The sequence below is a fragment of the Seriola aureovittata genome, chromosome 10, assembly GCF_021018895.1.
Source record: "Seriola aureovittata isolate HTS-2021-v1 ecotype China chromosome 10, ASM2101889v1, whole genome shotgun sequence".
Taxonomy (NCBI): Eukaryota; Metazoa; Chordata; class Actinopteri; order Carangiformes; family Carangidae; genus Seriola; species Seriola aureovittata.
In genome coordinates, this window is record NC_079373.1 from 6,535,222 (window position 1) to 6,679,400 (window position 144,179).

At 40.5% G+C, this 144,179-nt stretch overlaps 7 protein-coding genes and 1 non-coding gene across 9 annotated transcripts; all 8 read left to right on the forward strand.

Moving 5' to 3' along the window:
* Positions 1-660: 660 nt before the first annotated feature.
* syt12 (synaptotagmin XII) lies at positions 661-26,541 on the forward strand. The gene is made up of 8 exons (XM_056388131.1): positions 661-1,210; positions 13,932-13,992; positions 14,737-14,930; positions 16,335-16,739; positions 21,327-21,542; positions 22,604-22,724; positions 23,272-23,405; positions 24,469-26,541. The coding sequence occupies exons 2-8, from the start codon at positions 13,947-13,949 to the stop codon at positions 24,640-24,642; spliced, it is 1,290 nt and encodes a 429-aa protein (XP_056244106.1). The 5' UTR covers positions 661-1,210; positions 13,932-13,946; the 3' UTR covers positions 24,643-26,541.
* Positions 26,542-27,441: 900 nt separating this feature from the next.
* On the forward strand, positions 27,442-38,168 carry cat (catalase). Its single transcript, XM_056387380.1, has 13 exons — positions 27,442-27,601; positions 28,610-28,781; positions 29,273-29,383; positions 30,420-30,550; positions 30,798-30,902; positions 31,208-31,333; positions 31,440-31,631; positions 32,328-32,480; positions 32,816-32,954; positions 33,449-33,579; positions 34,447-34,554; positions 36,046-36,129; positions 36,792-38,168. The coding sequence occupies exons 1-13, from the start codon at positions 27,536-27,538 to the stop codon at positions 36,855-36,857; spliced, it is 1,584 nt and encodes a 527-aa protein (XP_056243355.1). The 5' UTR covers positions 27,442-27,535; the 3' UTR covers positions 36,858-38,168.
* Positions 38,169-39,133: 965 nt separating this feature from the next.
* On the forward strand, positions 39,134-41,400 carry LOC130176182 (dispanin subfamily A member 2b-like). Its single transcript, XM_056387123.1, has 3 exons — positions 39,134-39,142; positions 39,512-39,685; positions 41,004-41,400. The coding sequence occupies exons 1-3, from the start codon at positions 39,134-39,136 to the stop codon at positions 41,166-41,168; spliced, it is 348 nt and encodes a 115-aa protein (XP_056243098.1). The 3' UTR covers positions 41,169-41,400.
* Positions 41,401-42,050: 650 nt separating this feature from the next.
* LOC130176514 (dispanin subfamily A member 2b-like) lies at positions 42,051-43,250 on the forward strand. Its single transcript, XM_056387651.1, has 2 exons — positions 42,051-42,467; positions 42,757-43,250. Exons 1-2 carry the CDS (start codon positions 42,252-42,254, stop codon positions 42,925-42,927), a joined length of 387 nt encoding a protein of 128 aa, XP_056243626.1. The 5' UTR covers positions 42,051-42,251; the 3' UTR covers positions 42,928-43,250.
* A 5,658-nt stretch (positions 43,251-48,908) lies between these two features.
* On the forward strand, positions 48,909-61,273 carry LOC130176184 (uncharacterized). Its single transcript, XM_056387125.1, has 10 exons — positions 48,909-48,936; positions 49,195-49,402; positions 49,711-49,797; positions 50,816-50,881; positions 51,722-52,096; positions 56,372-56,562; positions 59,011-59,281; positions 59,546-59,749; positions 60,291-60,356; positions 60,515-61,273. Exons 2-10 carry the CDS (start codon positions 49,210-49,212, stop codon positions 60,895-60,897), a joined length of 1,836 nt encoding a protein of 611 aa, XP_056243100.1. The 5' UTR covers positions 48,909-48,936; positions 49,195-49,209; the 3' UTR covers positions 60,898-61,273.
* A 1,374-nt stretch (positions 61,274-62,647) lies between these two features.
* Positions 62,648-62,719, forward strand: trnam-cau (transfer RNA methionine (anticodon CAU)). Its single transcript has one exon. It is a non-coding gene; the product is annotated as a tRNA-Met (tRNA).
* Positions 62,720-64,563: 1,844 nt separating this feature from the next.
* On the forward strand, positions 64,564-66,927 carry LOC130176774 (interferon-induced transmembrane protein 5-like). The gene is made up of 2 exons (XM_056388082.1): positions 64,564-64,852; positions 66,706-66,927. Exons 1-2 carry the CDS (start codon positions 64,646-64,648, stop codon positions 66,925-66,927), a joined length of 429 nt encoding a protein of 142 aa, XP_056244057.1. The 5' UTR covers positions 64,564-64,645.
* A 6,137-nt stretch (positions 66,928-73,064) lies between these two features.
* LOC130176504 (uncharacterized oxidoreductase YjmC-like) lies at positions 73,065-83,347 on the forward strand. 2 transcript variants are annotated; one of them, XM_056387637.1, is made up of 11 exons: positions 73,065-73,218; positions 77,665-77,813; positions 77,941-78,129; positions 78,620-78,681; positions 78,873-78,926; positions 79,109-79,207; positions 79,678-79,813; positions 80,366-80,484; positions 80,675-80,770; positions 80,863-80,973; positions 82,581-83,347. In XM_056387637.1, the coding sequence occupies exons 1-11, from the start codon at positions 73,193-73,195 to the stop codon at positions 82,644-82,646; spliced, it is 1,107 nt and encodes a 368-aa protein (XP_056243612.1). In that variant the 5' UTR covers positions 73,065-73,192; the 3' UTR covers positions 82,647-83,347. The 2 variants fall into 2 exon arrangements, with proteins under 2 accessions (XP_056243612.1, XP_056243613.1); XM_056387638.1 differs by having other exon boundaries at positions 73,076-73,205; positions 77,661-77,813.
* The last annotated feature ends 60,832 nt before the right edge of the window (positions 83,348-144,179 follow it).

Sequence of the window (144,179 nt, forward strand, 5' to 3'; positions counted from 1 at the left end):
CTAAGGGGCATTGTAAGGAGTAAGTGATGCCTTTATTAATGGCTAATACATCATTTATTAGAGGTTTTAAAGGTCCCTGTGGCTGGTGTTGTTGTTCCTGGAACATAACACAGTCTGACTGTTCTGATCTTTGCAGAAGAAATAAAGAATTTATTAACAATTAATTAGGCTTTTCTGTTACAATTTATACAGGCTGGATAGCCTTATTAGAAAGAGGCACTTGAAAATTTGACTCACCAACTAAGTGTAATGTGTTGTGCTGTGGTTTGCACTGCATGGCAGCAGGGTGAGGGGCGCTTCCTTTTCCCTTTAATTTTTACCTCTGGGAAATGCCTGGATGAGAGTGTGAATAAAGATGAGTGTGTTGCTATCAGAGGTGTCATCACAGCACCCTGCCCACCTCCAGTACAGACAGTTATGTAATTTCACACTGAATCATCCCTGACAGATAAACATCTCAGAGGAAGGAGGGAGGAGGAGGGGGGGGGGGGGGGTTGTTCTTGGGACAGGGTTTGATCACTTTTGGGGTCAGGGGGTTTTGTGGGCGAGGGGTGCTGAAGGAGACTTGAAAAAAGTTTGGGTGTCCCTGAACACACCTCCAACCCAGGTCTCCCCCCCGTGCACACCCGTTGCGTAAGATCAGGCTGTGTTGTGTGTTTGTGCGTGTGTGCGTGCGTGCAGCAGGCAGGTCTCCTCCAGTGCTGCTGTTGCTGCTGTGGAGCCGCGGAGGAGGAGGCGGTGGCCGTGTTATTGAGCGGCCCGACGGTGGAAGTTGCGCTGCAGGGGTGGGACTCTGTTTCTGCAGTCGGTCGGTCGGGGGTGAGCTTCGAATCGCACAGAAATGCCTCTGGCAGCAGCTTCCCAGACTCCGGCGAGCAGCAGCAGAGTCAGACGGACACCTCGGAGCTCAATATAAACACTCCTCCTCCTCCTCCTCCTCCTCCTTCTCCTCTTCCTCTCCTTCATCTCTCTCGCTCCTCTTCCTCCGCCAGCTGGCCACGTCTGAAAGCTCCTGGATGCGCTGAAACGGGAGGAGTGCTAACGCCGTTTCCCTCCCCTCCTGCACCCCCTGTATACATAGACCGGACCGGCACCGGTGTCATTGGATGGAGAGAGGCGCCTGAAGAAGGGAGAGCGGTGGAGTTGGTCAACCCCCCTCCTCCTCCTCCTCCTCCTCCTTCCTCCCTACTGCACCAAAAGAAAACTCCGGGTAAGAAATGCGTGCTCGCTCAGGCCATTTGGCTCCATCGTGCACCTGCCATGAGCCGCTGCGCTCCCGCACTTCTCTGTGCGTTAACATGCAACATGCATCATGGCGAGACTTGGGACTTGCATGCGTCTTTTGTTCTCCTCTGGTTCTGGTTCTTAGTGGTCAGTGAAGGGATTCATTTAAAGCGTGTGAGCCATTAGCTGCGCTTGTGAATGCATCTCAGACGGGATGGCAGGCGGGTTTTTTTTTGTTTGTTTTTTTTTCTGGCACAGCATTTCCGCGACACTTCTCCCTCAGTCGACCCAAATATTGATTCGCATTGCAAGTGGACCTGAACCAGGAGCAGGTTATAGACTGGTGGGTGCTCAGGGCAGCCTTCAGCGGGCTACAGGGGTTAAAGGAGGGATGACAAATGGCACCCCGAGCAGCGGGAGCTGTCTCTGCTCAACTCCAGCTGAAAACCGTGGCCTGGTAAAAACTTAGTGCGGCTTTGATGAGCAGCTTCCGGGGCTGTAGTGTCAATTTAAACCAGCTGGAAGTCTTTATTTAAAGAACAAAGTTTAGTCAGATTTTTAGTGCTGATCATCTTAATGCACTGAATAAACCACTGTTAGACTGGGTTTTCATCCAGAGTCTGAGGGTAGAGAGTGTGGTGTGCTGAACTGTGTAAAGCCCTTTGAGGAAAAAAATGCTTTTTAGCTGTTTAAATACATTCTGCTAAAAAAAAACAAACCCTCAGTGTTTAATTTGATCCCAACACAAGCCTCAGAGAATAATGAAGATTGAGAATCTATAAACATTGAGTCTGGTTGGTAATCAGAAGAAAATGAGTCCTGAAGAATTGTCAGATCAGACAGTGTGTTTTCTTACCCACCCAGGGATCACAAGATGAATAACAAATTGGAAAAACCAATATGGAGTATTTCTATTCTATTTCTGTTCTATTTTTAAGGGGGTAAACCATGGGGGTCATTGCATTTAAACCCTCTAATGTCTACACCACCAGGGCGTCCCTAATTTTTGCTGTCTTATCACGAAGTATTGGAGAGACACTAATTGGGGAGTCATTTAAAAACTTTTCTTCAATGATGAACAGTCAGAAAAGATAAACCCAGTCTTGAGCAAAACAGCAGCAGACATTATGCAGCCGGTGATAAGGGTTTGTGAGTAAGTGTTGGTTCACTTAAAAGCACCAAAAGTAAAAAAAAAAAAAAAAATGTTAGCAGCCAGTGTTCTGAAGTATCTCACTGTGAGGAGAAAGATGCTGCTCGGGCTTTTTTTTTTGCTTTTTACCCACGATGCAGATAATGATCCCTTAAAGTGATGTGTGTCAGGTTGGCCTGCACTGAAGCTGTAGTGATGTCCCTCACTTATAAGTTGCTTTGGATTAAAGTGTCTGCCACATGAGTAAATGCGAATGTAAATGCTCCTTCCCATTCTGTCTTTGAGGTTTTCAGTGTTTTTGCAGACATTGTATGGATGCTAGCTTCTGGTGGAGAAAGCTGTGGTCCTGTTTACTGTTGCTCAGGTCGTCTGGTTATCCCTTTAATACCCCTTTGACTTTAGAGGTCGTCTGTTTCCCCCTGAAGCCACCCATGCTGATTCCTCACCTTGCTGTGACCCTGCTCACAAAGTCAAACTAACCTATAAGCTTCTCGCATCAAGTAACAGTTAGACGAAGCTGAAATTGTGAAGACGCGAAGCACATTCAGAATCTAAAGGAGAAACATTCACCCGACTTTTGCTCAGATATTTCAAACAGTTCAATCTTGTTAACATGATATCACACCCTGAGTCCTGTCCCGCTTCTCGAGTGTCTTCTCCGCAGCTTTCTAATGATGCTGGAGGCCTGGGTGAAGTGGCTCGGCAGTAGAGGTGAAATAGCATAGTGTGTGTGTGTGTGTGTGTGTGTGTGTGTGTGTGTGTTGCCTCTTCGCTGAGCTGAAATACGGCCTGCTCACAATTCAATTCCTCCACCAGCACTTGCAATCATCTCAGCCATTCATTTAACACCTACCCTCTTTCTCACTCTCTGTCATGGACTTCCCCTGCCTCACACACACACACACACACACACACACACACACACACACACACACACTCACTTACACTCAGAGCCATAACACACCACATTTCCCTTCCTGTGTCCCCCGCTGAACCCCTTTGGAAGAAAAGTGTTATTACATTAAGAAAACTGAGAGCACTTATATGAACAGTGAAGAAGACATGTGGCTCTGTGAGTCTACTGTAACACCTAAACGCCCACTGCCATTATCAAAATGTTCTTCCCTAACATTGCGCAGTGGCTTACACCTTAATGTATCACTGCTAATATTTCCAGAACAGCTCATAATGGATTTCCTCCTTTATTTTAGTTTTTCTTTCTTCTTTTTTTTTTTTTTTGCTAAACTCCTGGGGTCCGAGCAGTTTGTCGTCAAATGTAGCTACAGTTAATGTCTCTCAGCTGGAGAGAGAATCGTAAAACAAAGTATCATAAGATGAATCAAATTTATGGGATTGAGACTCAAAGAAGTAATCAAGCAGTAAACTGTGGTGACAGCATATCAAACTGGCTGCTTTACTGAGTGTTTTTTTCCACATTTTGGGAAATATACTTAAAAACCAAAGTGTAAAAGTGACAGTTAGGCACTAACCAGCTCCTGGCTCCAGCTGCTTATTTTCGATATGAGCGTGGAATCAATGTTCTACGTCTCTGCATGAAAGCAAATAAGCATTGTTCCTAAAATGTCAACTTATTATCCCTTTAACCTAATTTTCCTAAACACATTGCAGGTTTTTAGCTGCATCTCATATGGATGAAAATACACTAAAATGAAAGCTGAGCTCAAATTTCAATTCACTTCTGTTACCAAATCTGTGTTCAGTATAAATTTGTGCTGTTTGTTTTGACTTTAATTATAACCAAAAAAGAAGAAATGTACATATTATTCATTTTTTTGCAGCGACAGCACACCTGCAGTACTTTATTGTTCTCGAGGAGGGTGTGTGGACTTTTGTTGCCAACTGACAATTTCATCAAAAACAGTTTTGTAATATCACTTGTGCAGTTTGCCAGCTGGAGGGCCGGAGTTGTTAGCTGATTAAATCCCATCTGTCCCGTCTGAGATGTGAGCACTTCCTGCGTTACTGCATGACTCTGTACGTGTCTCTGTGTCGTGGTTGAAATCACACATTTACTGTCGGGAAGGATCGCTGAGGTCACAGGTTTACAGGCTGGACATTTTCCCAGCAGCAACTGGACCCATGAAAGACGAGTTAGTCCCCCTCCTCTGTATAATGCAGGACAAATACAGCACTGAGCAAACGCTGTCTACACTTTCACATTCTATGTTATGGATGAGAAATATGGATGGAAGAGATTTTCATGTTTACGACTGACAAGGATTCATGTCAAATTCAGTTTTATGATCACAGAGTTCATGTTGTGAGGATTAAAATACTGTGTATTGACAATATAACACCATTATATCCTATATATATATATATATATATATATATATGAGACGTCCATATTTGTTTTGTTCTCAGGCTTTTCCGTGTTAGGAAGTACCAAGTTTCAACTTTAAAAGCAAAACAAAAAAAACATGAGTTTCCCCAGTGAACATAAAAGTAAAGATGATTTAAGTCGCAAACTCGTAATTACGATAGCTCTGCTATGATGTGAACGTGGCATTATGCCAACATGAATCTACAGATAAACACAATAGGCTACCAGCTGTAACAGATGTGTTGTGAACAATACAGACTATTAAACACATTTCACACAGCTGCAGTGGAATCCAAATGGAAAATGGTAGCAAAGCTGTGGAAAGATTAAAGTTAAAGTAGCATCTCCACAACCTGCTGCTGTCTGTTAATCAGCTAGTAGAGGTTGCTGCCTACACTCTCTTTAAACCCATTTTTTGTCTTCAGTAATTATAGGCACAGGTTAGCAAGGTTAGAGGCTGAGCTAACTAGCTTCCACTCTCTGAGGACAATACAAACAGCACAATGGGGCCTTCCAGATGTTAAATGTTGTACAGACACAAACTGTTCAGTTGTTAACTAACACTATGAAGGCTTGTTGAAAAAGAGGAATGACATGTAATGACATGCTGCTGTCAGTAGCACACAGGGAGCTGAACTCTCAGTCAGTCGTTGGAAAATGATTGACATTAGCTGTGTGTGTGAGGGGAATTCAAATCTTAGTTCGACTTAAAGCTGAAAATCTGCAGGTTAACTATTAAGAACCGGTGAGATTTAACCTACAGAGGATCAAGGATGCAGAGTGAAAGCATAAAAACTGCGTACTGTCCAAATACCTTTGCATCTGAGTGCAGTTACTCAATAGTTAATCAATAAAGCTGTGGCTTGGTTTCAAATCACTGCTCTTCCCCACTTTGGACAATTTAGGCATCCACCCACTTTCACATTACCGAAAGTGAATGAACCCCTTTCCAAAACATTAAGTCAGGTCTCACTGACGTTTTTGCAGCACTAAGTGCTTTCTCAGTCCTGTATTAGCCTAATTGTGATGTTGTTAATCTAATAGGTAGTAGGAAAAATGAGTCAGTGGGGTGGTAGGGCAAAGAACACACATGATTTAGCTCTTTAGGCCGAACATCAGAGCTCCAGACTGAGGCTTCAAGATTACAGGAGTAATGAAACATCACTGGCACTGAAAAAGTCCGTCCAGGTGTGGAACAGTGAGCAGCTTCTTTAATTATCCTGTGACTGTAGTTGTATCGTGGTGCATCCGTAAGTGTGAAACTGTGATCAAGCAGATTCTGGAAAACAGCATGTGTTGTGTCATCATTTATCAGGAGAAAAGGCAAAAACATTGTTTTATGAAATGAGTCTGTAGTTATTTCAACCAAACAAGCGTTCTGTCTCCATTTGTCTGGACTGATTGTGTTTGTACAGTGTTATCCACTCTGTATATTAGCCTTCTGGACAGTCTGCTGTTTAATGGGGTTTAGAGTGAAGTCTGCAGGCTTTTTCTCATAAGCTCAGCACAAACTGTACAGTGAGCTTTTCCCAGAAAAATATTTAGCCACTAGATTTTTAGAGACAGATCAAATAACAGTTGTTTAAGTAGCTCTAGACTGAACAATCAAACTAAAGAAGTTTTCTACTTTACACTCAAAGATGCTGTTTCCTTTTATTCCATTTTGTGTTGAACAATTTGCGAACTTGACCATATACAAACTGAAGTCAAGTCTTTATCTCTTTTAATTTCATAACCATTGCTACATAGAGATTATGAAATAAAATCAGAGATATTTCGGTGGCCATCCATAATCGCCATCAAAATGTTTTTGTTTTGTTAGTCTAAGGCCAATCCCTCCACTACATTTAATGGAAAATGAATAATAAATGCACTTATATAGCACTTTTTTCTCACTTTTCTCACCCAAAGTGCTTAACAGTAGCATACTTGCCACATTCACCCATTCACTCACACATTCATACATCACACCCACACACACACTCATACACTGATGGCACAGCGACCAGGGGCAATTTGGGGTTCAGTATTTTGCCCAAGGCCACCTCAACATGCGGACTGGAGGAGCCGGGGATCAAACCTGGTTATTGGATGACCTGCTTTACCCCCTGAGCCACAGCTGCTCCCACTGACAGGCAGATCCACTAAGGGTGAAAACACAGCTCAAGTAAACATTTTGTTTTTAGCCACATTAGTCAGGGGGCTACAGGGATTACAACGCCGGTCGGACACCTAGTTCTCAACTTTGGTCCAGAACGGAATATCACAACAACTGTTGGATAAATTGCAATGAATTTTGATGTCAGTCAGTGCGATGAATCTTACTGACTTTGGTGAACCCCTGACTTTTGATGCCACCATCTGATCAACATTTTGATTTGTCTGATACTTATGCAATATCACGCTCGAGGTTGTGATGTTATAGGTACGAGGGCCAAAGGATATTGCTTTTATACAACAGTTCTACATGCGCCATATTAGTTAGATAAGCAACAACAAATTATGATTTGTTTGTTTATTTTATCATTTATTCGGCAACGCCAACACAAATAGTTCCACAACTGGACTGGTAGTGGACTGTTGCTAAACAACACATAAACATTATCCTGACCTGCACAGTGCACACTAGCTTGCTACTTTGTCTACACGTTGCCTCAGGTGTGCACTCAAGTATCCAGGCTTCTTCCCTTCATCCTCTTCTGACGACCAGACATCATTTAATTCAAATATTTTTTCTGGAAATATATTCACCATTGAAAGGTTTGTTACAATCTAAAATGGATAATGACCGTTAATATAACGCTGATTAACAGTTAATAGAACACCTGTGAAGTGAGTGATACATGTAGTTAAAAGTCCCAGTGCTGTTATTCTTTATATCAACACTCATGGAATTCCTCTCGTCCAATCAAATTACTTGGTCGCAACTAAGTGTTGTATAGTTTGGTTTATGACGAAATCCCTTTAAAACTAATGACACTCCCATCAGTCTGTGTGATAATTAGCAACTTTTAGCATGCTAACATAATAAATTGAGATGATGAACATAATTAACATTCTACCTGCTAAATATCAGCCTGTTTACATTGTCATTATGAGCATGTTAGCATGCTTACGCTAGCATTTAGCTCAAGTACAGCTTCACAGAGCAGCTAGCTACTTCTATAAGTTGCTCAGCTCTGTATATCTCTATATATCTATAGATATACAGATATATATCTGTATATCTATATCTCTGTATATCTCTATAGACAAAGTAGTCTTGTTTACATCCTTTGCAGACACTTAGGTTTTAAGGTTTCAGGACCTTTTAGCAGCCTTTAGAAGTGAAGCATCCTCGCCAAGAAAGTTCTGGGTTTGTTTTTAACCTCAAATGACTGCATATGATTGGTTGCAGTGCACAGGTTCTTCCTGCCTCAGCTGGCGCCACCGCTGACATTTAAAAACCTGGCGCCGACTGGTGCAGTGCTACTTTTACTTAACCATGCACCAAATGAGCTATCTAAACCAGGAAGTCAAAGTGTAGCTGACATAGAAACAGGCTGATATGTGTGGACGTAGGACAGAGAGAGGAAGAGAAGGAGAGAGAGAGAGAGAGACATATTGCTTTGCTGGCTGTGCGCAGATTGCAGTACTGTGTTATATGCGGCCGCTCCACAGAGCACGGCAGTGAGGCAGTTAATTTGATTATGAGTCATTGGGCAAGATTAAAAGCAAAGTTGATTGATCAGCTGTGGTGAGAGCGACCGATAAAGAGTCAGAGGAGAGCAGCTGACAGGCCTGAAATCCCTTCACCCTTCTTCCTTCCCCAGCTGCACCCTGGTTCTTATTGCTGTTTCAACAGACACTCGTCTCTTCTTTATTTTCCTGTCACTTCTTTCTATTGTCTCGCTTCTGCTCTTGTATAACCTCTCCTCTGTTTTTTTCATCTTGCCTTGCCTTGTGTGTGTGTGTGTGTGTGTGTGTGTGTGTGTGTGTGTGTGTGTGTGGACATAAATCAGTACATCTGTTCCTATTGATCAGACCTTTTTCAACATGCAGATCCAGCACAGGGAAATTCTTGTTTTCTTTCTTCCTCTCTGTTAGCAGCGAGCAGAGAGCAGCAGCAGCTATGGCTTATTTACATCCATTGCAGAAACTGCTGTTCTCTGAGCAGGTTTGTGGGGTTTGCTGTTTGTGCCTGAGCTGCTTGAGGTTCAGCTGGATAGACAGAGGAGGCTGCTTGGTTTGCATGCAGCAGCCTCACTGTCTGCTTCCTCCCTAGTCACGTTGGCTTTTTGTAGTAGGAGACCCTGCACCAGCCCACAGAGAAACCAAAGACACAAAGGAGCTTTCACGCTCAGATACCAGGGTCAAGGCACTCATGAGATATGCATTAATGGGTATTTTCTAATCATATTTGCTTCTTTCTGAAGGTAAAAAAAGGCCATGCATCAGTTCATGTTGTCAAGGGCTTGAATGTAACGTTTATTTATAAGTTAGAGTCCCGCACTCCAGTTTTAAGTTACACAGACACAAGAGAGTGGAGTCAAATCTTTCATCTTGTCAATTACTATTTTCATGTGTTACTTATTAGAAGCCTTTATTTGAAATTTCGCAGTAGAGATAGACAGTAAATGTGTGGAGAAAGGAAGGGGTGTGACACGAAAACAAGGTTCCCGCACATTAAATTAACTGGGGATGTGGTAATTTAATTTTTATGCATCTATGCCACAGGATACCCTGTGATTTTAATCTGAAAACCATGCTGCCAGATTCCAGGTTTTACCATGGTTTTTGTTGATTTAATATTTTTAACAGTTTTTTTAATGAGGCAAACTATTTGAGATGGGCGCAGTGAAGTGATTTTGCCCTGTACAATCTGAGAGTTGATTGACTGCGGCAGAAACATCAAGCCTTTAAACACAACCCTCCACCAATAGGGGTAGAGAAAACTGTTGCAAAGCAGGCCTCCATGTGTCAACTGTGTGCATGAGTTGTTTTATCTCATTTTTCAGCCGCCTGAAGCAAATAAACAGCGTCTTCTACAGCAATTGGAAAGTTGACTCAGTTTAGTATTCAGTGCTATTTAAATGCCTGTGATACTGTATCTGTGAAAGGCCAATACTGATGGACGGCAGATTTGATATATCCATTTGGCAATCTGACTCTCTCTCCTTTCAGTATTGAGAGGAATGCATGATTCTTAACTTTCCTTTGTGTTGATTTTTCCTTTGACAGCCTCATTACTGTTCTGGAAAATTGCATTGCACAAATTTCACAAGCTCTGTTCTATTGCATTACCCACATGCCACTGAATGCTCATCGCAGCCTGTTTTGCAAGCTGACATTGTGACAGGATATCATTTCATGCACATCTCGGTAATTAAAACGTCCTTTAGCCAACAACGCTCTGTGTGCACTGGAGGAGGACAGAGCTTTTTAGGCCTTATGAGGGATCTTATCAGACACAGAATCCCTGCAGCAGCACTGAGATAAATCTTAAAAGTGGGAGAGTCAAGATCATGTGGGCAGGAAGATGACACATCAGTGGAAAAGCTTTTATGTAAATCTTCACCTTTCCCTTCAAAGCCATGTGTTAATGAGCAGTCAGTCAGAGGAAAGTCTCATATGTAAAGAAGAAAACGGATCAGTGACATATAATGGTTATAAGACATTATTATTTTGGGCTGAGACCAGTGTGACTCTTTCTCCAGTTATCTGTGTTTCAGCTTAAGAATTGCAGTAGAGAAAAAAGTCTGAATGCAGTGTATGACTGCTCTGCTGTTTCCCTTTTATTGCTTGTCGCAGTTTATAACTATTTTTACCCCCATCATGACATCGTCCTTATCACACAATCCGAGACACTTCTAGGAGATAACAAGCGGCAAGGTCACGTGGCACATTATACGCTGCTCTGTCGAGGGCAGTCTGCAGGGGACGGTCCTCTGGTCTGCACACACCTAAGAGTGTCATCTGCATGGATGATTTCCATGAACATATTTTTGATTTGCCATTTCAAACCCTGGAGGAGATGTGTGTTGGTTCCTCTGTGAGCCTCCGCGATCTATGGTTACTCATAACTCTGTGTAGATCTGCTGAGAAAAAATGTAGTTTCAAACCTTAAACTGGCAGATGCACAGAAACAAGGCATGTGTTTTTGTTCAAATCTTGTCTTGATCTTTTTTGAAAACAATTGCCTTAGTAGTTGTGATGTATTGTAGTGAAGCATTTCCTTTTACAATTTACAAAGTTTTTTTCCTTCAGATTCTGTCTCATCTTGTGGTCAAAGCTTGAATCGTTTCAATATTTGGTTTTACTCCAGAGGGTATTTCTGTGGTTGCCATGGGTACGATAAATTTTACAAAATTATGATAACATATTTGTATTCGCATATTTGTCTTTAGGAAAAAATAAAAATAGAAATTGGACTACAAATCAGTGCGAGGCTGATCTTTTTTTGTATCTTAGGACGCTCAGGAGGTAGAGCGAGAGTGTCCTTGGGCAAGATACTGAACCCCAGATTTCCCTGATGTACCATTAGTGTATGAGTGAGTGTGTGCGGTAGAGATGGGCTGTGTATATTGCAAGTGCTGTGTGAATGAGTGAATGTGACTAGTATAGTAAAGCGCTTTGAGTGGTCATTAAGACTAGACAATTGCTATATAAATGCAGTCCATTTATTACAATAAACTACCACTGATTATAGGAAGTGCATCAAGATGAGCCAGAAAGTGAAAAGAGAGACCAGGCCTAAACACTGACAGTTCTTAGATCTCTGTGTGGTCTGTGAGAAATGACTCTTACAATATCCAATTTTCTATAAGTATTGGTGTGAAATAACATCAGTTCCAGAGACAACGGCTGGTGTTGATGAAGCGAGTTCATCCGACAGCCCCTTGGGGGTTTTTCCTCGACAATGTTAGGAGATAATTCCACCTTTATGACTTCCAATTCCTTAAATCCACTAGCATCGAATTCAAATTAACAGCTGCTGTGAATGACCACAAAATCTGTGTGCCTCCTTGTTTTCGAGTGTATTTCTATTTCAGGCAATTTGGACTTCATTGTTGGTATTCTGCCGCCTTAAGCCCACTGAGACACCAGAACGCCCACGCTGCCTCATTATTTACTAAATCTGTCTGAGACATCGTCTTGTGCTCTCTCTCTCTCTCTCTCTCTCTCTCTCTCTCTCTCGTTCTTTCCCTCCCTATCCTTTATCTTCCTGTCTTTTCCTCTTCTAAGCTTCCTCTGTACCTCCTCTACACTCATGTTACCCTAAGCTGAGCTGATCTGAGCCATGCTGGGCCGAGTTGGGGAGGAGGGAGGAGTGGTGGTGGGGGGGGGTGGTGGTGGTGGAGGTTGGGGGGGGGGCTTGCTCAGAGCTTCCCTCTCTGCCAGAGATTCCCCATGCTTTGCTAATGGTACATCAGCAGCAGCTGTCAGTGGGCCCTGCACTGCGTCAGCCACTTTAATTGGCCTGCATGGCTGTGGTCTGCAAAGCGCTGAGCAGAATTGAGTGAATACACACACACACACACACACACACACACCACCAAACCCCCCCCCCCCCCCCCCCCAGCCTTTTTTCTATATCATTAGTGTAATGCTCCCGTTTCCCCCGAGCTGCTGAAATATGGGGAGATTCCAACAAGCGGGGAAGGAGGAGGGGAGGAATGAGTCACATGCCACCTACCATCTTCTTTTTTTTTTTTTCAGTTTGCGGAGGCAGAGAGAGGTGCAGGGAAACATTGTTCTCCTTTGTCTCCTGAAAAGAAAACAGCTACTTTTAAGAAACACCTATGAAAAACTGAATTGATTCCTAATTGTAGACTAAACCAACCTAATAGCTGCATCCACATTAAGCAAATACACAATCAGTGATCATCATTGTACTATTTGCTGACGATGGTAGAGTAGATGTCTTTTACATTTATAGTGGGCCTACGATTGATCTGTGCTCTGTCACTGTAAAAAATACAGTAGTCAGGTTAGATATACAACTGATTACTTGTTGAATTACCCAACAAGTAAGACATAGCATAATCCCTTGCTAAGGGGCCCCTGAACCAGAAGGTCCAGACCAAGGTTCTGGAAAGATGGTGGTTTGGTTTAATATGACTTGTGACACAACGTGTTTATTTACATTTAACCAAAAACATGATCTCCTCCTAACCTTACCCTTAACCTAATTGCTTTGTTGCCCAAACCTTAACAAGGACAAGACTCAGGATATGAACTCTGGACTATGGCGAGACAGTTGTGTTTTGTACAGCCGCCTCAAACACATGCAAGCAACCCTTGATATAGTCGATAAATTTAGGGCGCTTGTCACCGCAACGTCATTGGGAAACAGTTTAATAACATGCTGTACATGTCAGACAAGGTTGGTTCGTGCAGATAAAAGCTTATTTAAAAGTCCCAGAACCAAAGAGGGTCTTTAAAACAACATATTCTATTCTTCTTATTTGAGAATTTATAATTTTATTTGATTGTTTGTCACTTCCTTCCAGCTCAAATCATGGACAGCGTTTGTTCAAAAGACCAAAGCTTACCTTTTCCTGACATGCAACCTCCTGAGGTCTTGGGGATAATGACTGTTGTCTCCAATAAGTGAAGGCGGAAACAGACTTACGTTGCTATAGCGAAGCAAAACCCCTGAGGGAGTGTGCTGAAAAGCAGTTTGTTGCTGAACCTGCGAGGACAGGGTGACTAACCACGAGGGAGCCAAAAGTGTGTAGGTTTTCCAGCAGGTCACTTCAGTGGGTGGGATCATTGATGAGTTTTCCCCTCTTCTACCTGAGGCAGCGCTTGTTAGTGAGTCATGCTGCATGTTGCCACCAACAGGCCCCTGAGCAGAAATTCCTTTGTTATACATGGTTGTTGTTGTGCATGTGCCCCGTCCTGTTCATGTATGGACTATTGAACTTAATGTCAAGAGTTATCAGGGTCCAATGGTGCATTTTGGCCCTTAATCCACCCATGTTTACTTAAATGTTGTATGAAAAGGTTATTTCATTATTGCAAAACTGAATAAATTGTTTCCTCCTGACTAAATTTTTTATTCTGGATGATGAAGCAATTTGCCATTTTAAGTGAATTCTGTTTTTTTTCTTTGTGTGGTTCCCTCTAAGCCAAAGTCTGGCTACAGCTCAGAGTGTACGACCTTCCTCTGTTATGGTCTATGTCATAAAAAGCCACTTGAACAGACCATTGTTTGGATGTTTTTTGCAGGGTGGCTGCAGCACCATGTCCTCGGCTCAGAGTGGGGATCTATCAGGCTACCATCTGAGTGGTGAGTGGACAGCTCAGCATGTCACAGACAGTTTCCAGCACAGCACTTTACTGATCTCTGCATGAGTCCCTTTTTCATGTGTATCAGACTATGAGAAATTAAGCTGTTTTTTGATTTTCTCGCGTCTATTTGACAGCTGCTGTCACCTTTACACACAAGCTTTACAACACCTGTGGCCTCATCAGTAGCTGAAGGCCGCCAATGTTACAAAACATGTGAACTGGCCGTATAATTGGCTTATCTCTTGTGTTAGAGAGTAGTGATGAAGCTGTCAAAGTCCTCCTACAGATGCAATTCATCTTGAAATGGCAGCTCGGCGCGGGCTCATAATCCCTCTCTGAAATGCAACAGGAGATGCTCTGACGTTAAATTCAGAGCTGCGTTTCAGTATGTCTGTCATATTTTGTTAGATTTTGTCACATTTTATCCAAAACTGTTACTGTACCTGATTTAATACAAGTTTATAAGTCCTGACTATTCCACAAAGTCTCTACTCACTGCTAAATGACAAGACTTGAAACAGTGGCGGGCTGTGCTCAGCTTGTTAAGACTCCTACTGGTCTTAAAATAAAAAGCCTCACTAAACTCTGTTCCTTGGTTTTCTCCCAGACTGTGCACTTTCACCAGCGATCAAACTCTCCCTTTAAATATGAAACACAGACAGTTATGAGGCCAAGCTTTATGCTGAGGTAGGAGTCCATAAGGATAGCTGTGAGCACCTGTTGTTTTCTGTGCGTGTTTCAGTGGTGCGTAACCCGCCCGGCTGGGAGGTGGGGATCTACCTAGTGGGCTTCTTCGTGCTGCTGGGTGTGGCCGGGCTCAACATCTGGAAGCTGTGGAAATCTGGAACCTTCCCAGCACCGTCTCCCTTCCCCAACTTTGACTATCGATACTTGCAAGAAAAATATGGAACCTCCTTCTCAGAAGTCAGACAAAAGGTACATTTGCATTCATGCTGCTCAGAAATGTTGAATATCAGTGCTGTAAATATGACTCAGAAACTTTCCCATAAGGCAGAGAGGTGAGATGTTTTGTGAAGTTGATGTTAGTGACAAAATCAACCAGCTTCTTTGCCCGGAGAAAGCGATGAATAATCATGTGGCACAGAGGGTCAATAGTCTGGAGGTTTTCCTTCCAATTGGATGGCAGCAGCAGATTTCAAAGTTAAACTTCCTGTTGCTGAAGGTTCATTGTTCTTTGAAAGTCACTTTAGTTCACCTTCAGCGCCTCTGTGGCATATAATTGACTCTTTCTGCTGTAAAAGCTGAATCTCAGATTTATTACAGTTTCTTCTTCTTTTTTTAATTGTGGCCATCTTATCTATCGGTTAGAATAACAGGCGCTCACAAAAGTAGCTTCTGAGACCTGGAAACAAAGCAACAGCACCACCACAACATCTGATGGAGCAAGAAACACAAGCAAGACAATTTGGTACAATTTAGGTAAAGCAGTTGCTCGTAGTGACAAAGCTACAGAGAATCATCAACTGAATCTGCTGCTCCACTCTGCTTTACGGAGCTTAATAGTGAGTTTCAGCCAAGCAACTGCAGTTCCTTGAATGACCACTTGAGGCTGGCCACAATAGTGAGTCAATCCCCATAGACTACTATGTACAAATGCCCAACTTTACAGCTGAAATAAACATGTTTACAGCCTGGCACAAAGCTAATTTATATAGGCCTAGCTAATTTTCTCCTCATGACAACTGTACGGGGGTGAATTTTAAATAAAGTTCTGCATAATGGAGGTCGTGGCCACTCTGAGAGACAGATGGGTGAGTGTATGCTAGCCACAAACTGGCATGCACAAAGTCTCAGCTCCACACGCCCCACCTCTTAGCCCATTTTTGGATTATCCAGGATTTAGGTGGAGTCAGGCACTGCCAAGGTGGTGATGGTATAGCAGCTCACTCTGACTTCAAAACCACTCTTCTACGGGTGACGCCACAGAGGCTATGTCCATTTTTAAATACAGTCTATGGTTTTAGCTCATTGTTTAACTGTTCAGCCCACACCTTTACTGTTTCATTAACTCTCACCGCTCTCATAGTGTTGGTTTCAGCCACAGCAGGCAGATGTTTTCGGTGAAAAAACTAAAACAAAACAATTGTACACTTGTGTCAAGTTTGAATCGGAGTTTGACCTCTACTTGGTGGACAGAGTTGTTTATCTTTTGATGGTAAAGTGATAGGGTTAGAAGTTAGTTATGCAGCATTTAGGGAAGCATTGACTAACCGAAAAATAATCCAGTAGTTACAAACAAGTGGACAACAGAAAATTAACAGGAAGTGTTTTATTCCTTTCTTCCCCCTAACTTTAAAATGTTTTGTCCTTGTCCTAAAGAGAGTGGCGGCCAACAATCACCGGCGGACCTCCTACACCTCCAGCCGCAAACCCAGTCTGGCCCTGGGTGACACCCCAGATGGCTTCAGGGACCTGGGCCACCTGGAGCTGATGAGCAGGGAGCTGGACCCGACTGGCATGGCCCAGCTCAACCGCTCCATCTCCACCGACTCGCTCAGCTCCATCTCCTCCATTGCCAACAACTTCGGCCACGACTTCACGGTCGGCCAGCTGGAGGTGACACTTGAGTTTGAGCAATCCAGGCAGCCGGGCCAGGGAGTGGGAGTGCTCCACATCACCCTGCACCAGGGCAAAGACCTCCTGGAGAGAGAGGAAGGGGACTTCCCCGGCTGCTTCATCAGAGTCTCCCTGGGGCCAGAGGAGCTAAATGTTGGAATCACGCGGGTAAGGAAGTTGTGTTCTTTTGTAGATATATCAGTATTTTATATCTTAAAAATTATAGAAAGGAAAAACCCACTGATGGGATCAGATGGTTATCCTCAGCAAATGACTCCAATAATTTAATTGATTGTCAAAATTGGTTGCCACATCAATCACTTGGCTAATTATTTCAGTCCTGTAGTGTGTTTTTGTGTGAATGCATGTGCAAACATGGCTGGATCAGTGTCAAGTAAAGGCAATCCAAATTTGACAGTGTTTCAAACATTTGATCATTAAAGATGAGACGATGTTCCTCGTTAGCCGACGCTGTCATACAAAATGAGGATAGGAGACTTTCAACATAGACTGCTAATGGAGCTGAGATCCAAGACTGAGGATAGAAATGAAAGGAATAGCTTCTCAGATGGGTAATTAGCAGTTAAGTCATGATGATTGAACTTCGGCAGAGGACTGAAGATAAAAGTATGTTGTGGGAGAGCAGTAAGGCTTGTATAGTGTCTGAAGCGATCTTGCTCAGGGGCCAACTTTGGCTCGCGTGAACTGTGTTTAAGATTTTAGTCCTGGCTGAATTTGAGACAGAGACAGCGAGATGTCCTGCAGGGTGAGAGGCTTGATCCTGCAGCTTGACAGGCGAATCCTTTCCTGTCTGAAACCAAGAGCCCATTTCATTTGCTTGAGTGGCGAGCCCCTCGGGAGATAGATGTAGTAAGGGAGGTTGATTTCACTAATTTACCTTCATCAAGAGTGGATGTGATTGACTTTCAGCTCTCTCAGTTTGAACCTGTGTTCACCTGCAGTTTAGGTTGTAATGATGATGATATGTAGCATTTTGCCCTTTTTACGGGGCGATTCGCAACAGTCCTCGTGATGACATTTGATTCATTTTCAGTTCACTCAGTTCAAAATGCAGATTGATGCTGCAGGTCACAAAATAACAAAGCTGAGTTTAGATTAGATAGGAGAGTTAAGACTACAAACCATCAGAGTTTTTGCCATACTACCCTTTTAATACCTCTGGGTGTCATTGGCCTCTGGGGACAGTGAGAACATTGATTATACAGGAATTTTAATTATCTTTGTCAAAAACAGATATTTCTGTTTGGTTACTTTTTAACATTTTTTGATTAATATCCATATATACATAAAAAGAAAGAAGATGAAAATTATCAAAATAACATTTTTTAATCTCTCCTAAAAAATGAAATTTTCAATAGTTTTTTTTAAATTCTGTGCATTTAGTTCATTTGTTTTTTATTTCAGCTGTTACATTGCTCCTTTTCAGACCTATTGTTCATATTTTATTGCAGAAGAAATCGTTTTTTTGAAAAATTATATATATATATATATATATATATTCCTATAATTATTATTATTATAATTGATTTAATCCAGTTACTATCTAATAAATGTCAATATGAGACAGTAAGCTCTCGCTACCTCTTAATCTTGACCTACAAAGTTAAGACTTTGTTCATGAGTATTTCAATTTTTTTTATCATGCATCATTTTATTTTATTTTTTTCATCTTTTCATGGCAGAAATGTGCTTATCTTGATTGTTTCTTTAAATCTCCTACTTAAACAAAGCCGTGAAACGTGTTTCTCTAATGTGGAGTGACTGTTCAGACAGGAAAAGAACAGAGCTACATTCCTCCATCTGCTACACCTGCCTCTCGCCTTCTGCTCTTAGCTCGACGTTGCCAGAAAATTCACTAATTCCCGCCTGGCTGTGAATCATCAGCATGGCGCCTCGTGTGACTGTGGTTTGGTACAGTTTGTGCAGCCTGACAGGGACGACACACAGAGACTCGTCAGGGCTCCAGTTTACTTGAGCATGTTGTTGTGTTGTATTAATGCGTTCAGGCTGTGTGTAATAATGGAAGCAGGCACTAATGTGGTGGCTTCAGTGGCTCCCTCTTTAATCTCGAGGAGTGGTGAAGACCAAAGGAAATGCTGACATCAGCTTCACTCGCACTGATGGTCAAGCCAGCGTTTCTCTCTCTCCCTCTCTCTCCCTCGTTTTCTTCCCCAGCTTTTCTCCATTGTCACTGTTTTTATTTACCCCATCAGCTGTCTATCTTTCTCCCTCTTTCTCCCTCCCTCTGTCCTTTCTCTTCCTCATTTTCCCCTCATCTCCGTTTCTCCTCATTTATTTGCTGTCACTGCTTCTTGCTTTTGTTTTGCCTGTAATGATGTGTATATGCCAGTCTTCAGCTCACACTCACAGAGCCGCACACATACACACAAGCCTCTCTCTCTCTCTTTATTGCCTCATTTTTACCACACACAACTCCATTGTAATCTCCCAAGTGATAAGCCTAACAGTGCAGACAGGAAGTCTCATATTGTGGATGGAGGACAGGTCTGTGTGCTGGGCTGGCAGACGGATGCTGCCTGCTTTTGGTGCCATATATCTTTATGTACATATTTACACAGCAGCAGCAGCAGCAGCAGCAGCAGCAGCAGCAGGGCCTCTCTGGACTCTGTAGGTGTATGATTATGATGCCATTCAGCTGTTTTATATGAGGCACAATCCAAGGTCAGCCTCACAGGCTGATTTGTGGACCCTGTGCTCTTAATGCTGAATTCTTCTAAGATTCAGATGGTTGTTATTTTCCTATTTATCAATAACAACTCCTGGTGACCTTGAACAGCACCTGCCTCTACTCTTCTGTTCTGTTTCACTTGTGTCGGAAGCTCCCGAGGTTTATTTCATGTTTATTTATCAGAAACATCCCTCTTTGCATTTCACACTTAAAGAACGAATGCTGGTGTGAAAAAAGGGCTATTATTAAATCCACTCTCCTCTGCACATTTACTAGTTGCCTGGTAACTTCCAACAGTTTTAAAACCCTCGTTTCAGCATGTGCTGCAGCAGCTGATGATGGCTGGAATTCAGCATTAGACACAAAGTTAGCATTTGGTCACTGCCTGAATAGCTGATCCTCTCACTTTGATCTAAAGTAATCATGGTGTGCTCTGCTGGCCAGGCCAAACTGCCTTCAGACTGTGTTCGTCATTGTAAAAGCTGTGTTTGCCTGCCAAGAAAAAAGAAATGTAATAGTGAGGAGCAATATGAAATGATGCTGCTGGTGTTTTTATTCCAAGATGAAAGCAATAAAAAAAACATCAAGTAGCAGCAGAGTGGAGGAATATTTCTTTGGAAATATGACATGGTAGGAAAAGTATCCTCTATGACCTCGTGCTCTTAATGTACTTTCTGTTCCCGCTTCTCCACAATGTTTGCGACATTTGTTTGACATTTTGCATATTGGTTTTGTTGTTGCTCCTGGTGTTTTCAGACTTCTGAAAAACTTGGTAGTTATATCTGTCGTGGTATCTGGTTATGTTTTCACCCATGTTTTATTTCTCAGCAGGATTATGGCAGATCCGGGACGTTTACTATGAATTTAAAAAGGAATTTCTCTGAAGTCTGGTGTATGCTGTTTGACACTGGCCTTGGCAGAGGTCTGTGCTCTCTGAGTGTTTGTGTAGTTTTAATTATTATGAGATATTACATAACATTAGATTCCGCTTTACTGTCACTGTACAGAGTGCACAGCCCCTGAACAAACAAATGTAGTTTGGCATCTAACCTGAAAGTGCAAACGGTAGCAAAGTGCATTAAGATAAGATGTGCACAGAATGAACAATAAGCCAGTATGGAGTATGTACAGTATGAATGGATGGTATTGATGAATGCAACTTTGATATTTGTTGAATTCTTTAAAGATATCCTCTGAGATTTCCACCAGACGGCAATAAAGATGGATAAAATTTCATTTTTGGTGCTGATAACATTGGAAAATAGCATTTTAAAATTTTAACAGCAACGTGTCTGTCAAGAAAAAATGTCCATTACTTTGGATAGTCCATAGCGCACACTACCAGGAGTTTTTTGGGTATACCATTTCTTCAGTAGAGAGTAGTTCAAAACAAAAGTTCACCTCCACTATAACAGCAGAAATCTCAGAGATATTGTAATAGCTGGACAAACGGGACCGACTCGATCTGCATGGCTTTATGTTAGTTTTGGGTGAATTGGTCCTTTAACTAATGTAGTTTAAGTTTAATTGTCTTATTGCTTCTCTTTTTATTTAACGTGTTTGTGATGTGATTGAAAAAAATGTTGCCAGCCCTGCAACATCCCCTTCTCTCCACTTTAAAAAGCTAAGAATGTTTTTTCTTTTTTTGATAAATAGGTTTTGGAAAAAATTGCAAACCTGCTTTCTTTTGGGTCCATATGTTATACATTGGTAATGGCTTTTGGAAACTAAATAATGGAAGGTTAGATAGGCTGCAAACACAGTGAATGCACAAGAATTCAGGTTGTTCACAGTCGACTGAGTTATCATCTAATAAATAGAGAGTGTTTGGTCCTTTTGTGCTTCACAGCCTGGCTCTGAAGTTGCTTCTATGTGATTTATCTTACAAGCATTGCAAGCAAGTGTGAAGGTGTTTTTACCACACCTGTGTTTACTTTTACTTTAAGTTAGTTACTTACAAATCTTAAAGGGCCTCTCCAGCTGAAACACAAAGCTCCAACCATTGTCATGAGTGTGTAATCCCTCCTATGATCTGCCTCCCACAGGTCCAGACGAATGCGTTCACCGTGCTTTTTGATGAGCGCTTCTCCGTCCCCATGGACCTGTCCACTTTGGACGAGTACAGCCTGCGCTTCGCCGCGTTTGGTATCGATGCTGACGAGAGAAACATCAGCGCAGGAGTAGCAGACCTCAAGCTGTCAGACCTGGACCTGACCATCAGACCATTCAATGCTTGGCTCTACCTCCAAGATGTTAATAAGGTGAATTACAGTACAGACATGTGTCACAGGGTGCAACTGAATATGATATAAGTAATTACAGAAAAATAACACTGATAAATTCTATAGTTTGGGACTTCAAGCAGAGAGTATCTAAATTTTGTCTGTCTTATAATGTTTAAGAAAGCACCTTGGGCTCTGAGACCCCCTGCTGGACATTCAGCCAAACTACATGTCAGATACACTAAAAGATAACCACGGGTTGAGTGGATTACTTGCAAAATGTAATGCATAACTGATGATGTTGGTAATGGAGTCAGGTATAGTAAAAATAAATAAATAGATTTATACAATGGCCATAGAAAGTATGTTGGTGTAAAAATCGTATATTAGAAAATCTGATGACAATTGACTGTGATTCAAAGTAAGAGTTGGCGGTATATATATCTCTATATCTACATTTATATTTATATACACAATGTGTAATTATATAAAATCATATCTAAATTCTGAACAGTACTGATCTTTTGAAGTCTCTGTCATCCTCATCCTATCATCCAAAACCAAAATACCTCTTGAAGTGTGTTGAACATCACATAATATGACAGATAACAGCTCAAGAATATTCATGAGTGTAGAGAATGGAGCGTGCCGCTGGAATAATTATAGGCTTTTTCCATGTTTAATTATGATCAATTAATGGATTTAACATTTATAAAAAGCTATTACAACTTGACTGATTAAATTTGCATTTAAATGAAGCACAATAAAACGAAAGATCATTTAATCTGCCAGTTATAATTTTTATTTCCTCATTCCATCTTACAATGATGATTTAACAATTGAATATGAAAATATAATCACAAAATGTGAGGGTTTTGAATTTTAAATATTTATTAACATGTATGCCACTTCATTGTGCTTTAAATGAAGCTCTCTTTGATTGAAAGATTATCATTGTCACTCCTGCCAACAGATAAGTGGAAGGCGGTGGTTGGAAATTTGCTTTAGCATGACAGAAATCATGATTCTGTAAGTTCTGTCAAAGCATCACGCAGACTGACAGGTGACTGGTGACGATTACGAATTGTTTGACTCCGCAGGCTGTCGATGCAGTCGGGGAGATCCTCTTGTCTCTCAGCTATTTGCCCACAGCCGAGCGCCTCACTGTGGTTGTGGCCAAGTGCAAGAACCTGGTGTGGACCAGTGGCAAGAACACTGCAGGTTTGTTTGCTGTAGTGCCTGTTTATTTAAGTTGGAAATGTGAGTCGGTGTGTTCCACCTCAGTGTGCGAGTGTCTGTTGCGCTTTGTTTGACCTATGCGCTGCATGAACACGTCTGTCTGTCTCCCTCTGCCATTAAATCTGTCTACATTTTTCTAAATGACTCACATGTCGCCACTGAACAAAACACTGGCTGACTCAGTAATAACAGACTCTTAATGCCAACTCCCAGAAGATGCATTTATCGTCACCCAGAAAGGCAGATGCGATTTAACAGACTTGTTCATCACATTAAATGTCCACATAAGTGCCACTCTAACATTGTACCGATAAAGGTCACCTACTGAAACAGTGTCATTATCATCCAGGGAGCTAATTGTGCGTACATGACTGTGCTTCTAAATTGATCACTCTTTATTGAGGAGTTTATTAGCCTAAGTACAAACTGCATGAGGGGGTTTGTATATGTGTTTATGTGTATATGTGTAGGTTGTGTTTTAGAGGCCTGAATTCGGACTTAATCTTACATTTGTCATTCTCATTATCAGATCCGTTTGTCAAAGTTTACCTCCTGCAAGACGGGAGGAAGATCAGCAAGAAGAAGACTTCCACCAAGAGGGACGACACAAACCCCATCTTCAACGAAGCCATGATCTTCTCTGTGCCGTCCATCGTCCTGCAGGTGACACATGAGGCTGTGGCCTAAACTGTGTGGAAGTGAGGAAATGATGAGATGAAAACTGATCCGCAAGAGGAATTTAGGTCAAGGAAAAAGATAAGAAAGAGAAAATGTGATACCAAAAACAGAGACACAAACCGGCGTTGCCAATAGTAACCCAAGCAACAGTACTTGCATTGTTAAAGATACAAAAACAACATGAAAAGTTTTGCAATTCGATATGCTGTTGACAGTGTTACAACACGTTAAGCAGACTGCAGGGATTTTGCAATATTGTTAGAATCATTAGTCACAATAGCTTTCAACGGTCAAACTCTCTCCTCGGGTCTTATTTTATTGTACTAAATGTCAATGTTGTAAATGTATGGTGTGTGTTTTTAATGTGCCAGTGTGCAGTGCTCGTTTGTAAAAGAGATAAGGGCCTTCAAGAGATTTCCTGATTAAATTAAGGTTAATTAAATAAAGATTAATATAAAATACCGATACACAAAAAAACAAGAATTAGTATGGATAAAGGAGAAGTAACAAGAATATTGAGGCTATTTTGAGCTAAATGTCAGCATGAAAACTTAATTTAACATGAAGCTGACTGGAATATCAGGGCAGATAATACTGCACTATTTTCAAGGCAATCCATCTAGTAGTTATTGAAATATTTCAGTTTGGACTAAAGTGGTGGATTGACATAGAGAGTGACATTGGCACCACTACAGCCACACTATCAGTGTGACTAAAACTCCTAATATAAACATAACTATGACAACTGAAAATCTTCCTTCCAGTGTAAAATGCACCTTTTCAATGCATGGATCAGTCTATAAAAAAATTTGAATGCCCAAAAATGGAATTGTTCTTACACTTAAGAAAATGAGCAAAACAGTAATAAAATCAAATGTGATTAAAAGATGATGAGGTTAAAATGCCAAAAGCAGTAAAAGAAGCAAAAGCTGTTAGTGGATATATTCATTAAACTGATTCCATAAAGATCTGGATGAGCCAACTGTTAACAGAGACGCTGAGTCATGCTTGCATAGCAGATTGTGTAACCACGTTATGCTGTTTGCAGGAGCTCTCCCTGAGGGTGACAGTGGCAGAGGCCACAGAAGACGGCCGGGGCGAGAACCTGGGTCACGTGATCATCGGCCCAGAGGCCAGCGGGATGGGGATCACCCACTGGAACCAGATGCTGGCCACTCTGAGGAAGCCCGTCTCCATGTGGCACCCTCTGCGCAGGATCTAGTCCTGCCTGGCCTCGTACATACCAGACCTATTTCAAGTAAAACACTCGCCTCTTCATGTTCCTTTCAGCTCTCCCCTCGTTTGGTGCCATGCTCAAATCTGTTAAACTATTTTAGTAAGATCATGGCCCACAGGAGGATACTGTGTGTGGTCTATGTCGTTTTGGTTGCATTTTAATAAATTGGAGTAAACACCTTATCTTCATGTAAGGGGGAGGAATCTGAAAAGCAAGTGTTTGACAAGAACTGGGTGTATCTGGGTATATGTGGATCAATGATACGTTTAAATCCTTTCTTTCTAATTTCATTCTGGTTAGGATGCACTATGGCTGAGGGTGGCGTTTAGGAGGTCGTGTTCCAAACTACTCGAATAACCCACAGAAAGTCATTTATAAAACTGTGCTCCTGCATTAGTAAGTCATGCTTTTGGTTTGAGAATTGTTGAGAATTGATGATCATGATTCCCTCTCAAAAGTCTTGATGAGAAATTTCAGTTTGGACTTTGAAGTCAGTTTAAATTAGGAAAAGGTGACCCCCTCCCCACTCCCCACCCCACCGAGACCCACCCCCTGCATGGTGCCTACTCTGGTTGTAGCCTATTATAGCTGTCTAGAAAATGAACTGAACTTGACTGGAGGGGTGAGATCCCTTCACTTTCAGGAAAACTCTTGTTTGTCTTTTTCAAACCGGTCATCGATTGCGCCTACGTGATTGATTTCGTAGCGGTTTTAGAGCCGAGTGGAGTTAGATCTATTAGATTTGCTTGTGTAATTTGTTAACAGTGAGACTCACAAATAATGGAGGTTTTGGTATGTTCAGTATTTATTGTGCTTTTGGAAAAATAAAAGAAAAAAAATCCAGGTACTCTTATCCAGGTGAAATAATTGTAATTTGTAGCAGTTGTTACAGGGTGGCCAAATCAGATGTAATCAGCATATAAATATCATATTCTATTTTTACCATAATTAATGCAATACCAGTTGCATAAGCATAATTAACGGTGTAAATAGTGTACTACAACAGTCTTGTCATTGCCATTTTTTCCTCTAAATTCTGGATGCAAATCATGTTTTTCATGTATCACACTTTAATAAACATCAAACTCCAAGGTCATTTACACAACTCAATATTTAACACAAATATCCTTGCTGATCGATCAATTAATATTAAAACACCTCTGGGAATTTAACGCGTGATGTAAAGTATACTAACCCCTTTAAATGGGTTTACACTTTCTTTTATGTTAGAGGAAACACCTTGGCATTCTGACTTAAATCTATAGTTCTTTTTCACCAGGCCCTTGCCACAATTATTTTAGCTTTTGTCGTTAAGATACCTGCAAACTTCCTGCCAGCAGAAGCCAACTGGGCCCCTTTGCAGCTTGAAGTTTGACAGGTAATATTGCTAATATGAAGATAATGTGACAAGAGCCTTCTAAAAGTCAGAATGTCAAGGTGGATTTTTATCCGTCTGAGATATTCTCTAAAATATTGTGCAATAGTGCTGTTTTTGTTGTAACTTCTGAATGTGAATTATCATGTGAAATATCTGCTTACTCTTAAAGTATCATCAGCCTCATGCATTGTTGTGATTTTTCTTTTTTCTTTTTCTTTTTTTTCAGCAGAAACTATTCTCCTCTGTTCTGACCACACTACTAACCTCACTTTGAAAATCAGTCCAAAAATAACACACCTGTGGTGGTCATGTAATAGACAATATTTCCTACTGTGCCAAATAATGAAGCAATATTTTCATTTACAATCAGCATTTGCATTTGATTCAACAAAGCTGTAGCCTACATTCACCCATGCATGAAGTTATTTAGCACTTGATGTGAATGTGCCTCAAGAATACAGTGTATTGTGTGAATGCTGTTTGAAATAAAAGCAATTCAACAGTAACTGTCTGACCACTTGTTTACCTTTGTTAGAATCTGAGAAGAGAAAAAAAAGAAAGATGTCTCACTTTCCCTTTTTTCTCTGTACTACAAAAGTCATCTTGAAGAACTGCAGAGGAAAAAAATGTAGACTGAAATTTGTCCTTTATACTGAGGATTATTATAGTGTTTAATGGTATATAATTGTACGGGACCTTACAGTAAATCTACATTTATACAGGATAAAATGACAATAAGATTGTACCTCACTGCATCAGTTTAATCAGCTAAAATACAGTAAACTAAATTGTCAAATTGTTTTAGTTTATAATGAACTCATTTGTTGTAAAGTTGTGTTTTATCAAATTGCCTCTGTTTTTTGCTTTGAATTAATTAATTAACACATACAAACCCTTAATCAAGGTCATATTATTTTACCACAGGAGAACTGTAAGGCTGAAACCAACGATTATTTTCATTAACAATACATATGAAATTAAATTCGTTAATATCTGATTTATCTTTCAATGTATATAATGTCAGAAATAATGTAATGTTGTTTTTATGTGACCAACAGTCAAAAATAGAGAGATGAAGAGTTTACTATTACAGCAAACTAGGAAAACTCGTACCTTTTAAGAAGCTTGTGCCAGCGAATTTTTGTCTTCTCTTTTGCATAAACTGCAGACGAGATCTAGGGTAAACAGGCGGTTTTCCTACAAGGGCTGTAGTTATTTGCACATTGAACCTGTTGAGAAAACGAAGCCAAAAAACAGTAAAAACACTGCATCATGTAAAGACAATATACGATCTTTGTTTTGATGCTTTTTTTTCCTCTTGTCTCAAAAGTAGGTCAGTTTCCTCCTTTCAGCCAACCAGAGGAGAGGGACACACGGGGGGCGGGGTCATATCGAGCAAAGTCCAGGAAGAATTTTTCAGGCATCGGGATAAAACGATAGTGCGTTTCTCTGCAACATCTCCTTCACAGTCCAGACGTCTGTTAGCACTGACCCGTCGAGATGGCTGACAACAGAGATAAAACTACCGATCAAATGAAGATATGGAAGGACAACAGAGGCTCTCAGGTCTGTATATGCCCCACATTTGCTGTGCAGCGCTGCCTAACTTGGGGTAAATGGGTGAGAGGTCATTCGGGGTAACAAGCTAACGTTAACAACCTCAACATAAAGATAGCTTGTCGCTCAAGCTAGCCTTCAACACCGAATAATGATTTTGCAGACATGTAAATACAAGCTTTCCTAGTAGGTCTGTGCTAGGTTAACTGTTTGTATTGTGACCGTTTATAACCGTTATTATTGTAACGGACTGTTCAGCAAACCCACCAACAGTCGCTTGCTAACTTTACATACTAAACTAGCCTCTCAAAGACATCACATAACATAACCCAAACTGTTTCTCAGTAAATAAACACAGCTGAAAACCCTTTTAGGTGAGTAAGTTAGTGTATAGATATGAAGTAGGTCATTGTCCAGAGTTTGTGGCTGAACTTTAACCATGTCAGTTATGTAACCAGAACACAACAGTGCAAACAGCTAGTGTCAAGTAGAGTTCACCTTCTGAAAATAATTTACAGCTGTGAAAATAATGAAAACTGTATCAGTTTAATTTTGATTTAGTTCATGTGATTTCAGCTCATTAATTTAGTGAAGTCACATTTATTTATTTTTTTGTTGATGCAACGCTGCCGCCATCAGTGTCATGCTAGTTGCAGAAATATGATTGCAGTTTTCTAAGCATTATAGATATAAGGGTAAGTTAATAGCAACAGTTTTGAGTGAAGATTTGCTGCTTTATTTGTGTTTCATTTTCAATTGAAATTTCTTTGGCTTTATTTCTACCAAAACAAACCGTTGAAGAAATCATCTTGGGCTCTCTTATGGCCATTTTCCACTTTTGGTGGCATTTTATAGATTAAACAATCAATCAAATCATAATCAACAGTTTTATTAATAAAAAATAATTGTTAGTAGAAGCCTTGTTTGTAGTAGATTGTGATACATGCACACAGGAAGTTCTTTGTAATTGACCTTACATATGTTTGTTTTTTTAAATTCTGGTGTTGTTCACATCAGAGGCCAGACACGCTGACCACAGGGGCTGGCCATCCTGTTGGAGACAAGCTGAACCTGCAGACTGCAGGACCCAGGGGACCTCTGCTAGTCCAAGATGTGGTCTTCACAGACGAGATGGCCCACTTTGACAGGGAGCGAATCCCAGAGAGAGTGGTGCATGCCAAAGGTGCAGGTGAGTGTCAGGCAGTGATCAGTTTCTCCTGCGTAGCTCGCTCTGTGTCACCTCTATGGCGGCTACATAAGGTTTACATTACACAGTAAAGGTGCTACTATGCTATAGTAGTAGTAGTAGTACTACAGCGATTTTGTATTTGTCAAAACAGAGGAATTTTATATCCTGATTATTTCCTATTACAAAAAGGATATTGTTGCTTGTTCCAACAGAAGTAACTGACAGAAAAGTAGGAAAAAAGCATATGAGGGTGTTTCTTGTTTGTGGATTAGCTCCAGTCAAATGCTAATCTTTGCAAGCTTTTCAGATCAAGGTCATAGACAGGGCAGATATTGAACAAATTATTTGTTGTCCTACTCTGGAGGGAGCTGCATTCTTTCTAGGGCTTGGTGATATAGAATAACACCCAGGTAGCTGCCAGCTATTGAAACCAGACATGACTAAGCTGATATAAACAAAGACATGTACTATCATTTCCCTCCATCATGCAGGGGCGTTTGGCTACTTTGAGGTGACGCATGACATCACCCGCTACAGCAAGGCCAAGGTGTTTGAGCATGTCGGCAAGACTACACCTATCGCTGTCCGCTTCTCCACTGTGGGTAAGAATAAACTGCAGTGTCTCCAAGTATGATTCATACCTTATCATTGTTTTATTATTATTATTACATTTTCTTCTAAAACATCAATCTAGAATTCTTTTTAAGGACGAGATATATTTTCTGATTTTATGTCCTCACACATTGTCATGGTTCTTGCTGCTGATGTTTGCTGCAAACATAGAATAAGCTTGTAGAAAGATGAAGAGAAAGATGGGGAGGAAACATAAATGAGCTGAAGATTATGCAAATCCTTTTATCCAGTTTTTTTTGTTGTTTTTACCTCAACTTTGTATTATTGATTTCTCTCTGATTTTAAACCTGTACCGTCTTCTATGATATTAAATTCTCAAATATTTTTATCTGCTCTAAATGATATATTTTGAAGTATCAAATGAGTAAAATTAGTCATTTTTTAAAAAATATTTATAATAAGGACACTTGTAATTTAAGTATTGCCTACTTTTATGGTTGTTGGTTGTATGAAACTGGCACCACACTGGTTATCTCTCTTCAACAGGTGGGTTGTGCCCTGAGCATGTTAGTTTGGCACATTCATTGGCTCGGATGGCTAAGAAGATTAGTATGAGTGTTATTGGAAGGTGCATGATGCCACTCTCACTTTACACTTGCAAGAATATTTTAGAAAATTGCGCTAATTTCATGAGATGAGATGACAGTTACAAACACCACCCGTTCCCCTCTAACTCAGACTAAAATATTCAAGTCCAAGGTGATGTCTTCATATGTCTTATTTTATCTGACCAGAAGTTTAAAACTCAGAGATATTAGTTTAGTATAATATAGGGCAAGGAAAAGCTACATTTGAGAAGCTGGGTACCATCACAACATTTTAGTGGTTTTACTTGAAAAGTGACTTAAATGATTTATTGACTTTGCCAATCATTTTTCTGTGAATCAACTGGTCATCGAGGCCCTTTAATTTGCTTTAAGTTTAGAACAATCTTTGTGCAGTGCCGACATATTAATTCACTAATATACAAGGAAAATGTCATCTCTCATTTGCATTTAATTCCAGCGGGGGAGTCGGGATCAGCAGACACAGTGCGAGACCCCCGAGGCTTTGCCGTCAAGTTTTACACTGAGGAGGGCAACTGGGACCTGACAGGCAACAACACCCCCATTTTCTTCATCAAGGACGCCCTGCTGGTGAGTGGGCCTCGGGGATGTATGAGCCAGATGAGGGGCACAATGCTATAGCTGAACAGTCTGTAGTTTTCTCTCAAACATGAAGTAGTAGAAGTAGTTTCATCAGTTGAATTCATTCCAGAGACTACATATGTCCTTCTGTGAGATGAATATGATCAAAAACAAATTTTTGAATTTTCACATTTTTGTCAACATGAATCAAGTTATTAAACATATCACATTGACTTGTGCCTTGTACCCCGTGCAGTTCCCGTCCTTCATCCACTCCCAGAAACGCAATCCCCAAACCCACATGAAAGACCCTGATATGGTGTGGGACTTCTGGAGCCTGAGGCCTGAGAGTCTGCATCAGGTAGCTGCTGCTGAGCCTGAGGCTGTTCTTGAAGGCAATGTCTGTTCAAGTGTACAGAGGAGAATTTCAAAAAGAAAGATGAATTAGTTGATGGAACTTGACGTGATTTAAAATAGAAACCAAATATATATATATATATATATATATAGTAATTTAGTGTTGCAGTGAACTGTTGCTCTTGCATTATTCGGAAGGATTTACCTCATTGTAATTATACTTGAAGTAATAGTTTGATGGGTTAATGTCAACATTAGTTGCAACAGAAATATCATTATCTTGTCTTCTGTCCCGTATCTTCTGTGCAGGTGTCTTTCCTCTTCAGTGATCGCGGTTTGCCTGATGGCCACCGTCACATGAACGGCTACGGCTCGCACACCTTCAAACTGGTCAATGCTGATGGAGAGCGCGTCTACTGCAAGTTCCACTACAAGGTCTGTTTGAGCTCAGGTGAACTTTATTGATCTACCTCCTGGGATTTTTTTTTTTTGCTATTGCTTAGTTCTGTGTCATGTTTTTTTTTTTGTTTTTTTTTTTTAGACTGATCAAGGAATAAAGAATCTGTCAATGGAGGAGGCCGACCGGCTGGCAGCCACCAACCCAGATTATGCAATTGGAGATCTGTTTAATGCCATCGCCAATGGTAACTTCCCATCCTGGACCTTTTACATCCAGGTCATGACCTTTGAGCAGGCCGAGAGGTTCCAGTTCAACCCCTTCGATCTGACCAAGGTACAGCATCCCTCCACAGCAGTGCATTCTGGGCTATAAAGTTGAAAAAAAAAAAAACACCAGATGCAGTTGCATGCAGAGTACTTAAATGTGTTTATTGCATGGAACTATTGACATTATCACAGGTGTTTTTGCATTATTTGCAGTTTTGACTGAAACTCCCGTCAGGACACTGGGTGATAGATTTGACGAAGAGAAGTAATAGTAAGAAAGTTGATTGGAATTATTAAGACAAAGGCATATTTGTGAAGATTTCTGTGATGCCAGTGAAAGCCATTATCCATCAAAACAAATCAACAAAAAAATTATTTGTCAAACAAAACCTGGTTAGTTGTTAGTGGGAGAAGCCCTACAAACTGATTACAACTTGGAGAAATATCTTTTTCACAGCTACATTGTTGAGGGAAAAATTTGCAAAACAAAATAAGCCATGAGCACATACAGGCATTTTTACCGTTTGGACTGTGATCATGACTTTACTAAATTATGATTTTTAACCATCCAGCAAATAGAATAAAGTGTTTATGTCAGTGTTATAGTGGCATTTTTTTTTGTGGCCAGCATCAGATATCTAGTTTTGAATATTTATATAAATACGAAACCGGGGAAAGCTCAGAAAGGTCTTGTGTACATGACAAATACTTCCCTGGGTGTGTCACTTCAGTATTTTTTGGCTAATGGAATATTCTCTTTCAGGTTTGGTCACATAAAGAATACCCGTTGATCCCCGTGGGCAGAATGGTCCTCAACAGGAACCCAGTCAACTACTTTGCAGAGGTGGAACAGCTGGCCTTTGACCCCAGCAACATGCCACCAGGCATCGAGCCGAGCCCCGACAAGATGCTGCAGGTAATGCCACAACGGATTGTACAGATTCTCTTGACATTTTTTTCAGTGAGACTGAAGTGAAATAAGTTAATAAATAACTAAACTGTCTATAAAAACTATAGTTTGCTGCCGGTTTATCTAAATGTGCATTACCATAAAGCACATCAAAAGACAAATTCCTAAGAGTTTGTTCATATAAGTTGGTGGAACCTCTCTCTCTCTACGGTTTTTCATTTGTTACACAACTATTTGTGGCACCTTTCATGTGAAACTGTGCTGTTATCCCCATTTTTTTGAAATAAAATCGACTCTCCAGTGGAACAATGCTCTGTGTCTTCTCCCATTCCTTTGTCTAGGGTCGTCTCTTCTCCTACCCAGACACACATCGACACCGGCTGGGAGCCAACTACCTGCAGATCCCCGTCAACTGCCCCTTCAGGGCCCGTGTGGCCAACTACCAGCGTGATGGTCCGATGTGTATGTTTGACAACCAAGGTAAGTCATAGTTCAGCCTGTGTGTCTGTTTCCTTGTGCATGCAATAACAAGAACGGACACAAATGCTTAAGTCTTCGAGCAGGAGGTGTGGTTCAATAATGAATCTTTTTTTTTTAACATGTATAATATTGTGATATTAGTTAGTTAGATATAAGTGTCAAGCCTGTATGGATACACATTTGTATAGTCAGCCTCAGTGTTTAAGATCAGCTCTGTAGATTCTATTTAAGAATGGTCTGTTTTTGTTAAATAAGCTTTATTTAACAAAATATCAATAATAATAGTAATGAGACCCTTACATTCTGACAAATTGTGTGATCATCGTCTTGGATTTAATCTCTCCATACAAATGTAATACCAATGGTTGACCAGAGGGTATCGCCATTTGCATATCTTTTGCTTGTCTCAGTAAAGTATGGTGCAGAATTCAGCCCTCATCTGCCCATTTTTCTCACTACCTGACTCACCAGTGTTTGGTCTGTCTGGCCTCCAGGTGGAGCTCCAAACTATTATCCCAACAGCTTCAGTGCCCCAGAGACCCAGCCTCAGTTTGTGGAGTCCAAGTTCAAGGTTTCTCCAGATGTGGGCCGTTACAACAGTGCAGATGAAGATAATACCACACAGGTAAATATAAACTCACAGGCTCTTTTATCGGCGTGTTTTCTATGGCCAAGCCATTTGTGCCACACTTCCTGGCTGTACAGAGCATTAAGGTGACCAGCACATAAAGGCCAGAAGTCCATGGTTTTGCTGGCAAGCATCTCTTGCATGCTTCATTGCTGACTTACTTACTTAAACATTTACCAGTCACAAAATTGTTGTCCCAATTGCATAAGCTGTGTCTTTAAATATGGGGGCAGTTCTCCTGATTGAGGTATATGGCACCATCTAAAACCTCACTCTGATTTCATCAAATACTGTAAAACTGTCAACTCTTCACTAGTTATATAAATAGAAATTACATTTTGCTTATCAGTACAGCAGTCAATTTAAAAGCAAATATTTCCAGCATGATTAAGTGAATTTGTCTTTGTGTCTGCGAGTCTACTAATTAATAATTTTAAAGAATTATCAGAAGCCAACATGAAGCCAAAAAAATGATCTGTTAGTTTCTTTTGCGAAACCCCCCCCCCCCCCCCACAAAATCCATAAATGTCTCGACTGGATAAATATTATTTTGTCAGGATTGTCAGCATAATAAACTATGGCTTCAGCCTCAGCCCCTTTGGTCATCTTTTTTTCTTTCTCTCATAGACTCATTATTCTGTTTGAAGGTTCGTTTTCAGTTCAAGTATTATTAAAAAGCTTGCACTAATCAAGGCTTTCATATAAAATGATGTGTTGCTCATAGTGCCAAACCTACAGCATCATCACCCAATCGAAATTTTTCAAACTGCCATTCCTTTATGTAGTGCACTTAAATGAACCTCATTTTGTGTGATCCACTTTCATCACCTGATCACATCAGCCTGTCTTTGTGTTTGATTGCAGGTGTGTACCTTCTACACCCAAGTGCTGAACGAAGAGGAGCGCCAGAGACTTTGCCAGAACATGGCAGGGGCCCTGAAGGGAGCCCAACTCTTCATCCAGAAGCGCATGGTGAGTCCACATCACCTTGTATGATCCACTCAGGGCAAGAATGACAGTAAACTATCAGGTTGTTGAACAGATTGCATGCATTGAGAGATGCAGCACAATGAAACCACAGGATGTAGCTTTTGGAAACACCAAATGTACCAGGGCTCTGTGGTTATGTAGGTGTTAAGAAAATGTTTTTCTATAACCCAGTTCATACTCAGGGCGCTTTCAAAGTGCATTTAAAACACACTTTAAAAGATTACAAAGAAAATGTTAGTGTAGAGGTTAATACTGATATAAAAAGTAAAATAAAGAAAAAAAGAGAAACATAAAATCAATACACACATTAGAGGGTAGCAGGAAGCTTCGATTGTCTGGTAATTAGTCCCAGAATTAGGCACTGACAGTATAGTTACTGGATAAATCTTGCTGATCTTTGATCCTGCTATCAGAACACTGAGCATTTTCTTTTTTTCTTTCTTTCTTTATTTTTATTTGAAGAGGTCTGGCTGTTTTCTGTGTTGTACAAGCAGATAAGCTGTATATTTGGGGAAGATCTTAATTTTCCTTTTGTTGGAAAATTAAAAATTTTGTTGGACTGTTGGGAAAAGTGACTTTAGTCATCGACAGCTCTGGGACAAGGAATTATTAATCTGGCCAATGCACTGAATCAGTTTTTCAACAGGAAAAAATTTGTCATGGGAAAGTGTGTGCAAAGTTTATATGCATAAATGAATAATTATCATAGAAAATGTAGTTATTGTAAATAATAACAGCACAACAACAGAAGCACAATAACCAAATTCTTCACCTATGGTCCAGATATATTGGGTTGGTATTTATTGCATTGGTCCAACACAGTACCCTACAGAGAACCACTAGATATTTTCAAACTTACAAAATAACATTTAGATAGTACGTAAGTTTCCATTCGGACATTTAGTTTTATTTTCTCACATGCCTCCTTTGCCCACCCCCTCTGCCACATGAACCCCTGTGGCTTTGTGCAAAGGTGGGTAAAGATTTCACTTCGCTAGCTTTTGTGCTTCATTTTGCACTGTGGTCATGTCACAGTTTTTCACTTCACATGAAAAATATCCACCAAATGTTAGAAACTCTGTCAACCCTCAGAAAGGCTTAAATTGGATGTTGGGGAACTGAAAACTTGTCTTCATTGCTTAGGGATTTTATTCTATAACAATAAATTACAAAAAAACACAACTATTAAAAACATAATTAAGGATTATTAATTAACACTTAAAACAGGGACCGAATAATCAATCCACCAACTGTCATCACATTCTGATTCATCATAAATCCTGATTGGTGTACAGAAGTACGTGACAACAGCTTTTTCTAAAAGAGCCTGTACACTTCAAAGTGAGAAGAGCACAGAGGGAAAAAAAGAAATCTCTCATGAGAAACATGGTTCTAATTTTGGCAGATGGTACATATGGTGAGAAGCTGTTGCATTTTCGGTGCCTTTAAATTTCATTGTCCGTCTTCCTGCAGGTGGAGAACTTGAAGGCTATCCATCCAGACTATGGAAACAGGGTTCAGACACTTCTGAACAAGTACAATGCAGAGGCCCAGAAGGTAAACACAGTCCCTGTCCAACATGGAACAGAGTTTCCATCCAGTGTTAAGTGGTACATCCTACAGATGCTACCAGGGATGCTCATTTTGAATTTTTTTTTCTGACCTATAGCCGACGCTCGTTAACCGACAAGATCAAAATGTACTATTTAGAATGGAATGCCGATATAAATGTTTTGTTTTTATCAAGGGGTTTATTTTTACACTTGCAGAACCGGCATAATAGCCTAGATCTCCTGTGTAGGAAAATATTTTATAAATTAAAATAAATAGCAAATAGTAGCCAGACTTTCTAATGTATAAATATTTTAACAAAACAAAAACACACATGGAATCCTCCAGCACAGAGAGCGCTGTAAGGAAAACCTCCTCCTGAAGTGACAAAGGTGGAGCCATTTAACACTTCACCTTCAAAGATAATTATAGATAAGGGATGGGATTTAGCCTCGTGGTGAGATCACACTAAATAGCGAAATTAAATAAATTGTAAAGTTATTAAATGATAGACAACGGGCACATTGATCACAGGACCCATTTAAAAAATCAGGGGTTTCTAGTGTTAGTATTTCATAATGACACCAGTTAATTGTTATGCTGTGCATATTCTGGACATTAAAATAGCTGATCCCATCTTTCTCTCTTTTCCTCTTTGTTTTCCTCAGAGCTCAACGGTGCGTGTTTACAGCCGTCCAGGAGCCTCGGCCATCGCTGCGTCCTCCAAGATGTGATGCCTTAAATGTCTGTCAGGGGCAGCCCTCCTCATTTCTCTAGCAACAAATGCACTTATATGATAACAACTGCTACTACCAGTAACAAGAATAGACATTACTTGATAAGACTGAAATACTAACCTTGTATTGTCAGGGTTAGTTCATTTTTTAATTCAATCCAAATGATAGATTTTCTTCTAAATGTGTGTTAAAAACCAGATGAGGTAAATTTATCTTGATTGAACAGCCATTTAAAAAAAGAAATGCCATTTACCACGTATAACGCCTTGAAAGTAATTTAAATATTTTATTTTGCGTTTTGATTTTATAGCGTTACAGGAATTAATCCCAACTGCTGTGTAGTAGTATAATGAATGATGATTGTTGCCTATAATTCCTCAGGTTGTGTGCATACCACTATGTTGTTATGATCCAAATCTTTTCTGTAGTTAAAATGTAAAGAAAAAAATCCAGCTGTTCAAAATTCCTTCTCTCAACATTCAAAAAAACATTTGTAAAAACAAAAATCTTGATTGAAGTTGGTAAAATACCTGGATTTGGTATGCAGGATTAGCTTGTTTGGACAATAATGAGTTTTGGCAAGTTTTCTTCATGCTTGACTGAAACTGACAGTAAACAGCAGACAGGAATTCATTATGAAGAGTAGGATATTGAAATTAAGGTTAGTAGAAATGGCAATGAGAAATCTCTTCATAATCATTTCATTGGCTGAATGTCTGAATGTCTCTTGAGCAAGTTTCAAGATGAGATATTTACCTTACAACTAAAACACTCTTCTGTGCCTTTTTTTTTTTTTGTACAAAAACTACAAAACATAGGTGACTTTAATCTGAAATAATCTGTTATGAATTGCTCTATTTAGACAAAATAGCCAGTTGTTCACATGAAGAGATTGTACATTAGTACCATTAGAAAAATAACGTCAGAAGATGTAATTTAGTGGTAAATCTACAGTGACTATGAAGTTCTAATCTGAAGTTAAATGGTCACAAAGTTTGGAGAGAAACCCAGTTATTTCCAACTGACCTCAAGTTTAAAAATATCATGTTGGTCACGTTCATCCTGTGAAGAGACCACACATCTCCACAACAGGATGCAAACACACTCAAATCAAACATATCACCGTCCAATATGAATTGTCCATGTAACCTGCTATTATGTTTTTCTAAACTGTCAAATGTTCTTGATCTGAATGTAAACTGATTTTATTTTTTTTTTTATTAATGTTCAAGTTGTGAAGCTGTTTCAGATGAGGTGTGTACTCAATGCCTGTTTTAATTTGTAATCAAAGCTTATCAGCAGCTTTCAGTTGTCTCCATTTCCTCTGGTCTAGCTGTCGTTTCAGAGCACGTTTGCATCATTGGGGATCTTTCACTACAGTGTGTGAAATGAAGTTGAAATATCATTGAGCTGCAGTTTGATCAAACAGCAGCACAACAGATTTAAACTGACATTTGCGGGTTTCCTGCTAACACTGCAGAGCTTTCTGTTCTTCAGTTGTTTGATAAAACAATGGGCCTCTGCTGGCCTAAAACCAGCCTCCTGTAATCCTCTAGCACACCAACACACACCAGCTTCTGAACCGCTGGTTTCAGTTTTTTTCTCATCTAGATGTATCTCATGCTACATCATCATCCGACCAAGATCAGGTCTGTGTTCCAAATCCATATTGCAGTACATGCTAATTCTATGAATTATCTACACTTGGTGATATACTATTTCAGCAGCAATCAGAGGGGGGGGGGGTTAAAGCTGTGGCCACCACCCACAATCCATTTATTTATTTCTTTGTTTCAACTCCCCCATTTCCTGCCCACAGGTACAATGCTGGGTTGTTGCAGTAATTTAAACATAAACCAAATGGAAATTTTGACTTGATGCTTGGTGCTGTGTGTAAGTAAGAGGATCATCAAAGTATATCGCAATTCAACCTGAATCCTGCCAAATTTTGTGCCAGTCCATCACATAGATGTAGATGTCAAGAAGGTTAAGTGAAAGCTTTGACATGCTGATGGTGCAACAGGAAAACTCATTTGTATTCATCCTCTGGGGAACACAAATGTTTTGTACAAAATTACATGGTAATCCATCCAGTACAGGCTGAAATAGTTCAGCCTGGACCAACAGACCAACGCTGCAGTGACCTGCACATCCTGTCCTCCCAGTGCTGATGACAAACACAGTCATTTGCCTGCCAAGGATAGGTAAACGGTAGACAAGCCAATGACTGGAAGGGAGACATCATGATATTGACATGAAACCAATAGATCATAATGGGAAGGGTATGGAAGTGTGCTCTCACCATGTGTTTCTACAAAAGGAACCATAAGAAGCTGTACTTTTGACTATATTTCAGTTACTCTTTCAGACTAACTCAGGTCTTTGTGATGCTAATAAAGACCTTTATTCCTCTGAAAACGTGCCTCTGATTCTGCAGACAAGCAACCAAGTGTGGTCAGTTTGCTTATGTCTCATTGGCTTTTAACAGAAGAAAAATAGGCCTGTGCCAACCCCAAAAACCTTTAAAAGGAAATCAATATCATGTCGACAGTGACACTTTACTTCTTACACACCATTCTCCACTCCAAACTGCAGTTGAGCTCACAGCAATGAATCCTGTTGGTTATCCGGCTGAGGCTGTCCCATTGTAGGTGGGGCAGTACAGTGTTCCCCCTGGACAGCCTGGGGGATCTGCAGCGGTTCAGTACACCACTGTGAATGTCATCACTGAGCCCCCTAAAGACTACATCATCTGGTCCCTCTTCTCCTTGGTCTACTCCAACCCATTCTGCCTTGGGCTGGTGGCTCTCATCCATTCTGTCAAGGTGAGTTCATGTGTGACAGTTATGAAGCGCTTATGAATTCTGTCACTCTTGTACCAGTCTTGTGTTTTGGCACATTTAAGTGGAAGTAATGAGAATTTTAGCAATATCTAACAATACTGGGAGTATTTTACACTTTATTAATGTCTAACAATCTTATTGCACGTGTAGGCCTTTTCCTCTATAGAAACTCAATGACATGTAACCTGACATGTCCTTTGTCACAGATTCTGCTTTTGTTTCCACTGCACTCCCCCTGCTTTGGGGACGAGTTCCTGAACCAAAAATTCAGCTCTGCTCATTGTACTGAATATTAAAGTTCCCGGCACTCTGAGGTGAAAGAAATGCTACACGGCAAACAGTGTAATTAATAATCGGGGACATGTTTAGATAAGCACTGCAAGGAAGTGTGTTTTGGTCCACGCGTAATACTCTGCTTTACAAAATCCAAATCATGTTTTGCCATGTTATGCATTTGTCTGTGTAAACTGTAGATTGTGTGGACAGTGTTGGGGAATATGTTTCTAGTTTCAATACATTTTCCAGTATGGTTCGGATTGCGCAGTTAAAATCGTCTTATAACATTTACAGCAGTAAGCTATTTTTTTCCACTGAATGGCAGGGCAGTGCACCAAATGCTGCATCATTACACTTCAGTTTCCTATTAAGAAAAAAAAAAAAAAGCTCTGAGATGATTGCACTTTGTCCTGCCAGGTTCTTCACCTTCATCTTCCAGTCTTCCTCGTAAGGGTTGATGGTACAGAGCGGGGTGGATGGTAGAGCAGCAACTTCAGCACCACAGAGCTGGTGTCGGCCACATGTTTGTGACTGCAGATTGGGCCCCTCTATTCATTTATTCATACTGATAACCATGAAAGAAAAAAGAAAAAAAGATAAATTACAAGAGATAACTGTAGGTGCACTCAGCTACCAAATGGTGCATGAAAATGACATTTGTCAGTTTGAAGTGATGTTGCCTCTTTCGATGACATCTATTAAAAAGTGTTCTTGCTTGTAAAACATGGAGAAAAAAAAAAGGCAGAAGCTCGAATCAGATCATTGCGGGTTATTAAAAGTTCAGCTCCAGATTATGGGTTAAGTTCCTGTAGTGCAACAGGGCTTTTTCAGGTTTATTTTCTAGCAAACCAGCTGTAACATCTAACTCTAGATAGATGGATAGATAGATCTATCCATCAATGACCGTGACAAGAATCATCATTCAGAGGAATTACAGTTGGGAGGCGAAGAATATTCTTCACTTCAAGATGTTAGATATATCACACAAATGGAGATTTTATGAGATGTGCTTTTGTCTTTTCAGTCCAGAGACCGGAAGATGGCTGGAAACCTGGAGGGTGCCCGAAGCTACGGCTCCTCTGCTTTCTGCTTCAACATTGTGGCAAATGTCCTGAGTGCCACTGGTTTTCTTATGTTCATTGTTATATATTGTACAATATATTATAATGTATATCACCCTTACCACTGAGACTAAATTTCAAATATTGTTAGGGATGCCTGCTGCTGTGGCTTGGTGATACTTCTCTCCTTTACGCTCATCGCATAATTTTAGCTGATCCTCAAGCAACAGATACTTATTAATGTTGCAAAAGCCTTTAATGGAATTTATCCACGTTTCAAGTCTGCATGCCGTACTTTCTTATGAAAGTCACAGTTCCTGTCTGATTTCCTTCCAGCTGTTTCATTTGTCAATAAATGAAAGTTTCACTTCACTGTGTGCTTCTGAGATTTTATTTTCCACAATTACAGTGATACACTTTCACTGTGTTACCATGTACCATGTGTAATTTTGATTGACTAAAAACTTTTTATTTTAATGTGCAGTTTGATCAATTAGAAGTAATCTGACATGGGTGGGGCTTCATCTGTTCAGTACTTATATCAGTCATTATATCTTTACCAGCGTCTGTTTTGTAAACCACTGGGTAACTGCTGGCCTGTTCGCTTTGGGATCCGACCTTCTGCAATTTTCTAGTTGACACACAGGTATCAGCGTTTGTTTCCACGCTGCTTTCAGTTTGTCTGTGTTTACAGTTATTTGATCCAGACATATCTCACTGTACACCATCACCCCTGGAGAAAAAAAAATAAGGCCATTGAAACATCCCATCAGGCTGCTCTTCTTTTGCAGGTGACAAATGTGACAGTTGGGGAGTACAGTGGCGTAATGGTTAACACATAAGAGCTACATCAGTGGTCATATTCCTGGCTGGGGGACCTGTGTTGCATGTAATAACCTTCTTTCTCCATTTTCACATTTGTTATCTTCTACATGTCAATTGCCAAATAAATGCAACCCTCACCCTGACCCACAATTTAAAGGAAGGCATAATGGACAGACTGTGCCGTATTTTGAACTGAATCTGCAAAAAGATCATGTACTGCATGTTTTTCAACAGCCAACACAAGTGTGCTGTGTTTTCTTTTGCTCGTTGGTCTTTGGCGGAAGAACCCCAAAACCTTCAAAGGGAAGTCAACGCTTACAGTGACACATAACTTCTTGCACAACCACCTGCAGCTGCCACTTCAAACTGCACTTGAGCTGAGAGCAATGAATCCTGAAGGTCAACCAGCTGAGGTTGTCCCATTGCAGGTGGGGAGGAATGACGGGCCCCCTGGACAACCTGGGACATCTACAGTGGTTGAGTACACCACTGTGAACATCCACACGGAGCCCCCTCCAGACCACATCATCTGGTCCCTCTGCTGCTTTGCCCACTGCAACCCCTGCTGCCTCGGACTGGCTGCTCTCATCTATTCTATCAAGGTGAGTTCATGTGTGACCGTTGCCTGTTTGAAAAATGCTGCCTGTTTTTTGAATGTGTTCCAAACATTCCTTGAAGACATAATCAGCAAAACAACAATGATATACAGTATATAGGAAAGGAAGGATGGAGGGAAACGGAAGAAAGCAGTCACATTCACAGCAAATAAGAATCTAAAGCTTTTGCAGGAGATTTTGAGCCTCTTCTCAGCATTGGAGGTTTTGAGTACCTGGAGGTTGAGGATGACTATGAATCCACTTAATATTGCTTAATATGCTTTTGTCCCTCCAGGCCAGAGACAAGAAGGTGGCCGGAGACCTGGAGGGTGCCCGAAAGTACGGCTCCAGTGCTCGCTGCCTCAACATCTGGTCCACAGTCCTGGCTTGCACCATGATCCTTATTTTCATTATTATACTCTCCAGGTCAGATGTAACGTACAGACCCATGTATTACCATTATTAGTGGTAAAAGTTTCAAATTCTATTTGAGTTGCCTGCTGTTGCGTCTTGGTGATATTTTTGGTTATTTGCTTCATGCTTATGGCACAATTTATATCTTTTTACTTATTTTCTTAAGCAAAAAAAAAAAAGCTTTTTTGTTGGTGTCACAAAAGTCTTAAATGAAACACATCCATCTTTTCTTGATGACTATTTTTAGTTGAGTTTGACATTCATGTGAGACTTTGTTATTAAATTAGATTTTCTGTTGTAAGACCTGTATCTCAGCAGTTGTTTCAAGAAGAGAACAGTGTCATCTGTCAATAAAGGTCTCTGTTTCATAAATCTTTGAAACGTGTGTCATGAGATTTTAAGGGTTAAAAACACATTGTAGTTGTAGTAGTATACTCACTGGCATGGTTTTCCACATTTTCTATATTGGGTTGAATCAACAACTGTGGAAACGAGCCAAACACAAAACTGTCACTGACACAAACAGTTGTTAATTAATTTACACTGCTGTAAAACTTTTTTTCATCATCATCATCATCATCATCATCATCATCATCATCACTATTATCAGACTACTTTTTACCAGTAGCAGAGGAGCAAAACTCTATCAGAACAAAAACTCATATAAAAACTCAAAAACTCAAAACTCAAAGAAAAGGAAACTGCAACATGGAATCTCATAAATTTCCAAGGCATCAATGAGATACATTAAATATCTGTTTTTTTAAAAACCTTTTAAATTACAATTCCACCAAAAGAAGCATTTTATGGTATTTTTTCTTTTCACATTGGAGGGATTAAAAATAGCTGAAAATCAGGGCAAAGATTCCACTCCAGGTAGGAACGATACTGATACCAATTGATAAACACATTGGAGAGTTGGTATTACGGAAGTGAAAGCCCTAATCAATAATGTGGGGTGATTGGTTGTCTTTTTAAGGAGTGGAAACTGCTGTAATAAACCTCATCGCCCTGACCTCAGTATTATGGATACTGGAAAACAAAGGGCTTCATTTGTGCCATATCACAACAATGACTCAGGACTTGATATCAAGAAAGCTATACCTAATAAACAGAAATAAAGTGTTATTAATTGCTCTATATGTTCCTGGGATTTGGGAAGCATGAGCGTTAACATTAAAGGGCCATTGCACAGAAGAAGGCACGATCAACACCTGAATGTAGAAGTCATTAAACTGACCGTCCAGTGAATTCTATTCTGCATGGAAGCATCTGCAGTTGTGTTCACATCATCTGTATTTGTTATTTACCTGCAGCATGTCATTTAAAACTTTGACAAATTGATTGGGACTTTGTAAATCTGCCAGCCTCATTAGCAACAAGAATATGAGTTTTAAATTACGTAACTAAAGATATTTGGCTTAAAATAAATTAGGTAGTTAGGTTGAACTGTTGCCCTCGTAAAGCTTGAACCAAATGATCCAGGATATTTCAAACTGGGCCAACTGTGTTACAGGTACAGGAACAAAGAATAATGAACAAGATGATAATATTATGTGAAAAATGTTTTTAAAGGTTAACAATGGGATGGCAGTGGATTCAGGAGTAAAGTACAATTCTTTAGATACAAAAGGGTTTGTGAAGACCAACAAAGTGATAGAGAAAATCTTCACCAATCCTTTGTTATTTTCAACATGTGTATTTTACATTTATTATTATTTACATTTATTTCTTTTTTCCCTTTAATTTTCTTCTTCTTTTCTGTAAAATTATTTAATCAAATGCTCTGAGATTAAAAGATATTAGAGATTAAAATGGGGAATGACCCCTCCACTTTTATCAACACCTCACATTAAGGGGAAAAAATTGCTTTTGAGATGCAGTGTTGAGTTAAATCACTCAAACATTTTAATTTATCTGAAATATACATTAGAGGGTTGAGCTGGCAGGCTGATGGCTGGACCTCTGCTGTCTTGGGGGGTGGGGGTGGGGGGGGGGTGGTTCAGGAGGAGTTTGATGAGGCCACAGTGAGTGGAAACACTAGAGATGAGGAGACAGGGGTCAAGGCTGATCTCAGGACAGACTGATGGACAGATATCAGCAGCTTCAGAAGCAAAAGCTGTGGTCTGGAGGCCATGAACAGGTTCTGGTGAAGTTCCTGAGACTGAGGACTCGGGGGTAGTAGCAGTTTATTTACACAGAGTTTTACTCACAAAGTGATTCAAAAAATATTGACACTAGTCAGGAGAAGCTTCAATGTGCTAATGAGAGCAGGGATCATCTGATGGACATGGTCCAGTGTTGGAAGCTCTTTCCACTGATGTTAAGGAGCAGAGGAGACACAGATTTATGTTTCTTTGTTTTTGTTTTTATTCAGAATAAACTTCTTTGGTATGTGCAGATTGGATGAACTGCAGCTTCTGTGGTTTGAGATGAAGAGTCTTTGGTCTGGCAGCTGCTGATGGAGTTTGAAGGCAGTTAAATTTCTATGCTGAGCAGAGACATGAGACTTGGAGGGAGACGCAAAGCAACTTCTCAGGTGTATCCTGCTGGATCTTAACTCAGGCAGAGTTTTGTCACTGTGACAGCAGGATAAAGGGACAGCAGCAGCAGAAGCAGCAGAGCGGAAGGACTCAAGGTACAGTTAACAGAGGTGAGGCATCAGGCCTGTTCCAGGAAGTACGTGCTTGGTTTAAACCACTGGAGGAGGTTTGTTGTGCTAGCATCAGGTTAGAAGCACTGCGGAGTCTGTGGTTGTCAAAGTAAATGGCTGAGTGTGGACGGAGTTTGGGAAGGCGAGCATAAGCTCAGGTAAACTGTCGGAGGAAAGACCTTGTGGGTGATATTAACAGCTGACCGACAGGTATCAGCCAACCAGAGAAGCTGCAGCTGAGGTGAACAGGCATCAGGAGCATCTTGATAAAATGGCAGTGGACTGAGGAGCAATATAAAATTCTCTGAGCAGGAGGAACACCCAGAAAAACATTTCACATAGGAGGCTTTAACGTGGCAACAGGAGGGAGACACCAAGCAAAAACTAATCAGGGTTTCACTGGTCAAACTAGGTCTGCAGATGAAGTGGAGACAGTGGAGACATTTTCTTGAACACTAAAGAATGTGGAGGACAGGAAGTCGTAGTGAGCAAATTTCAACACTTTACATTGTGGAGGTGGCCAGAAGACACTTGGTAAAACTGGCGGTGGACACTAATGTTGGAGGGAGCCTTGAGGTTGAAGAGCCGAATATTACGGTTTGAGAGTTCGATGAGGCAGCAAGGAGCTTCTAGATTCATTAGAGGATGAGGACGAAGAGGCAGCGCTTTGTTCTGACTATTCACAGACACGTGTATCAGTAAAACCTGGAGAATTGTCGGGCGGAGGAAAGAAAGTTTTAAGACGGAAAACACTTTTCGAGCAGCAAATATGATAATTAAACATTTTCCGCAGCAAATGACCTTTTGTGATGAGGTACTGTTGTTTGTTTGTATGTAGCAACCACCTGCCGACAGCAACCACCTGAAACACCCCAGCAACTGGAAGGTGACTTCTGCATCGTCCACATGCGCAGGATAGCATTTAAAGTTCAGACGTATTCACAACCACCACTGCAAATCCTCTTAGGGAGGAAGTTGGGATGTGATGGTGTGTACAGCATCTGACCACAGGGATTGTGTTCTCTTCCTGACCTTTCACTAACCGTAACCAATAACCTTAATGTCATACCTTAACCCTTAACCAATACTTTCTGAATATTATTACAAATGATCCATTTTGATGTGTACAATGACTTGTTGGTCAAATGCTACTAATAAAGATTCAAGATGTTTCTTCCAGGGCAGCAGACCCTGAGGAAGGTGTACCAAAGGGCAGTGATGGATCGTCTTCCCTAGTCCCAGGTATTAATAAGCTGCCACCACTCAAGGTCATCATCATCTTCATCATCATTCAGCTCTGTAGGATTTCACCTAAGTCTGCTGTGAAATCAAATCATGCAAGAACACAAGGCATGTCGTTGTGCAATGTGCCTGCTCACAATGCCAACGAGGCCCGGTAGTCGTGGCTGTGCCTGCCTTAGGTTGTCCCCAGGTTCTGCGGGGGGGGGGGGGATCTTACCCGTCATAGGCGAACCAGTCTTCCATACCTGCCTGCCTGTGTCTTTTCCCACACTGAACAAGTTTCGATTTAAAACTCCTTCAGGATACTATGAGCTGGACAAATGAGAATATGCACAGGCTCTTTCCCTGCTATTTAGAGGACCCAGATTTTCTTGGACCAATGGGACCAGCTGGAGTTGCTGCAATGTGTGGATGAGGTTGTATGTCTTCTAGATATTACACAATATATGTGTTTTACAGAATGACTTTAACCAACCAAGTAACTGCTGTGTGTCATTTACTAAATTGCAGGATGCTTCTGGAGTATAACTTTCAGCAAATTTCAGTGTTGTCCTTGTCCTGTAAAACGATACTTCAGCACATATGGACTCATTTGTTGTTAGATAAGTATAGATGCATAAACAAGGGGTGGACACAAAAGCATAAACACTTGCACACTACATCCCAGTTCAATAACAATAACAATACTACACTTTTGGTCATTGTATTGAACCTTTCTTGATGGTTCATCTAAGTTTTGAGTTTATAAGTGAGTTTATAGATGTTACAACACAATTTTATTTATAGTGGCAAATCACAAATTTGAATCATTAAGATTGGTTTCCTCATTGAGCGAAATTCAACTCAGCCTGTGAAAATAGTTTATTTTGTATGGAAAGTGCTTCTGTGTTACAAACTGGTGGTATGGTATTTCAAGTATGTTGTTTCTGTTAAGGCACAGATGGTAATGAAAGATGCTTTTGGATTGATTCTGTGATCCAATTTTCAGCCAGTCTCCCAGGTAGATGTCCTGTGTTTGACCCATTCATCACCACAACATCCTAAATAGCAGTGTGCCAATTCACTGGCTGCATCCTGCATTTGAAGATCGATTGCATCATAGCGGCGCGACTAGACTGTCACATTTTCAAAAGTCTCCTTCAAATGCGGCTGAGAAAATTTTCAATGAAGGATCCGAGATTAATTGTGTGCCGGTGATTCACAAGGCGAAAACCATGTTTTGTGAGGTCACCATGACCTTTGACCTTTGACCTTTGACCACCAAAATCTAATCAGTTCATCATTGATGCTTTGCACCACATTTGTCAAGGCATTTCTGAGATATCGCGTCCACAAAAATGAGGTCCGTCCGTATGGACGAACCGTCAACCTGAAAACAATATGCCTTCAGCTCTGGCTGGCGCGGAGGCATAAAAAGAACACTCACTTACCTCTCAGGGCTTCACAGATTAATAATAGTAATAATAATAATAATAAAAACAGAAAAATTTGCCAGATTTTTTTTCCTTCTCACTCTTAAAATCCAGTTGGAATGGGGATTTCTCTCCTGGTGTCATTTTTTCTTTTCTTTTAGAGCACCACTTTCTTTCCACCTAAATTCTACCACGATTAGTAAATCAATAAGGTTGGAACTAGGTGGCACCAAACTGACCAATCTGTATCCATAAATATCATCCTTTGCAAGAAAATGATAAAACAATATCTCATTAAGTTCATGAGAACAAAATATTGTATATTAACATCATTAAACATAGTATTATTATTAACTATTTAGTGAGTGCACATCCCTGGGCTTCAGGCCAAGAAAACATGTATTAATTCTCATGCAGCTTGGCAAACAAATTGTGTAATGATTTTAGGAATGTTATTGGTTACCATGACGCAAGGAGACTTTAGTATTCTGAGGTTTGAAGGTGTTTTAATGGAAATACATAAAAAAATAAGATCTGTTCACACTAGGCTCTGTTTTCGGAGCTCAGACTAGAAGGAAGCTATTTGACTCAGAAGATTTCTCTTTACAGTGTCAAATCCCATAAAACAAATTTCCCACCTGCTTTTCATTTCCTTGGGGCTGGACTGTTTATATTCTTGAAATGTTTTCTCAGTCATTTTTGCTTGGAAGCAGCAAAGAAGCAGCACGGTCAGCAGACAGCTCCTCATTTATAAGTGAGTTTCTTCGGGTTTTTGGTACTGTTTAGTACTTGATTAATGTTATTGACATCTCACTTTCTGAATATCTTTACAATATATTTGCATTGGAAAAGCATTCTGACCAGCAGGTAACTACTGGAGGAATATCCTGTACAATAATAACAGCCTTAGTTTAATTTGCAATACTTTGACTTCATTGGTTTAGATTATGATTTAACTGTATTTCTGATTGAGAATGTAAACAGTAAACTCATTAACTATATTACATTTTAGTCCTGCATTTAGAAGATGAGGACGTGTTTCCTATACTGCGTCCTCTGCCTTGTGGCTCCTATTGGCTACAGTCAGCGTCCTGGGCCTCCTGGGTTTCCTGGGCCTCGTGGGCCTCGTGGGGATCCTGGGCCTATTGGGCCCCCAGGTTCCAAAGGAGATCCTGGACCATTTGGGCCAGCTGGAGCAAAAGGGTTTCGTGGTGCTCCAGGTGCAAAGGGGGGGTTGGCCCAATGTATTTTGGTCATTCTGTTACTTGTAAGGAAGACATACCTTCAAATCAAATATATGAATGATTATATAGGATAAACCCTTTTACATAACATGACCTTTCCTCACATCTTCAAGTCAAACCTTTCTGTCTCACTAATTATTAGAGAATAGTAAATTTGTCTCTCTGTTTTTTATCCATCTAACATTTTATTTTTCTAATGCACAGCAACCATTTCCTCCTCACTGGTCTATTAGTGAGAAAATGTTTTAATGTCATGTTTTAATGTCTCTTTACCTGCTAAATAGGTGCAACTGGATTTCCTGGAATGCCTGGACCAGTTGGAGCCCATGGAGCGCCTGGAATACCTGGAGATGTTGTAAAGTGTGGAAAAGGTGATTTAGTTATTAGATAACATATATTGGCTAAATGCTTTGTCAGCATGGTAACATGTGAAAATATAAAATATAATATGCTGATGTTTAGCAGGTATAATGTTTACCATGTTGGACAAATTAAAATCTGCCCTGAAGATCACTGAGATGAAACATCTGAGGATATGTGAAATTACAATTCATCCTCAGGGGGAAATGAATGTTAGAGCGACTAATTATTCACATCACAGTGCTGCCCTGATTCATGGCAGCCCAAATGGCTGGCTAGCATCTACATTACTTTTTAAAATAACCCTTTTGTGCATGTTTCAATAACTCAATGATAAAAGTAGACATTTTACACATCATGCAGCCCTAACTGAACCACTGAACCTCAAGCAACCACTGCATAGATGTTAAGCACAAATATACATGTTTACTGAGAAAAGGCACAAATGCAAAGAACAGTCTATGGATTTTAAGAATTGATAATTGGATCATTCAAAAATTACAATTAATTGGAAATTTGATTTGATTATCCTGGGATTTATCCTCTGGGGAACATGAATGTAAATGCTTACTTTCATGGCAATCAAACCAATGGTTGTTGAGATATTTCTGTCTGGACCAAAGTGGTGAATTGACAGAACAACACTGCCATCCCTGCTGCTAGCATGGCAACAAATGTAAATGAAAAAAAATCCAATTTCTATAGATCAGAAGTGGCCTCCCAACTGGCAGCTCTTATTTTGCAGGGTATTTTAATGCAGTATGTTTATTGAACTCGACATTAAAAAGTCCCTTATAGGATTTCTAATTTTGAATTCAATCTGCAAACTATTCATGACAATTTTGTGAACCAACATGCCAACATCACCATTACCAGATGGTGAAAAAAGATTAATAAGAGAACTGAAATAGAAAGTGGAAGATAAGTCTTTTATTTTTTAAGAGTGCATATTATTATACACATGTGCACAGAGCTGTTAGCGCCAACTTACTGCAACTTTGGTAACTTTTTGGTAACTGTTTGATCCAGATATCTTCGGCTCCATTAACGAGGACCTTGAAACCTTAAAGAAGATCACTGATAAGTTAGAACTGGGTAAGTATCCTTCTCAAGGACTACAAGTCTTCGGTACTAGTTATGTCCTTTTATATTTACATTTCTCACCTCTTCCATGTTTGTGAGAGGGATTTTGTGAGATTGTGAGGTTTCACTATACCCCCAACATAAAACCACTTCAATCAGGAAAGATTCGTTTGCTTAACGAAAAAACTTTTATTGCCATGTGCAAAACGAGATAGGAAAAGTGAGAGATGTAAGAGTCTTTGGCGTTAGACCCCATCGTGATGTCATCATATGTGATTAGGGGATGAGGCTGTGCGAAGTATAGGAAACTGCCCGGGGTCTAGACACTGGTGGTGGTCTTGAAGATGGGAAGAGGAAAACCTGAGATCTGGATGTGATGAGAGTGATGATGAGCTCGGCCTGACTGGATATGAAAACTGGAGGTGGAAGGGGTGGAGGAGGGTCACAGCAACTGCACTGAAATGATGCTGACAACAGGAGAGAGGAGAACAAATTTGTATGACTGGGGCAAGTTGATTGGCAGGTTGAGATCATGATCTGATTGTTTCCCTATCACCTGAAATCAGCTGATTACCGGGAATGGGGTGAGAGAGGGAGAATAGAGATAGTTTTCCTGATTGAACTTGCGCTAAGCTTCACTTTTTCATCACCGGACTAATGTTGTAAACTCCAAAAAAACCTGGGGAGTGGACCTTGAGTTGAGATTATTTTGTCACACAATGCCAAGTTCTATTTTATAAGAACTTGAGAGTCAGAGCGACAAAACTGACTATAATGTTTATGACTTGTAAATACAAATGTGTTCACCTGTTCATTAATTCATGATGTTCTGCATCTGTTTTCTTCTTTCAGCTATAAACTATGATTTTGTGCAGACAGTTGCTGAGAAATACTTTGTGTCCTACAAGGAGACAGGCACTTTCTCCAGGGCCGTCGAGTTCTGCTCCCAGCGAGGCTTGGATCTGGCTCTGCCCCAGAACGAGGTGGAGAATGTCGCACTGACTCAGTTCTTTGGTGTCGCTTACAAAACAGCCTGGATCAACGTCAACACTAAAAAAGCAGAGGGGAATTTTGAGGTTGATCTGAAAAACCGACCTCTGACCTTTACCAAATGGGGAGAAGGGCAGCCAGACAGGCTGCAGGATACAGGATGCACTGTGCTGTCAGAAAATGGTGCCTGGCATGTGACACATGATTGCTCCCTGAACGCTTACATCATTTGTCAGTTATAGACAGTTCTCGTATCCATCGCTTATTCTCATGTTATGTATTGTATAAAATGTTTGTCTTGAGTTTTGAATAAAAGAAGTATTGCATAAGTCTTGATTATAATTGGGGCAGAAAAATGGTAGAAAAAAAATTGTAATCTGAATTTATTCTCCTATTCTGCTGATATCAAGCAAAGTAAGAATATTGATGTGAATTTTATCCTCATGCTGCTTCAAGGACCTGCATTAGGAACCATTCTTCTTGGAAATCTTTGCTTTCAGGTGATTTGTTTCACAAAACTATTATCCATGTTGTAAATCTTAATCCCTACTAAAGACATATACGTATAACAGCATCATCAGCATGGCATTATTACTGTTGATAAAAAATGATCACAGGATATTCTGATATCATTAGCCACAATTAAGTCTAGAACAATGACACCATCTCATTTCATTCATTCAAGAGTCAAGATGAACTCATGAACATTTTAGCCGGTTTGGTTGCTACTTTATTTGCTGAAAGTGAAATAGAAAGCTGAAAACACTGAAAAGGTAAAACATGTGACCTCGAAAAATATTTCTTACAGATCAGTCACAATATGATGTTTTTGAGATAACATTAAAGATGGACTCTGACCATGCTTTATATAATTACCAAAGATACTGAGAGCACTGTTACATCATACAGACACTTTCAAACTGTCCGGTAGTGTTTTTCCAGATTTGGCACTTGAGCATGAGACAATCAATTACAAAAGCTTATTTTAAACTAAGTTAATCTTTTTATCATTCACTTCTCTTTGCTTGACTTTTGTTATTAGTTTTTTGGCCCTGCCACACCAGTAAAATCCAGCCTAGTATAATCTGGATATCAGATCTCACAGGGACAACAAAACATCCTGAACTGCCAAAAACTCAAAACATTTTCCATTGTCACATGAAATGAAAAATCCTTTCCACCGCGAACATAATCAGATCTTGGGGGAGGATATTTTTAATGTGCTGAGAAATGTTTTTGGTCTCTTGTGAGCAAGGCCCTAAACCCGCCTTTCTCCATTTAATATGCACAATGATAATCAACAAAAGAATAATGTTCTGACAATATCAATGCGACTAATGATTTTCAAAGTGCTATAGTCCATCAACTGTGGTCTGGATAAAAGTTAAAAAACAAAAGCCTTCAGGAATCTCAATCCATAGACAAATTAAGTATGGCTGCGATCAAAGAGTACATATCCCAAACTCTTCATGCCAACTTAAAACTGGCAGTGGTCACGAAAGAAGGTATAAAATCAATCAGTAAATAATCTAATTTTTATCTGTTAGAGTGTAAATGCTTTTTAAAAGAAATCTATTGTATCTGTGTATCCTCAGACCAGAGCTTAACTCTGGTTCTCTTTTCTGTGTGAAACCCATAAAAAGACTTTTCACCTGCTTTTCATTTCCTCTGGATTGGATCTCTCATATATCTGACTTTGAACTATTTGCTCTTCCACTTCTGTTTGGAAGCAGCAAAGAAGCAGCACGTCCAGCTCACTCCTCGTTTATACTGTGAGTTTTTACCTGTTTATCACCAGTCAGTACTAAATTATCTTCACTGACACATTTTGAATAAGTTTACTCTTTACTGGTACAAATAAATCCCAATAGTTTTTGCTGAAATGTTACAGTAAATTTCAACAGAAAATTACTTAAACAGGTACTGAATGCATATAATTTGCAATATAATAAGTAATAATAGGCTAACTGTTATTTATCACTGTTAGAGTTGTGAAAATAACATCTTTGAATTCACCTGCATTCTGAGTGGACTGCTGAAAATTCAGATAAAAACTTCAGAAACTATTAACCATATTATTACTATTTCAGTTGTGCATTCAGAAGATGAGGTCGTTTCTCTTTCTCTGCATCCTCTGTCTGGTGGGTCCTAGTGGCTGCAATCAGCATTGTGATCTTTATGAGTTGTTACCATGTTCACGAGGGCCACCAGAGCTACCAGGGCCACCAGGGCCACCAGGGCCACAAGGGCCACCAGGGATAATTGGGCCAGGTGGGCCACCAGGGACACCTGGAATAGGTGGAACAATTGGACCAAGAGGACCACCAGGAGATCGTGGGGAAAGAGGTGAACCAGATGAGTATTATTGACAATCACCACAATCATAGTCCCAAGAATACTTTTTTAAATATTTAGTTCTAATTCTGCCAAAAAAACAGATTAGTTGGTTGTTGTTGTTTTGACCAGAATCTAATGTTCTGATCCAGTGGGTATATGTGAAATAAAATTACTAATGGAATCTGAGGCTTCGGTAGAACAAAGTATTTATTTGAACAAGTGTTTCCCTGAAATGTAATACTTTGCTGTGATTTGTCCACATGGTCACATTAAGTTTGGATTGTTAACTTTACACAGAAGACGCAGTCTCATATACAAGAAGGACTGCTGTGATATTTGCTGAGCAAAATCATACTCCCAAAAAGATCAAAGATGAAGCACCATCTTTATGCTGATGTTTTCATACAGTATATCTCATAATGCATCTCATAGGAGATGTTTCGCAGTGTATTTTTCTAGCCTTTGTTATCTGCCATCTACTGTCACCCTTGAGCAATCATATCATATGTCATGACCTTTCCACTGGTGCCACCCTCAGGCCAAACTTTAAAGTTTTTGTACCAGTAATTGCCTGAGATTAGTAACACTGTCTTTGATTTATTTTGCTTTTCCTCTTGTTCCTTAAGCATTTCATCCTCCCAGGGCTGCTAATGTGTTTGATGTCTGTCCACCTACAATTCAGGGAGACCAGGAGTGCGTGGAATGAGAGGACTACTTGGACTACCTGGACCAAAAGGATCAACTGGGCCTGTCGTGATATGTGGAGGTTATATAGTTTATATAATATATCTATTTTATAGAATTATTTGCATAATGTTATGCTTTATAATGTTTTGCTTTTGTTGAGGCGTACTGTATTCAACTAATGCCTACCATACACCAGAAGACTTTGAAAAGTCTTTTAAAAGACTAAAGTCTGAAATCCCCTCACATCTAAAGACAATGAGTCATAAGTCAAAAGAGTTTTTCACTTGTGCAATATAAGATTTTCTAAAGACTGGGGATCTTGCAGGGTCTACAACTAGATCTCTTTGAGATTATTTCCCATCATGCTCCTGGTGGACATGAGAGTATTGTTTATTGCAGCGGCTTTTGCATTGCTTGCACCATATTGTAAGGTGGACGTTACTGTATCCACCTCTGCCCTGTGCTCTCACTATGAATCTCTGTGTTCAGTAAAAAAGGACAATAAGAGAAATGAAGATTAATATAGACTTTATTTATTATAGCCTTTTATTTGCAGAGTGCACATATCTACACAGATCCAACTTATTACTTGTTTGGTGACTGAACTTTATGTCTTTGATCCAGATCCCTTTAGTTCTATTGACCAGGAAGCTGAAACCCTAAAGAAGAGACATGCTAAATTAAATCTGGGTAAGTATCCCATTAAAGGACTACAAAGGGGTGTTACACAAAGTGAGTGCATGTGGATGGTGATCAGTTATTGAAGTTCAGATATGTCGTAAAACCTCACCATTCGAGTAATTCATTTGTACTTTTACCTCAGTACCTTTTGAAACATATGTATCCCTTCTTTTATGCACATTGGATGTTTAACAAAAAAAGCAATAAGCAGAAATATTTTTTACTCAATTGCTGCCATACTGGACTCCATTAATCTCTATTGATCTCTATCTTTATATATATGCAGGTTATACAACACTATTATGTTATAAGTTAAGTTATACGAATAAGTGAAAATCCTATTTCCAAAAGATTCTGGGCGTTGAGCTATTTGATTTCTGTGAATCAAATAAAAAGAACTTTAATAACCAATTATAGCAGCAAAAATCTTGCAAGCTACTGAATTTCCAAACAAAGCCGTAATGTGCATTGCATCCTTATCTGATTTGGTTTATTTCCATTTCGAAGATACAATCTAAACAAACAATCTTAGACTGAGAAGGATTTGGACCTGGCCCGACTCGGATCCCAGGTCTTCCTGTGTGTGATCATTCTATTCTCTGATACTTGGAGGTGCATCTGAAAGCTAAAAAAAATATATAAAGTGGACATTAATCCAGATTATTGGTTCACAAAATGTCACACTAAGTTTGATTTAGTAAATATTTGTGAACAGAGCTTGAGAGTCAGAGGGCCATAACGACAACACAGCTCATAATTTGTGCACTTCAACATCATGATTTTCTACATGCTGTTTCCTTTTTGCAGCTATAAACTATGGATTTGTCCGAAGAGTTGGTCAGAAATACTTTGTATCTAACAAGGAGAGAGACTCTTTCTCCAGGGCCGTCGAGTTCTGCTCCCAGCGAGGCTTGGATCTGGCTCTGCCCCAGAACGAGGAGGAGAACAACATACTGACTCAAGTGTTTGGGGACGTTTACGAAAGAGCCTGGATCAATGTCAACAGTAAAAAAGCAGAGGGGAATTTTGAGGTTGATCTGAAAAACCGACCTTTGACCTTTACCAAATGGGGAGAAGGGCAGCCAGACAGGCTGCAGGATACAGGCTGCACCGTGCTGTCAGAAAACGGTGCCTGGGAACTGACACATGATTGCTCCCTGAACGCTTACATCATTTGTCAGTTATAGACAGGTGTGAAATCCCTTGTAAGTGTTATCTCAATGGAACGGGGGATTTGTCCTTATACTGAGCACATTCAAAATACCGCTGTTAAGCTTATATTTCTTTCTTCTCGATGATACAAGTTTATCCATGGGGTAGATCTTAATCCCTATTGACGCTCTTACTATTGCACAGATATATTCCAATATGAAAAGAAAATGAAGGACACAATTAAAGGAAAGACACATGTACAGGAAAAAAACGGTGGATTCTGAAAGTATACGGTATGTCACAATAAAGTGTACCACAGTGAAATAATCTCTTTTCATTCGTAAACTTATTTACATTTTAGTCGGTTGGCTTCTTAGCTATCTTATCTGTTCAAAACTTCTATCAGCATATAGGTGTTCAGATACTGAGGGTACTGTGAAATCATGCAGACACTTTCAAACTGTCCAGGATAGAGATGCCACAGTGTCAGTTGGCAGATTGCCTCATTAATGTTGGCAGGTTCCCTCTGGGCGCTGGATTTAAATACGAAATATTGCCAAATAGGCGCTTTTGCTTTATGCTTTAACACCAATTCACCATTGTCTTGTTGGTCAACTCTCCTCTTGTCATGTGATAAGGCTTTGACACTTTCAGTTTTATAATTGTAGCGTCAAATATTGATAACAAATATTAATAAAAAATATGATTTTTTATTTGATGAACATGGGCACTACTGCTGTTATGTGAAAATGAACCAAAAGGGTTTTATGTCTATAACATTATGTCTCTGCCAACCGGCCAAGTCGCAGGAAATATGGTCACAGTCTCCCCTTCCTGAGTTACGCTGTTGAAATTGTAGCCAGAGGTGTTTTTGCAGAACATTATGATGTCACAGAGGTTTACCTTTGACATCACTTTTTTTTAATCCTTATAGATATGTGAGGTGAATGGTGTCATAATAATGCATGAATTGGTGAGTTATGGCCAAAAACGAGTTTTGCACCATGGATGTATGCCACAGTGACACTGACTTCCAGGTTAGTTTACAAAAATACGTCATCTCTGCAGCACTCTTTCCGTAGGCCAAGTAAATCCCATCCCAGCTCCAACAACATACTTGACACACAAACAAGAAACTAATAATTGGTATTCTAGGGGTGGGAAAATGTATTGAAATTAGATATACCCTGTGATACAAAAACATCTGCAAATCTGCAGTTGGTTTCGCAATATGTATTGTGTTACACAAGCTACTTTTTATTTTTGCCTTTATGATAACCATAACCATCCATTGTCAAACAAAATTTTTGCCATGCCTATTCTATACTTTGTACTGCAGAGGGCGCAATCGCCTTTCTAATAAAAAAACAGCATCCTGGGACCCACACTTCTTTAAGGAAGCAGTACATCTTGCTCTGAAAGAGAGTAAACAAAGATCATGTGACTGCTTCTTGGTGACCCCTTTTTGTTGGACCACTAGTCAGTGAGAGACGAGATCCAAGACAAACTCAATGTTGCAAAATAGTGCTGCAGTGTGTATCACAGACGCGTCATCTTAAAATTGCCAGGGATCAGGAAAGAGGATGTAAAAATAAATGTATCCTTTTTCCCTTTTTTTATTTCATATGAAAGAATGAATTTTAATGTGTGGTAATGCATTTTAAATATTTACTATCACTCTGCAGGATCAGTTGTTTAAAAAAAGAGGAATGGTTTTGGACTCTCTTCTGTGTGATATCCCATTTGAGATGTTGCATCTGTTGTTTACTCTTGACCGGATGTTCATAGTTCCACCCTGTAGTTCAATCATTTTTATTTGGATGTAGTGAAGAGGCAGCACAACCAGCAAATCACTCCGAGTTTATACAGTGAGTTTGTTTCTGCTGATCTGTCTTTTGTAATAGATTTAGTGTTATTATGACCTTTTAAACAACTTTACAACAACATAATATCTGTTTAGTAATGTGAAATGTGTTAAAGATAAAGAAATATAACTTGTAATTTAGGACATTAAACTCATTTTTTGTATGTATTTAGCTGGTTTTACAATTGTTTTCAATATGTGAGGAATTCACATCTGTAAATATGTGCACAGAAAATTTGATTCGTCTACAAGGTGGGAACTACTGTCAACATGTAAAACAAGTCACCAAAGTCTGTTGTGAATTAACCTTTAATTTCATTTTATAAACTTTGAATTAATGGTTAACAATAATGATAAAAAATATTTCTGATGCCACCTGTATACAGCAGTAGTATACAGCATCTTAACTATATTTCATATATATTTTCAGTTCTGCACTGAGAAGATGAAGCTGCTTCTCTTATTCGGCATCACCTGCCTGATGTCTCCTTTTGGCTACAGTCAATTTGAAGGTCCCCCTGGTCCCCCTGGTCCCCCTGGTCCCCCTGGTATCCCTGGTATCCCTGGTCCCCCTGGTAGGCCTGGTATCCTTGGTGCACCCGGCGGGCCTGGTCCCTCAGGTCCCCCTGGTCCCCCTGGTATCCCTGGTCCCCCTGGTATCTCTGGGAGCGTTGGTGAACTTGGATTTTCAGGTATGAAAGGTGGGTACTACTCATCTTCACCACAATACTGTTTCTAAAAATATTATTTTGACCAAAGAGCCATCTTCTGTCTGAGTTCTGGCACTTCCCTGTTGGACAGACTAATTAGTTTATTGTGTAGCCTCAATCCCACAATCTGCCTCAAATCTCCCCAGATCCTCCCATGTCACCATCCTTATAGTTTCTTCACTTAGCTCTCTGTGTTGCCTGAGTTGGTACGACATTTGCTATAGTCTTATTCAATATCTGTTCCCTCCTCTTCAGGAGAACCTGGAAATCCGGGAGAACCTGGAAGACCTGGAAAACCTGGAGAACCTGGAAGACCTGGAGAACCTGGAAGACCTGGAAGACCTGGAGGAACTGGAGAACCTGGAAGACCTGGAAAACCTGGAAGACCTGGAGAAAATGGAAGACCTGGAATACCTGGATTACAAGGAGAAAATGGGCCTCGTGCAAACTGCAGACTAGGTAATACACTTCATGGATTTTGTAAAGTAATATATAATTATATCAACTGAGTAATTGCTTTTTTATTTATTACAATACAGGATGCAGTTGAAGTAAAATTTAGTGAATCTTAAAATATTCAATGTTGTTTGTCAAAGTTTGTGTTAAATCTTAAATCTTTTATACAATACATTTTACAACAACAACAACACTAGAACTGCAACTAATATTGTTTTCATTATCAACTTATCTTTTCATTTTTTTGACTGTTTAACCACTGAGTTTGTAAAATATAAAAAAAGAAAAAAGAAAGATGCCAGGACTGCAGTCTAAGCCCAGAGATTTTTAATTTACACTGATATTCATTAAAGGAGAGCAATAAATCCTCCAACCAATAAATATGTCTAATAAAGTACTTTAACTATTAGTCAATAAGTAAAAATTTTGATGATTAATTTTCTGTTGATCAGCCTATCAAGTGATTGACTAATCATTTCTGCCTGCAAATTTGTTAACCTTTGCAAACAGAGTGTAGTAACTAAACTTGATCTGTTTGATCCAGATCCCCCTGAGTCCAGTTGCCCAGACCTCAACACACTAAAGAGCAGCTTTGCTAAGTTAGAGCTTGGTAAGTAGGCCTATTATAATCAAGGGGTTAGTAAGAAAGAAGTGGATGCAAAATTCATACACTAGAGAACAAATTCAAAAAGAAATCTAGAACACTGCCACTGTTTACCTTTTGTTCATTTATTCCTGATTTGTTGGATGTATTTTTTTTCCTTTCAGCTATAAACTATGATTTTGTGCGGAAAGTTGGTCAGAAATACTTTGTGTCCTACAAGGAGAGAGACTCTTTCTCCAGGGCCGTCGAGTTCTGCTCCCAACAAGGCTTAGATCTGGCTCTGCCCCAGAACGAGGAGGAGAACGTCGCACTGACTCAGTTCTTTGGTGACGTTTATAAAGCAACCTGGATCAACGTCAACACTAAAAAAGCAGAGGGGAATTTTGAGGTTGATCTGAAAAACCGACCCCTGACCTTTACCAAATGGGGAGAAGGGCAGCCAGACAAATCAATCCAGGACACAGGCTGCACCATGCTGTCAGAAAACGGCATCTGGCGAGTGACAAACGAATGCTTCCTGAATGCTTTCATCGTTTGTCAGATCTAGAAAGGTCTCGTATCCAATGAAAGTCTCAACTACAGTTTTCATGTGCTATTGCATAACTTACCTGTGGATGAGTAGGGCAGGAATGTTATAGAGAAAGAAAAAGACACCTTCTTTCATGCTACTGTCCAGTGAATTAAAACATATTGACATAACCTTATCCACATTTTCACAATAACATGGAAACTGCTCTATGGGTTGGGCTTAGGCATTATTGCCCTTAGATATATTTGCTCTTACATGTAATCATTTGTTTCTTACCACGATCCTTTAATCTGTCCTGAAATAAGTATAACTGCGTCTGCATCATGACATTATGTAGAGCCTGTAATCATTTTTGTTTTGAAAGCATATGACACAATAAAGCATACCGCAGTGATTCAGTCTTGTTCCATTAATTTATTAATCTATTTTTTGGAAAACAGAAATTGAATGTTTAAATCTAGGTATACAGGAAATTTGAGTCTTACTCCACATTTATCTGTTCCCATCAACCACATTTCACACCTTCAAAGGTTTGTCCAAATGTACGAAGTTGCAGGACTATGTTTAAAACTAGAGGAGTATTTGAGCATTGCGTGTCTATATAATGGTGGCGCAAACAGATAAAGTGTCTGTCAATGTATGTTTTTTTTTTTTTTGTCACAACAGAGATTGAGATCTGCTGCAGGAGGCCGCGCCTTTTCAGTCATGGCCCCCACTCTTTGGAATCGTCTTCCTCTAATCATAAAAAATGCCATCTCAGTTGACAGTTAGTCACTTGTTTCAGATGCACTTTACCATGTGATGCACTTTGTGTAATGTTTGATTGATCCCCTGTGCAACTTTTATTGGTTTTATTATTTTTCTTGTTTTGTTTTTGTATCTCATGTGTTTATGTGTTTCTTAAACGTTTTACTGTGCAGCACCTTCATCATATAGATTCATTTGTGTTTTCATGTTTCTGTCGTACTCTTACTATCAAATCTAATATAGGGCAAACACACACATTAGGAGACTGGACAGGTGCCATTGCAACATCCTAAAATTTAACTGTGAAGACTGGCATCACAGACACACCAGAAATTAAGTTCTTATTTGCTGCACACATCCCATGTACAAAATTAGATATTATATATATATGTATATATATATATATATTATTAGATTAAAGTAAGATAAAGTAAAGATAAAAGATGAAGTAAAGTAAGATCATGAATCAACAGCCACACAACCACAGCTTGTCAAGCTGAGTTCCCATATTTTAAAGATTAGCTACAGTTTTTTTCATAAGAGCACTATTACTGGCTGAGTACTTAGGATCAATATTTGATATCGAAAACACACTGTTTATGTTATAAGCCAATAACAATATGAAGCCCTTTTTTATTCTATGAATCAGCCTACTACTTCGATAATACTCTAATTGCATTCAATGTTGTATAGACATTGAATAAAGTATAGACTATAGATTCTTTTCATACTATCACTATGTGGTTGTGCTTGAATAATTGTCCTTTGCAAATACAGGCATGTTTGTCCCATACATTGTAGGAATGGCGCTTTTATTTTGGAAGGAAAGAATCAGAAATGTCGTTAGTGCTAAAACTGTTTCCTGCTATGATATTTTTCTTTTTTTTCATGAATGCTTAACAAATAAGACTCTAAGCGTGCGCGAGAAATATACTGAGCGAAAACAGGAATAACGTCAAACAGATACCCGCCCACATATATAGAAGATTAAATATGCGTTATATGCGTACTTTGTGCGTGAAGCAGAGTGGCGCAGCGGAAGCGTGCTGGGCCCATAACCCAGAGGTCGATGGATCGAAACCATCCTCTGCTAGTTTTTCTTCACTGTTTTTATTACACGTTCCTTACGCCTTGCAAGCACAGAAGGTGGATGCGACATTAACTCAGCACTGCTTTTTCGAAAACTACAATACGCACATGCAAATTAATATAACGTTAATGTATTTATACTAGAAGCCGGCGATGCTTTATGTAGTTTACTAAATACAATAATAGTTTATTTTGATTAAAGTTTTTGAGGTCTTGACTCAAGATGATGTAGAGTTTGTGGCGCTGCTGCGTATCAGTATGCAGAACGGTGATTTTGTTATTCAGTACAAATGGGTTGGAAAAAGAAATAGAAATACAACATAATGCGATACAGTTGAACAGCAACAGAAACTACACACACAGTTGAAGTAAGACGACTTTAAAATAGTTTAAAAAAAAACTGAACATTAAAACCTTTAACTTATTCCAGGACTTGTTTTTGACTGGATGAGTTTTTGCCAAGTGTAGGCCTACTCAATAAAATGGATTTGTGTTTGTATGAAAGCTGAAGATGCAGTAGTAGTGGTATGCGGCCAGCAGAGGGCATTGTTTCACATTTCAATATTTCCAATTATACTGTACCTGTGCTCGTTTTAAACTTAACATGATAATTCAGTTATTTTGTCCAATGCGTTTTTAAACGTTGATGTGTTTTGTCTTATTCTCCTACATCTATGAAGTCCAACCCATTATGCCCTCTGCATATCGAATCCAGCATAAAACATTCCCAAACTGAACTCTGAAAACTCCTTACTTACCTGAAATCTTACTTCCTTCACATCCAGGAAATGTTATGTCAACAATAATATATTCTCTCAATGTCAAAGGATGCATTGAGTATAAAGCTAAAGAGATGGGTTTGTATCAACATCTATGACTATTGCAAAAGTCAATCCCCACAGCACGAGGGAAATCTGTAAGAATATGAATAATGAAGGCACTTGAATGCGTCTCCTCTGCAGTGGCCATCAACAGCAGACTGTGGTTGTTCTTGGAAACTCCGACATGAGTAATTTGAAGTCAAGTTGAAGTGCTTAAAAATATAATACTGAGCCATTCCTGCTCTGTGAAAAGACAGTTCAACAAAATAGACCTTGCTGTCAAGAGCCCAAGATGATGATACTGAGTGTATTGTCCAACAGTCCAAAGCCCAAAGATATATTCAAACTTGTCTATGTTTGTGAGTCGACCAAGAAAATCAATAAATTATCAGAAAAGTCACGGGTTAATTTTCTGTTGCTTGACCGATCATCTTAGCTTTACTTTAAACAAAAACAAGGTTCAGGCAGGATGATTACTGGCCAGAACTTTAATTTGAGGTCTTGTAACCGTGGACATCAGAACCAAGTGGACTTGTCATATATTTAAGTAATTTGTTGTGAAGTGTGACCTTTCTGCACCCACTCAGTTCCCTTCGAGACCACATCACAGACTCGTCCCTCGAGGCCTCTGGCAGACAGTATTTCAGATGAACTCCTCCTCAACATCTTCAAGGCTTTTGAACAGCACAACCCTTCCTCCACTGTCCTCTGCTACCACTGTCCAACTCAACCACCTGACCCACACCACTAGGACTTCTAAGAAAGCTGAAGTGAAGGACACTTTGGTGGAAGAGATTTTGTGCTGCTCCCAAGCATCTATGTGCTGTCTCTTTTTCTGTCTTCTCTCTCTGAAACAGCTTTCTGTCTCTCTGTATCTCTATTTCAGTCTCTCTCAGGCCTGACCACATAATTACAGACCTACTGTATATTAAAGGACCCTGCCCATGTGTCCTCTCCCGGCCACCTCCTTCTTCATGGGCCTTTATAAGCCTCTCACACAGGAACGGGGGGGGGGGGACACCAATTTCCAAAGAGGGACCGTGCACAAGCATCTGGAAGACTAACTAGTTTGCACAGCTACCTATTCATCCACCTGACTGAACATAGCCATGGACAACCATTCGTACAACTTCCCTTCCGACTGCACCCCGCTCACCAACTGCAAGTCTGCCCGTAAGCCGGCTGGGTCCACCGTGGTGAACATGGGGAACAATGGCAAGAATCCTCCCCGGGACTATCTCGTCTGGTCGCTGTGCAACACCTTGTACGTTAACTTCTGCTGCCTGGGATTCATGGCTCTCATCTACTCCATCAAGGTGAGGTCTTGTGTTCTTGTGGGTTTTTTTTTTTTTATTAGTTTTGTGCCAGTTTTCACGTATAGCCTACATTTCTGTCTGGACCATTTTTATGAAGCACTCAATGTCCAAGATATTAACTGATTTGTCAAAAGAAAAAAGATAGGAAGTGCCTACGTTTAAGATCAGAATCAGATGTCCAAGCAGTGATTGGAGGACACTCTTCACTGATGTGATTTATAGAAGCATCCAAACAATGCAAGGGCCAGTTGTTTTATTTGTCATTGTTGTATTAATCTAATTTCTTAAGTCTTCTCAAATTTGTTTTAAGCCTTTATCATTGATGTTAAATCCAAATCAGTTTTATTAAGTGATGCTAATACTGACAATGTTAATTAACAGATATTACTAGAATTGCTTTATCAGCTGATTTCTTAAGTGATGCATCGTTTTGAACGCACAAGTGAGAAAAGTGAACATGCATGATACTATCAGTTTATTTTGTTTTGTTTTGCTTGTTTTCTTTTCTTAGACAATACATCACAATCAATTCATTTCAATATAGTATTTTACTCTACTTTCATATCTGTAAAGTATTGTGGTTTTATGATAATGAAAACTGTCTATTAAAAGCCCAACTAGGGACAAGAGTTTAAAATTAGCACCAGCTATAAACTGTGCAACACATCAGTTTTATGTTTTGTATTTAAACAATGTTAAATTGCATCATCCTTATTAGATAAATAAATAAACTAAAACTAAAAGCAGTTTTATAATTAGTTAACAATATGCAATATAACATTAAGTTTTAATATTGCCAACCTAATGCAGGAGGGACGTCTCTATGATGATTTTTAAACCTTCTATAATGCATCTTTGACATAGGTAAAAGGTGAAGAAAGCTCTAGAATAATGAGCAAAGGCAAATGCCATATTGGGAAATGAAGCACAGATGAATTTCTCAAAGAACAAGTGGGAAATAGCCATTACTTCTCTGCCAAAATCAAGAAAAAGTAGGCATAGCTGGATTTAGAGTGCCAAACTTTTGCAATGGGTAGAGTTATGCCATAGAAGGGTCCATGTAAATGCTCTGTTAAGAAAATCTTTGTTGTAAAATGAAGAAAAAACAATATATTTTGGAAACTGAAGAGACCTATCATTGTCCCTGGTTAGTAGAAAGTTGGTGTGTCCTTTACCACAGGAATGGGGCTGTCCAGAAACAGGAACCAAAGCCTAAACAAAAGCTTTTCTCACTTAAAAGACGCCAAAAGATCCTTGAAAATGCCATGTGCAAGACAGGACTGGACAAACTGTAGCGCTACCTGAATAAAAAGGTTACTGAAAAACTCACCACAAAAGGGTGTGTATACCCTTTATTTAAGTCTTTTATTTCTGTCTGCATGGGGAGCAGCCCTGAATCACAGGCCCTGTATTGGCTCAGCTCTCAAATTAAAGACACGGACTGGCTGCTCGTCTGGGGAGTTAAAAATGGCGTAATTGGCATCTTCCTAATGGGCAAGTACTCATGGGAAATTAGAGAGTGCTGGGGAAAGATTCAGCCTGCTCTGTTCCAAAATACACGGATACACTTCGAGGCAGCTCAAGGATTTAATATCACTCCAACCATGCTCTGTATGGAAAAACATGGGAATTATGGGACAAGCTGCGATGAACTGTAAACACAAACACAAGTCAACATTATAATATGTCTTTGTTTGCCCCTCTCCTCCCACTATACTACATGCTTAGTTAGTGTTTACATGGGTAGAAACACAGTCTAAGCATTTTTAATCTTTACAATTTCTGTATCAGTCGAAACTAATTCAGTGTGTGTGTGTGTGTGTGTGTGTGTGTGTGTGTGTGTGTGTGTGTAGGCCAGGGACCAGAAGACTCAGGGTAACCTGCAGCTGGCCCAGGAGTGTTCAGACAAGGCCAAGTGGTACAACATCCTGGCAGCCGGCTGGAACTTGCTGATTCCACTTCTGGCCGTCGTCCTTCTCGTCCTCCTGCTCGTCCACCTGGGCTCATCCCAGGGCTCCTTCGACTTCCTCGGAGAGGACGGCCTCCAAAACTTCATCAAACTGTTCAGCTGGTAGATGGAGGTGGAGAGGGAGAATTATTATTATTAATAATAATAATAATAATAATAATAATAATAATAAAAATAATAATAATAAAAAAAACAGATCACTCTCAGAGTCAACCCATTCACACTAACTGTGGGCATTTGATTAGATTCAGCGGATGAGCGCTGACGTAACAGCTTCTAAGAAATTTTAGCCAGGCTAAGCCAAGTGATAAAGGTCTAAGTGCTCCTCCTCTGTATGGAAGTCAGGGCCTGTCCTGGGCTTTCTAAAATCTGCTCAGCATTAAAATAATCCTAATCGGTGAAAAGGAAAATTTCACCTTGGGTTGTATGTTACAAGAATATCCTCCCTGGGATGCACTAATACTAATGCTGGTATCAAATATTAGACCAATACGAGACTAAAACAGGAAATTTGACCAGTATCTGAGAGCTACACATCGAGATTCGATGGCTAAAAGATAAGGCTTTTGGTCAAGTGACCTAAAACTAATGAGTTAAAACTAAGCAGTAAATACAGCAGTTTAGTAGTTGACAGCAGACAGCAACATCATCAGCGCATCCCTAATTGTAATGTCAGTATTAGGGGGCATATAAATAATTTAGCTTACACCTGCCAGTCTCCCAGAGATGGTCAGTTGAGATGTGAAGTTGATCAAAGATTGAAAAAAAATGGAAAATAAGGGAATAAATGGAGATGAGAGTCAGTGCTGAATCAAGAATGAGAGATTGAGCAAGCAGCTACTCTGGGTCATTTTTGTTGTTATTTATTGTATTTATGTCGAATGGAAATTTGGGTGACAGCTGAAATTACCTCTAGTCGGCACAGACAGAGGAGAAAGAGAGCAGAGAGAACAGAGGACTGTAGAGCCAAAGTCTGAGTACCGTGATGATGAGAAGCCACTTTACAAAGGACGATCAACATTCACCTCCCATTGATAGTCCTTTATTTTTTTGTCTTTCATCAATTTTTAAAATTTTATTACTGTTACAACATACATCTATTTTTTGTCATTATTCATGTATTGTGTTTTGTCGTTTTCAATTATCTTATAACCAACCTCCTGTGAGCTAAATAAACCAGATACTGTTAACTCAGTATTGCATTGAAAAACAAATCAGCCTTAACTTTATCCTTCACATAATGCGTTCATTTAACTTTATCAAAAATACACCTACACTTCTCAGGTCTCTTTCTTTCAGGTCTCCTCTCAGCTAATAAACACAGGGATGAAGAGATGAATGTTCAAATGGCCCTTGCGGTTCTGCTGCAGCACCTACACCCAGCTTTACAGGGATCATTTTGGGCTTCATAGGTTTGATTCTGGGGCGGGTCTGAGGGCAACGGGCACGGTTGTTTTCATCCCAGCTGTGAGCCTGCTGCACGACCAACTATATACAGAACACCCCATTTTGGGAAACGGTATAAATGTGCCCTCCAGTCGTAAGGCAGGGCCGCCCAGGCAGACCACTACAGAGGAGTGTGCAGCAGTGTGGAGGCCTGCCGCGGGACACGATGGCTCACTTCCACTTAATCTGCTCACAGTCTGAGGAACTATCACAAATTGAGTGGCACGCATTTTAGGGAACACTTGTGATTTTTCACTCGCCCGTGTCCCATGAAAATCTTCATAGCCTGAGCCAACATGTGACGTGGATATTATTTTGTTTTAGTTACACTAAACATCTGTCACACTACTTGATCCTGCCTTTAGGGTCATCATCACAGATTTTTTGTATCAAAATCAAGGAGTTGAAGAAGAAGATTCAGATTCAAAATTTACTGACATATATAGGTTTATAACAGGGCTCTGAAAATATCCCATCCATTGTCTGTACCGCTTATCCTTGTAGTGTTGTGTGTGTGTGTGTATGTGTGTGTGTGTGTGTGTGTGTGGGGGGGGGGGGGGGGGGGGGGGTTGACATTGGGCAAGGGTGCACACATCCACACCAAGGAGAACCCATGCAGGCACAGGGAGAACATGCAAACTCCACACAGAAAGGCCCCAGGCCCAGAGTTCGAACCCAGAGCCTTCTTGCTGTGAGGCTACAGCGCCAACCCATGCAGGACCGTGCCACCCTCTGAAAATATCCATCACAAAACATTCTTCCCTACCAATAATGTTTTCGAGTGTTGTGCCAACATTGCTTTTCCTTCAAGGACTTGGTCCTTTTAGTTGCCATGTACAGCCCATAAACATGTATTTATGTAAAGACTTGAACTGTCCTCACTAACATGTTATGCAGTAGTGGGCCAACATTTCCAATCCAGGAGGATGTGATAGAACAATGAGTCAAGCTGGTACATGTCTTGCATGTATGTGAAATACACCCACTGAGATTCTCTTGAGCTATTCACAAACTCATTCTCAACATCATACAGTAAATCCCTCAGAGGTTTAATTTGTCCTCCACCTCCTTTTGCCATGTCTTTGATGACTTGGGTGTCCCGCTCCTCCCGACCTCCCACCTTATGTACTCAGGTCATATTAAGCAGTCTCTCCTTTGCTCCCAAGTTTATTTATACGCACCCAAATCACAGCCTGCAGCTTCCAACTTTCTATTTTTCTCCTGTGGTCAGAGAGGAATGTTTACAGATGTCTGAGCTGTGGAGAATTACAGGCGAGCGCTGCAGAGGGAGGGGGCGCTAGCTCCTCACTGCTCTTACAGGGGGCTGTTCGTTACAGCTGAGGGCGTGGGGAAACACTGGGAAGATGTGCTGTAAGGAAACATGCAAAAAACCTTCATGTTAATTAACAAACATCTGACCTAAACTTTAACACTTCCCAACATGCCTCACTCTTCTCAGCAGCCAGTCAAAGTCAAACCAAGCACTGGGCGACATGAGTAATTCACAAACAAGGAGCTGAAGTGTGTTTAAGTGATGAGTGATTTGATTCAAATCTTAACCCAACCTAATCTTGTAACTCAATTTAATCCCACTCCAAACCTTTAATATTAAAATACCCTCTGTCCCAGTACAATGTCCCCATCTTTCTACCATTGTGACACATAGTTTTCACTAGTATAACACCACTAAAAGCTCTTATATGCACCGTGGGAAGTGCTTGTTTTCTACTGTCCCACAAGAGAGGGAGGTTATATCCCCCAAATTTTTTTGAATTGTTCCAGAAACAAAATCCAGCTAACACTGTTGTGACCAGACCTGTGAATGTTGCCACTCTGAGGTTACGCCTTGAATATCCAAAACAAATTTCATGGTGATCTCCTTAGAACAGAAATGTAAAAACTGGATACACACAGGTACACGCAGACGCACACATCCATTCGCATGGAGACACGCGTACGCTTAAATGTGCACACAATAATGCACATACACACACGGCAGTAAGGATTCATACTGTATACGTACATCCACAAACACACACCCACTGAAGCAGACCTTTTAATCCCTCCTGACACATTAGCAGTTGATTTATGGCCTTTGTTTGAACGGTTGCTGTTTAGAAATGCTGATAAGTACAATAGCGGATTATTTATGAGCCCCAGAATACTTATATCACTTACACCAGGTGGGCTCTACATTCTGTAACTGCCACAGTCTAATCAACTCATCCACTGACTCTTCAAACTGGGAACACAGAATTCCTCGGAGCATAAATTACTAACGCTAAATTTCATTTTCGTGTCTAAACCAGTCCCACGCTGGCTCTTGGGGACTATTCACTTCCATCATAAATTGCTCCTGCTCCTGACATGTCAGACTTACTCCCAGGTGCTAAAATTGGAAAAAAAAGTTGAATCACTCGGCTGTTACTCAGACGAACATATTGTCTCAACCTGTCTTTTCATTAGATGTTGTAACACAAGATTTCCTAAATGAAAAAAAACATGGAAGGCGCCTACAGCTTCAGAACCCTCCATGCTGTGAATTAACCACGTGTAGCTGGGCCCTGAATTTAGTCAAAATGTTGTAAATATATTGTCTCCGTTATGTAATTTGATTATAGTCCCTATGAGATAAGTAAGTGTGATATAGCCATTCAACTGGTTTCTTATTGCATTGTCTCTGTTTCAAGATCAACCTGATCAAAAACCTTCCTTCATCTTAACACATAACACACATAACATAAGCTCCACTGCCACATAACACGTACTATCTTTTCTTTCCTTCTTGGATTGGATAAGTGTTTTCAGAGCAGTGGAGAGAAAATGAAGTTGAAGTATTTAATGTCCTCTCTTTTCTGTCTCGTGAGTACCAGAATTACAAACATATGAAAGCCAAGCATGAAATCACAAGACTGCCAAAATCTGAGATTCATTACGTTTGTACTGTTGTGTTCCTATACCACATGGACAGAAAGCCCTCATGGAAGAGTTATATGGAGTGTGGTACATGTGACACAACTCACTTCTTGTTAAGTTGAAGTCAGAGTCCGTGCTTCTTTGTCCAGTGACTGTCTGACCCCTTGTGGCCTGCTGGACTCGGGCACCAGGATTTATGAGGATTTCCTGTTTTTTGATCATCCAGCCTTTCTAGCAACCACTATATAATAGAATAATAACAGTGAAACACATTGAGAAAGGTGTTTGTAATATTTTGTTCAACTCACTTACATAGAAGATAGATAAAAATGAGATAAACCTTAAAAGATAATCTGAACCAATACAACACAGTTTTTTTTTTTATCAACACCTCTCTGAGACTGTATCAGAAAACAACTAAAAAACCAAAAGTTTCATGAAAGTAGTGTTAATTACAGGACTTTTGCATGGAGTTGCACCACTCCAGTTTACAGAAGCTTGTGTTTTTTGAGGTAGTCTTTGTAAATGTGTTGCTGCTTGTAGATGGCATACATGCGTCTACCTGCCTCACTGCACCTGTAAGACTGGAAGGGGTTTTTAGGTCTAGGGTTTTACGATATGTACTAGGCTACATTAAGAAAACAAATGAGGATGTGTGTATCAGAAACTCTGTGTAAGCAAATTGATTGCATAAAAATACGTACTGTGGGTGGAGCAACCATTTTGTATCAGCATTCATCTGAAAGAATATCATATCTCGTAAGGACCATGTTTAATACAATTGGATACAGACATTTTCAAAACTGGAGAATCATCATGGTTGTGGCAGTTAAGTATCATACTAAGGAGGACAGTCATAAATGGTAAAGAGATCTAATGCAGTCTGCACACCACCCTTTGTCCACCTCTGGCCACTTTAACATCATCTGTGATATAGGAAATGAAGAAGGGCAAATATAACAATAAGAAAATAAACAAACAAACAAACAAACAAACAAAGGTATAATTGCCTTCTTATTCTTTAAAGTAAAGTAAAGTAAAGTTTCAAGCTTGATTTTTCCTCTGCTCCTCTAACTGCCAGTTTGCCACATACAGTAAATGCTGGCAACTCCCACATTTCATCATGAGAACAAGAAGTTCCATAGTACACTTAATCTAAGACAGATCTGAATGGCTGGAGGGCGTAACAAGTAAAGAATCTATATTTTTTTCTCCCCCCGCTCATCTTCTTTCTCATTGTGTTGCTGCCAACACTTTAGCTGAAAGCCACATGTCACCATTCCTTTTCATGCAATTGTGACTTTGCTAGCTTCTTAAACTGATTATACAACTGAAAAGACTCAAAACTAAGTTTTATTGATGATTTTTCTTACATGTTCTGCCTCTCTTGTCTGGAGCTTTCTGCAGTGACTTGCTTACAAAAACAAAGGTTTATAAGAAATGTGCAACATCCCTCAGGAACATGTTTCACATGTGAGGGAGTCATGTAGATATTATACAGGTATTGAACAGGATCATTAATTGTCCTGCAGGACTTTTTTTTTTAATTACTTTTGGTAAAAATTTAAAACGGAAATGTTATAGGCCTACACATATCATTAATTAAAGTGAGTAGCCTGTTGATGGTCTGCAGCAGACGTTCTCAGATGGGTATGATATTGTTATGTCAGTGAAACGTAGCAGGACAATGTAAAGCTGACGTGTCACCTGGAACCCCACGACCTCGTCACGACGGAACAGGCCTGTGTGAGCGACAACGCCCCCCACCCCACACACACACACCACCCCCACCCCCCCTTTCTCCCCCCCTCTCTCCTCCAACACGCCCACAGAGGTACAGACAGACAGGATACCTGGTAGACTTGGCAACACTGGGCGTTCCCAAACACTGCTGGGCTTGAAGAGCCGGTTGGTGGAGTCATCGTGGGATTCATCGGCACCAGCCGCAGAACATCAGCTGCACAGCCGAGAGCGACAAGTCACCGACCTCCAGCAGCGCAGAGGACAACATGAGCAACATGAGCAACATGAGCAGGTAAGAAGTCGGGTGTGATTTCTAATGAAAGGAAAGCATTGATGACAGAGGCAATTAAGGTGTGAATGAGCTGCAGCATGACACTCTACTGAAACATAAACATGTTGCAGGTGATGTTAGACTCACAGACCTGCACTTTACTTTCAGTACATTTTTAATTCTCAGGTACATGTACTTAATTATTTCAATTTTATGCTACTTTATACTTGTACTACACCACAAGCTACATTGTGGGGATTCTGTTGCTCCTGTTTCTATTGAATGTAAAATTAATGTTTTTGGATTTAACTCCATTAGACTTTAGTCAGCTTTGTTTCGCCTTCCAAGAATAGATAGTGTGTGGTTAATTAATGTTACAAAAGGGAAATAAAGTAATTTAGTTCAGTTCCCTTGAAAGGTTTTAACTGAGAATAATGTGCATCTCTGCTACTCTGCACATAGAGCGAATTGTGCTTTTTGCAGGACTGAAACAACGTGACTGTTTTTATTGTAACTTTCAAAGACCAGTGAAAACAACAGCACAGTGATATCCCAATAAACTCTTTCCACCACTCACAAAGTCATATTTCATCCCATCACATCTCAGTTCAATTAAAATTTTATTTATTATTTTATTTTATTTTTAACTTTATTTCAGCAGGATCATCCTGTCTGTTTCAGCTGCTGCTGCCCCTTGAACATATATTAATATTAATAAATCAATGAAAGTGATAATAATCTGCACAGTCTGTCGATCAAGTATAATTACATCCAGATTTCAGTTTACGTCTATACTAGTTTGTTCCCGTGTAGATCGTCTGACTGCTTTCATATAGTTGAATAAATGCAGTTACACACCCTCCTGCACAGACTCAGACTCAGATCACGAGACATGATTTCTGATGTAACTTTCTTTATCTCAATGCATCAAGCAGTTAAGTGGATCTGTTTCGTATGTTTGTGCTCAAGACGACTGCTAACCCATTCTGAGACATGCATACATGTGTCCCATTGTACTTCTTTAACATGAACCAGTGCAGGGGATGTGACCCCGTGCCACATTCACTGTCCACTGAGAATTCAATCAAAGCCACACTGTCATGTGCTGCTCTCTGTCTTTTTAGGGAGAGATATTTACACTTTTCCTTAGATCTATATGTAAAGGAGGAATGGCATGAACAATGGCTCCTCTTTCAGCTATGTCTGAAATGTAATGACATTATCTTTGTGATCTTGTAACATGCTGACGGTCGCTGACACATAAGAAGGACAGTCTACAGTAGAATGGCAACTAGTGTAAAGGTCAAAAGCTAAATTCTGAGTTGGTGCTAAAGTGGAGAGAAACTAACAAAACAATAATAACATTAATGAAGTGAACGTATAAATTAGTGAATCTAATCTAATATAAATCTGATTTATTTCCCTGCATAAATTTATATACATCTCAAATCGTAGCTTGACCTTTGGCCAGCAGCCGGTTAGCTTAGCTTAGCATAAAGCCTGGAAACAGGGAGAAATGGCTAGCCTACTTCTGTCCAAGGGTTACTGGATTTAAATCTGCCTCCCTCATTTGTTAAATCCATACAGTAACTGAAGTGTAAAATTGAAAATTTAACATTTTGGTATGGGCCAGATTATTTCTTCCACTGGACTGGTCACCAGGCAACCAGCAGAGACTCCGGGATGCGACTGGTCCCTGCCAAGAAATAAGTAAAAGAGCAAAGTTTAGTTTTTACAATTAAACAGTGAAGATATAATGTGTTTTAGAGGGGTTGGTAGGTGGATTTTATTACCCTTGGTAAAAGGCTGTAGCTTCATGTTTACCATACACACATGGGAGTGGTCCCCGTCTTCTTATGTAACCCTTGGCAAAAGAAGCGAATAAATGCATGTTCCTGCTTTAGGGCATTGTGCAGGGGTAATTAAGTTAAACAGCAACATGTTTGCAGAAAAAAAGCAAGGGCTCTTTAAATTCTGTAATGCGCTTCAAAGTCTTGTACAGTGGTGTCAGTTTGCTAGATTAGAAGTCATGCTGACATTTTTTTTTTATGCTCACAGTTAAAAACATCAGGGGGTGGAGCTGGGGTCGGGGGGTTGGGGATAATGGTGTGTGGACCTGTAAATGTACACAGTGTTCTTTTTGAGCTCTCGCTTGTGCCACAGCTCAATTTATGCAGGTTTCTTCATGAATAAGAGCAGAAGAACAAGTTTCACAAATTGTCCTCTCAACAAGTTTGTAGTGAGGGGCTGAACCTATATGTTAATGTCTCAAACAAAATGGTGGGTCAAGGATCAAGGATTCAGATATGCTGCTTTCAAGTCTTTAGTCTTTAGACTTTAGTGAGCATGCGTGACTATGAGTTGTTTTTCTCACCGTCAGATGCTCGTGTTAAAAACTAGCACAAGATACTAGTGCATCCAGCAGTTTGGGCAATGAGCTTCAGTCATAGTCAACCCGTGAGAACAGGATGCATCATCTAATAAACAACAGTCGCTGGTTTTGAATGAAGCTGTTTGTATTGAACACAACTTTATTGTGGAGACAAACTGAGAATCATCCAATCCCCGTGCAGAACCCGCTCGCCTGCAGCATATATCTGTATACAATTATGGTGCATTCCAAAAGTTACAACTTTTGTCCTTCCTCCAGCAGCCAATAAACACCACAGAGTAGAATGGAGGAAACATGGGAGGAGGAAAGGAGAGCGGAGCAGGAAGAGAAGGCGTTGAATGTTACGTATTCAGCATTACAGATAAGGAACACAGATGTGTCCTGCTCTGTTTTTTCAGCGTTCATAAAAGCATGAGGCTTTGATTAATCTGGTTTTCATTGGTGGCCCAAACATGTTCCATGACAGTGAGGTGTTACAGTTAATAAATTTAGTTTTGGTACTTCTTAGGCTGTCTGACAATTAGAACTAACTTCTTAGCAAGAAAATCTACAGATAACCCCTCGCAGAAAAGAGCAACTAAACTTTGTTCTTTATCGTTGAACTTTAGCCTCGTTGTGATCTGTGCTCAAAGTTGTGGTTTGTTGTAGAAACTGTTGTAGTAAATTCTCACTAAAATATACTATGCTTTATAAATATACTGAATGTTAAACTTATATAATCCAATGGAATAGCTATGCTCACAAGTGAGGTTAGATTTGTATGTGAACCAGCCTTTGTTTGTTATAGAAATGTTATAGAATGAAACCTGGAGGGAATAAAGTTAAAGAAAATGGTCTGAAGGCCCTGGGAGCAATGGTGTTGGAGTAGCAGCCGTAGCGAGGCCCAGATTGAGGGTAGACGAGGACCTCAGGTTTAGGGTAGAGGGGAGGCTTTTGGATGCCTGGACCTACTACATGCCTTGGCACAGGAGTCTTAGGATAGATGAGAGGCTTCTGGACACCAGGTCCTACTACGCTACCCTGGTTTGGGGAGTTCCACACGGGGCTGGACACCATTGCTCCCAAGGCGTTGATAGGTCCACTTTAGAAAATAGGTGGAGAATCCACCTAAGAAGGAACTATATGTGATAGTGCACAGGCACTCTGTCTTCAATTTGGATCCGGATCTGATCTCGCTTTTATTCTTGTGAAAGAATAAATTATATTGCATTGGACTCTGATCATCTCCAGTGACTTCTTTTTTTAATCTTTTTTGACTCCAGTAAAAGTGCAGTTTTGTAGAAAGTAAAGTGTTGGTGAAGAGGTCTAGACTTAGTCTCTGGCCCGGCCCTGGACCTTTTTTCCTCCAACAAAACTATACTGTATTTAAATATCTGCAAATATTTGTTAAACATATTTTGATTTTGTGGAAGTTTTTCTAAAGCTTTTAATGCACATGACTTGAAGCAGACAGACAAACATCCTCTGGTTCATGATGTCTTGACCGTTCTTATATTCACTCAGTTCAGCATTGCTTTACAAAGTCAACACATAGGTTGCGGTCAAACCATCATAACTTCTCTGCTGAGCTCTGTTTGCAGTGACCATTGAACGTAACGCAAGTGGAGGCTCCCGCATTACCTATATCATCTATATGTTTACAGGTTGTGCAATCACTGTTGCAAAGATGGACTTTAAACTTTAAATAAGCATGGGACTGACCATTCTGTCAAATCCTCCAACATGTGGGGCAATAAAAAGGGGTCACCCTCGCAGGACTTTGTAGCAGGACGTAATTGGGCAGTTTTGCATTTGTCCAGGTTTGCTATTTAGGCCAAAAGTCAGAGTCCCTGTTCTGTTCTCCAAACCAGCATTTGTATACAAGAACATCAGCCAAAAAAACTATTGTGTTGACTTAATTGATTTTTTTTCTGAGTTGCCTTTTAATCTATTTTTTTTTTTTTTGCCAATTTAGTCTATTTAGTCATACTTATCAACCAACTAAAACAAATGCATTACTTTATGCACATATACATTATGCATGCAGTACTTACCTGTGCTTCTGTGTTGCTGATTAAATATTTCCCTCTCTGCAGATGTCTGATCAGCCAGGTGGAGGTGCAAAACTTCATCGAGAGGTGTATGATGGCCGTGGGCACCAAGCAGCACCATGCTCGCAGCCTGGCCGAGGTCCTGGTGGAAGGAGACCACAGAGGCCACTACAGCCACGGACTCAACAGGATGGGTAAGTGGGGAGCTGGACGTTCATCACCTTATCTGCGTGTTTAACTTAAAGATGGCAGCACCATGGTATTGGTATAGAAGAAGAAAGAGGGTAAAGTGTGCTCTCTGTCCTCTATACTTTTCGACAGACATGTACGTAAAGGACATTCAGTCTGGAATCTGTGCCAAGGACGGTGAGCCGGTGGTGGAGAAGGAGAGCGCAGCCACGGCGCTGGTGGATGGGAAGAACCTCCTGGGTCCTGTGGTGGGGAACTTCTGTATGAATCTGGCCATAAAGAAGGCCAAAGAAGTTGGTATTGGCTGGGTGGTGGCACATGGTGAGTCCCTTTTTTTTTTTTTTTTTTTTTTAAGGACATCTTGATGTGGTTGACTTAAACTTCAAAAGGCCATAACTGTGGCAAAACAAATTTGCATTGTATGGATAGGACATGTTCACTACTTTATTGTGAGCTACTGGTTCAAACCAACATGCTCAGGCATCACATACAAACCTGTATTTGATTGGACTGAATGTCCAGCATTCATAAAGGGATTATTTTCCCTGTTTAGTTATTAGAATGGTGTTTGGCTCATATAACAGGCCATTAAGCCTGGCAGTGAGGAAAAACAGCTGCAGGCAAGACACACAGGTTGGACTTGAAATACTATAGTTCCCTTTTATAAAGCATCCCTCTCAGGTTTATCCGTTTTATTTTTATTTTGTCACTTGACTACCGTGGAAAAGCAGTGAACACATTTTGATGAATAAAACAATGAATTACCATTGCTTCTAACCTATTAAATGCTAATGGAACTTTTCATTCTTAGGTTCCAATCATTACGGTATTGCTGGATACTACGCGATGCAAGCTCTGAAGGAAAACATGATTGTGAGTGAAACATTTATTTTCTTTTGGACCCATTTTGAATATCTACACCGTTGCTGTTGGAAGATAAAAATGTTAAAATTGTTTTACATTTGTTTCAGTTTCAGTTCAGTTTTCTCCAGAAAGGAGAAATTTTGTATTTCAAAATGTTATTTTCTTTTCTTTTTTTTCTAATATTGATCTGACCACCACAGGGCATGTCATTTACCAACACGTCCCCACTGGTGGTTCCTACACGTGCTAAAGAGGTAAATGTATTATTGGTACAATAGAATAAGCTGCACTGCATGACACATAAGAGTTGGTCTTATTGTACTGTGGACATTGTTCAACATACTGACTGAATGTGTATTTATCCAAGATGTTTTCTAAAACAATCCTGCAAGTAAAAATCTTTCCCATCCTAATATCATGACCCTGCTGTTTGTAGTGCACGTTGGGCACCAACCCCATCAGTGTGGCGGCTCCTGCTAAAGACGGAGACAGCTTCGTTCTGGACATGGCCACATCAGCAGTCGCACTTGGAAAGGTAAGATCAGATTTTTTGATTACCGCATACCTAAACTGTTTGGACAAGGAAGGTTTGAATTATTAATCTAGTTTATACACAGACTGAGTTAAGTGGGGGATAACAGGGAGTGTGAGTACTGAGAATCTTTTAACTTGGATGGTGGATTCATGTAATTGCTTCACATTTTGTGTTCCTATCAGCTGAAAGAGGGTGAGGCAAATCCTATTATTAGTCCAATCAAAATAAAAATCAACTCAAGGTGCGCTGAGAGTTGGATGCAATCGCTCCATCAGCTTTTCAGAAACTAGTTTCAATGGCAGAAGCACTGAATTACATTGAATTACTTTAAAAAGTAAAAAGTAAAAAACTTTATTTATTTAAACAAACATATTTGCTTCACATTCTGATGTTGTGTACTATAATGTCTCGTTTATCAAACAGTTTTTTTCATCTTACTCTCTTATTTAATGTCATTGTCAATGTCGCAGGTGGAGCTCCACGAGCGGCGTGGAGACCCCATTCCTGAGGGCTGGGGCTGTGACGCTCAGGGAAAGCTGACACCAGACCCCAAGAAAGTCCTGAGTGGAGGAGGACTGGTGCCCATTGGCGGCAGTGAAGCCACAGGTCAGAAACCAGTAGATACAGGTTGTACAAGTGTTAGCATTCAGCTCAGGGGGTAAGAGATCCGATTCAAGATGTTTCCATTCTGTCACTGAAATATTATACTGATGTTGTCATATCATGTTGAAATAATCCCCACGTGCTACTCTTTCCTCACATGTTATTTGTTAACAGTCGATGAGAAATTGTACAGTTTGTAATTTAAGCACAGCTCTGACTGGCTGATTGTCAGTCTTTTATGTGCAGCATCTACACAGATATTCCAGCTCTCTCTACTATGGGTTAATTGTATATAATGTCACATAGTGTACAGCAGTGGTTCCCAACAATTAGGTATTGCAAGTGGACTGACAAATCATTAGCAAAACAGTACAATTTAAGCCAATGATAGGAACTTTTATGTTGTGGGTCGGATTGGGGCTACCAACATCAAGTGGGCTATGAGTTGGGAAAGGTCGGGAACCTGCTATTTTACAGTATTTGTTGCACTTAACCTTTCATTACGTCAAAGGACTGAAGTTCATTCATGTCATGTTATGTCTCTGTGGCTTTCAGGAGGGTACAAAGGCTACGGTTTGGGAATGATGGTGGAGGTGTTCTGTGGTATCTTGGCCGGTGCGGCCTACAGCAAACATGTCCGCACGTGGAAAGTAACAGACCGTGTTGCCAACCTGGTACATTTGATTTGTCGTTTTTTTCTTTTGGCTTGTGTTGTCGTGTTATAAAGTTATCTGTCACTGTTATCTAAAAGACAAAATCAATGGTGCTCAGACGGAGGGCATATTTTTGAATACGTCATAGGCCTATTTACTGTTTGTGTTGGGTCAGTTCACAGAGTTGTCATCGTCCTTGTTGTGTTTTCAGGGTCAGTGCTTTGTGGCGATCAACCCAGAGAACTTTGCTCCCGGGTTCAGCGACAGGATGTCAGACCTGCTGTCCATCCAGAGAGGCCTGGATTCTGTGAGTAGGTCCCACTGCTGCCATCTTGATGTACACACTAATTGAATGTAGATGATGTCCAGTCATTTTGTCGTTGTTGCTGTTTATTATAGGCTGATGCCAACACTCCTGTTTTGACTGCTGGAGACCCGGAGAGGATGAACATGAAGAAATGTGAAGAGTTGGGCGGGATTCCCTATCACATCAATGTCGTAAACTACATGGTAAGACTTCATAAAGTGACTACAAATCACCAAGAAAACGATCCCCTGTTGTTTTTCTACTTTGAAGATTAGGAAAGGCAAATTTATTTGTATAGCACATTATCATACACAGAGGTCATTCAATGGACTTAAGAGAAATAAAAGAAGCATAAGAATCTGGGTAAAAGGCATTAAAAGAAAACGGTATAAAATCAGTATAAAAACACTGATAATAAAATAGATAATATGTAATTTAAGTGCAAGATTAAATGAAGGCAGAGGTGAATGGAGAAGTTTTTAGCTTCATTTTAAAGCCAGTTGCAGATTTGATCTCCATTGGGAGCTGGTGCAGTGGGCAGCATAGTGGCTGAAAGACATTTCACCCTTTTCAGTTTTAACCCTAGACACCACTAACTGACCAGCTCCTGCAGATCTTAGAAACCTGTTGGGCTCATATACAGTGAACATTTCTCGAATATACAGTATATTTTGGGCATAGGCCATTTAGTGACTTATAGACAATATTTAAAACTTTGAATTCAACTCTGCATCTGACTAGAGGCCAGTGCAAAGACCTGAGCACTGCAGTAATGTGCTCTCGTTTCTTAGTTTTAGTCAGAACCCGAGCAGCAGCATTCTGAGTAAGTTGTAGCTGTCTGATGGTCTTATTTGGTAAACCAGTGAGGAGAACACTGCAATAACTGACTCTGGAAGATATAAAGGCATGAATGAGTTCCTCTAAGGCTTGGTTAGACACAAGGTCTCTGATCCTAGCTATGCTTTTTTTTAACTGTGTTACAGCTTTAATGTGTTCACTGAAACTAAGATGCCAATCTGTGATTACATTGAGATTTTTAACATGGGTTTAAGTGTTTAATGCTCTGCACTCCAGGTAGGCACTTAGTTTCACCCTTCCTTCTTTGTTCCCAAATAGAACTATCTCAGTCTTGTGTTTATTTATTTGGAGGAAGTTTTGTTGCATCCAGCCATTCACTTTTTCAAGGCACAGACACAGAGTGCCTGGGACTGAAAGCATTAGGTGAAAGAGCTAAATAAATCTGTAAGTCATCTGCATAGCTATGATAAACCACCTTGTGCTCTTGAAACATATGGCCAAGAGGAAGCATGTACAGGTTGAACAAAAGGGGCCCAAGAATGGATCCTTGTGGGAATCCGTATGCCATAGTGGTTTCCACTGATTCATGAGTACCGATAGTGACAAAACAATCCCTACCTTCGAAGTATGTCCTGAACCATGTGAGGACAGTTGAGTCCAACCCAGTTCTCTAATTTGTCTCACTGCACTAAAGCTGCACTAAGATCTAGCAAGACCAGGATAATTATTTTACCTGAGTCTGTATTTAGGCAAATGTCAACAAACAAGATATAGCATATTAACTAGTGAGCTTTAGAGGTCCTCGCAGGCTGATTTTGTTATGTTTGGACAGAGGCAGGCTAGCTTTTTCCCTATACTTCCAGGTTTAATGCTAAGCTAAGCTAACTGGCTGCTGCCTGTAGCTTCATATTTAATGTACAGACGTGACAATGGTATCAATCCTCTAATCTAACTCTCAGCAAGGCGAGAGAGTGAGCTAACCTGATGCAATCTTTCCATTTTATGTCTGCAGAATGAATGTGCTAAGAAAATTGGTGCCAGCCCGCTGCTGCCTTGTGACAAGCTTGTCCCCATTTAACTGGTCAAGATTATCAAGGTTGGAAAATATGGCACTTTTGTTCATCTTGAAGTCCAGACTGAGCAACTCGAGAACACGCTTCATGCACATTACATATACATATACTGCATGTTGACAGTCTTATTTTATTCATCTCAACCACACTCGTTAGGTATTTTAATCTTTTTAAACTTCTTTGAGGTTAAAAAAAATCATAACTATGAAATTTGTAACAAAATGAAAATATCAAAAATGTTTCTCTTTTAAAGGACTTTTTCAAACATGTTTTTTTTCGAGACATCCAAATCTAATGCTTTAAACATGTTGTATCTCTGACAGTGAAATACGCACATTCTTTGTCTGAAGCATTTGTAAGTCACAGATTTATGAATGATGGATGCCTGGGTGTGAATGAGTTAATAAAGCTTGTTTGGTTATGTTGAAAGATGAGCCAAAGTCAATGTGGTTTGCTGTCATTACTGACAGTGTTACTTGACAGTTGGGACACTCCCTGTTAGAGAGCCATTTGACTTTGCTCAGGATATAATGCAGTGTAATTTTATAGCTGTGCAATAATGGCTACAGTATAATGCAAAAAATATATTTTTTAAATGAAAAGTATTTTAAATTTTAATACCTAAAGTTCAGATGATCTTTTTATCCTGATATCATAAATCATCATTCTTATGTGCCTTATTAAATAAAAGCTATATACACCCAAATTGTATTGTATCATTCTATGAATGAATTTATTGCTGTTTCCTTCATGTTCATGTCCCTTATCAATATCTATATCTGCAAAAGACGAACCCTTAGGCATGTCAACCACCAGATGGCGACATAAGCCACACATTTTTGAGTAGTTTATATGGTATTGATTTAGTTTAGTATAACAGTTTAATATAGACTTGAAACAGGTTAAACATGTCATCTTTATTAAAACATTATTGATTATCATTCTTTGCCACAATTAATTTATATCCTTTAAACATGTTTAAAATCAGCCATTTCTTTTTTATTGCTTTGTCTTTATCACTTGAGTTTGAACCTTTGTTACTGGTCATATAATCTGCACACTGAGGTCAATAAGGTCAAAATTCCTGTTACAGCTTGCATGTAAGATTTTGTGACCACTAGGTGGAGACATAGTCCGAGTGAACTCCTGGGTTTGGATCTTCACTACTCATGAAAACTTATATGTTTTTTTTTTTTTTTAATTAAAAAAAATAACAAAAAAAGATACTATCAAGTGTTACCGTTGCCTTGGCAATGTTAACATATTGGAGATATGATATGTGACCAGAAGTTAATACACCAAAACAACTTTAAACCTTTTTATTCCACAATGACCCCTGAAGTAAACCAGGCAGAAATAAGACACTTGTTGCCCAATAAAGGCGAAATACAATACATCATTAAAAACATAAACACACAAATGAGGACTGAAACATGCTGGCAAATATGTGATGGTTGCTTTGAAATATTCTTTATTACTATAACAAACTAAATGACACTGGTTAACGTTTTGATAATTTAAGGGTTGAATAATTTTCAAAGTTAGCAGTGCTTGGATTAATTCCATTATAACATTTAATCTGTTTCTTTCAAGACAAACTAAAATACAATTATGTCACCTTGATCTCCCTTCCCAATACATAAAGTAAACAGTCTTGGAACATTATCACGTAAATATATATATATATATATATATATATAATCCTTTGAAAATAAAATATGAAATATAATCTCCTTGGAAATTAGTAGAATATTACTACCTGACCTAAATTTAGACTGGTTCTGTGCACAGACCGGATCCTATTATAATTTTTAATATCTGTGAAAGTGTGAGCTGTGTGCACATGAATGTAATGCATGGATCTGTTTCCGCATCTGTGTATCCATATGTCATATAGATTTATGTGTATGTGTGTCTGTAGAGTAACTTTATGATGATGATAAACTCTTCAGCTGAAATTAATGTCAAAATATTTTTAGTTATGTTTTTTTTTGTTGTTGTTGTAAACTGCCTGTCTGCTTTTGTTGCATGGAGCACAACAGTCTTCTTCTCCTGTTAGGATCAGTGTACAGCTCATTCTGAAAATGACTGAAGGAAAGGCCTCTCCCAGAGCCACAAGGGAGAAGGGGGACTGGGCAGTGACAGATGCCCAGATCAGGACCTTAATCTCCCATGCCAAAAGTCCTGGCACTGGGCCCCGGGCCTGGATGTCTCGTTAACACTCGGCCGGCCGCAGACAAAAGAAGAGAAATCAACAAATCAATGGGCTTTCAGCCCCACCAGGGGAGGGGAAAGGAGGTGGAGGAGAGTTGGGGTGGGGGCTAGTGAGTGCTGGGCTGGGCTGGGCCAGGTCTGCGAGTGGGTATGAAGGGGATGCATGGAGATTAGGTTTTTGCTGAGGGGGAAGGTGGGTGTGTGCTGGGTGGAGGGCTGCGCCGAGTCCAAGGATTAAGGGGCCGATTCAAACACTCGTTATAGGGGGCAGACTCAGAGGTGTGTGTGCATGGATGGATGGATGGATGGATGGTGGGGGTCTAATCTACCCTGGCCTTGGCCTGGTGCCCTTGTGTGGATTAAACGGGGCCCCAAAGAGCCCCGAGAGCAGGGCCACTGGCTAGGATTAAGCAGATTCTAACAGGTGTTTTCTTTTGTGGTGCTGAGGGGGGATCTGTCCATCACTCACTGAACGAGCAAATCATGAAGTGATCGGCTATTACTGATGGGGCGTGCCATGCCAAAAGGGCATGCCATGTGTGTGTGTTGGTTAGTGTTTGTTTTTGGACTTGTATGTGCTATTAGACAACACTTGCTGCTTAGTGATGAGCGTGTGTTGGTGTATTTTTCAAGAGGTAGGGTCACATCTGTAGGAAATTTGTCCGATGAGGCGAGAAGGGGAAATACTTTTTAGCTAAACCGGTGCTAAACTGTGAGATCACCTGCACAGACAGACACATGTTGGGAAGGTGACGTCCCGATGCAGCTGATCGGTCGTTGTGACTGTGAAGCAGCAGCTCTCTGCACTGATCCACTATGGAGGAGATTAGTGTAGCTGCTGCTGGAGAGAAGCACTTTCACACTGTAGGAGGATCAGATCAGAAGAGCTTAGAAGTCACAGAGCTTGTCCCCAACCACTTTAGCTAAGAACTAGAAACACACACCCCAATATAAACACACACAGGGAATGGTATATTATGCACTGCAGATAGGTGTGAGAACAGGTAGATGACTTGACATTGTTATTTCATCGCTATTTTACTGTTCACAGTGAGGTCTGCGTCTTTAGGTGAAAATAATTAAATAGGTAAAATAATTAGTCTTTCATGTTGTGATACCATATAGTGTTGTAGTCCAGATAAAGAAAAACTTTATTATCCACTTCAGTGAAAATTTGACGACATGTCAGCAGCCGAACACATAGAGAAGTAACATCAAAGACAATGTCGGGCGTGAATGTCATTAAATATATTGAGTATTCCTGATTTGCAAACTACAGAGAGGTTTTACACAAGAGTAGTGTCATTAATAATAACAATTAAAAAAAAGTGAACTCCAATTTCATGGACAAAGTTCTAACTGTAATGGGAATGGACTTAAGACTGGAGGAGTGGCGTGATGGAGAGAGTGGGAGGAGAGTTAGAAAAGCTCTGCTGCTCTCCTGCTGGGTCTTTAATGAAGTGGAGCGACTTCCTGGTTTGTTCCTTCCAGCTGTTGTGCCTACAAAGCCAAGATATTTGGCCTTGGCTCTTTGTCCTGCTCGGGCTACCATACCTCCAAATGACTGATGCGAACACGTAAAAATAAAAGCAAAGCATCTGGTGTCTTGATTCCTCCAACTGCTCGGGAATGGAAACATCTCTCCATCTGCTGCCTCCCATGTTAGGGTTTGGGATTGGTGTCGGTTGTTGGTACAGGTGGTTAAAGTTCAGTGTCAAGCTGCTGGAGACTGAGTTACAGTTAATATTTGAAATGTCTGTCTTCCATCGCTGATTTCTGTGTTATATTTCATACACCATCTACAATTTTTTTTCTAAATTCTTTTTCTTTTGGGGTATCTTATTTATTTTATTTTTTATTTAGTGTTTCAATCTTCAAAGAAATGGGAAAAAGAAAAGAAGTAAATACAAGACCCTACATTTTCACATTGAAACCAGCAGTCTCAAATCACAAGTCATCAAGCTGAAAGTTTTCCTTGACATCTTGATTATCATAAAATATATATATAGTTAGTATATCCCCTCATAGATGACATATATGGCAACATCACTCTTGATATGGGGATATGTCATATATTAAACTTTTTTATGGGTCACCATGGTAACAGCATGTTGCAGGTATGCAGTGTCAGGTGCTGTTAGTTTTTCAAGAAAACAGACCTGCCCAAAAAGAAAAGAAGAAAACTGAATTTTTTAAATAGCTGATATACATGACACGGTGATTAATCATTCAGTGAATGCCGTGAAGACAATGATCCCCTCTTTCCACCAATGCAAACTTTAGTGCTGGGCTGGTACTTTGGAGTTGGTTCAGACTCCGAAACAAAGCTCATGTCAACCGTGGATGAATGGCAGCATTATAGACGAAACAGAGAAGAAGCTCCTCTTTTTTCATCTTTACAATAAAACAAGTGACATGTGTTTTTTACTATGACCGCAACATCTGGCATTCAGGCTTCTTCTGTCACTTATGTGAAACCATCATACAAGTATAAGTGTGAATAGGGGAAAGTACCAGTCGGGCTCTATATGTGTGAAAGAGTCTTTTCTCTATGCTCGTGTAAAGCAGGTGGTTCATGTGCTGCTGTTTTGGTCAAACAGAAACCAGGGTAGAGCAAATAGAAATCAGACAGGAAGATCACACCTAACACCCTCTCATTGTTTGCATCGCCTTGTGGTGGCGAGCGGATTTTAATTTCCCCTGTGTGGTTTGCACACCTCTGGATATCATGGCCGCCAGCTCCTGACTCTTACACCCACATGTCAACAGACAGCTGAGGTGTTGGCTCGCCTTTGTCTGTGTGTGAGGTCCTAATGACACTTTAACTGTTGTCTCCATGTGTTTTCCACTCGAGATAATCCTGCATCCACTTAACGCTGTCACTTTCCCTTTATTTCCTGTCATCACCTTCGCGTATTCATACACTTCCTTTCCTCTTTTCTGGTGGTATTTAAACTTTTCATTGCGGGAGGAATCTCCTGTTTAACTGAATTAAAAAAGGAAATCATTCTAGTTTATATCTCTTTTCGTTGTATTACATGCAGCAGTTTAACAACAATATTTCATTCGTGCATTAACTTTAAAAAATAAACATATTTTCACAAAATAAATAAAACAGTTACTAATATATTTAACAGCCCCTCCTGTCTTCAACAGGCTGCCATGGCAAACCTTTCTTGTAAGAATTAGAGTAATGGAAGGAGGCATCAGGACTGGAGTGACATTTCTTAAATTCTTCAAACTGGAAATGTTGTAGTCTTGCAACAGACACAATTGTTGATTCAAATTTATCTCAGGATTTCACACTGTGATGTAATGTAGTTTCCATGGGTAGATGTATACCATTCTTATTGTTTTTAACAATCTGACACTCAGCAATCAGATGTTACGCTCACTGAAATCTCATCTCTCAGACTGTAACGTGTGCTCAGACAAGACAATAGAGTTTGAGAGTTTGTTAGATGTATTTCACAAACATGGGTGGAATGATAATATGTGATTATATTCATCAACCTTGATACATCTAGTTAGCAACATTTCAGACACACAACATGTCTACACTGTACCGTGTGTACAATGTCAGTCATTCTCTTGAATGTCAGTCATTCTCTTGGAAGCTACAGTTACACATCCTGCTGCACCAGGAGGACCATCACCATAAAGCTTTGAAAAGTCTGATGTGCCTAAATATGCTCTGTGTGTCTATTAGTGAGCGATTCACTTCACTTAATGAATGGCGGTGCTGTCATGTGCTGCCGCGGTAAAAAACAGAAAACAGGTGGCCAGCTCCTCTGAGCATTCCTGCATTTGCTCACTTTTTGTGTAAATTCTCTCACATCTCTCACAGATATGCTCACGAGCGTTACACCCTTCAAATAGCTCGACTGACACGTACTGTGAACAGGACAGCTCCTGAGAGTCGTGAAGATTTTGTCACTTGTCGGTGCCAAAGAAAACTTAAGCCCCATCCCGCAGCCATGGGAAGTGACGTCTGAAACAGGAGCATCACAGAGCACCATGGTGCTGTGACTTCACACACCGCGCTCTCCCTGATGGCAGTCGACGGGATCCTGCTGTGTCCTGTAATGAGGTGAAAGGTACGACGCGAGGCAACAAATAGTCATAATCTGTCTTCTTTGATTTCAATCATTGCTTAGCAGATCTCTCAGCAGCAGCCTGTGGAGGGGAGAAGAGCCTTTGCTGATCAGCTGCTGATTGACTGTACTGGCCCTGAGCCTCACATTAAATTACTCTGCGGCTACCTTTGGTTTGGAATAAATCACTGCATCCTGAAAACCACATTAAAGAGCAATAATCGTTGATTGAAATGCTAATCTTAGATTTTAGCTACCAATGATAAGAATGGAGGATAATATTTTGAAGCCTGTAGAATTTGATCATTCTCAACTTTGGCACCCTCCAGTGGCCATATCCAAAATCATCAGGAAGAAAATGCACCAAAGAAAAACTAATGCCGAAAGAATCATTTGGAAGGTTTATTTTATTGTTTTATTTTTGCATGCTAATGAGCATCGGTATAAAATACATGATGTAAACATTCCAGATTGTAGCAAAAATGCTAATTTACACCCGTAGTCCCTAGACAGGTTACATAAGACAAAAACCATTACAAGTAACAATACACAAATTCAAATATAAAATACACACATAAAAGGACAAATACATTTTGCAGCACACTGAGTTAAAAGTGATCACAGATCTGGTTTGACTTGAGCCAGTGTTTGAGATACAGTATGTCTTGAAGGTGGGATATGTCGGACACTCCCTTATTGTAAGTCATCACAATATTTGCTTCCCTTTACTGGTAGCACAGTTTGTGCGAATGTGATGTGAAGCGCCTCACTGGATGAGGGGGATCTAATGAAAGACACCATCAAGTTGCATTATGCGAAATGAACAATCCAGTGTGTTTGTGGGACTGTTTTTAGGATATCTGTTCAGGACTCCTTTAATCTTTTCTTTGTCCCTTTCTTAATTGAATAACTGTATGTCATGTTACTTTAACTTCATGTCTCTCCTTGTTTGTATAGTTCCTTCTTTGTCTTTTTAATTCTTTTATTATTTCATCACTTCTGTTTTTAAAAGTGCTATACAAATAAAATGGGCTTGCCAGGCTATTTTTACATCAGGGCTTTTATTGTGAAGTGTACACGTCTTAATCATGTGATTTTAGTTCAAAGCATTGGTTCATAAGTCTGGCTGGTCGAGGAAACAAAGACAATTAAAGAGAAAAATTATTGACTCAAGTCTAATACTGTTAACATCAAAGACTATGAATAATATGCAAGTGGATCAGTTGGATAACTTCAAAGCATGAAAAGCTTTTGATCACTGACACTGGACTAAACAAAGAGTCATATTGCCGCCCCTTCCTGCTAAACAACAGCCATTTTCCTGTTTTGCTTAGGGGTCTCCAAACCTCTTCACCCTCAGATAAAAGTGCTACATGTGCCATTGTGATTTCATTTCTTCCCTCTGGGTTAAAAGAAGCCTTCATCTACAGTAGAGAGGATTAGTGCCAACCATAAACAGACTGACGGAGGCAACCCCCCCCCCCCCCAAACACACAGGATGCACTGCTCTCCATTAGGCCAGCTGCTGCCCAGTTTACAGTTTGTGGAGAGCTGCTGGTGTGTGACGACAATAACAGGTGACAGGTGATGGAGGGAGGGAGGGACGGGACACAGCAGCTCACCTTTCTCTGTGGTCAGTCAGTCAGTGTTGGTTTAGGGGCTCCCAGGCCAGTGCCTGGGGCCTCTGTGATGGATGGGTACAGCTGAGACCGTCCTGGTTGGGGGAGACTGATATAATGGCGGTTGGGTGGCTTGGGGGGAACACCCTGACCCTGAGGACACCCTGACCTCAGTCTTTTCTGAATTCTCTGTTTATTGTACCCCCTCACTGAAAAGTAGGATTAGAGGAATGTATCACTTTGCTGCAAAGTTTACAGGCTTTTCATTAGATATCAGATATCGGCTGCTAAGTGTTGACCACTGTTATAACAGAGACTCCTCCATGCAACATAAACACGCTGCAAAGAAATTTGCTTTTAATTTCAGGTGTTTGTCATTTAAAATCATTTCAATCTTTGATTATATAATCTTAATCAGTTCATCCAGCTTGATACAAGCCAGAACATCTCCAGCCTGATTCCAGACCTCTGAATCGCTGTTTACATCCCATTTTAATGGTTAAAATAAAATAAATAATCAAGGCAAAATAAAATGGCAAGTCAGTCTGGTTATTACGCATGAGTTTCTGTGTCAATGTGCTAATTTACTCAAAATTGTTGTTTCTTTGGTGGTGGTTGGGGTGGGGGTGGTGATGGGGTTGCATCCCATAATGGTCTAAATTATGTTTCAGTGGATGAATATTTGTTATTGTGTTATTTTTGCCTAAAATTGGGGGAAAACCTGATTTCAAATGTTAAAAGTTCATCAGTCCTGATCAATTACCAGATTAAATTAGATGATAAATTGGATTAAAATTAGATGCCTATGATGAGCAGAGATGGAAAGCAACTATGTAAATTTAATCAAAATCTAAACTTCTATGTTTAAGTACTTGTATTTTTTTTTCTCTATAAAAAACTTTACAACTTAAACTGTGAACATGTTTTACACGATGTGACGGTGACACGAGAACTTGCAATGTGATATGATGTTGGAAGTTTTCAATTGCCAGCCACCGAATGACCTTTGAGAAAATGAAATTACTGCGTAATTTTAATCTATAATTTTATTACATTAAATTAAACTGTAATTTCATTTGGTGTCAGCTGGAAGGATGGCAGCTCTGACCCTCTGTCTGCCACCGGTGGCATGTTGCTGTGTCCCGGCCAGCTCCAAGCATCAACACACTTCCCTTTCATTATCCATCTGCACAACTCCTCCCTCTATCTCTCTCTCACACACACACACACACACACACACACACACACACACACACACACACATACAGACACACACACACACACACACACACACACACACACACACACACACACACACACACACACACACACACACACACACACACACAGAAACACACACTCCTCCCTGTTTGGTCATCTGAACCTCCACCCTTCCTCCATGCACATCAAAACAGAGACACAGAATCCTCCCTTTACAACAAATCCAACATTTTGTTTTTTCTTTTCTTTTCTTTTCTTTTTTTTTATTTTTACTAAAACCTCAGCACAATATGTTTCTTTGTAACTGTTAATCCCTATGTATTATACAGAAGGGTGTAGGTATTGTTTCAGAAGTGTGTTTGTGTGCGTGTGAGTGTGCGTGTGTGTGTGTGTGTCTCTCTCTCTCTCTCTCTCTGTGTTAAGTCTTTCTATCAAGCAAATAGCAAATTAGGATTCAGTTTGTTATTGCACTTTTCATTATAATGATATGTAAATCTCTGTATTGTTAATGCAGTAACCCTAAATCCTGTTTAGTTTCCTTTATGATATAATGTTGTATTTGCATCTTTCTTACAAGAGCTCTGTGTTTTTAACAGGTGTTCATTTCTAGCATTTTTTTTAGCAGAATATTAACCGTAAATAAAAATACTGAAAAATTTGTACTTTAAGCCCTGAGTATTGTCTACAGGTAGTCCTTTCAGGCTGCATACAGCCTAAAAGGAAATAACATAAAAAGGAAATTACACCTTTAAGTGTGTATTTTTTTTCTCATTTCCGTTTATGTTGTTGTGTTCTATCACTGATAATGATGAAAGCATACCAAACACTGCCACAAAAATACTGTAAACATGTACTTGTACAGATAACATCATCACATGCAAAGTGGATACTGTCTTTTAAAAGATTACAACCTTAATTGTTGCATAAAACGGCACAAACAAAGCCTAAAGATTTGCTGTTAAGTTAAATAAATTCAAACACAGTCGCGACAAAGCAGGGTCATACCGGCAGTTCTTATCACAGGGCTAATACTGGACAACATGACATTGTACATTAGTTTGGGATTTTTGTCTCCTCTCCATCAGTATCAACGGATACTGGATAACATCAGCTGAGTTTCTGCCAGATATAAATATACCATTTGGCCCTGGAACCTGTAACAAGACAAAAGTTATCAACGCCACTCGTATCAGATGAATAAGATGTTAAGAATGGGTCTAATAAGTATAGATTAGTATGAAATGATTACCCAAACAAGCAGCTGCCAGATAGAAGTGTATGCAACTGTTTTAGTTTTCCACGGGTAAGATCTGGAAAACAATATAAACACAGAGCAAACCTATCTGGGGTGAACAAGAGTTAAAATAAACCCGGCAGTCACACAGGCATCACGTCCGCGCACCGTGATATATTTGTCTTGATACTTAAGATCTGTTTATCCAGCTGTGCTAATGGACTCATTAGGTGTAACTGAAGTGAATATGACCATAGCCAAGGTCAGGGTGGGGGAACGTGTAACTCCTTTTACAGACATAGTCTACTTTCTAACTATCCAACGTTCAGCTTTTTGCAATTCCTAAAAAAGCAAACCTGAGAACAGCAAGATATCGACGTGGAGTGAGACTCATATACACGGCACATAAGGTGAGATGGTTTGTTAAGTAGACTCAAATGTTGTGTGCACATGTGCCCAGGGAAGGTGCAGCAGTTAGGTAACAGGTGCTTGTTTTCTGATCTAAATATACAGTTTAAGAAGAGGGCGAGACACTCCAGCACAAAGGCTTTCATATGGAACTAATGTGTGCCGTAACAACAGCCTCAGGCCTAACTGATGTTGGACAGCATAAACAAATATATCTATCTTACACTGATAAAACCTGAGTTGGAGCTGGGGGGGGGGGGGGGGGGCAATCTACGCCAATCTTAATTTTGTGTTTAGACTAGCTTAATTTTTGTTCAAAAAACTAAGAGCTATAATGCCATGGCGACATTCAATAATAAAAAAAAAAAAAAAATTAAATAATAAAATTTAACTCACCTAATTTATATTGACATCAATGTCCTATCTTATTATAAGCATGATGGGTATCTGCTAGAATTCGCATTTGCATCACCACTGTAGCCAAAATGTACATAAAAATGTCTGTTAGTGTTAAAAATGAGAGCTTTGTTATATATCAGGCCTGTATGGACACACTGTACTTTGAACCAAGTGCTTGTTGAATTGTCTACTTGATCTGACAAGCACTTCAGGTGGCGCTGTGTCTGACAATTTTTGTAACTTTCTGAAACAGTCACCACACCCACCTTTCTATCTCTAGATCACATCCATCACACAATTACATCCATCACTTTTTGAAAGGACAACCAGCGCACCACTGTGACAGACTAGAGAGTAGAGTCCGAGAGTCAGGAGGCTGTGGCATGCAGGAATTTTCGCACAACTTTTTATTGTGGTCATTCAGAACAAGAGGAAACACTCGAGACGTGGTCTGACCATACGTGGCAGGACCTAGTCCGTTGAAGAATACTGAAGCTAATTTGCAACATTTAAGTTTAACCCTTGTGTGTTTGTTGTGTGTGAGCCAGTGGCCAGAGGTCAAAGGGGAGACATTGTGCATTTCCAGGCATGTTTTGTCTGGGATAGTTTCGGTCTGGAGTGGGATGAAGGGGGAGTCGAGGGTGTTTAGAGTGTGTCAGCTGGTCCATACAGTGAGTCTACACTGCACCACCTCCACTCCTTCCTCAGCCAACCACCACAGTGAGGAAGTTCCTGGTCTGTTTGGTGTGATCATCAGGACAGCTGGTGCCTAGGCAGCTGCACGGCTGCGGGGTGGCTGGGAAAGAGCCTGTCCTCGGCAAACCCAGGAGGGGCTTTTGCATCTGCTCAGCTGTCGACCCACCCACCCCCACCTCTCTTCCTTCGTATCCCCACCATACCCCCATACTCCGTCAGCTGAGAGCAGCAGGGGAGACAGCTGGCCGGTGCTACCAAGGAGAGAGGAGGGTGGAGGATGTGTATATGTGTGTGTGTGTGTGTGTGTGTGTGTGTGAGTGTGTGCGTGTGTATTGCATGGAGTGGGGGAGGGAGGCCAAGCAGCAATGACATCACTGCAAAGGTGATGCATTTAGACACATTCACACATACATACACTTTTTTGATCCTGTTCATTTGCTGCAGTGCTGTGGTGTCGCAACAGGTTTTTGCATCAAATGCCTTTATTTTGACTTACAGGATAAGGTTGGGCATTTTCTCTATTTTCTTATGACAAACAAAACCCATGACTAAACACTCAACAATGAATTGATCCTATTGAAGGCCCATTCATGGCCTTTAGTAAAATTCAGCATCCAGACATGGCCATGAGGATCCGAGCAGGTTTGCATCATGTAAATTACATCACCTACCCTACAACACCCAAAATAAGTGAATGAATGGACTGAATGCACTGACTGCACCTGTGCTACAAAAGTAAACTGGATGCTTGCCTTGTGTCACAGTATGTATGTACTGTATTGTCTGTCCTTGGTTTCATTTAGTGGTCAATTTTTCTTGTTGTTCAGCCAAATACATCAAACAAGCTTGAATTCTTCTCACTGTTGTGACGTGCACATCTTGTTTCCTCATGTCAAAGTGTGGAAGATGTACACTTTGATTCTGTTGTGTATCTGACATCTGACATGTCTCATTCCTCCATGTCATAGAGCTCGATTATTTTCCAAAAACTACAACACATCAGTGAGTCACACTGTTGCACTAGATAACGTCTTCTTTCATTACCATGAACATGGTACATGTGTATTAATCCACGGCTAAAAATAGGCCTCAACAAATTTATCATTTACACCAGTTTGTTAACATTTGCTAAAAACTTCAGCGCTCTGCTATTTAAGAGGACCGAACCTTGAAACAAACAAACAATATATTTAAGACATATTCTGAAATACTTTCATCCTCAGTAGGAACAGGTGTCACAGACAAGCAGGGGAAGTACAAAAGTATTAAAAGATGGACTAACATATACTTGGTTTTTGGCCTTTTTCACTTGTTGCTGGATTTGTTGCCAGTAAAAAAAAAAAGATTTTATTTTTTAAATGCCAGCATTATCATTTAATTATGTTACAATAAAGGCATTTAATTTCCACACTATGTCACCCTGTCGGAGAAAATACATTCAAAATCAGGTCACCAGGTCAACCTATTTTAGTTGTACAATATGGTAGAGTAATAATATTAACATGTTAAAGATTTCCTGTAAACAACAAACAACAACAAAAATAAACATTCATCTAAGTGCACAGTATTTGGGGAAACATTATTATCTACAGTTAGTTTTGTCTTATCCTTCATGTAAATGGACCAGTCTGTTATTTAGCCGCGTCGGATGTTTTAGTTTTTCTTCCTCCAGTATTCTGTTCAGTATGTGGACCAATGACATCCAGCCTGCAAGTCCTCCAATATATGTTGTTTGTCCCTACCCTTTGATACAGACCATAGGAAATAGTGTCCCCTACAGCAGCAGGTGTACTGGAGTTTTATCACCATGGTAACAATAATCAACACATAAGCTTATGGAACATAAGTCTTTGGTTAGGTTTAAGGAAAGATCATGGTTTAGGTTAAAATACATAGGCCTACTACGTAAAGTTTACTTTGTTGTCATGGTTACACTAATAAGACACTGTCAAGGTTGTGGAATGGTCACGAACAAAAGAAACAATGATGATTTTAAATGGGACACAAACAGTGGTTCCCCCGTGTCAAGGTGCTGTGTCCTGTACGTCCAGGATGTGAGTCAACACTAGCCGACTACGATCAGCAGACACCATAGAGGATGGACTGGGGTGGGGGTGGGGTAGAGGTTGTGTTGTTGTGTGTGTTTGGGGGATGGGGGAGTCTGGGGAGTTTAAATGAGCGAGAGGAGGAGGGGGGGGGGGGGGGGCAAGGTTGTACTAGAAAGCAGAGTTCCTTTGTCCTCAAAAAGTCTGGGGTCAGGAGCAAACCTCGGTTCAAGAGAGAAGCAAAGAAAGGACGAGAGGTTGATGTCACACTGAGCTCAGCTGCCTTTCGGTTCTTGTGAAATTCAGCATGAGCAAAAAAAACCAAAACAAACATTTGTGGAGATTTATAATGCTGACTGAACTTTGCAATTTAAAACATCAGGAAATGAACTTTTTATTTCTTTGGAAATAACAGAGGTGCTGAAGAGTAAATGAATGAATTCATGAATGAGATTCAGCCGCAGGGAAACAGTTCAATCCTGTGTCTGTTGTAATCAAAAATATTTTTATGTTCAGACAGAAACTGTAATAAATGTACGTTATATTTACAACAAAAGATTAAGAAAATAATCTGCAGATTTTAACACATTTCAGGCTTTCAGGCTTAACTTCACTGTATCCTCAGGGTTAAAAAATAAAACCTTTGCAGGGGGGTGGGGCTATACAGGGGGATGAAAAGGGAGGAAGAGGTGGAGGATGGGATGGGGGCTATACATATCCATCTGTCTGGGAAATAAAGCTCGATCAGTTCATCTCCACTGTCATCCAGTTACGGTTTCATCTAAGTGGCCACTGCCCATCTGCTCCGAGCACGAAAAGGTCGCTGGTAACCATTGATCCCTTATTGATTCCATGAATTGTTTAATGACCACCAAGGTCAATTAATTAACCATTTGCTGGGTGTTTTAATTGCCCTGGGCTAATTTAACTCCACTGATTAATTCTCGGTCCCTGATGGTGGAAATGGACCTCACTGTCAATGGTGGGATTAAGAGCGCAACAATGGACGACAGATGACTGACAGAGCACTGAGTGGCTTTGGAAAGCTGTGCTGATGTTTGTATTGTAGATTTTAATGAGCGCATTGTGTCGATGGACTCGGGAGATTAATTGACCATATTGCCGTAATTTACTCCAGACTACCACCAGAACATATTGTACAATTTCTTGTTTTTTTTGTGAGGTCAACCTTCAACAAAGACTGTGAAGCTATAAGGTTTGATATTAACAGCACTAAAACTCCATGAGCAAATCAGGACATTTAAAGGTTTGAGTGTAGTGAGTTTGGTCATTGTTGCCTTTAATTACGGCAACATTATACTCACCAAGCTAAATACTGCGACCACAGAACACAGTGGTGTGCAACAGTGACGTTCGACAGGACAAGAAACACGATCAAACGATCAGACCAAGAAGGTCCAAATGCAAACATGCCTGGGGACGAAGGCAAATGGGAGGTAAATAGACCCTATTTACCTCCCATTTGCTGGGGTCCCCAGGCATGATGTGAAGTGAAGTGCATCACTTCTTATAGAAGCGACTTTTCTCCCTAAGAACTTAATTCAACAGGATTAAACAAAATTCTCACACACATTCTGCACATGACTTTATAGAACATTAAGAGTCCTGTTTTAAAGTAGTACAGGAGGCTGGATCCATGGGGGTTGACACACAATACCAATGAGATGATGAAATACAGGAAGGCTGGTTTGAGAAACAAATCATTACTCATTGATTTTAAAGGCTTCTGAGATGCTACAATAGAGGTGCTTGGGTGCTGATGTTGCAAGAGTTTTTTTTTTGTTTTTGCCTGATCCCTTTGTGTTTGTAGCCCGGTGCATTAAATTAATTCAAATGAATGAGAGGGCTTTTCATAATATTGTCCGTCAGACACAGAAAGTAAATACTGTCTCATGGAGTGTGTCAGATGATAGTATAGTTTCCGTTTGCCACCAAGTCGCCACCGCTCCACCTTACGTCTTACGTCATCTGATCATGCATTCAGATGCTCTGTCATTGAGCTATACAACAAATGTTCCAATGCTGTATTGAAGTCTGCTGCCCACTCGTGTGCAGGGTGCAGGTTAAGGTCAGTAGGTGGCACACATGGGACACAAACATCAAAATATATAGGCCAGATTAATGAAGAATGATACGAAATTTAACGACCTTGTTTTATCAGTTCTGATTACTTTTTAATATAAATACGTGACTATACATGTTTGTGAGTAACTTCAAACTCAGTTACAAAATTGAACATTGGAAACATTTTATGTAGTTATTGTAAATGACCTCTCACGGCTCACCTGCAGTACCTGCACGGCCCACCAGGGGGCCGCTGCCCACACTTTGGGAATCACTGAGCTAAATAAATACAATGTTAATCTGGTTACCGTTAAAGGTGAAGTTAAAGTGATGTTATAATAAACTGCATCTAGATTTACTGGCTCAAAACTGAAAACACACACCTCTCTTGTGTTGTCGCCGTCAGTGTTTGATTTAACTGAATTGTCTGAACTCTGTCTTTACAACTGAGACATGAAATTCAAGTATTTAAAGAATTATTTACTTTCCCATCTTAGAAATGTCTTCCTGCTCAGGATGAGAAGGTAACTGAACCATAACTTGTGTAACAAACACAATAGCATGTAATGCAACACTATATTTAATAGCACAATGTAATATGTTTACACAACATGACTTTCTATTAATTTTTCACACCTCGCTAATTTTCAAATGCTAGTATCACTTCATTTGTTAATTTGGAGGTTCATGTCTTCTCTACAGTGTCTTTCCCTGAAATCCTGTTGATACAATGACAAAAATCCAAGATTGGATGTTCACTGTATTAACTGCAAAACACACTCACAAGCTCAACCTCATTCCCACCTCCTCACGGCCCCCCACCCCCCACCCCCCACCCCACCCCCCACCCCCATCCCCACCCCCCACCCCCATCCCCACCCCTCACCTCTCTGTGTGTGTCAGGTGTCAGGTCTTTCCTGTCCACTGCTGCTTAAGATCAGTGTTTGGTGACGTTGGTGTCACTTTGCATTTGTTATCAAATACAGGCCTCCTCTATCAGAGCCCTCCTGCTCTGCGAGAACGTCCCACAGTCTGTGTGAGTGTGTGTGTGTGTGTGTGTGTGTGTGTGTGTGTGTGTGTGTGTGTGTATGAGATTGCACACGGGTTGTGTGTTTTCTCCCGGCCGTGCCAAGATAAAATCAGTAAGCTGTAAGTGGTGGTTGCAATCGCTTTCTATCTTGAAGCAACAGCTAATGTCTTATCAGTGTTTCCTGTGTTTGATTTAAGACTGATTTTGTCAGGATTGTTCTTATGTCTAAAAATAAAATCATTGCACTGCATCTATTCTGGAAACATTTCATCATGCCTCATTACACTCTAATGAAAACATCCAGCTATTATATCCCATTAGGGCAATAGTTTTGTGGCTTTTAGCTTTTCCTAAACAGCAGATACCTTATTTTAGAATTAAGTGTGTGCAATGTTTTGGATTTCTTTGCTTTGTTTGGTTTGACAACTGAATAATTTCTTCACCATGTGAGGAGAGACTCATTGTTTCTGAGATAAGAGGTGATTAAGAGGTTTAAAGGGTTTTTACTCAACTGTAATCTGCCTCTGATCATAGATTACCTTTTTAAAACTGCATTATTATTATATCATTAACATAATCCATTAAATAATCCGAACTCTGGTTTTCTTTCTGAGCTGCTTTGGCCTCTGAAAGTGTAGAATATATGATAAGATTAAGTGGACAATGTTATTTACAATTAAGCGTTATTTTAATAGTTGGAATTTGAATATTTATATTTCTACTAGCAAGCAAACAATTTGAAAATGTATGTAAATTCATAAATCTGGAGGCATAGTAATATTGGAAGTACTCCACTGTAAGTGGATATTTTTGTATGCAACAAACAAAGATTTTACATTTTGTTTGCACTATAAAGAACCTGTAAAAAAAAAAAAAAAGAAACTTTTATTTGTTTATATTAAATTTTCGTTTATCCTCTCTTCGTCCTCTAATTTCAGCCTTTATTCTGTGCTGCTGTGGTTGACCAGTTTTCTCACTGGGATCAATGAAGCTCACAGAAAAACATACCCTCATTTTACTGAGACAGATTAAACTGTGACATATCACAGTTACAAACTTGTGAATTTAGATTTCTTCATCCTTTTATCTTGAAAATACTCCCAGACATCACTTGATCACTGTCAGTGGAGTTTTCCATAGTAACGCTCATGTACTGACCACGCTCACCAGCAGGGGGAGATGTTACTCTGCTAGAATCAAACACTCCTGTGTCCCTCCAACACAACATGCACCTACATCCAGTTTTGGAGAACTTCTCCAAATGCCAATCAACATTCACTTCAGCCTGTGGAGCAACATGTGGTTTTATTCTTGTTTAGCCGTGTGACAGCAGAAGGTTAACAGCTGTATTGTAAGTTAACCTGCATCGAAACACAAAACAAGAGATTACAGTTAGAGCAGGAGGAGAAAACTGCTGTGGAAGCACTTACATCTGCTTCTGATCACAACCATATGATCAATGATTATTTTAACTTTTTTTCACATTGTCACGTGAAAAGATCAGGATCAAATTTACCACATTTTTTTTTGGAAAGCTTCCTCCTAGTGTTTGCTGGTACCAGTGTCTCTAAATTGTTTTACCATTAAGTCTGGTCTGTCTCAACATCTGTGAGCAGAATACACACATGTAAATACACACATGTAATTACACACACACACACACAGACACACACAGACACACACACACACACACACACACAGGCCAACTTCAGTCTTGCAGCCCACCACAGGTCAGCCACACCCTTGTTGGAGAGAACTGCCTCTTTGTTTGGGTGTACGTGTGTCTGTGCATGTGTGTGTATGAGTGTGTGTGTGTCTGTGCACGCATGGATTGTGTGTGTATGGTATTGGTGAAAGGCCACTCTGTCTAAAGTGGTGACTGTGCTGTTTTAGTAGCACTTTTCATACTCGATGTAAAAGGAATGGGGTTCATTTCCTGAAGTGTATGTGTGTGTGTGTGAGTGTGTGTGTGTGTGTGTGTGTGCTTGCTCACATATCCAACAGTGGACCTCCTAGTTATTACACAAAAGTGGACCGGTGAGCCAGCAGGGGACATATTGGAGGTCCACAGTTGGTAAATCATACCTGCACGACAAGTCTGACAGTGACCAAAGCTTTCACCTTCTCTCATCTACTCCGGCGCACAGTGCAGGGCCAGTGCAGGCCCACACCTGCATGGGCAGCGGTGGCGCAGTGCAGGGCTACTGCATCTACATGTACAAAACTCTTGCATTTTCATGTTGCAGCATAGTGTTAGCCACTCATGGTTTTCCATGACATAACCAGACACTGCACCGCTGGTGCCTTATGATCACAAACAAACCCACCACGCCACCAAGTTCCCTTCACACTGGCAGCTTCCCTCTGAGCGCTTTTCAATCTTCACTTTGGGCTCTGGACTTTGAACTCACACGCTCAAACCTACTGTCTTCAAAATTCAACGTACCACACAGAGATCAAACCCACCACCACGAACCAGTCCTGCAACTCCCTGAGCTAGCTCACGTTCAAAGCTTCCATTATTTCTCCTCGCCTTTGAGTCTTGTCTCTGTTTGTGGAACTTCAAAGTACAACAAGTTGTCTGAGGATTAAACCCACAACCCCACAACTTCTGAATGATCCTGTTACTCGAGTGCCTTTCCACTCGGCCTCCATGACCTGCCAAAGGTGGTCCCAACTTTTCCTTTGGACCGTTCCCAAAGAAAAGATTCAAAAACTCGAAGAGAAACAGTGAACCAGTCCTTAACTAAATACCTCGGTGTATTAGAGGACTTCTTTCAAGTTCTGAGGTTCAGTTTTTTTCAACACCCAAAGTGAAGACGGGTTGATTGAGGCCTCTCTTGAAACTTTGAGGTTGTGGGTTCAATCCTTAGTTAACTTGTTGAATTTTGATGTCCAACTTCCAAAGGAAGGACACAAAGCATCTGTCCCCACAAAGAAACACCATTCGAAGGGTCCTGACCAACTGACTCAAGCAGTCAGAGGCCAACTGAGAAGTTTTCAGGTCAAGGGTTCTCATGTTCACTAAATTGTGAAGGCTGCTGTCCAAAGTTAAGATTCAAATGTTCCAAGAAATGAAGTACAAGTACGTCTGGTCAAACAGGTCTGGCTGTTAGAGCACCACAAAGTTTTCAAGCCTTCGGTTCAATTCCCAGGTGCTGAGCATTTTAAATTCCAACACCGAAAGTAAATGCTCAAAGGCTCTAACAAATATTGGTCAAGTGTCTTTACAACCAACTCAAGTTTTTGACTTGGGTTTGACCCTTTTTTTGGCTCACTGAAATTTGAAGAAAGGTCTCAAATGCTCCAACTCTACAGCTCAGCAGTTTCTGACCAAATGGCTCAGGGTGGTAGTTTTGTGCTTGTGGGTTCAATAATTGGTGAATTTGAAAGTCCAACATCCAGATGAAAAGACTTAAAGACTCTAAGAAATGGAGCTCAGGTGGCTCTGACCAAAAAACTCTGTGTATTAATGTTCTGAGGAGGTTGGATCCTCATGAGGCGCACTGAATTTTGTCCAGTAGGATAGACATGTTATTTTCTGCCATGTTGCTTCAGTGAATGTCTGGTCTTATCTTGACTGGCTCCTCCCCTGAAGAGCTACAGAAATCATGAGATCGAAGCAACAAATTAAACGGAAATCACAGTAACTAATCATATTACAGATTTGTAATTTCCTATAAGACTTCCGCAAAATTTGTTGGAAGTTTCCTGGAAATAATTATGTAATATGGCACTAATCGTGGGGTAAACAGGAATGTCTTTGGCAGAACTGTTCCTCATAAATACCATTCTTCATCCAGGTTTCACTCAGCTGCTGTGCATGACTAAAATACCTGTGGGTTATACTAGCAATTAATTCATCCTGAGCCGAGGTATTGTTGAAAAAAAGGGAGCACTTATGTGTTACAGACACCAGAAGGGGACAGTAGAAGTCCATTTCCTTCCCGTCTTGATGAGAGGAGCTTGTGGAGAAACACTCACTGGTTCTCTCTCTCTCTCTCACACACACACACACACACACATACAAGTGAGAGGGAGTCCAGAAACCATTGCAATCACTTCACTTTAAGATGTGTATGTGCCTGGATGTATGATGTGTGTGTGTGTGTGTGTGTGTCATGACACCCTAGGAGGTCACAGGAGGAGGGGTCACTGCAACTTAGGGCTGCAATGACTTAGGTACACTTAGGGGTCATTCCTTTTTTTTTTTTTTACTCTTCCACCTATTGTTCCCACCTGAGGTAAAACAAACAAACGAACAAACAATTAAGAATCTAACGATGCCTCCCAAACGTCTAAAACGAACGATACAGTCGATGGGTGTGTGTTCACCAGATTCCTTGAGGGGTTGCTGCGTCACAGATCTGTGCACTTTCCTGTTAACGAGCTGAAGGTCAAATGCCTCCTCATATTGTGTCACAGCTGCGCTAATGACACCGCAGCGTGTGTGTGATAGAGGAGTATGGAAAGACAAGAAAATAGGGTGAGAAGAGGCAAAACACAGAGAGTGAGTAATAGTTGAGAGTAAAAGTAGCCCTGAGGCAGCTATTACTTAAGGGAATGATAATTATGTGTCAAGACTGCAGGGGGCGTGGACAGCTGGTGACTGACGTGACCCCAGGCCCATAATGATAACCGGTAGAGATAAGACTATAAGGAAATTTTACTTGTGGACAAACATTTGACACGTCACTACTTCACTAGAAAAACTAAGATCTGACAAAAAAAAAAAAAGTCAGGTGAAAGACAGGAGCACACACACACACACACGTGCGCGCCCATATGATGTGACCTTTTTGACCTTAAGCTCACAATCCACGCCTTTTAGCAGAACCTTGAGTGTTAAGGATTTTAGCCCAGACACGATCTAAACACAGATGAGTTTCTGCCTCAACTCATCTCTGAATCTTTGTTGGCATCACGCTGAACTGATATTTCTAACTAAACGCCTGATTGACTGTCTGAAAAAAAGGAGAAGGGATACAAAGATTTGTTTTCGAAGTGTTCATCAACATATAATGTGCTGAGCAGTGCTTTTTAGGTGGACTTATTCTGCCCACTACTTTCGCTTCCTCTAGAAACTGTGAAAATAGTCCCCAGTTGCTTTTTATAGTGCATGACCTTAGTAACAAAGGTGGTGTCAAATTTTGTGCCAGGGATAATGTACAAACTACAGCACGAGCAAACATTTTAAAGAGGTCACGAAACAGAGGTCACAAACAAGTCAACCAGATTGAATGATAATATGAAGTGTTTGTAACTGTCCTCCACAATGATATGACAAAACCATTGCAGAAATAAAACAGTTTTCTGATTTCACGCCTCCATGGTTGAGGTTAGGAGGCATAAATTACTCACGTAAGGTCAGAGAATGCTCATAATTATGGTGAAAAAAACCAATATTACCAGCTGGTCATGCAAATGTTGGCTATGTAGTGATAGCAAAAAAAAAAAAAAAACTTTGCTGATTTAAAATTGCACTTGCATAAAGTTGTGGGGCTCATGAGAGACAGATATAAAAGAATGAGACAGCAGAGGCCAAGTTTACCTGACGTTTAGTCCTTACTGTGGGTTAAACCTCAAAAGACGCCCATAATGCAACCGAGTAGACGTCCCTGCCTGGTAAATGCCCACAACTTTAAAATGTCATACCCAGATTTGTAGTCTCCAAGCCAAGGCAACCTGACTGATATCACTCAAGGGCGACATCATTTTTGCTATGGAGACTTTGGACGGAGACTTTTTTGGAAACGCTGTTGGCCCTGTTTTGGTTTGAAAACTCCTGGCTAGCATTGTAGTCTGGATGGGCAAAACAGAGACCTTTGGAAGTAATAACGCACGCGTTCACTTCCTAATTGGATCTTAGTCAAGACTACAAGTGGTGAATGCCGCATGGATAATGACTTACAAACGTTGCTGACCTTGATGTCTCTGCTAGCGGCTGTTGTTCAGTTGAATTCTGCATTATACAACACTACAACTGCCTTTGCTGTTCCTCGTTTGTAGTTTTTTCTGCAACTAAACAACTGCAGAGTAGACAATCTGCTTCCTGTTTACACTGGCACGTGCACGCCATGGGTCAATGTGTGAATTAGAGCTGCACTGAAAAAGAAAACGTATATACCCTTCCTTGCATTTTTGTACACATTAAAGACATTAAAGAGCTGGAGGAAAACCTCCCTCCCTCTCGTTAACATGATGTAGTGTCTGCCTGTGATTTACCAAACCATCTTGTTTCAACCACAACACATCTGGGAAACATAGGGAGCCTGATGTCTTTACATTGGTACAGTGATTGGTTGTCTTCTACATGGGATGTCATATATCTCTGACACCATTTAGCCTTAATTACAGATGAAGCTTTGCAGAAATCCCACATTTACTACGCTCAGCAGAGCTACAGTGAATTACTGCCACATCGTTGAGTTCACTTGTTGTGTTTTTGAATGTAGAGCTATTATTGGACTGTTAGGGATTTATTTCCAGTGTCAGACTTTTTTTCTCACCCACTAAGGGGTGATAAAGTAGATCGTCTCACTCTGTTGCTGACTCACTTTTGCAGCAGATGTTTTGGCCTGACTATTATTTTTTCTGTTCAGTTGCCTCATGTTTCTTCTATTGGAAACAAAGGCATCTGAGAAACAGGCCTTTAGATGCAAACACTTTGTGCAGAGTAGGCAGAAAATCAGAAACCTGTTTGATGTAGATGATATTCACTGATCACCCACAACATTAAGGTGTCATATTGGAGGGAGAGAGCTGAGTCAAAGCCAGAGTGTGGCTCCTTGCGTGAAGGAGGGTGTTTTCTGAGTTTGCCTGAATTTTCATTTTGTTCTTTGGTTGTTAGTAATTAGTTTTAAAATCCTGGTTGTTTAAAAACCAGCTCTTTTAGTTGTTTTAATCAGAGAACGTATCAGTTACGTCTGGTCGGTGCAAATGTTTTTGCTTGAAGATGATTTCTTATCTGGGTCTGGGTTGCAGTGGCAGCAAGGTAACCCAAACATCCTTTCCCCTAGCCATCCAGTCATCCTGCTTTTAGTGGGAGATCCTGAAGAGTTCCCAGGACAGATGCGATATGCAACCCCACCAAGGTGGTCAGGGTCTCCGCAGGAGGAGGATGCATCCTGATTAGGTGTATAAAACATCACGACCGGCTCCCTTGGACACCAAGAAGCAGTGGTTTTACTCTGAGCTCCATCCTGCCAAAGCTAACCAACAGGATGTTGACGTGATGCCCTGACTACTTAAAAGTATAACTACGTTTATTCACTGCTATATTGTAACATTCATATATGTTTCCACCATGTTATTATGCTGATGTTTCTTTTTTGAGAGCAGCAGCCCAACTCTTACCTGCTGTCACCGGCCTCAGGTGTCACCTTCCCTTCACACTCACGAAAAGCAAACACACGTTTACTTATACTTAAACACAGAGAGCTTTCTGTTAATTCCCCCCTTGCTGCCGTGCACACTGATGCAGATACTGAACGTACAAGTGTGAAATATACAGCCCTTCTTTCCATGTCCCTGGTGGGCTCCTGCCAAGCTGCTGTCACTGTGTGTGTGTGTGTTTGTGTACACCTGTGCTGGCATCGAACTACACTCTTGATCCACGGCCGCCGCGCTCGCCTGGCAGGGCCCGCAGAGACCCCACTGACATCATGCCCTCCTGCCACATCCGTGCGGGCCCGGTGCCACCCTGCCTTTGCCCCGTTTTACCTGACGGCCCCGCTCTATGAGGGCTTTCATGTCTACTGGGCCATGTCATGGGTTTAGCTATGAGTTCATTTCCCAGGCCGGGGGCCAAGGGATGTTTAATTTGGCCCCGTGCTCTAATCATTTCACTGAAGTGGAGGTGATGGCGACGTGTTTATACGCCCCGCATTTCAAGGAAGTGTGTAGACTAAATGTGCGCATATTTGCTGGGGGAGCTAATATGCATGTGATTAGAGGAGTTTGCACACTCTTAAATACCTGTGGCGAAAGTTGTTATTAGTTCTGTGCGTTTTTTGTGTGAAAGAGACAGAGAGGAGAGCGGCTCGTATTTCGTTAAGTTAGAACAGTAAGTACCGGGTGTGTGTCTAATTAAAGACTTGATGCAATGTGCATGTGTAGCAAATGTGTGAATGGCAGGGGACAAAGGTTGTGTTTTTGTGCCCTGCAATCACACACACACACACACAAACACACATGAAGACAAAGAAAGTTTCCCTCCAATTTCCCCCTTTCTTCCCGCCCTCTGTCTTATTTTGTTCAAATGGTCGAGAGGATTAGTCAGTGATAAGTGACATCAGGCTTGAAATGTGGACCTTGACCCCATGAGTCAACTTAACACAGGCACACACACACACACACACACACACAAACACACACACACACACACACACACACAAAATGTTGAGTCATGCTTGTGTAGCAATGCCACAGAGGCAAAGAAAGATGACATCATCTCAAAGTGTGTGTGTGTGTGTGTGTGTTTGTGTGTGTGCAGGAGGGGGTGGGGGGTAACTGCAAGGGGTGCGGTTATTGTTTGGAGTAAGGTGTTGGGGGTTGTGAGTGTATTTGTAGTGTGAGAGTGTGTGTCTGTGTGTGTGTGTGTGTGTGTGTGTGTGCGTGTGTGTGTGTGTGTGTGCATGGCTTTATGTATGAGCTCTGTGCTTGTGTATGAGCATGTGAGTGTGATTCAGAGGCAGAAGCAGACTCTGACTCACCGGCTGTCTGTAAGAGGTGGTTTTCCAGGTCTGTCTCCATTTTCCCGCCAAAATCTCCCCCCCACTGTTTGTTTCTCCTCCACCCCCACTGGTGTGCTGCACTCCTCCTCCTATACCCCCCCACCCTTCCTCCCTCCTCTTTCTCTCCTTGGGCTTAATTCTATCATTTCTGACCCCTGACCTTCTGCCCCTGTTGACTCAAGAGGCCAAGAGAAGCCACTGAGAGCTCCTCGTGCCTCTGGCCAGAAATAGGGCTTGTAGAAAGTGTGTGTGTGTGCGGACATTTGTAGGACAGGGAGTGTCTCAGAAAAGATATCATGTCTTTTTTCCCCCATTTCTTTTTTTAATAAATTTTTTCTCAAACATACATTTAAAAACTGGTGAAAATGACAAATGACAAAAATCAAGTGTATAATTAGGAACTCGTTTCTGTGCTCGCCACACCACCGGCTCGTCATTTTAAAGTGATCTGCATACAATAAGCCTGAGATGTAACAGATAGAAATTATGTCTCACTCTCTGTCTGTGCTGGGAATCATAGTTTGTGTGACTGAGTTAGTATGATCCTGCGGGGCGAAGACGACATGGGGTTGAAGTGAAAAGAGTAAGAAGCTGAGAGGTCGGTGGGGAAATCAGGAACGGATGCTGGAAACCATCCAAAATGTTATTGGTTAAAAAAAGTTCAAAAGTAGTAATCATAATTTTTTTTTCAAGCTGTTAAAAAGATACAAGTTGCATCATCAGTTGCATAATAATTTGATGACATGCACCTCTAGTGAAACTTCCTCCCGGGCTGCTGAGTGAACACGTTCCACTGGGCGTGAACTGCAGGTGTGGAGAGACTTCTGGGAAGAGCCATCGATGAGCCATCGGAAACAGAAACTTTTACATAGAAACATTTATCCGGTGTACTTTACATTCGCCTTTGTTTGACTTCATACGGTCTCATGTTCAACAACAACAAAAAAACAACAGCAGCAGGTTCGTGTTTCCAGGTCTGGAGCCGTATACCTAACACATACGTATCATTTATGCAACACAAACACCGTCAGACAAAAGCAGAGACTTTGTAACAGGGTCTGATCATTTTGAAAACATATCAACTTTTTGTCAAAACATGTCACGTCATGGTAAAGAAACAGAAACTCATCTGATTCCAGCCAGTGCTTTACTGTCAGGTAGATATTCAGTGGGTTTGGGTGTGTGACAGGTTGTGTCTGGTCTTTTTAATTTAACTTCACCCTATTTTATTGTGTTTCTCTTTGTGCTATTGTAAATGTTATGAAGACGAAGATGTGGAAGATGATGAAGATCTGCTGTCATGTCGAGCACTGTGTGTCACATTTTCATTTTTATGTTTTCTGATTATCATAAGGCCTTAGGTTTATAGTGTAAAAAACGTTTAAAGGGAACTCCATCAGTTTTACACATTTCTGTTTACGGGTCTCCGGCACCGCTGCATTGAGTCTGTTCTCTTCAAAACTGCTTCCTGCGCATGACTGGACCAGGGTGATAATTCAGGCCAGGAACCCAAACGTCAGCCCAGGGCCATCTCCACACATTCAGACCAGACCACATACCGTAACTATTGTGCTGACATATTGTTTCTGTTTATGCCAGTAACATATCTTCATTTCATTTAAAAAAACAGAAATCATTTTCTTTTAAAGACTAACTCTGTCCCTTTCACATGAACATATCTGTCATTTTCAGATGGTCCGACACTGTTACAGTACTCCTTTAATGCTTAACTTAAAACACACCATTAATGGAAATAAGTACTACTTATAGCTTGTGTTTCTTGTTGCTGTCACTTTACACTTATCTGCCGTTTAGCTGGTAGTGCACATTAACAATTTATTCTTTTATGTTGGTTGGGAATAAAACTGAAACATTGCTGTTGCATGCATTATTATTCTTATCCACTTTACTCCTGTGGGTTCAGGCTTGTTCAGGAGAAAAGAGCGGGAACGAAGGAAGAAAAAAGGGCAATAACAGTGAGTCGTAAACAGAGTAAACCACCTTATCAACTGATGTCATAGCCGACTGATGCGATGTTACTCTTTTTGTCGTTTTATCTGTCCTGAATAACATGTAGCAAGCTGCACGTAAACCAGGGCCATCAGAAATGTTGTATAAATGACCTCATGCAGGAACAAAGTGAACACTGTCATTTTCATCAGAAGGGAAGAGGGAAGACAAATGTCTCATTTTCCTGTTTATAAGAATTCATTTCAAATGAATCCATGAAAATACAGTGTTTCAAGACAGATTGAAATATGCATACACACATTCACGCACACATTTCTGTCTCTCACACACTCGCTGGCTCTAACAATGTCAATGACTCTGACCACACATACACACGGAGAGCAGCGCCTCTCAGAGCAAACACACATAATTGTCCAAGCCTCTCGCTCCTCGACACTTACTCTTTGCTTGTTTGAAAATCCACTGAATAATCTTGACCCCCTCGGGTTCACGAAAGACGCATGAGAGTCAGTCGTATGATGTCATCAGGGTCAAAGGGCAGGACTGTGATGCCTACACAGTCAGACTGCCTGTGGCCTTCGAACAAACCCCAACTTTATTCTGGCAGTCCTGACCTTCTGGTCCAGTTACAGGAAGGTGGAGAAACAAAGGCGCTGAAGCTAGAAACACAGAATGAATCATTTTTTATTGAGCTGTCAAGTCACGTTTTAAAATGTTGCAGGATTTAATCAACAAATAAGTTCGTAAACACAGTCAATGATACATAACCAACTTTCCATTGCTTTTGTACAGCTGACATTCTTATCTCAAGTGAAAGTAAGAGTGCTTTAGTGAAAGGATAGAAGGACATTTGATGAAATTGTTTCTTTTTCACTTTTATGCTTTGAGATTTCTGTCAAAACATTTGGATACAAACCTCGCTGTACTTCTACTCGCATGTTGAAACCAATGTTACAACTTCTGTGTGTGTGTATGTGTGTGTGTGTGTGTGTGTGTGTGTTGGACAGAGGGATGTGGAAAACGCAAAGTAACGATAAAGAAAGACAAGACACTAAGTAGAGTGCAAACCTCTGCCAAGGCCAAATAATATGAAAATGTCAAACAAAGTGATTTTAAAAAAAGAATCCGCACCAAAAATTAATTGGGTTCCTCCCTGACTCATGTCCCATCACTCCACCAAGTTCGCTGCAAATTGGTTTAGTACCTTTTGCCCAATCCTGTTGACAGACAGACAGACAAACAAACAGACAGACAGACATGCGTGATAGACTCCTTGGTGGACAAAGAGAGAGAATGGAAATCTTTCACTTTGAGTTCAGCTTTGACGAACATTGATTTCAGTTTGCACTGTTGACCAGGAGTAACCCACCTGCTGAACTTTGAGGGAACAGAGGACTGGATATAGTTAAAAACAGAGGAAGCTGTTACAGCTGTGTCGCTCTGTAAAGTTTTATTTAACACTTTTCTATTGGAGTAAATTCATCCACAAAAGAGGAGAGGTATGTTATGAGACAGGAGTAGATGGTTAAAAACGTGCCTTTAGAATAAACTCTAAACAAAGTGCCCTGTTACTGAGTTATATTTTCTATTTTCTTTAAAACCTTCATTGTATATATGATGTACAAAATGACAAATGACCCAGTGCAAGGAAAAAAACGTTTGGAAATCTATTCTGCTGGCATGGACCCAGGTTGCTAGCTTCTACTTCACACGGAGGAGGAGCTGAACTTCACTGTTCACACTTACCAACTTGACTTCTGTATTCTACTGTACATCTGATGTTCTTCTGTGATGCTATGAAAACAGACACTGAGAGACAGAGAGTGAAATAAAGAAAAAAAACAATTCAGAATTTCCCAACCTGAAGGATCAGTCTAGAAGAGTAACACTGGATAAAAAAAAAAAATCAAAGAGAGACAGTGAGGCAGATAAGAGGTAGAGATAGAGGAGGAGAAGGGTGTGTCCCGGCTCTCTCCTCACACAAAGTGCCTTTGTCTTCTGAGCCCTGCACACGTCAACAATGGGTTTGAGTGACAGACGGCTCCCAAAAAACCTCAGGGCCCGCAATGGTGCCTTTGTTTCCTTAGCTCGCATTGTGATGGACAAAGAGTCCGCTGCAACTGGCAGTGTGGGGGGAGGCTACTTTCAAAGTGTAGTTTTACAAGCAGCCACTTCACACTGGAAGAAGTCGGTCAACACGGGAGAAAAAAAAAAAAAAACTGCTAAAAGTTGCACTGATTTCTGGTTGTTCGATTTCACACTGAGATTTGAGGAGACTGGCTCGCACGTTGTCAAAACTGATAAAAAAAAATTTAGCAGATCTACACTGACATGGTTTGGACCTTTGGGTGAATGGGGTTCAGACTGACACTATACAGAAAATGTGATGCAAAAACAATTTAAATTTTTATTTGTCTGAACCATAAACAACTTGACACCAGCCAAATAAGTTAATTACAGCTACTATAAATACATGTTTTATTTTAATTAAAAACTCAATTTTCATACTTTGGGATAAAGTTAGCCAGATGCCGCCCTTACATCAAGTAAAGTTTTACCATGTAGCACTGGAAAAAATAATCTTTATTGGCCAGCATCTCATTCCTTAAGCCAAACGCAATTATGTATGAAATGAAAAGGGTAATATTCAGCCGTGTTTACAAGTGTGACAAGCAGCAGCTCACACTGAAGAGCAGTGTCTGCAACAAGTGTCCCTGCAGTGACATACCTCCACTGTTTATCACAGTGACTTCACAACACTTGATTGTCAAAGAGCAGCTTTATCTGTGCGCACTCTCTTTCTAAGCTCATTAGACTGATTAGGCCTCCTCTCAGGACTGATCTGATTGATATCTCTGACTCTCCTGTCAGTTTTGTTGCACCTGTTAGAGCAGGACAATTTACATCAGTATCATGGCATCAGTCGGAGCAGAAGCCGAACCAAACAGAATGTGTTAAAATTGAGGCTTGAAGGTAGAGACACTGATTCCCCCGAGGCACTTTAACGTTTAGCCAACTAACTAACACAAGAACAGTTGAGAGCGTTTAGTCATGTAGTCGGTGTTTAGTGTCATCGACTGGTCAGGTAACATGACAGCAGATATACTGCCTGTCAATCAGACAGGTGCAACTTGACAAACCTGATCAACATTTCTCAATATGCAAAGTAAGTCCAACCACAGCAAAGGTGTTCCGTGTTACACCAAAGAATTATTGTTACATTATTGATATACTATATATTAGTGATGTCAGCTTGAAAGAGGTGATGTATGAGTCCAAAGGTTTATCCTAACTGCTTGAGCAGGTTGTCCCACATTAGAGGAGCCTACACGCTGAACGCTCCAGCTCCCTGTTGTTTTTGCTCATCCTCTGTCACATTCCTGTGCTACTGAGCTATGTGATTGGTATATTTTGCAGCAGCTAACGAGTGATTTCCTGTGATGTCACTATCATGACAGATGACACGACTCGGGTAAAGTCACGGTGTGAGGATTTTGGCATAATGCAGGTCAGGAACGCCTCTGAGTGTATAGTCACCCTCTGAGAGAGGAGTGTCGGGCCTGTGAGCGGACAAATTTGTAGCAACCATCTGCCAAAGAGTGTGGGTTCGAATTCACATAACGCAGGAGCGAATCGCATCCCTAACACCCTCACACACATGCACAGTGACGTGCATGAGTGAAACCACCAAAGGGTGCGTGTGTGTGTGTGTGTGTGTGTTGGTTACCCCTGAGCTCGTCTTTTGATAGCACTCACTAAACCGTGACACAGCTGGCCAACGAAATCCACTCCCCCTTCTCCCCACTGTCCTCCCCCCTCCGTCTCAGTCAACTCGCTGATCCTGGACCCCGCCTGGGCAAAGTCCCCCCGTCAGATGTGGCCCAGCCGAGTGTGGCGGAGCTTGCCTGGTTTAACGCAGCGGGGACCAGCGGAGGCTATTGTGCATGATCTTGCAGCGCAGCAGGTAGCCGGCAGAAGCCGCATGGCGGGAGCCTTTGAAGAGAAGCCGACAGAGGCCAAGTTTGTGGGGATAGTTGGGATGTACAGAGGAGAAAAGGAAGAGGCAGGGGGCTGGGGGGGGGAGCCCCCAAAGCAGCAGTTTAATAAAGATATTTAATACCTCAGAGAGGCCCCGCTTTGACTCTTTGAGGGAACACGGGGATGAAAAAAGGGGTCCAGACAGCTGATTGTACACCCCGAACCCAGAGGAGAGAGGACGGAATAAGAGGAGGGGGAGAGGAAACGAAGAATGAGGGGAGTAAAGACGAATGAGCGGACTAACTATAGTATACAGGTTGGAGGATGGTGGAGGTTAAAAATAACCACAACACACAGTTCAAACTGTTGAAAATCTGATAATTCCTTTGCGTGCACTCTCACTGTACATCCACGTGTGCGTGCACCAGGACAGTGATCAGACGTATCCTGCACCCACCGCCTCATTCTGGAGCACAGCTATGTCTTACAGTGCAAATGTATATATTTTTTGTCACTGTCAAATGTTCAGCTGTGTAAACTGAATTTCCATTTTGGTTAGAGTCTGAATGAAGTTGTCATTAATGCAAAGACGCACTGATAAATGTAATACCTTTTTCGTCCATGCTCTGCTGTCTCAGCAAAATTTGTCCCACGTGATTGAACTGAGCCAGAAAAAACAAACAGCAACCCTGTAACTGTGGATCTTGAGCTTGAGGTCTGAGGAAAACTCAGTTTGTGCATTGCTGAACTGTACCCATCAACTTTGCAGCTTTAAGTAATGCTGGTCGTGATGAAATGACACTTCACCTACTGACTAGTATTCCCAGGAGAAGTGTACACACAAATACACAAATTACAGAGTCCGGGCTGCCACGCCAGCTGAAAGAGCCTTGTTGTCTTGTGCAGTGGGCAGAATTTTCGATCTATGACCGAGCTCGATGAGCAGTCTCGGACAGGAGCAGGGCATTGTGCCCCCAGCGCCAGCCCTCCTACATATTCATACACCCAGGGCGGAATCTAATAAACGTGGGCTTAGGGGAATCAATTGTCTCACATGGGAAAAGCAGCTAATTGTTCGGCGTCACAGGCAAACAATGCTGCAGCTATGAGAACGTAGAAACGGACTGCTGTGATTCTGTACGTGATGCGTTCGCTGTTAAGAACGTTAAGAACGCCGACGAGGGTGGATATATCCGTGTGAACACACATGCAGGCTCAGCGGTGCCTGAAGGCCAACATTTCTACATCTTCAACTATTCCTGCTCTCACATTTCTGCTGTTTCTTCTAAATCACTGTTTAATGTGATCCACTGCGTCAGAGTATGATGAACTTCCTGTTAATTAATCATGGATGCAGTAGAAGATTTAGCTGTAATGAACATGGTGAAACATTTTCCTTATGCTACGATCAACGGCTGTACAATACAAACATATTTTTTTGCAGAAACAACCATAACTGAAAGACTAAAACAAAACTTGCGTAACAACTGTGCCCCCCCCCACCGCCGCAGGCGATCACAGGCCTGTTTGACACTGAATCTGAACAGAGGAACTCAACCGTTTCCTTTATTTCAGGTTGTCCTGTGTGGAGTTATGTTACTTATGTAAGTGTGGCCCTCGAGCACAAGTTCATCTGATTCTGTTCGGTGGATCTATGAAGCTGACATTTTTATTTTAATGTCTTTTTGTGACGGTCTAGGTTTCCTGTTGGATTGAATGACATGGTTATGAAATCAAATAAAATGATGCAAAGTGAAAAGTAAAAGATAAAATAAAAGATAAAAGAACAGTAATGAACAATTTCTTGTTTTTACACTTTGTGCAGCTTTATATTTTTACCCCTTTTCACAGAAAACTTGTGCTTTTTACTCCTTTACATTAATTTAATGACTAACCTTCAACAGATAAAAAAAAAAAAACTTCTTGTATCGTGAAACATCAACCGTTTCCCTCTCTGAAAGAAACCATTCTGCATGATAAGCAGTTTCTATTTTGATGCTTTTAATAGGATCCAATTTGATCACACCTCGCTCTTCTTCCCAAGGAGGTTTGAGTGCACTTATTGTAAGTCCCTTTGGACAAGTGTATGTACCGAATGTAAGTAATGTAAATACATTTTCCTTCTATTACTTGTGTACTTTTATTTTATTTTAGTTTTCTACAAATTTGCAGCTGTAATGAAGCATTGCTATATTGTATCACTTTTACTCCAGGAAATGATCTATAAACTTACTTTACACCTCCAGCTTCCTCACTTTCTGTTCTAACTGTAAATCAAACAGAACCTAGAGCCATGGATACAGGCATTCAAAGAATGAAAAGCAAATAATCATAGTATGAAGAAAGCATAAACAGACACAAAAGTAAAAAAAAAAAATGTTTTTGCATATTACTTGTATTGTGCCTGATGTGAAGAAAGTTGTCTCAGCTCTGACACTGAATGCACAAATCAGTGCAGCACTGAACACAATACAAAATCATGTTACATAAAATATGTTATATAACCAAGTTTTCAGTCTCCACTGAGCTCACTCAACTCAGCCCCCTGCAGCAGTCATAACCTATTTATCACCTTGAGAATCTAAATGGCCTAGTTAACTGCAGATCCCATTACCGGCGCTGCTGCAACTCTCACTTTCCTCCCCTGTCGATCCTTGATTTGTCACCTGGTTATCTGTCTCCCCAAGGCAAGCTTTCCCGCGTATCATTTATCCTATGGTATCGTGACAATATGTAGTATGTTTTAGTCAGCCAGCGATCTGTGTCAGCACAGAGGGGATGGGTAGAAATCACATGAATAGGTCCAAGAAAGTTGGCCAGCACCTGGTCAGTCTTTTGTAAGAAGAGCTCTGCAAAAACAAATATTTTATACTATTAGTTTAGACCTTCTTAATTTTGATTTGTTATGTTTTTAAGTTTTAAGTTTCTGAGTTTTCAAGCCCCTAAAACTGAGACTTTTGGCCCCATCTGGACGGGCAGAAACTGAGACTACAAGAACATCCGCTTTTGCTTCCTGATTGGGTTTCATTAGTCAAAGCCTATCCTTCCCTGATTATCACACTCCTCACACGTGACTATTTTCAGCAAAAAAAGAACATTAAAACATAAAGAACACGTGTGAACATAAGTGTGTGAGCGCAACTCCGAAATAAACACATAATCACAGACTGACACTTACAAGAGAGCACCAACGCAGGGAAGAGATGCAACGGACCCATTATACCGGTCTGTGGTAACAGTGACTAACAGTCTACACTTTCTCTCCTGCATCTGTGCGTGTGTGTGTGTGCGTGTGTGTGTGCTCTGTAACTGCATGTGATGACATTGCTCCCTGCAGTTGTTTGTGTCCTCAGTCCGAACCGAAAGCGAATTTCGGGCTGGCAGTGTAAAAGGAGTCAAGCGGGTTTACCCGCGTTTAAAAAACCCACTTTTACGTGCTAATGTTGGTGTAAAAAAGGGAATCCGCAACCAACTGCACAGTACACAATCTGCTTCTTGTTTACACTGGCACACTCATGTCCAAAACGTATTAGTGTGGACGTAGCCTTAGTCATAAAATAAAACTGGTGGGTCAAAAAATAAGTAATAAGATGGGAAAGCAGAAAAAACATATTTATCCAAAGGTGTTGAAAGGGGAAAAAAAGTAAAAAAAAAAACAATGATTTAACTGGTGACAAAGGAATGCAGTTAGACCTTGGTTTATTTTAAAGAGTCACAGCCAAACAGTTTGGCAAACACTGGTGTAAACTACAAAATTTCATTGTCAAGGTCTCATTAGGCTCTAAAACCAACAGCTGACACACATAAACTTCCAGAAAGCCCTGTTTACAACATGTATATTTTCTGTCAAAGCAGCACACAGAAAACAGGTAGAAGGCCTTACATAAAATAGCCTGATTATCACCAAAATACCTGTCTCTAATTCGTCAAGATGCAGCGGAGATATTGCAACCTGAATGGCCCTGTGTCCATTGTGATTTTGGCTGTTGAATTCTCTCATTGTGGAACTAATGGAGGAAGAGATAAGATTTTTTTTTTGGTGCTGTTTAACACCGCAGTCCCCCTGGCTCCAGCACTTGCGGCTGGCCAATGGGCTGTCTGGCTGGAAGCAGAGAGGTGTAGGGTTACGAGACGACGAGAACAATGGGCCGAGTGCCTGAGTCAGCACTATCTCCCTGCTTCACTCTCCCTGCTACTCGCTCCTTTTTTCTTTTTTTTCCCTCCAACAAATCTGGCCAACCAATGGCAGCTTTGTGCTGTGGAGGGAGAATATACACACATGCATGAAGAAAGAAGGAAGTCAGTGGGGGTTGGGAGGACTGTGAGACAGAAAAAAAAGCATTGCAGGCACTACTGTCTGTGCAGATGTGGAGTGGCCAAACTTTTCCCTGTATGCCTGGACTACCAGTGGATTTTGCTCAAATTCTTTTTTATTGTCCAGGCATCTGAAATTACAGTGACTTACTTATTTTAATTAACTGTTCGAGAGATACCACAGTTTTCTGTTCTGTAATTCGGTGATAAAGTAAATGACTTTAAATTGTGAACTTTCTATTTTTATCAGCTATGCTTGTTAACACAAAGTGATTTAACATATGTAAATTGGTGTTGATCTGAACAAGCTAAAGGTTTTACTTTCTTTATGTATCAAGTGTAAAATTTTCAAATAGACAACCTGTCATGTGAAACCTGAGCAGAGAAAAAGACATGACTGCTGAAATGGTATATTTGGTTGTGTATGTCTGAAGAAAAACTGCAGTACGAAAGCAGGATGGTATTTTGTTAGTGAGTGATTTGGCTTTCGGGAACGATTGAAGGGCGTATTATCACCTCTTGTATTGGAAATGCAACGATGGCCGAAGTTCTTGTCAAGCAACAATCACCACCACACACTCCTGACGAGAAACCATGTGCAGCGGCAGAGAAAACTTACAAATCTGTTGTTCTGTGTTGCATTCAATTACTGTGCTCAGAAACGCCCATACAGGAATACTGGGAAAAACATCTAATGTGGGTTGAGGAGTAACAGATTATAATCCTTTCAACAGGTAGTCAGTTAAAGTAGCTATTACAAGAACATTAAGATCAGACTCATCTGAGAAGAAAAGCGGTGTTCTAGGATTACACACAACAGAAACAATGAATTGTGAAGATGAACACATCCTAACAAGACGTTGGCATCAGACAATAGTAAGAGCTTTCAAGTCATAGTCGTTAAACCGGAACAATCTGCCCGTCAGACTTCAAACCCGACGCACCTGGCCGGAATCAGGTTGTGTCTCTGAAATGAAGAGATCCACCGTGCTAGGACAACAATGTGTGACCATTTAAAACCGATAAGTGGTGATAAGTCAAGGTTAGGTATAAGGTTACATGTTTAAAGGCATCTTCCCTAGTCTGTGCAAACCATCTGCTACTAAATGTAAACCAATCCTCAATACATATCCAGTGTCCCCTAAAGGTAAGACGAAGCCAGCGAAGGTTAACAAAACAAATCTGAACTGTCTCTCAACACGCGATATGACGCTGTATCCATTTATGTTTATGTGTTTGATATTTTCTTACATCTCATGTCAGTTGCTCTTCCATTCTTTCCTTTGTTTGATGATTGCTTGAATTCTCTGTGTACGAATCACGTAATGTCCACGTAAGAACAACTGCGGATGATTTGCCTGAGCTAGCCATGCCAAGGTATGCAGGATTGGTCTGTTCAGTGCTGTGCACCTGTCTCTACAGAAATACACATAAAATAAAGAATGCAATAAAGAATATATTGTTTGATTGAAATTCATAGTTAGAAAAGCTGTGGGTTCGGGAGGAGCTGCAATAGCAGGAAATGCATGAAGACTTTACAATTTTACAATATGCATGAAAATGGCTCTGAAAATGTGGTAATAATCATTTGTGCTTTGCAACTACTTTGAACTCAAGGATAGAGGAATACAATAAACTAAGTAGCCTTTAAAATAAACTGAACTGTAAGCAGTGAAGGAAGCTCAAGTTGAAACGCCGAAAGCTTAAGTGTTGAAGTATCAAGGGCAGCGACACACACTGCTGACATCTTTATTGTGTTGCCAGGATATGCTGTTGTCATGACGCAGTAACTTTACCATATTGGCTGAAGGGCAGCACATTCAGGCTACTATAACCTCACTGCTGGTACTGTCAGTTTAATGTATGTTACAGGGGTCCATTGATGTGATGCTGCTTGTGTGTGAGTTGCACTTCAGTTTAAATATAAGCACAAAAAATGGAATGAAAATGTCATTGGCAGCTGAAATGAACCAGTAGAGACGCTCATCTATTTACATTCTTGTTATACACTCACCTACAGAAACACTCTGTGACTCCAATGTGAAGGAACTCTCTCACTTTCACACACACACACACACACACACACACACACACACACACACACGCACGCACACACAGAAGTCTATTGACACCATAATCGTGATGTCCTCTGTCCTGCTCTGGAGCTCCGGGCTGGTTTCCTGTGGACTGACGACTGACCCACACCTCCCCCACTCATCACTCCAACAGATGTCCCCTGCTGAGTGTGTAACAAATTTACAGCAACTCTTCCTTCCCATCAGAGAGCACGGGGCGTGGGTGTGTGGAGGCATCTAAAACTTTTCCCACTAATTATATCAACACCTCCTCCTTGTAAAAAGATAATACTGGTTTTATTGATGGTAACAGTCCACCATTAACTCTAAATGAAAGAGCTTCCTTAACAAAAAGCTGTCTCATTCGTTACATTACAGTGGAAGTCCAGTATTTATATACAGTATAGGAGCTATGTACTGAAACAGGGAAAGCTTTAACCTGATCACACTTATTGCCCATGTGTGTACAGTTCCTTCTCCACCCGACCACACAGCTTTCATCCCTTCCCTCAAAACAAACTTTAACTCCGGGAACTGAGTCATGGCAGTGATCGAAGGTGCCATTCACTGAGTGGGCAGGATCATTTCGACATTTAAAGTAATTTTACTCAATGACAATCTGACTATAAATGGAGGTACCTCTGTCTGTTCCTGTATTTTGAATTTTTCGACAAGTTTGCATTGCCGAGGACCCAAGAAGGTGCAATGCTGACTGTTAAGTTATATTAAGGATAAGCGGTTCTCGAGCAAGCGTCAAACATCGATTTTCAACATGATACTTGACGCGAGGAACAAGGCAGAACTACACTGCGATGGCAGTTTACAGCGCGCGCATGCCGGGGTTTTAAGAAAAAGGCTTTTACGCCGTCAAAGGGAAACTATCAGAGTGAAGCAGAGCAGCCCATTCCAGCGGTAATAAAGTGACCTGGAGGTACAGTGTTGAGTGTGAAGTTGTTTGGATGATGCTTTGAAGTTAGTGATCAGTAGAAGATGTGAGTGGAGTGAAAATGTAATGAAGAGGATATGTTTTTAAAGCGGTGATTTCTCTGGTTGCAGAGGTTAAAGAAGAAGAAATTGACTGAAATGAATTAGCACTTGTAAATCACACATTTCAACCAAGTACAATTAACTTTCGAGTTGTATTTGTTACAGTCAGCTATTCTTTAACACTACTGTATAGTATAATATACATAAAAAACATTATATTAAGTCTGGCTCCAAAACAAACAACCTTAAAGAACGAAGTCTTCTGCTGAATGTAAACCAAAGAAGCTAAAGATCCATTGCTGAACTTGTCTTTGGACAGAGAATGTAAACATTGCTGTTTCAGATGGAGTCTGTGCTTTTGCTTCTCTGGCTTCACGAGGGTAGAAAGTCCATGCTGAACACCAACAGGTTCAATCTTCAGGGTGATGATAATGGTGTATTACATACTACAGTGCAAAATTCCCTACAGTATCTTTAATTTACCAGTGTAAATTTTCTTAGCGCACTTTGCAAGTGTAACAAATGACTTGAAGCACATCAGAAAGATTTCAGTTTCCTGTCCTTCATGTTTTCTCTCTGCTGCATCCATCTATTTGTGTTTCTTTTTAATCTTTCTAGTTATTGTCTGCCATCATGTCTGTCTGTCTGTCTGTGTTTATCTGTCTGTCTGTCTCAGGGACTCGTTACTAGTTGATGCTTAGCTAGCTGTGGAGCCAGCTGGATTCCAGCACACTCATTGCCTCCAGCTCTAAATCATCCCCTCCACACACACACACACACACACACACACACACATACACACACACACACGCATGCATGAACACACCATTGTCACACATAGACACACACACACAATCATCAGACACATGAATGAGCGCCATAAAGCAGAGAGGGGGTCGGCTCCAGCCGTCCCTGAGGGCCGCTGGTGCCTCCTGACACAGATTGTTGCCTCACCCCGACTAAGAATGCCTTGTTCAAACGCTGGGCGTTTATGGCAGGTGATACCAAGGCGAAAGGTCAGATCCTGGGGCAGAGGGAGAGATTGTCTTGGTCAGTAGGAAGTAAAGGGCTGACGACAGGGTAAATACTGAAAGATGGATGTGGAGGATTGTTGTACTCAAATAAACCAGCGCGTATCTTCGGTTGAGTTTGGGTCAGTCAGCTGTAGATATTAGACTTAAAGATTTCATTTTGATTATTAGAGTAGGTTTTAAGTGTAGATTTACTGTATTGTTGGGCGTAGCCATGAACGGCTGGCTGCGCTCCCATCCTGTCAGTCAGGAGGTGCATCACATGTCTAGTCTGTCGTAACACTGGTGAGAGAGAGAGAGAGAGTAATGAAGGGAGTAAAAGAAGTAATACGTAAGAAGGTTAGCAGCGAAAAGCATATTATTCAGTTACGGTGAAGGGTAGAACCGTCAAGAATGTTAGAAGAAATAAAAAAGAGTAAAACTGAATAAATGTTGGACTAAAGAAGTTGAAAAAGAATTATTAAGGTATAAAAACCAAATGAATTTTTTTTTTATCAATTCTCAATTTTTAGGTTGTCTGTTTTTTTTGTTTGTTTGTTTTTATCAATGTCTCAGTTCCTGTTATTTTCTTTTTGTTGAGGAGAAATAAGGAGGAAAGAGAAGCAGTCGGAGTAACCTGACCTTGGAGTAGCCGACGGTATGCACGTTGGAATTCACCACTAGATGATAATGTATAGTCAAACACACTGTACATGTCAGGTAATATCTCATGGTCTGTGTGTAGTGTTCTAGCAAAGGGAACAGTGGCACATTTGTTAGAGCTTTGACTCAGTGAGTTACCTTTGCCAGGGTTTGGGGAATAATTTTCTATGGAAGCTTAAAGCAACACAAGTCAAGTCAAATTTTATTTATATAGCACCAAATCACAACAGAAGTTATCTCAAGGCACTTTTCAAATAGAGCAGGTCTAGACCATACTAAAATATTAAGCACAGTCAAATTTATTAGCAAAATAACATCGCCCAGAAATGAATTTATCTTGGTGTGTTGCTTGTGTCAACCATCTACTGCATGTTACAGTACACTGTAGTTCATACTTGGCAAAGAGCTGTTCAGCCTGTGCACTACACTGAATACACACTAGTGCCTGAGGGGGATTTGGGTGAACAAGTCTATTAGATACAGTTTGCTGTTTCTGTTCTGTTAGACAGAAAAACAGCCACGTTTTCAAGCTGTGCAGCTATGCAGGTTTTAGATGATTCATTGAGTTTTTATTTGATTTATTTAGTTTAAGAGGTAGGAAAAACTTCTCAGCCACAAATGAGTGCTTAATAGTCAATTACTGAAATATTTCTTAAAGCAACTCTTGTGAATTTGTCAACCACAGGGAACAATGTTGAAATAAAGCAGCTGAATGTAAATTAATAAAAGCCAAAGATGTTGCTCTTCCTTGAACGTGTGTGTGTGTGTGTGTGTGTGTGTGTGTGTGTTGCTTGTGCGTGGTGTGTTTGCAGATGGTGTGTCATGTCACCTGTGTGGTGTGGACTGATGTTGGGTCGATGTTGAGTGAGATGTCGACCGTAACACAAGGGTTTTAGTTTAGTTTTTCACGGCTTCGTCGTTCTTCAGACATTTGCTTAGTGGTGTGTAAACAGTGGAGGTGTGTGTGTGTGTGTGTGTGTGTGTGTGTGTGTGTGTGTGTGTGTGTGTGTGTGTGTGTTCAAGATCACCCAGCTCTTTCCTTCACTTCCCAGCTGTGTGGATACAGCACTGTGTATCTAACAGGACTTTGAATGGGTTAATTGTGAGTTTGTCATTGTTTTGTCTCTGTGCTCCAGCACATGGAATCATGAAATGAAAGAGTAAAGTGCCAAATTTCAGCTTTGAGGATATTTTGTGGCCGTTTACATGTTGGGTAAGACTCATAGATTGTTTTATACAAATCCAAGAAAGTGATCCCAAACATACACACTCGGCGTCTATGATATTTTTATGGCCTAATAGTGTGTTATTGTCTTGACTGAGGAAGTCGTTCATCTGACCTCAACATGTGTTTAACTTGAAGGCAAAAAGTAATGAAGTGTGTGATGTCGCCTTCAAAATAGGTTTTTTTTATAGTGTCGATGTGTTTTGCCAAACATGTTTTGGAGGAATTGCAACTTGCAATGTATTTTTGTTTTTATTAACCAATCCAGGAAGTGTCAGGCGTCGGTCACACCACCATTTAAAATCAGTTCATTTCAGTATAATCACTGTGATCACATGGATTTGCTCACTGGGGTTATGTAAATCCACGCAAATCTTTTGCATCAAGTTCAACTTTGGTGAACTTTGACAAGAGATTTCACACAGCTGATCAATAGAAAAGAAACATGACAATGCTGAACTTCGAGGGAATGGTAAGTCAAGGAGTTTAACACAGAAGAAGCTGCCATAACTTATTCACTGTGACACACCAGCTACAATTGTTTGAGTGTTATTGTAAAACAATATCAGTATCAGTATGACTCTATAAACTGTGTTAATATTTTGTCCTGTTAGTGACCAAGATAACTAGTTTACTAACTGCAGGACTATTATGACTGACTGGTGCTAGCACGTTCGCAGCTGGCTATTGTGTTGGCAACTAGCTCAGCAGCTACAATAGTTCACGAACTTCCAGCAACACACATGTATATACAGTATGAACATTAATGCATGGATAATTTCTGCTGTGCATCTTTCTTTTGCAGGCGGGCCATTACACTTCACAGACACCACAGAGAGGAATCCAGTAAGGATGGTTGTGCAGGACTTGCTGTATCCCATGTGTTGTTGGGTTTAGCCGACTAAAACACTGTTGCATTTCGGTTGAATATTGAAAATGTCAATGTTTCTTGTTTCTCGCTTCAATCGGCATTAACTTGTTTAATATTTAACCACAAATATGGTCTGCAGATACATTCTATATAAAGATTTGTGTTCCACATGTGTTAATAATAATATAAAAGTTTAATCTGGGTGGCATTATGTCTTTCACAATATGTATTTGCTTTTGGGAAAGTTGTTGTGTATAAACATAGTTTTTAGGAAATCACGCTATGTTTCAATGGGCAGAAACATCAGCCCTTTAACCTCACACTCATTCCATTACTAATTCAGCTATCAATCCCAAAAATATGTCACCATCCTTAAAGTTTCTGATATTAATGTATGTGTATTTGCATGTAATATTAGTGTGTGTGTGTATGTGTGTGCGTGCGTGTGTTGTCTGCATGCCAGTCCCAGAGCGCTAAAGCATTACACTTGTGTACACATTGACCAAGTGCCCAGCAGCCAACGCCCTGGAGAACAGACTGGGCAGTGTATGAGCCCACAGGAAAAGTGTGTGTGTGTGTGTGTGTGTGTGTGTGTGACTTGGGGAAAGGAAGTCAGATGGAGAGTTTGCACAGGTGTGTGAGGGCTGTATGTGTGTGAGTGCGTTTGAGGTCTTGCAGCCAAGGTTGCCTTTTGAAACTCCCATGTAATGCTCTCTCTCCTCCCATCTTTGAACATATCCCGTGCAGAGGACCAGTGTGTTGAATATAGAGTTACAAAGAAGGGACTCTTTGTATGTGTCAGCAGCTGCGGGAGTCTCGTAGTGCTCTGGTTACTGCCGGACTGTCATGTTAAAGCACAAAATCAAGGTGAAGGGTGGGAGAGTGAACGGGAAATAATTCCTCACACTCACTATGAAGGTGCTCTTCAGATTCAGAACGGCTTAGATCTTGCTTTAATGTCTCTTAAAATGTTGCAGGTGTGATTGAATAAAGAAACCATCCACATACTTCCAAGACAGCAACCAGCTGAAATTACTGACTATCTGAATGCTAAAGACTTTATTCGAACTAATCTAAATGTGCTTTTGAAATGGTCCAACTTTGAATCTAAAGGCTACTATGAATCCCAGGTAAGGACTTCCTCTCAAGGTGCCACAGCTCTGAGGCACAAACACAGCTGTCATTAGCGCACGGCTGAAACGAACCAGTTGTGAAAAGTCTTATCTCTGTTGTCAGTAAATTGAGCAGGAATAATCTTTTTTCAAGTACTTAAGTGATACAGATTTTGTCAAAGGTTTTCCTTTCAAACATCATGTTTGAGCAGTCACAGCCGCTCATGTGACTCTAAGCGTGATGACATTTGTAATTCTGATTAATACGCAGAATCACAGAATATTTTACTCATGTAAAACTGACTTTTATTGCATGTTTAATAGCAGTTGAGAGCCATTTGAGTTCAGAGTTCAAATTCTTTGTATAATTTCATATAAACCAACGATTATTTGTTGATTCGATCTTTGATGATTTTACAACTATATCTTGTTTAGACTCAATTTTATGTTATTATATATACATTTGTTTATTTTTCTCCTGCTGAATCCTATAGGGGCATTTGAGCAAATTTAAGGGGTCCTTGGGCCAACCAGAGGGCATATGGGCCCCTCTAGTGTCACTCTGGTGGGTCATTGGGGGAAAAATGAAGCAAAGGAGGGTCACATCAGAGCACACACATTAAATCAAACAAAAGAGTGTGGGGTGGTTGACACTGCTGTACCCCAGTTTCGTATTGATTTTAACCTCATTTTGTCCTGATGAAATTTATTTAGCCAACTTTGTTCCTCCTATTTCAAGTGCTGCATGTTGCCATGGTGATGTAATACACCTCTGTTTTCCAATCCCAGAGGGGATTGTTGTCTCAGCAGCATAAATGAACAGACTGGAGTGGGTAGATAACACACAACACAATGCCAGTCTGCAGGCCACACACACACCCACACACACACACACACAATCACAGAGAGAGAGAGAGAGAGAGAGCTAAACATCTGGGTGGTCTTTTGGAGAGCAACAAGGGTTAATGACGACCTTGTTTGGAGGGATTGACTTCTAAGCCATAAACATATATATGTATGGGTACACACAGAAACACACATAAACACACACATTCAGTCACACACAACAGTGGTGACGTGCAGTGTGATTGGTCATTCAGTGCCTGTAGACAACCCTGATGAGACTGTTTTTGTTTTGTTTTTTATTAGTTAGTTTGTTTGTTTGGTGTTAGTTAGTTTGTTTTCAGTATTTGTGATTGGATCACTTCCTACAGGGGTCACTTTGGGGGTCAGTCAGTGCATTTTAAATGAACTGCAGTCATCAGATGTTTCCACACACTTTCGGCACAAATATGATTTCCATGCTAAACTCCATATAAATCAAAGCACTGGTTATGTTTGTCAAGTTAAGTAAACTATGAAGCATAAACCAAATTAAACAGCAGGATTTTAGATGGAGAAGAATGATACATTTAAAGTTTGTTTTGTTTATGACAACACGGAGAAGGATGACGAAAAGAATGTTAAGTTAGTTAAGTTATTTTAGATGAATCACTGTCAATAAGCTCTTCACAACTTGTTCTGCTTTTAAAGGTGGAGAAGTTTTGGGAGGGAATCTGATTACATACTGCATGAAAACTGCTTAAGATCTTTACACTTAAGCGCATTATCAGAGTATCCGTCTTAACCAATTACCTATATTAAGCTGTTTAGATGTAAAACTGCATCTTTGTCTCTATTTCCTCATCTTCTGTGCACACAAACACAGCGTTTTTCTCAGTCCAAAACTCCAGTTTTCCAAGTGGATAACTCTTAAAATGTTGGTTTTGGTGTTTGAGTGTGTCCGGCAAAAACAGAGCTACGGTGAAGCTGAACACACGGCACAGCTTTAAATCAGACACAGATACATAAATAGGAACAATTTAAATTTTCAATTCAGCTGTATTAAATCACAGTATGAGTAGTCACAGAGAGCAGGAGGGGACAGAATGGAGGTTTAACCATCGGAGACTCAGCAGAGTAATCATGTTGCGTGTTGGTTGTTATACAGCCATCTTGAGGTTTGTCAGCTGAGAAGAGGCTGATGAAGAAGAGATTCAGCTGTTGAGATATTGTTCATGCGTTTCAGAGGGGACAGAGATCTTGACTACAATGACTAATGCTGCACTCATGTACTGAGTCTGAGTGCTTCACTAGAGGCGGTCTCTGGCCTCTCATGAAGCTCATGTAGCTCTGTGGGTCTGTTGTGTCAAGCACATCATTTAGATACTCTGCTCCGACTGGTTTTCTGACGTAGACTCTGCCCTCACATGAGGAAGTTGTTCATTTCATTTTGCAAGAAAGCTTCAGTTGCTGTCTTTCTTTTTACAACACATTACTGAAAATGGTTTTAATACAGCGATGACACCTGAACAGAAAAGACTGATGTGATGCAATCTCCACTCAACCACTGTTCACTTGCATTGCATTAGAGGGCTTTTCTGTCAAGTGGAGTCTTTCTCAGCTTTGCCCTGTCGTGCCACTGGGCGCCTTTTAAATCTCTGTAGCTCAGAGTGTGATGCTGGGCTGAAACGCCAGGTCCCATTTACAAAACAAAGCAGCCCAGTGCTGTTCCAGCTCTTGAGTGTGTGCGTGTATGTGTGTGTATGTGTGTGTGTGTGTGTGGCTTGTTAGGACATCGCCCGAAACGAAAAGACCAGAACTTCACACAGAACTTAGTGCAGCAACATGTTTGTTCTGCACTGACCTATATATAATTATAAATATGCAATCTAACTGAAAGCAAAAGCTACAATCTGTCACTATGTACCCATATACCTAGAGGACAGCTGCTTAGGAATAAATCAGCAGGTACTTTTCTTTTAGTTTTAGTTTTTTGGCTGTATACAGCATGCTAAATAAATCTCAGCTGAATTCCTCATGCCTTTTAAATTAATGATACATATGTGTTTGTGATTTCTGATGAGTGATGTTTTCAAATGCCATTACACAACAGGAAGATTTAGCCAAATAATCTGATTGGTCACAGATGTGGCACCAGCTGCAAACCTCGGCGAGCTGTGCCTCATTACTTGCTGAGCCAACTCCGGCTACCACCATGGTGCTCGCGAGCGATCAGTCTTTTCTCTTCTCCGTTAATCTCGCTTTTGTACAGTAAAATTCATTGGAAAGGACTTTTTAGCCACAACGCGCATCTCTAAAGCCATTGAAATTATAGTGTAGAGAAATGATATTTAAATATCCTTTCCCTTTTGTTTGTTTGAAAGTGTATAGACGTGGCTAAAGGAGGAAAGGGGGGGTCCAAGATGACAACAGATGAATGGGTTTGTGTGTGAGCCTGTAAAAACAGCTGCTGGTTTTGTTTTGGGAACCAACATCATCACGATCTACACACACACACACACACACACACATCATGCACCAACACCCCAACTGCGCCAAGTAAACCAAAAGGAGAGAAAACGCGCTTCTCATGCACCTTCCCCACCCACTCCTTCGAAAAACAAAAGCCAATCACTTTGGGTTTGCATTCACACTGAAGTACACACACAAAATACTTAAGGCCCCCTTGTCTTGCCACTCAAACGCCAAGACATATTCTTTGTTTTTCCTTGTGTACAAATGCATAGTTGCACACACATACAAACTCAAGCACCCCCCCCTCCCGCGAACGCACACACACACACACACACAAGAACATCCACAAATAAACACTTACTCTTGTTCTTCCATTCACTGACTCATTTCAAATGAGAGCCAGAAACTCTGTAGGAAAGTCTAAATATGCAAACCCACTCACTTGGATCACATCCTACACATTCAAATGAGTGTAATCACAGATTCGTTGTTGAAATGCATTGTTTGCTTCTTAATTTGTTTGTCTGCAGTGCATTGCACATGGCATTCCTTGCTTTTCTTAGCAAAGTTACAATTATATTACACATGCAGTGTGAGCGTGTGTGTGTGTGTGTGTGTGTGTGTGTGTGTGTGTGTGTGTGTAGGTGCCAAGGGTTGGACCAGGGCTTGGTGCCAGCATGGATAAAGAGCAGATGGCGACCCTGACAGGGCAGAAAACCTCCAGTTCCCACATTCTCCTGTTCTATTCACCCTTCACTCCTATACTTCTTAATGGCAGCATGGCATGTGTGACAGGGATAGCTTAGATTTATACTTGAATGCACAGACGTTTATAAGAGAAAGAAAAAAGAAAATGGGGAGAACAAAAACGTCTGCTCTCTTGTGTATACTATTTCTTTTCATGGGGTAATCATACAAGTTATGGGAACCGGGCAAGTCGTGCCTGGTCAATTACTGGAAAGAAGGCGTGCTTCAAGACGACTATTAGCCCTTGCTATGATAAGAGAATTAATAGTCTCATAAATTTATTTTAATGGGAGCTAAGTGCCCGATGACCAAAAATGTTCAGTCTTCTTTGGAAAGAGGCAAAAAAACATAAAACAAACATCCTTGTTCTTGCGTGATAGACTGGATCTGATTCTTAACACATTTTTGTTTATTTGATTTTCCTCCACAAGCTGAGAAAGGTGTCTCTGATGCAAAAATTATGACAGGAAAAACACAGAAATTAGTTCCAGTTCCAGGGTCCTGCTATTTTGCATGTTGGCTCTCTAGCAAGGATTACAGAGAAACTTAATGGAACTGACCCATCGTTTCACCTGTGCTTTTCCCACTCAACTCAACTCAAAATGTCTGTTGTGAAAAAGGTCTATTGTCCTAATTTTTGCATCATCAAATTACATAAAAAAAAACTTGATGTTAACTGCTCCTAGCAAGTGCTTCCACAGCTTCTGTGTCAACTGAAAATAATGTTGGTTAGTTAACATTGCCGTTGCTTTCTACCGCTGGAAACAGCTGTTGGTGAGTAAAGGAATAGAGTTTGATGCATAATGCACAAATGCATTACAGGGTACAGTGGTCCATATTACATGCAATTTACATTAACTTTTGACCAGCTTTTCTGAGAAGTGGATGATCTGTAATTTGGAAATACTGAGAAATATACAAGCAGCAATTTCCTCAAAATGTACATACGACTTAAATAGCATTAAGGAACGACATGTTACATACTTAAAACGTAAGTCATAGTTTATTTTGCTACAAACATTTCTTCACATCCTGAAACTTGAGGAAGAGGAGGGGATCACTGATACAGACAGGGAGGAGGACATGAGAGATACAAAAGAGGAAATGAGAAATGTCTTCGAGGACTTATAGGAGTTTGGCTGAAGAAGAAGTGGACCGTGACTGAACCTGTTGCCTCCTTGAACTGGTGGAATCCCAGGCCAAAGGGTAACTTCTGCTTATACTTGTTTCAAGCTGACACAGTGACATTTGCTCAACTTATTTTCTGGATTTATCTAAGAAATTCTGGCAGTAGCCTACATGTAACTGTACGGCAGACTTGAGTGATGGCAAATAATTACACTTCGAGCTAGAGACGGAGGATCCTCTCTGCTCTCTGTTTCAAAATACTCTTCCAGACCACACTGCTGTATTCTGCAAATGCTCCACAACACAGCTGGTGTCAATATTCTGTAGGAAATTTAAAAAAATAAATTATGAAAATATTATGTGGAATGAGCAGTGAGACATTTTTAGTCATTAAATATTTTCCATTTGCAGTTTTAAACATGCTACTAATTCATTTTGAAATAACAAATTATAAATTAAAAAATGATAGCATTTAGGTAACATCTCAAAAATCCTTTAAAAAACGCTGTCAATGGCCACATTCATAGCTTATTATACATAATAGGTCACAAGTATATACCCCAGTATTTTCTCCCTTTAATTGCAAATAACTAAAACAACAGTTTTTCTTGACGTAGATTTGTTTGTTGTCTAGTTGTTGTTTATGTAGGCCTATCTATATCTATTTATCCTGCATTAGCATTGTTGTCTTTGTTTTCAAGTCTGTATTTGTATTTTGAGAACTGCCGACAACCGTAGTCAAAATGTAAAGGAACACCTTTACTGTTGGACAAAATAATACTCATACATAGACATACTACACAAGTTCCCTCTTTTCAGTTTTACTTTTTGATTTTCATATAGCTCTGAAGTTAATTTTAATCATGACCGACAGTAAAAAAAACCTCCAACTCTCAAGATGGCACCCAAGAACACAAAAGTGGCTTTGCGCCAAAGACGTTGCCATAAAAATGTATTTTCAAGACAATATCCTTTGATCACTTCATCTTGCCTATGTATGTGTATCAAAGAGCAAGAGAGGCAGAGAAACAAAGACGTAGAGAAAAAAAGGAGGTTAAAAAAGAGAAAGACAGATGGCCATGTACTGTATTACCCATACAAACAGTGATCAACAATAAAACCATAGGCTCTTGGCATCAGGAATACCTAAAGAATTTGATTTGATGCCCCTGCTTAGGTCGGCATTTGGTTCCGTCCTCCACCCTTTGCTCCCCATCTGGCCTCCATTGTCTGGTAGCCCTGAGCGACAGGTGGTATTGTTCCCACGGAGACAGTTGCCGTGGTGGCACACTCCTATGGGTGTAGCCTGTCCACGCACACATTCACCAGCCACTTCAAGAACCTGTTTCCTGTGTGTGTGCTCCTGCCAGACGGGCGGTGTCGTGCCAGGAAGTGCACCGTCTCATCAGGTCACGTTGCTTTTCCTCAGGCTGGCAGGTGTTTCACTCATGAAATTTCCCATGTGAAACAAACATGGCTGGATATGAGTTTGTTGTCACTGGTTTCCTCCAATTATTATCCAAGTGTAAAATGTGTTGTGCAAGATTGATTTGTTTATTTGACACGTGCGCAATGAAACAAAAACATGTTTTGTCAGAGAGATTGAGGAGGAAAAAGACCTCATCTATTTTAAGATAAATTTGAGTGAGGATTTGAACAAGGGATGATCAACCCATCAACCATCCCATTAAAAGACCAAAACAAGCACTGCATTAGTCCATCTCTCAGTACATTCTGACTTCGCTGCACTGTCCGTGGCTTTCAGACCTATTTGTTCCTACTAAAGGTGCAAATCTTTAAAAACAGGCCGCAACTGTATAGCTTCATTTTGAACAAAAAAAGCTCAGTAATTTCCTCAAACAGTTGGGCACTGTAGTTTTTAGCGAACTGCACTTGATGGTTAACATGTTGGGGTTATTTTCAGCTGATGATTAATACACATTTGGTGTTCCAGTGAGTTTTCACTGCAACGGTGCGGTGTATGTGAGTCAGCATGAGTCAGTATAAACTACAGTGCACTTGTTCATTGTAATGGAGGAACATGTCATACAGTTCAACAGAGGAATTACCTACGTGAGGCTTTGGATACATGTGTTAGTGGGATCAATTCATTGTTGATTTTAATGGGATTTATGGTCAATAAGAATAATATAGAATATCCTCAGCATTGTCCGTACAGCTGAGGCCACAGGCACTTGTGAGCAGCTCATGGTCCTTTATAAGTTTCCTGTCTTCAACTCTCGGTGATAAACAATGTGGGGAAAACTTTACTCTCCAAATGCGGTGTGAAGGACCAGTAGAGACCATTATCTATGTGAATGAAAACATAGATCTAATCAGCGTATGATTCAGTCAGTGAGTCACATCTACACAATGATAAAGTTGATAAGACAGACAGTCAACTCAGATATGAGTGTACACGAGTACATAGACTCTGAATGTGTGTGTGTATGTTTGTGTGTGTGTGCTGGTGTTGTAGCCAGACTGACTTTAGGCTGTCAGTGCTCATTAGGATAATGACTGTGGGACCTGGCAGGTGCCCAAACTTTGAGAGAGGGATGGGTGGGGGAGGAAGGGGGAGTGCGAGCGAGGAGAGTTATAATGGCCCAGGAGAGAGGGGGTGTTGCTGCTTACTGGGATCACATTTCATCCACCACACAAACACATACACGCACACATACACACACATACATACACACACACACACACATCCCGCCTCCATTTTGTCTGTTATAAACAGACAACGACAGTGACAAACATTTATGCTCCAGCTAACACAGATAAGAATAAATTGTGGAGTAAAAAGAAGACAAACATACCATAAAATTGGAGGTCGGTTTCCTCCTCCTCATATCACCAGAGCTCCAGCTCCAGACACATGGTTTATGTTACAATTCCTCTCTAAGGTAGCATCTGTGTTCAGGGTTTTTGGAAGATTGTGCAGCTGTATACTTGCTCTTGACGCTAATTTCTCTCTGCAGCCAAAAGTTTACCAAATGTGAGTTTGTCCAGCTGACATATGACACAGATGGGGGTTGTTAGGCACATTGAATGACTTCTGTGTATGATCATGTGCTATACAAATACATTTGCCTGTCATCTTGTTTTCCAATCTGAGATATTATTTAAAGAAAAGATCTTTTCTGTCTTGACTGTGCATATTTTATGTCAGTCATTTTATTTAGCATTGAGGACAAGAATACATGACAACATGTTTAAATGGTTCTATCATTTAAACATATCAGCCATGTGTCAGGTAGTATCATATGCCTGTTGACTCCCTTGTTAAAGTGCCCGCATTTACAGCTGAAATAAACATGTTTACAACCTGGTAAGAAAAAAACTTATGGTCTCATAATGCATAATTGAGGGCAAGGCTGGGCGGTGTCAAAGTTGTCTACTAACTGTCTGCTATAGGCGTCACCTCAGCTAATTCAAGTCACTGGACGTGACTTTTGCTGTTGGTTAGGGTTGACCAACAGGATGTGAGGCTTTCTGTGCTCCTGTTTTTTGAGGTGAGTGAAATTCTTGTATTAGAGCAGCCTACTCTGGGCTTCAAAACCGCTTTTCAGAAACCTATCGGTGACTCTTCATGTCTATGCTGAAGATCAAGGAAAACGCCGGCAGTGCTGTTTCACCTAAATGAAATGATTGATGTCTTTTAAAAATAAAAATATAAATGCAGATGTTCAAGGAAAGCTCCTACTTGACAATCACTGTAATGGCTTTATTTGTGGTTCAGATTCACAATTGGCCAGCCAGCAGTCCTTAAACACAAAGTCGAAGAGAACCTGAGCTTAGCTGAGGTGGTCTTTGTGTCGAAGTAACAATACTGTCACAGAGCTCACTGGCTTCCAGTACATACGCAGAACAACCGAAGCCCAACCAAGTGACCTCATGGCTTGTATGTATATTTGCATGTTTGCTTCCTCAGTTTCTTTCTGTCTGTCTTTCTCTCTTTCTTTCTTTCTTTGATCAGACAAATACATTATACTGAGTACACTCAAATTTAACTCTAAAATTTAAGGTGATTTCAAATGCAGTTTTATTAGTTTTTTTATTCAATCCAAAGCCCAAAAAGAATTAAGCCAATTCATTTTGAAAGCAGAAATGACTAATTAAACTATAATGAGTTAACCACTTAGTGGCTGCATTCAGTTTAAGGTTGCGGAACATGCAGAGTTTATTGTCTGCAGGTCAAACACTACACAATGCTTCCAAACAATGTTTTTTAAGAAAAGCTCTAATGAGCCCCTCAAACCCCCTGTGAAAGGTCATCAATTACTGCAAATTTTCTTTATGCAGTCTTTGGCTTGCAGCCTCAGACTTGCTGAGAAAAACAAGCAGCTTGCTGTGTGCAATGTGGAGCGTTCTCACCCTTGCCTCCCACCAGCAGTGGGTTATGGGAGTTCTGGTGTGGTCATCAGAGGCCTCAGCTGAGGGGCTACTCGTCGGCTGACCCCCTACCGTGGTGGGAGTTGCCGGTTGTCCTCTCAAGGCCTCTGGTCCTCTAATTTCAACCCCTCTTTGTGTACCCACAACAGGGAAAGCGATATCATGGTGACCCCGTAACCAGCTCCTCCATCTCTGCGAAAAAACTCAAACTTCACAAATCCTTGGCCGGTTCTTATTATCCTTCATTTTTTCAAAGGCATCTTCAAGTGTCTGCTATGTAAAGGACGCTTTAGCTGGGTTGAACTAATGATTAAACTGCTTCGAGAGATTTTAAGACATTCACAGCCAAAGGCCATAGAAACTCTGGCTCTAGGCTCGGCTAAGGAGCCGGGCAGTGTTTCCTTGTTAGAAGTGAGATGTGGCCTCATTAAATCAATTAAGAAAAGCATCTGCCTCTTTGATGGACAGGTTAGTCAGCCAAGGTTCATCAGGTTCCCAGTAACTATAATTATGCCGCACTGAAAATGTATCAAATTGTACAGCTATGTTGTTTCAAATTGAACCATTAATTCAATGTTGTTTGATTTCAGTTTACAAGCTGGGTATGAGAGTGTTTGTATTTGTGTTCCAGGTTTTGAGCTTTGTGAACTGAGTTGTGTTATACTTATACTCACGGGAACCACATCTGGAAGTCGGCAGAGGTAGACAAGCTGGGAGAGCTGCAGCATATACACACTATCACGCTAAATGGAAATACCATCGAGACCCACAAGGGCTACAGGTGGAGACTTGATTTTCTTTCAGGTTATATAGATTTTGTTTATGATTAATAAAAAAAAGAGCTATATGTGATTTAGCAGAACATATCTGACAGACAATAAACAAAGCCTGGAACACAAAGATGGTGTTTCACACTGCAGTTATATACTTGAAGGTTCTTGAAGGTTGCAGCAAGAGGTTACGGGTGGTAGAAGTCTGCAGTTACATTGTGTGTATATATCTGAAGTTTGTGAAGGCAAGTAGGTTGATAACATTTTAATAAGTGTTGAAATGGAGATCGGTGCTACTTCTACTACAATGTTGATTCCCATCTGCATAACAGCAATAGATACACACACAGAGAAAGAAGGTCACCTTACGTTCGTTAGATTTCTCATGCATCATCTCATTTCATATACTATCATTTGTGTTAAAAAGCAGGAAAGTATAGAAAAGATCTAGTTTGAGTAGATTGAAAGATATCGTCCTTATTCAACATTCAGTCTGGATTCATTTTTTTTGGAAGACCACAAAATGGAGTCCCTTGATTTCAGTCTAGTGTGATAAGACTAGGTCAAAACCTTGTATAATGCTGGACCGTGTTGTTGGGTATTTGCATTCTTTTGAGAATTATCAGCTGCCCTGCAGATGTCCCTGTAGTCCAGAGCGATTGTCTTAATGTTTCCATTAAAATTTTAATTTCAAATGAAATATATGTTTGCAGTTGTCATACAATGCAGTAAAATCAAATGAAATTTAGGTAGTAGTGTTACAGGTGGACGAGCAGGGACCACCCAAACAAAACGCGCTCTGTGTGAGTACGCACCTTGACCCCGGACCCAGGTCATCTGTGCTTAGTCCTTGTCAACTCCAAAAAATGCCACTGCTCTCAAGGTTTATTGATGTAGATGTGCAGATTTTGAATTTTGAAAATGAATGTACACTGTTTTTACATCAGTGCATATTTTATCCAGATTGTATCTAATTATGATTTCAATTTGATTACATTTAGATAGAATAAGAAGAATAGAAGACAATGGTAGTCAGGGTTCAAACCTGTGACATTGTAGTTACATGATGAGCACTGTTATGCTATTTACATTTATTGCTTGCTTTAAGGTATTCAGTGTCTGCACACTGAGTGGTACCAGTGATGATGAGTAGGGACACTCACCCACACACACACACACACACACACACACACACACACACACACACACACACACACAAACAGTCCTGCTCAGATACATTAAAACACAGACATACATCTGCTGGGCTGAAGTCCAAACAAGACGAACAAATGTGAAACTCTAGTCGTCTCCTACGTCTCTTTGATGCGGTTGTGTAGGCTCAGATGGCGGTGCGAGGTAGTATGTTTGTCACAAAATCCTTCACCCAGGCAGATCAAGGGCAGTCGCCACACACTCAAACATTGCACATGTCTGCGGACAGGAGGATTATCTGTTCTAAGTGGAAAGGTCAGATTGAGGGAGCAGCTGAGATCAATTGAAAGACTGGATGAATCCTGAATAGAAATTCACAGAGAGGTTCAAGAGTAAGAGATTACTTTTGAAAGGATTAGGGTGACAAACAGTTGTATTGTAGAGGAGCAACTTGAGCAATGCTGGGTTTCCGTATACAGCCGGACATTGAAAAATCAATTTGTGCCTTCACATCAAGCTCACCTTTATTTAAATTAACTGAATGTGATTTGTACAAACCACTGTCATCACACACCAAATTTATCATAATTTTTTTTTATCTTCTTTTAATTTTAATAGGCTACCACATAAAGATCAGACTTGTTCTTTGAACCACCATGTTTTAACCTGCCACAATCCCAAACAACTTCAGCATATAATTAACTCAAATACATAAAATGAATAAAATAAAACCCTTCACTGATTTAAGCCCAGGGGAGTAAACCAGTGTAAACTAGCCCTAACCTGCCAGGTTTGTTTTGGCTGAAAATATTAACTCTCTTTGTGTGGTTTTTTCGCTGCTGAGTGATTTACCTTTGCTATTATGACAGGACAGGCACTTATAGCGCCTCTCACAACAGAAAATTATTCGAAACTTAATGTCACATATATGTCATCAGTTCTGCTTTCGTATTCACTCTTCGCTTTCAAGACCAAGTTCCTGGAACTAGATTTCAGCACTTCTCAGTAAGAGGTACTAAATGAAAGTTGCAGGTACTTTCATTCCCAGAACGGTCAAGCAGTTGTGTTATTAGATCACACCAAGCTTATCTGCAAAAAAAAACACAATGTCTGGCATCTGGGTATGAGATGCCCCTATGCCTTAGGGGTTAAGAGCCTGACTATGAACCACAATGTCCTCATTTTGAGTGGGACTGGGGGAGCTTTGTTGCATCTATCCTCTCCGCTATCACTGTCTAATTAAGACCGGCAGCAGCTTCAGAAAGGATTCAGTCCCCTTTTAACTCTCTGCACACACAGATGTTCTATGGGGTTTAAGCCTGAGTTTTGGGAGAGACTTGTCCCAAAGCCACTCCAGGGTTGACTTGGCTGCTTCAGGTCATTGTCACGCTGAAATGTGAACCGTCCCCCCAGGCTAAGGTCACGTGCTCTCTGCTTCAGGTTTTCTTCAAGGACCTTTCGGTATTTGGCTGCATTCATCCTTCCCTCACTTGTAACCGGTCTCCCTGCCTCTGCTGCTGAGAAGCACTTCCATAGCAAGATGCTGCCACCACCATGCTTCGCTGTAGGGATGGTATTAACAGGGGATGAGCAATGTTGGCCAGACATAATGGTTGAAGTTCTGCCCAAAGGGTTCTATTTCTGTCTCCTCAGACAGGAGAATCTTTTTCCTCATGCTCTCAGAGTCCTTTTAATACCGTTTGGCAAACTCCAAGCAAGCTGACTTATGTGTTTTTGTCCAAGTGGTTTCACTAGCCAGTCTACCATAAAGGCCTGATTGATGGAGAGCTGCAGAGATGGTCATCCTTCTGGCAGGTTCTCCCATCTCCGCAGAGAACTTCTGAAGCTCTGTTAGAGCGATCATTGGCCCTTCTTACTCAGTTTGGCCAGACAGCCAACCCTAGGAAGAGTCCTGGTGGTTTGGTTCCAAACTTCTTCCATTTCACAATTGAAGCCACTGTGCTCCTGGGAACACTGAAAACTTTAGAGATGTTTTTTTTTTTTTTTTTACCATCGTCCTGATGCTGGAAACAATTTTATCTCAGAGGTCCACAGAGAGTTTCCTGGACTCCACGGCTTGATTTTTCCTCTGACATGCAGTGTGAATTGCGGGACCTTATATACACAGATGTGTGCCTTTCTAAACTGTGCCCAGTCAATTCATTTGCCCACAGGTGGACTCCAAATAACCGAAGCAAACAGGATGCACATGACCACAATTCCACAACAGTTTTTGATATTAAATAAAAAACATGGACTTACTTTTTTGTTATAGGTTATTGAGTGTAGATAGATGGGGAAGAGTCAATTTTATCCAATGGAAACTGAATTAAATCTACAATACAATAAAGTGTACAAAAAGTGAAGGGGTCTGAATACTGTCAGAAGTCACTGTAAAATGGAGATTAAGTTTTTGGTCTACTAGGCTACTTGGTTTAATTTTTGAATGTTTTTAACAAGTTGTTGCTGAGGATCTAGTTGCAGGAGTGTATTTAATAGTTTTACGGCAATTTTTCACATTGTGAAATAGGAAACTTTTGAATATTTCATCTGTTTTGTTATTAAATCAAATCTGGCATATGAATCTCACTGTGTGTATTTTTGAAGTATTGAGATCTGGATCCAGATGCAGATGGAAATTTTTTTTAACGTCATGTCTATGCAACTACCATTTACATAAGTTTGTGTTTTAAAATATACTGTCTGCTTTCTGTCAGAGTTCCAGAGAATAAATTATTTTTAATAAAGTTTTAAACTTCCTGAAAACATCCTGTTCATCCATTGTTGGCACAAAGGTCTTTCAAATGCATCAAAAGTGCAGCTGACAAATTTGGGAAGATGCCAAGTGAAAGTAAAATGTATATGAAAAGGTTTTTCACCTTATCTTTCACAATTTGATGGGCGTGTGAGGGAACGCAATTCCCCTGCTGTTCTCCGATCGAGCTGGAGGAAAGTGATCTGTGCTTCGAAAACAAAGAGCACAGAGCGGAAGGGGTCAATCCATTAGCAGGTTAATCCAATATGTGTGTGTGTATGTGTGTGTGTGTGTGTGTGTGTGTGTGTGAGAGGGATGGTGCATGTTGTTGTGTGCTCGTCCGAGGCAGAATGTGAGGTTGTGGGTGGGAGCCTTTTCTTCACTCTAAACGCAAGTAAAAAACTCTTTTCTAACACACCTCACTCTGAGAGAATAGTGGAGATGCTTCCCAGGAGATCTGACCTCTCTCTGCCGGTGGGAACTTATTTGTCTCCTTCACTCTTTCCCTGCCTGCCTCTGAAAGGAGGATGCTTTAACCTACGCTACACTAACTAGAGATCGTCTCGAGTTTCACCTTTTACCAGAGTCCCGTGAGGATGCTCTCGGCTTTCTCAGGTTGAGGAAAACATGACAACCTTTGCTAAACAAAGCGAGCAGGACAGAAAGGTATTGTATTTAAAGGAAAGTGTAAGTATTCATTTACTTTTGGTGGGTTAAAATTCAACACTCTGGATGTACAGAAATTCGGGAAAAGTGTGGAAAAAAGAACTTACTTAAAAGACAATGCAGATGAAGTTTTTGAACGATAAATAATCCATCACTGATAGCTGGTTACTGACTGCAAAAACTGATTTCTTTAAACTACGCCACCAGTGTTCACTTCCTTCTCACTCTTTTTGTGACTCGCGGTTTACATCCTAAAAAGGAATATATGCGATCCTATAGCTGTCTCCTGTCTGCTCTGAATAATAAAATATTTATTCTGAGCAAAACCAGTGATTAACATTTCCACAGACTGTGGACTGTGCCCCAGCCTGCCACACAGCCTATGGAAATTTTGAATTTAAATATTTTCTTTACCTCAGGCAGACATTTTATTATCCCCAGCATTAAGCGGACATCTGTGTGATCATAAGAAACAACCCACGGCTGGAGTTTGCATAGGGAACGCTGTGTGACCAAATCATAAAGTAAAGTACGGAGTGGTGGGGTCACAAACGGAGCTTCTATCTGTAAGTTGATTAATGCTCCTGCGTCACTGTGCGCAGCAGCATGTGGGTGCCTCTGGTGTAGTAACTCACTTATAGTTGAGTGTCGGATTTCACGTGGCGTCGACACTACCGCAGCACTAGCTGAGCGTGCTGCGAATGATCAGTCTTCATTGTGCTTTAAAAGATTGCTTTAGATTTGTCTTAACCCAGGACTGTCATAATCATTCGTCCAAAGTTGCACTATTTTTAGTACAAAACTCCCTCCTTGTGTTTCCCTGGACAGTCTTTTTTCACTGAGCTGCAGTGGCGAGATAGCAACGCAATTCTGGAATAAAAAGACTGTAACTTTGGAAGTTATCCCCCTCATCTGTCTAACTCTTCTAAGACTGCTGCAGACTCATGTGAGCTTCAGGTTCCGGGGCTTCCGGGTCACATGTGGCCACATTCTTTTAGCAGTGTGAGCGCAAATGCGTTCTGGGCCACATTGAAAGGCCGACTACTCACTCAACTGATGTCCTCTGCCACAGTTAGTCCCACTACAGTTTCTTCATGACCTGAGAATATTTTACTATTTCAGACCTTATTTCACGGTAGAGCCATGTGCAGTGCAATGATTAACTCAGCCCCACTCTCTCTCTCTCTCTGTGTCTTTCTCGACCACATTGACAACAGACCCGTCTGTCGGACTGACAACAACAACACATCCTGTTTATTTGCATGTACAGCAGGGAAGTGAGAACAGGTGGTTGCTACAGACGCATGTGGAGACGCATTTTAAAGCCAGGTGTGAACAGGCGTACTTACCACTTGTGATCGGATGACCGATTGCGCATATTAGAGCCAGGTATGAACAGGGCCTTATGGTTACTCGTTTGAGAAGTCCAGGTTAGCTCAAGTTGCTGCTCTGTAATCTTCTAACGCTAAAGAATAAAATGTAATTCAATTGTTTCTCTACGTGTAATATAACGCATACAGCCTGTACTAAAATATGCATCTGTGAGATAAAAACTCCTAACTAATGAAGAAGTGCTATGAGTTTTCAACACGAGGCCTTTTTTTCTTACATACACAACTACAGACTGTTACTCACACAGACACAAACACCTGCAGAGAAAAAAATACAGCCAAACAAAAAGAAAAGAAGGAGAAACTAAAGAAGTGGACAATTGTCACCTTGTCCCCAGAGAGGTCCTCCAGTCATATCCCTGCCGCAGACAGGAAGTCACACATAATGTTGGCCAAACGGAAAGATACCAGGGGTTCCCTGAAGGAAACCTGAGACTGTAGGACACCGGATCACTGCGGGGGCCTGGGCCTCCCTCTCTATATCTGCAGGTACAATAGAACCTGCTGCACTAAGTACTATTCACCACAGGTAAGAGATATAGGGCCACCATGTATGGTGAATAAAGTAGGCAGGTAACTATCCGCTGCTCTGTATTCAGAGGGGATTATGTAATGGTGGCACAAGAAGAAAAGGAGGGGATCAGAAAAACAACAGTGTCACTTTCACCTAAAGGTGACATCACCGGACAGTGGACGCCCTAAACTGTGCTACAGGCTGTTGACAGTCTCATACACTATGCTTAAATAACAGGAGTGTATGATTTATAGGTCTGATGTTCTTCCAACCTGAAGTCCTGTAGGTGGTGGAGCTCACAGTGTTAACAGATCTGATGGAGGGAAGCTGCATCAGTGGCTTCACATAGCCAGATTCATCATGCGCTTAATTTGAATCTGAGTCCCTGATTGTTTTCGACTAATCAATGAAATTTCATACCAAAGCTGTTGCAGAAGCACACTGAGTCAGAAACAAGGTCAATGCATTTCAGCTGACACAAATACAGAAGTCAGGCACAAAGACAAATGCCTTGCAAAGAGGAAGTTGTATTCAATTATGTGTAGATTTACTTTTGAATGAGGACTGTTTTTTTTTTTCTGTATTTATATCAGTAACATCTGATCTATATCTTCCCAAAACTTTATCGCAGATGTCTATAGAGGGTTTCTTGGTTTTGCTTTTGTCCTGACATGCAATGTGAAATGTGTGGTGTGAGCCTTTCTAAACTATTTCCCACAGGTGGCCTCCAATCAAAT

Coding starts and splice junctions, on each gene's coding strand:
- cat (XM_056387380.1), top strand. CDS start 27,536: ATGGCTGACAACAGAGATAAAACTACCGATCAAATGAAGATATGGAAG. Junction 30,903..31,207: donor GGCCTGAGAGTCTGCATCAG/GTAGCTGCTGCT, acceptor TCTTCTGTGCAG/GTGTCTTTCCTCTTCAGTGA. Junction 32,481..32,815: donor GCCCCGACAAGATGCTGCAG/GTAATGCCACAA, acceptor TCCTTTGTCTAG/GGTCGTCTCTTCTCCTACCC.
- LOC130176774 (XM_056388082.1), top strand. CDS start 64,646: ATGGACAACCATTCGTACAACTTCCCTTCCGACTGCACCCCGCTCACC. Junction 64,853..66,705: donor CTCTCATCTACTCCATCAAG/GTGAGGTCTTGT, acceptor GTGTGTGTGTAG/GCCAGGGACCAGAAGACTCA.
- LOC130176514 (XM_056387651.1), top strand. CDS start 42,252: ATGAATCCTGAAGGTCAACCAGCTGAGGTTGTCCCATTGCAGGTGGGG. Junction 42,468..42,756: donor CTCTCATCTATTCTATCAAG/GTGAGTTCATGT, acceptor TTGTCCCTCCAG/GCCAGAGACAAGAAGGTGGC.
- syt12 (XM_056388131.1), top strand. CDS start 13,947: ATGTCCTCGGCTCAGAGTGGGGATCTATCAGGCTACCATCTGAGTG. Junction 14,931..16,334: donor TCTCAGAAGTCAGACAAAAG/GTACATTTGCAT, acceptor CTTGTCCTAAAG/AGAGTGGCGGCCAACAATCA. Junction 23,406..24,468: donor TGCCGTCCATCGTCCTGCAG/GTGACACATGAG, acceptor TGCTGTTTGCAG/GAGCTCTCCCTGAGGGTGAC.
- LOC130176184 (XM_056387125.1), top strand. CDS start 49,210: ATGAGGACGTGTTTCCTATACTGCGTCCTCTGCCTTGTGGCTCCTATT. Junction 56,563..59,010: donor ACGAAAGAGCCTGGATCAAT/GTCAACAGTAAA, acceptor ATATATTTTCAG/TTCTGCACTGAGAAGATGAA. Junction 59,750..60,290: donor TCGTGCAAACTGCAGACTAG/GTAATACACTTC, acceptor TGTTTGATCCAG/ATCCCCCTGAGTCCAGTTGC.
- LOC130176504 (XM_056387637.1), top strand. CDS start 73,193: ATGAGCAACATGAGCAACATGAGCAG. Junction 78,130..78,619: donor TGGCTGGGTGGTGGCACATG/GTGAGTCCCTTT, acceptor TTTCATTCTTAG/GTTCCAATCATTACGGTATT. Junction 79,208..79,677: donor CAGCAGTCGCACTTGGAAAG/GTAAGATCAGAT, acceptor TCAATGTCGCAG/GTGGAGCTCCACGAGCGGCG.
- LOC130176182 (XM_056387123.1), top strand. Junction 39,686..41,003: donor CTCTCATCCATTCTGTCAAG/GTGAGTTCATGT, acceptor TTGTCTTTTCAG/TCCAGAGACCGGAAGATGGC.